The 144,179-nt window shown below is 46.1% G+C and overlaps 2 protein-coding genes across 5 annotated transcripts; one reads left to right on the plus strand and one right to left on the minus strand.

The window, feature by feature from the left end:
* Positions 1-18,862: 18,862 nt before the first annotated feature.
* On the minus strand, positions 18,863-70,650 carry LOC121270757 (annexin A7-like). 4 transcript variants are annotated; one of them, XM_041176157.1, is made up of 14 exons: positions 70,535-70,650; positions 60,550-60,595; positions 58,427-58,531; positions 57,916-58,276; positions 57,002-57,118; positions 48,082-48,140; positions 43,528-43,651; positions 41,053-41,147; positions 37,342-37,455; positions 28,566-28,736; positions 26,493-26,663; positions 23,778-23,853; positions 22,620-22,732; positions 18,863-21,529 (listed from the first exon to the last, which is right to left on the minus strand). In XM_041176157.1, the coding sequence occupies exons 2-14, from the start codon at positions 60,592-60,594 to the stop codon at positions 21,407-21,409; spliced, it is 1,674 nt and encodes a 557-aa protein (XP_041032091.1). In that variant the 5' UTR covers position 60,595; positions 70,535-70,650; the 3' UTR covers positions 18,863-21,406. The 4 variants fall into 4 exon arrangements, with proteins under 4 accessions (XP_041032091.1, XP_041032090.1, XP_041032089.1 ...); XM_041176156.1 differs by having other exon boundaries at positions 57,916-58,306; XM_041176155.1 differs by having other exon boundaries at positions 57,916-58,396.
* Positions 70,651-81,661: 11,011 nt separating this feature from the next.
* On the plus strand, positions 81,662-95,649 carry LOC121270719 (basic proline-rich protein-like). The gene is made up of 3 exons (XM_041176082.1): positions 81,662-81,801; positions 81,982-82,138; positions 93,421-95,649. The coding sequence occupies exons 1-3, from the start codon at positions 81,662-81,664 to the stop codon at positions 95,647-95,649; spliced, it is 2,526 nt and encodes an 841-aa protein (XP_041032016.1).
* The last annotated feature ends 48,530 nt before the right edge of the window (positions 95,650-144,179 follow it).

Consider the following 144,179-nt stretch of genomic DNA (forward strand, 5'->3'; position numbering starts at 1 on the left):
GAAGCTGAGTTACAGCTCAGTCACAATCTAATGGAATGGCAGATCACGCCGGAGGCATTGAATGACCTTCTGCTGTCCCTATGAGTTCAGCCAATTTGAGATCACAAGGAATTGGCTTTTCCAGGTTTATTAGACGTTTGATTTCTGTAAAACAAATGAAATATAAATGTGCCCATAAAATGCGTTAGTAACAGTGAAACCCAATTCCTATAATTGATCATATCTGAGGGGAGGGCTGGATTCTTTATAAGTTCCATAAATCTTGGACATCTTTATTAAACTAATTTGAAAAGGTGAATAAGCAGGACCATTTACTGGTTGGGTCAGTATCAGGAAGGTTTGATTCCATCGTTGAGCAGAGGTCTTTTTAGCTATTAATCAAAATATTTTCATAGTTGACACCAGTAATCAGATGCTTCTGTGACAGATGGAAATTCATAAATACTGCATGAGAAATAATTGATCAGTTGATTTAGACTGCACAAACTATGGGTTTAAAATATAGTTGTCAACAAATTGGTCCACCCTGTGTTTTAAAGATGATTGACAAAATTGGTGTTCGAAGCTGGTCTCAGCATCATTCACATATTCCGAATACACGTCTGGAGCCTGAGTATGATTATAGATGGGCGTTAGTTGCTGCGTATGCATTGATTACTGAGCTGTGCTATTCATTATACTCCAGCTGAATTCTGATCAAGGTGTAATTTGTTTGCTAAGTTGGGATAGGATTGTGCTGTCGATGATGGTCATTACGGCTAAGTTCAGGTGAGACTCTTCACTCGGACCCATCTGATTTCAGTTCTCTGTTTTACAGAGTGATGTTGAAACAATCAGTCATGCCGCTGCTGTGCTACTTCGGCTGTTCTATTTAGTAACAGTGGCCTGAATGCAGGGAACTTACGATTGCCATTGATAGTAATGAGGGCAGAACTTTGATTACCATCTGACTGTTCTTATCATAAGCAAACAGTGCAGTGGTGCCAAAGCCCCAGGAAAATATGGACTGGGATAATTGTTTTTCATCCTTTGGGATGTGGGCAAGGACACCATTTGTTGCCCCATCCCTAACTGCCTTTGGACTGAGTGGCTTGCTAGGTCATTTCAGGGGGCAGTTAAGAGTTGCTGTGGATCTGGAGTCACGTACAGGCCAGACTGGGTAAGGATGGCAGATTTCCTTCCCTAAAGGGCATTAATGAACCAGATGGGTTTTTAATGACAATCGATGGTAGTTTCATTGTGAAGACTAGCTTTTCAATTTCAGGTTTCTTTTAACTAATTGAATTTAAATTCCACCAGCTGCCATTGTGGGATTTGAGCTCATCCCCAAAGCATTAACCTGGGCCTCTGGGTTACTAGCCCAGTGACATTACCACTGTGCCACTATCTATAAGTTCCTGTTTCGTGCTGTTCAAAATTCGATCTGACGTTATGCTATTACAATGCGACAAGTCTCCCGAAAGTTGTGGACCAATATCTCCTTTTAGCTCTGGTGTGATGCTCTGTCCTCCAAACCCTTTATTAAAATCTGGTATTCTGAAACATGAACCATTCCTTTGAGACTTTGACATTGATGTCAATCCATAAAAACCATTCTGTCAAAAAGTGGTAATTGAACTTGCACTTATATGCTGCCTGTTAAACTCAAAAGGCTTCACAGCCATTGACATTTTTGTGAAGCACAGTCACTATTATGTAGCTAAATGCAGTGATCAGTTTGTGTGCAGCAAATTCCCAGTAAATGGTGCTTGAATATTGTGCAGGACATTGAGAGAATTCCCTGCTACTTGAATTGTGTCATAAGATCCTTAATGTCCGCCTGAGTAGGCAGGATTCTGCTCACCAGCCCTAAAACATAACTGTTTCTCTCGTGTCATACTCACCTGCTGAATATTTCCAACATATTGTTTTTATTTCAGATTTCCAGCATCTGTGGTATTTTTGCCTTTGTAAGTATGTAGGGGTTCAGCTTAACGACTCACCTGGGAGAAGGTACCCCTGACAGTGCAGTACTCTATGCTACACTGAAATCTCAGCCTAGATTATTTGTATTATATCCATAGCATACAATGCATTGGAACCATTCTCACATGAATGCCTAGGGCTCTCACCAAACTGTTTGGTGGCACATATGTTTCTGACCTGGTTGCAAATACAGGCCTTGGAGACAAAAGGATTTCTGCTACAATAAGGGTGTACGAGGGCACTGCACTATTGTGGATCAAAATGCAGCACAGTTTGAGTGTTGGGAAGATAGTGCAGCAGGTTACAGCCCCATATGTCATAGTGAACTGGTTCCAAAGATTTGAACACTGAGCAAAATGCAATGATCGATTTTTGATGACTTGTCGCAGTCTGAGCACGGGTTTTAAGTGATTTGCCTGATTTATCTCAGTTTCACTAAATATTTCAGCATGTTTCCACAACTGACTGGAAAAGAATAAATCTATGCCTAGTCGGTGTTGCCAACGTGCACTGGGATCAGACAACTTCATTTGCCTGGAAGAATAACAAGGGTCAAAAAACGCTGGTGGGTGTAGTTTATAACCACCTAACAGTAGTTATGCCATTGAACAGGGCATCGGACAAGAACTTATTGGAGCTTGTAACAAAGGATGTATAAACTGGACCGCTCAAATTGACAATGGAAGATGAGTTTGCAGAATGCTTTAATGATAGTTTCCTGGAACAATATGTTGTGGAATCAATAAGGGATAAATCTGTTTTAGATCCAATATTGTGCAAAGAGGTAGGGTTAATTAGTAATGTCATAGCAAAAGACCCATTGGGAAATAGTGATCAAAATACAATTGAATTCCACATTAACTTTGAAAACGACATACTCCAATCACAAACAAGAATCTTGAACTTAAGCCAATTACCTGGGTGTATGAGAGGAGAAATGATTACGGTTAATTGAGTAAATAGACCAAACGTTATGGCAGTAAATAAACAATGGGAAACACTTAAAGAAACAATTCAAAATGTTCAACGAAAGTACACTCCATCAAAAAGCAAAAACCGAACCAGAAATCTTCAACCATGGCTTACAAAGGAGGTTAAGGATAGTATTAGATTATAAGAAACTTATACTGTTGCAAAGAATAGTGGTAAGTTTGAGAATTGAGTGTTTTAGAAACTGTCAAAAGGCTACCAAAATGTTGATACAAAGGGAGAAAAATAGAATATGAGAAAACCAGCCAAAAATGTGAAAACAGATTATAAGAGCTGTTTTAAGCATCTAAAAGGGAAGAGTAGCTAAAGTAAACACTTGTCCTTTAGAAGCAGAGATGAGAGAAATTATGTGGAATGAGGAAATGGCAGAGACATTGAACAGATATTTTGTGTCTGTCTTCACAGTAGAAGACACACATTTCATTCCAGAAATAGAGTAACCTAGGGGCTAATAAAAGTGAGGAAATTAATATCAACAGAGATAAAGTACTGGAGAAACTCAAGGGACTAAAATCTGATAAATCCCCAGGGCCCAATGACTTACACCCTAGGGTTCTAAAAAAGATAGATGCCATGGTTATGATTTTCAGACTTCCCTAGATTCTGCAATGGCCCCAGGCAGAAAGGGAATGGGTGACCACTAAAGGTAGTGCAGGAGTCCCCTGGTCCATCTCCCTTTCTAACAGATTGTCCATTTTGGATACTGCTGGGGGAGATGGTTTCTCAGAGGAATGGAGCAGGAGCCAAATCCATGGCACCATGAGTAGCTCAGTTACACGGGAGAAAAGGAGTGGGAGAGCAATAGTGATAGGGGATTCTAATGTAAGGGGAACAGTTAGATGTTTCTGTGGCTGCAGACGTGATACCAGGGTGGTATGTTGCCTCCCTGGTCAAAGATGTCACTGAGTGGCTGCAAGACATTCTGAAGGGGATGGGTGAACAGCCAGAGGTCATGGTCCATATCAGTTCTAATGGCATTGGTAAAAAGAGGAATAAAGTCCTGAGAAAGCAGGATATAGTAAGCTAGGAAATAAATTAAAAAGCAGGACCTCAAAGGCAGTAACCTCAGGATTACTCCCAGTGCCACATCCTAGCGAGATCAGGAATAGGGGAATAGACCAGATGAATATATATCTGGATATATGGTGCAGAAGGGAGGGATTTAGATTCCTGAGGCATTGGGACTGATTCTGGGGAAGATGGGATCGGTACAAGCTGGGCGGGTTGCACCCCAGCAGGACTGGGACCAATATCCTCGCCGGGGTATTCATCCTGCACGCTTTTGCCTTTTGTTGGCTTTGCATAGTTCAATGCAGTCAACCCTCACTAAAGTCCAAAGTGTTGTTTTTACTTTGAAGAGATCATTTGAGGTCGAGGAAGTAGATCAGCCACCAAATCCTTCTGTCCCAATGAGACAAGTCCCAACTCCTCTAAAGAGACCAACGCCATCACCTGGACACTGATATCAAGATTTTGGGGCAAAGTTTACAGATCCAACTTCAAAACAAGTAGAAACACCTAATGCAAAGTCACCAAAATCATCTGTCAAGACTAGTACTGTGGAGGAGTTTAAACTAGAGTGGCAGAGGAATGGGAACCTGAGCGGGGAGACACAAGAGAAGGAAACAAGGGCTAGCAGCAAATAGGGCCATAGTACAAGAAGTGTGTGTAAATATGTTTTAAAAAAAAACAAGTCTAAAGACACTCTGAATGCATGGAACATTTGCAATAAGGTATGCAAATTAACAGTACAAATAGATGCAACGGGTACGATATGATTGTGATTATGGAGACATGGCTGCAGGGTGACCAAGGCTGGGAACTGAATATCCAAGGATACTTGATATTAAGGATGGACAGGTAAAAAGGAAAAGGAAGTGGGGTGGGGTTGTTAGTTAAGGATTAAATCAGTGCAATCGTGAGAAAGGATATTGACTTATCTCCCCCCAGACTGATTGTACATCTAGATTTTCTAAGTAGAAACAAGGGGCAGAAAATATTAGTGGGAGTTGTCTATAGGTATCCAAACAGTAGTGGTATGGTAGGGGACAGCATTAACCAGGAAATTAGAGATGTATGTAACAGTATCATGGATGACTCTAGTCTACATATAGACTGGGCAAACCAAGTTAGCAATAATACTGTAGTCGAATTCCTGGAGTGCGCACGAGATGGTTTATTAGACCATTATGTTGAGGAACAACTCAGGAACAGACTGTTCTAGATTTGGTATTGTGCAATGAGAATTAATAATCTTGTTGTGCAGAGCCCTTTAGGGAACAGTGACCATAACATGTTGGAGTTCTTCTTTAGGGTGGAAAGTGAAGTAGTCCGATCTGAAACTAGGGTCCTAAATAAAAACAAAGGAAACTGAAGGTATGAGGGATGAGTTGGCTATGATAGATTGGGGGACTTCATTGAAAGGTGGATAGGCAATGGTTAATATTTAAGGAACGAATGTATGCATTGCACAGTTATACATTCCTTTCTGGCGCAAAAGCACAACAGATAAAGTGGCGCAAGCATGGCTAACAAAAGAAATTAAGAATAGTATTAGATCCAAAGAGGAGTCATATAAAGTTGCTAGAAAAAGTAGCAAGTCTGAGGATTGGCAGCAGTTTAGAATTCGGCAAAGGAGGACCAAGAGATCGATTAAGAGGGTAAAAATAGAGTACGAGAGTAAACTTGGAAGAAACATAAAAGTGGACTGTAAGTATGTAAAAGGAAAAGGTTTAGTGAAGACAAATGTAGGTCCCTTACAGTCCAAACTAGAAGAAATGGCAGAGCAATTGAACAACCGCTGTAGTCCTGTCTTCACGAAGGAAAATGCAAACACCTTCCCAGAAATGCTAGTGAACCAAAGGCCTAGTGAGGAGGAGGAATTGAAGGAAATTAGGATTACCAAAAAATAGCACTGGAGAAATTAACGGGACTAAAAGGAAATAAATCCCCAGGGCCTGATAATCTACACCCCAGGGTACTAAATGTGATAGCCATGGAGATAATGGTTGGTTGTCATCTTCCAAAATTCTGCAGATTCTGGAACAGCCCCGGCAGATTGGAGGGTGGTAAATGTAACCCCACTATTTAAAAAAGGAGGGAGGGAGAAAACAGGGAATTAAGATCAGTTAGCTTAACATCAGTGGTAGGGAAAATGCTAGAGTCTATTATAAAGGATGTGATAACAGGACACATAAGAGGCTAGTGTGTAAGATTAAAGCACATGAGATTGGGGGTAATATATTGGCATGGATTGAGAATTGGTTATCAGACAGGAAACAGAGAGTAGGAATAAATGGGTCTTTTTCAGAGTGGCAGGCGGTGACTAATGGGGTACCACAAGGATCAGTGCTTGGGCCCCAGCTGTTCACAATATATATCAATGATTTGGCTGAGGGAACCAAATATAATATTTCCAAATTTGCTGATGACACAAAACTAGGCAGGAATATGAGTGGTGAGGAGGATGTTAAGAGACTTCAAGGTGATTTAGACAAGTTGAGTGAGTGGGCAAATACATGACAGATGCAGTATAATGTGGATAAGTGTGAAATTATCCACTTTGGTAGGAAAAACAGAATGGCAGAGTATAATTTAAATGGTGATAGATTGGGAAATGTTGATGTTCAAAGGGACCTGGGTGTCCTTGTTCACCAGTCACTGAAAGCAAGCATGCAGGTGCAGCAAGCAGTTAAGAAGGCAAATGGCATGTTGGCCTTCGTTGTGAGAGGACTTGAGTACAGGAGCAAGGATGTCTTACTGCAGCTGTACAGGGCCTTGGTGAGACCACACCTGGAGTATTGTGTGCAGTTTTGGTCTCCTTTCCTAAGGAAGGATATACTTGCCATAGAGGGAGTACAGCAAAAGTTCTCCAGACTGATTCATGGGATGGCAGGATTGTTGTATGAGGAGAGATTGGGTCGACTAGGCCTGTATTCACTGGAGTTTAGAAGAATGAGAGGGGATCTCATTGAAACATAAAATTCTGACAGAGATGGACAGACTGGATGCAGGGATGATGTTTCCTCTGGCTGGGGGAGTCCAGAACAAGGGTCACAGTCTCAGGACACAGGGCAGGCCATTTAGGACTAAGATGAGGAGAAACCTCTTCACTCAGAGGGTGGTGAACCTGTGGAATTCTCTACCACAGAGGCTGTGGAGGCCAAGTCACTGAATATATTTAAGAAGGAAATAGATGGATTTCTAGACTCTAAAGGCTTCAAGGGGTATGGAGACAGCGTGAGAGTACAGCATTGAGATAGAGGATCAGCCATGGCTATATTGAATGGCAGAGTAGGATCATAGGGCTGAATGATCTACTCCTGCTCCTATTTTCTATGTTTCTCAGTGAGCCAATGTAACACTTCAAGAAAGGAGGGAGGGAGAAAACATGAACTAAAGGCCAGTTAGCCTGACATCAGTCATCCGGAAAGTGTTAGAATCTATTATTAAGGAAGTCTTAACAGTGTATTTAGAAAAGCAGAGTATGATCAGAGCAAAGCAACATGGTTTTACAAAAGGGAAATCCTGTTTGACAAATTTATTAGAGTTTTTTGAGGAAGTAACTGCTAGGGTGGATAAAAGGGAACTGGTAGATATAGTATACTTGGATTTCCAAAAGGCTTTTGTTAGGGGGGCCATACATAAGGGCTCAAGAGTTGGGGGTGATGTAGTAGCGTATGGATAGGAGATTAGTTAATGGACAAGAAGCAGAGAGTAGGGAGAAATGGGGCATTTTCAAGTTGGCAGTCGGTGACTACTGGAGCAGCAAAGGATCAGTGCTGGGGTTTCAATCTATATTAATGACTTGGACAAATCACCAGAATTGTTACAGCACAGAAGGAGGCCATTTGGCCCATCATGTCTACACCAGCTCGCTAAATGAGTAATTCACCTAGTGCCATTCTCCCGCCTTCTCCCTGAAACCCTGCACATTCTTCCTCTTCAAATAACAATCTTGTTCCCTTGTGAATGCCTCAATTGAACCTGCCTCCACCACACTCTCAGGCCCAAACCACTCTGCCTTCATTTTTCCCCCTCATGTCGCTTTTGCTTCTTTTGCCAATTACTTTAAATCTGTGCTCCCTCATTGTCGATTCTTTCACGAGTAGAAACAGTTTCTCCTTATCTACTCTTCCCAGATCCCTTGTGATTTTGAATCCCTCTATCAAATCTCCTCTTAGCCTTCTTTTCTCCAAGGAAAACAGTCCCAACTTCTCCAACCTATCTTCACAACTGAAGTTCCTCATCCCTGGAACCATTCTCATGACTCTTTTCTGCACCCTCTCTAGTGGGTTCATATCTTTCCTAAAATGTGGTGCCCAGAACTGGATGCAATACTCCAGCTTAGGCCAAACTAGTCTCATACAAATTCAGCATAACCTCAGAGTTAAAAACAAAAAACTGCGGCATTCCGTAGGAATCATTCCCTCCGGGACACCCTGGTCCACTCCTCCATCACCCCTTACTCCTCAACCCCTCCCATGGCACCTTCCCATGCCCACGCAAAAGATGCAACACCTGCCCCTTCACTTCCTCTCTCCTCACCGTCCAAGGGCCCAAACACTCCTTTCAAGTGAAGCAGCATTTCACTTGCATTTCCCTCATTTAGTCTACTGCATTCGCTGCTCCCAATGTGGTCTCCTCTACATTGGAGAGACCAAACACAGACTGGGTGACCGCTTTGCTGAACACCTGTGGTCTGTCTGCAAGAATGACCCAGACCTCCCTGTCGCTTGCCATTTTAACACTCTACCCTGCTCCCTTGCCCACATGTCTGTCCTTGGCCTGCTGCATTGTTCCAGTGAAGTCCAACGCAAACTGGAGGAACAGCACCTCATCTTCCGACTTGGCACTTTACAGCCTTCCAGACTGAATATTGAATTCAACAACTTTAGATCTTGAACTCCATCCTCCATCCCCACCCCCTTTCTGTTTCTTCCCCCTTCCTTTTGTTTTTTCCAATAATTTATATAGATTTTTCTTTTCCCACCTATTTCCATTATTTTTAAATCTTTTATGCCCCCCCCCACCCCTTGAGCTGTACGTTGAGTGTCCTACCATCCATTCTTAATTAGCACATTCGTTTAGATAATATCACCACCTTCAACACCTGTGTTCTTTTGTTCTTTTGTCTGTGACATCTTTTGATGATCTGCTCCTATCACTGCTTGCTTGTCCCTACAACCACACCAACCACCACCACCCCCCAACTTTTCTCTCTCTTCCCCCACCCCCCTTAAACCAGCTTATATTTCACCCCTCTCCTTATATTCGATCAGTTCTGTGGAAGGGTCATGAGGACTCGAAACATTAACTCTTTTCTTCTCCGCCGATGCTGCCAGACCTGCTGAGTTTTCCCAGGTAATTCTGTTTTTGTTCAGCATAACCTCCTTGCTCTTGTTCTCTATGCCCCTATTAGTAAAGCCCAGGATACTGTATGCTTTATTAACTGCACTCTTAACCTGTCCTGCCACCTTCAATGACTTTTGCACATATACACCCAGGTCCCTCAGCTCCACAAACAGACAGTAACGTATCTAAATCTGCTAAACTGGGTGGGAATGCAAGCAGTGTGAAGGACATAGAGAGGTTGCAAAGAGATATAGACAGGTTAAGTGAGTGGATAACAACGTGGCAGACTGAGTGAAATATGGAGAAATGTGAGGTTATTCATTTTGGTTGTAAGAATAGAAAAGAGGAACATTTTTTTAAAAGGCGTGAAACTTGTTAAGGTTGAAGTTCCGGGAGATATGCACAAAAAGTTAGCACGCAGGTCCAGCAAGCAACTACGAAAACAAATAGCATGTTGGCTTTTATTGCAAGGAGAATGGAGTACAGGAATAACAGTCTTGTTACACTTATATGGGGCCTTGGTGAGCCTACACCTGCAATACTGTGTGCAGTTCTGGTTTCCATATTTAACGAACTTGCATTAGAGGCGGTTTAGTGAAATTTCACTAAATCAGGCCCTGGGATGAGGGGTTGTCCCTATGATGAGAGGTTGAGTAAATGGATCTATCTTCTCTGGAGTTTAAAAGAATGAGAGGTGATCTCATTGAAAGGTTCATGAGCCTGAAGGGGCGTGACAGGAGAGATACCGAGAGGTTGTTCCGCTGGCTGGGGAATCTAGAACAAGGGGGCACAGTTTCAGGATAAGGGGCTGATTGTTAAGGCTGAGATGAGGAGAAATGTCTTCACTGAAAGGGTGGTGAATCTTTGGAATTCTCTACCTCAGACGGTCATGGATGCTCCTTTATTGAATACATTTAAGGCTGGGATAGACAGGTTTTGGGTCTCTCGGGGAGCCAGGAGAAATGGGGAGTGGCTGGGGAAGAGTGTTGAAGCCGAAGATCAGCCATAATCATATTGACAATGTTCCCGCGGGTCATGGGAAACCTAGAAAAGTCATGGGAATATCAAAGAAAAGGCTCAAGTCGTTGAAAATTCATGGAAACTTACAAAGACAAGGATGAGACCTTTTTGACTTTAGACGGTATTCCAGCCTTTTCCAACGCCTTCCAGATGTTCACTTGCCCCTATCCATAATCGTTTGCTTTGCTTTGCTTGTCCGGAATGCGGTCCAGGTTTTGTTAGCAGCTGTTTGGCTGCTTTGGGCACAGTCACTGGCTAAGGAGTAGAAGCCAGATTCCCCAGTCCCTCGTTCCTCACTCTCCTCGTGTGAGGAGAGCTGTGTTTGTTGGTGTCAGTTGGGGTTTTCCTTGTTGTGGAGGGGGGGAGGGGGGGTGCGGAGGATGCAGCGGGCCGGAGCGTGGTAAATAAGATGAGGCAGGGCAGGAACAAGGACCCTGTGAAGGAAACACTATCTAAAATCACGCTGCATGTCTATAGCTGAGACCCACTTGCTCTGACCTTGTGCACCAGAGCAACTGGAATGTTATTCATCAGATTGGATAAGTTATGGAAAAGCTGTAGAATTTTACTTTACTAAAAGTGCTGGAACCCGGTGTTGAGTAGCCGAGCGGGTTTAATGGGCACATGGTTTTCTCCTGATCCTACTATGTGACTCTATGCCAATGATGCCTTTGTTCATTGCCACCCACTGAGGGCAGCGGGTGCAGGAGAATTAGCTGCACTAAGATGTGATCAGGACTCAACTAAATATAAATTAAGTGTAGGTTATACTTTTAAAAAATTCATTCATGGGATGGACTAGGCCAGCATTTATTGCCCATTCCTAACTGCCCTTGTTCAGAGGGGACTTAAGAGTCAACCACATTGCTGTGGGTCTGGAGTCACATGTAGACCAGACCAGGTAAAGACTGCAGATTCCCTTCCCTAAAGGGTATTAGTGAACCAGATGGGTTTTACAACAATGGTTTCATGGTCATCATTAAACTTTAATTCCAGCTTTTGTCCTTACTAAAGTTAGTGACACTGGATATCCTCAGATAAATGCCTCCTTGTGCAGAAGCAGCGTTTGGAACCTAGCCCCTCACAGTAATTCACAACAAAGTCTAAACTACTCAACAGGTCAGGCAGCGCCTGTGGAGAGAGAAGCCGAGTTAACGTTTCGAGTCGAATGTGCTACTCTGTTTCAGAGCTCTATCTGTCGACCCTGCAATTGTGGAAGATTCCCAAAGAAGTTGATTTTCTAATCTCAACCCTCTCCCACTGGGACTAATCCAACTCTATTTACAGGGAAGTAATTACCCATCAGCTCATTCCTCACCAGGGGTTTGCAATCATTGAGATTGACTCTGTGGGGTGCCAGTGGGATCTTACTCTGTAATGATGGACTATATTAAAACACACTTTATATTGGAACACCATTTGTTCAGTAGGTATGGGAAGGGCTTTGCACATCCAACAATTAATTTACAGTCAATGGAATTCCCAGGCCTGTGAACACCTTTGATATAAGTTGCCCTCAGCATCCCTGTGTGGCTGTAATCTTTGCTGCTTTCCTCTCTCAGCCTCTGCACTGAGCGACTTCTCAATGCTTAGTGATTTCAACCTCCATTTCAACTCATCATGTTCTGCCCCCACCCCGCTCTGAGTTCCCTACTTTCCTGTTGTCCCTTATCTCTCCCCTTGTATAAACGCCCCTACTAATACTCATGGGCATTCCTTTTACCTTGAATTCTCTCTATGGCTACTGCATCAATCGCAGACAATACGAACCCTGATCTTGTCCCTGTACTTCTCCTTGATTCTCTGTCACCCAATGACAAAATCTGGGCCTTTGTGATAGTCATAGGAGGGAAAAGATTACAATCACACACAGGGATGACGATGGCAACTCATGTCAGAGGTGTTGGGTATTCTGGTGTCTGCAAGTTAAGGGTAATCCTCGGTGACAGCCAACCCCCAGTTAACATCAGTAACCAACAGCAGCAGATGCCTGGGCTCAGGGGCATTACTGATTGGCACATTCACTGATTGGAAATAAGTAAGTGCAGTAAACATCCAAATTCTAGGTGTGTGCATGATGAAGTAACACAACAACACCCGTCTACATCACAAAACAGGGTGGTTCATCAGCTGCTAATAAGAAAACCCTTGAGGATTTCCCTCTGGAGTCTCCAGGAATTGAGGATTAACCTCCCAAACCTGGGAGAAAAATCCTCAGAAGCTTTAAGAATAATTTGCGCTTCTTTGAATGTTATAATTTATTAGTTAAAGGTGGGGATAAAAAGGCTGTTTGACTAGACAGCGGGAGTTGGAGAACATAAATAATATGGGGTGATCATTCAACCCTTCAAGTCTGCACTGCCATTCAATACAGTCACGACCCTCAACGCCACTTTCCCACCCACTCCTTATATCCCTCGATTCCCTAAGAGATCAAAAAATGATCAATCTCAGTATTGAATATATTCAATGATGGAGCATCCACAACCCTCTGGGGTAGAAAATTACGAAGGTTCACACTTGAAAAAATTTCTCCACATCTCAGTCCTCAGTAGGACTAAGAGGAAGGGCAGGCAGGGAGAAATGACTGAACACAGTGGGACTGGGGGTCTGAAATACATTTGTTTCAATGCGAGAAGTATAACAGGCAAGGCAGATGAGCTTAGAGCTTGGATTAGTACTTGGGACTATGATGTTATTGCTATTACAGAGACTTGGTTGAAGGATGGACAGGATTGGCAGATAAACATTCCAGGATTAGATGTTTCAGGCAGGATAGAGAGGGATGTAGAAGAGGTGGGGGAGTTGCACAGCTGGTTAAGGGGAATATCACAGCTGTACGACAGGAGGACACCTCGGTGGGCTCATGCAGCGAGGCAATATGGGTAGAGCTCCGGAATAGGAAGGGTGCAGTCACAATGTTGGGGATTTACTATAGGCCTCCCAATTGCCGGAGGGAGATTGAGGAACAGTTATGGAGGCAGATTTTGGAAAGATGTAAAAGCAATAGGGTTGTTGTGGTGGATGATTTTAACTTTCCCTATATTGACTGGGAATCACTTAGTGCTAGGGGTTTGGATGGTGCAGAATTTGTAAGGTGCATCCAGGAGGGCTTCCCGAGACAATATGTAGATAGTCCAACTAGGGAAGGGGCAATACTGGACCTGGTATTAGGGAATGAACCCGGCCAGGTGGTCGAAGTTTCAGTAAGGGAGCATTTCGGGAAAAGTGACCATATTTCAGTAAGTTTCAAGGTACTGGTGGATAAGGATAACAGGAGTCCTCGGGTTAAGGTGCTTAATTGGGGGAAGGCTAATTATAACAATATTAGGCAGGAAGTGAGGAATCTAGACTGGAGTTGGATGTTTGAGGGCAAATCAACTGACATGTGGGGGGCTTTCAAACGTCAGTTGATAAGAATTCAGGACTGGCATGTTCCTGCTAGGATGAAGGATTAGCATGGCGAGTTTCAGGAACCTTGGATAACGAAGGATATTGTGAGATTAGTCAAAAAGAAAAGGGAAAAATTCGTAAGGGCTAGAAGGCTGGAAACACATGAAGCCTGTGGAGAATATAAAGAAACTTAAGCAAGGAATCAGGAGGGCTAAAAGGGGTCATGAAAAGTCATTGGCAACCAGGATTAAGGAAAATCCCAAGGCCTTTTATACATATGTAAAAAGCAAGAGCAGGGAAAGGGTAGGCCCACTCAGGGACAGAGGTGGGAATCTGTGTGTGGAGCCAGAAGAAATGGGAGAGATACTAAATGAATACTTCTCATTAGTATTCACCAAAGAGAAGGACTTAGCGGTCGATTTGTCTAGGGAAGAGTGTGTAGATAGCCTGGATCATGTTGAGATCAAAAAAGAGGTGTTAGGCGCCTTGAAGAATATTAAGGTAGATAAGTCCCCAGGGCCCGATGGGATCTACCCCAGAGTACTGAGGGAGGCAAGGGAGGAGATTGCTGGGGCCTTGACAGAAATCTTTGTATCCTCACCGGCTACGGGTGAGGTCCCAGAGGACTGGAGAATGGCCAATGTTGTTCCATTGTTTAAGAAGGGTAGCAGGGATAATCCAGGAAATTACAGGCCGGTGAGCCTTACGTCAGTGGTAGGGAAATTATTGGAGAAGATTCTTTGTGACAGGATTTACTACCATTTGGAAGCAAATGGGCGTATTAGTGAGAGGCAGCATGGTTTTGTGAAGGGGAAGTTGTGTCTCAGTAACTTGATCGAATTTTTCGAGGAAGTGACAAAGATGATCGATGATGGAAGGGCAGTGGATATTATATACATGGATTTCAGTAAGGCCTTTGACAAGGACCCTCATGGTAGACTGGTACAGAAGGTAAAGTTGCACGGGATCAGAGGTGAGCTGACAAGATGGATACAGAATTGGCTTGGTCATAGAAGACAGAGGGTAGCAGTGGAAGGGTGCTTTTGTGAATGGAGAGCTGTGACTAGTGGAGTTCCGCAGGAATCAGTGCTGGGATCTTTGCTGTTTGTAGTATACTTAAATGATTTGGAGGAAAATGTAACTGGGCTAATTAGTAAGTTTGCAGACGACACTAAGGTTGGAGCAGTTGCAGATAGTGAAGAGGATTGTCAAAGGATACAACGGGATATGGATCGGTTGGAGACTTGGGCGGAGAAATGGCAGATGGAGTTTAATCCGGAAATGCATTTTGGAAGGTCTAATACAGGCAGGAGTTATACAGTAAATGGCAGAACCCTTAAGTGTATTGACGGGCAGACGGATCTGGGTGTACAGGTCCACAGGTCACTGAAAGTGGCAACGCAGGTGGATAAGGTAGTCAGGAAGGCATATGACATGCTTGCCTTCATTGGCAGGGGTATTGAGTATAAAAGCTGGGAAGTCATGCTGCAGCTGTATAGAACCTTGGTTAGGCCACACTTGGAATATTGCGTGCAATTCTGGTCACCACATTACCAGAAGGATATGGAGGTGTTGGAGAGGGTGCAGAGGATGTTTACCAGGATGCTGCCTGGTCTGGAGGTTATTAGCTATGAGGAGAGGTTGGAGAAACTCGGATTGTTCTCACTAGAGCGACGGAGATTGAGGGGCGACTTGATAGAACTTTACAAAATTATGAGTGGCATGGACAAGAGTAGATAGTCAGAAGCTTTTTCCCAGAGTCGAAGAGTCAATTACTAGGGGGCATAGATTTAAGGTGAGAGGAGAAAACTGTAGAGATGTGCGGGGCAAGTTTTTTACACAGAGGGCAGTGAGTGTCTGGGATTCTCTGCCAGAGGAGGTGGTGGAAGCAGGTACGATAGTGGTGTTTAAGAGGCAGCTTGATAAATAAATGAAGAGGATGGGAATAGAGGGATACGGACCCCGGAAGTGCAAAATGTTTTAGTTGACGGGCAACATGATCGGCGCAGGCTTGGAGGGCCGAAGGGCCTGTTCCTGTGCTGTACTTTTCTTTGTTCGTTGTTCTTGTTCTGAATGATTGAGATGGGAGGTTGGGTAGTAAAATCTCCAGGAACGTGTCTAACTCAATTTGTCAATGTTAAAGTCGGTTGAACATCCATAGAGTCGGGGCCTGTCCTCTTTCACACACAAAAGAGTGCAGCAATCTCCCTGAGGCACGGAGCCGCCTCAGGGAGATTAAGTTGATAAAACTTTTTTTATAACCAAAGCAAAACATTATTTAAACATGTCCCCTCATGTGATAGTGTCACATGAGCTTGGACATGTTTGTGATTTCAGCAAAATTTATTCATTTATTTTATGAACCCTTCAGGAAACCTCATCCTGCCCGTGGATGAGGTTTCCTGAATATTGCGAAGGCCGCCTGGGCTCTTCTCCTGCCTTGTCAACCTTAAGATTGGACGGCCAGTGCTGTTAATGTGGTTAATTACTTTTTTAACCGCCAAACAAAAGGTTGAAGTGATGCTTGATGATGTGGGGACATCATTTTACAAGTCAGCGAGTGGGCCTTAACCCTGCACGCCAACGGCAATATCCTGACCATAGGGACATTAAAAAAAGTCCTTTTTTTCTGAACATTTCGCTTTACCAGATATGAAAATGTTGAAAATGGGATAAAAAGGCTGTTTGGCTGATAGTCAAACATCATCCAATTTGGGTAATGAGTCCTTTTTGCTTTCCAGTTGGCGTAGGAAGGCTGTACAGCACAAGGATGGATGTGTTGGCCGACTAATGGCTGGAGTGTTGGGGACAGGCCATGTGATGAAATCTCCAGGAATCCATTTATTTGCAGTTGGTAACCCTAATATGAGGGGTTCAGGGGTGCAGTGCCTTGTTTGTTTGGGGTGGAGCTGCTTGAAGTGGGGAGGGGTGCTTGCCTGGTGAGGGGGGGTTTGGCTGGGGGGTAAAGGAGTTTGTGTAGGGTTGGGGGGATGGGGATTCAGGCTATGGGCAATCCCACACGTTCGGGGAAGTTTCAGTCCCGAGAATTCGCAGTGCATCTCTGCCTGGGGTGGGTCATTGCTTTCAGGGATGATGGGAAAATACATTTTTGATAGTTTTTGTCTCCTGGGAGAGATTCTCTTAGCAGCTTCAAGATCTGCTTCCCATTTCTGGTCTCAGTGGAGTAGAGAGAGTGTTCCATCATTTAACTCACAATCTCTCAGGCACTCTGTTAAAATGTGTTCTCCATCCCATGGCAGATGGACCTGGGGTGATCAGAGTTCATTCTCATTTCCTGCCGACTTCAGGCCAAGAGAAGCAACAATTGCGTAGCCAACAAAGCTGGAGGGCAGGTTGGATGAGTTTGTGAAATAGCAGACTCGCATCCCAGGATTCCCTGAGGGAGAATGAAAGTCGGGGGGAGTTGATTCTTTGAAGTGTAACAGGATCATGGGCACAGCCTGTGCCCTGGGCTCGGTGCCAGTCTGTTCACTATCTGAAGGTCAACAACGGCAGAATGCCTAAGGTATTAAGATGGGATGTCCCTCACTGCAGCGGAGATGAAGAAAACGTGTGGAAGAAAAGCAAATGAATTCTGTACATTTTAACCGTGTTACTAACCGCTTAGTAACTGTTCGCTCTGCTGTGTAACATAAGGAGATGGACAGGGATGATGTTATTCAGTACTTGACATCTTATACAATTATCTGTAAAATCCAGAAGCTGTGACTCTCCTGGCTTGCTGAGACTGTCACATGCTGTCTATTTTTGTTCTTTCAATCACCATTTTTACGTGTCTATTTCTTTCCTTCCTCAATCACAGGTCGCTCTGCAGTACCTCCCAAGCTTAAATGTGGACAGTGTCTGCTGGTAAGCCACTCAACTACATGGTGCATCGTAGCACAATTTGGTCTCGTTCTAACTAGACGTGCTGCCCGCAAGCAGGAATGCTGATCACTAACTTTCTTCCGAGAAGAGTTGACCCCATTTGTAACACACCCCACACCACAATCAGGGTCAGCTCACTCAGCACGGACTCAAGCGTCAAATCTTACACCCACCACACGTGCCAGATACTCACTGAGTAAATTCAGCTGTACAAAGGAATATTGGCAAACTGCTGCGTTGCATTCTGTTTGTCTACAAATACAGTCAGCGCTAAGAGAGGGGTAGGCAGAGAAGTGACTCTCCTTGTGAATAGCTCATGTACTCACATATAAGAGTAACATGAACAGCATGAGGGGCCTGTACTGTGCCCTTGGAGTCAGGTTTCTGTAGAGGGAAGAAATAGAGTGAGAGAGAGTGCAGAATGGACATGTAACTGCCAAATTAATTTCAATATGGATAATGTGCTTCATTTTGGTAGGAAGAACAAGCCTGTGTGGAAAACATGGGTCAAAATGGGGTAGAGGAACCAAGTGATCTCAGAATAAAGAGACACAAATCACTACAGGCCACAACACGGGTTAATGAAGCCATGACACATGTAAACAAAGCACCAGGGTTCATTTCCAGAGGGATTATGATTGAAAATCAAAGCAGTTAAAGTTGTACAGAACCTTGGTTAGGCCACACTTGGAACACTGTTCACAGTTCTGGCCTCCATATTATAAAAAGAAGCTACAAAATACATTCACCAGGGTGACACCAGAACTGAGGGGGTTATAAGCATCAGCGAAGGTTAAACAGGCACTTTTCCCTATAAAAAGGAGAGGAATGATAGAGGTCTTTATTATGAAAGGGTTTGATAGGGTTGACATAGAGATGTTTCCACTTGTATAGGTGGAGACGAGCACTGAGGGTCACAATACAAAATAGCCACTAATAAATCCAGTAAGGGATTCAGGAGAGTGATTAGCATGTGAATGGGAGTGGTTGAGGTGATTAGCATAGATGCATTTAAGGGGAAGCTAGATAAACACACCAGGGAGAAAGAAATAGAAAGCAATGTTGATAGGGGAGATGAGAGTGGGTGAGAGGAGACTCCTGGAGTATACGCTGAACTGTTTAGGAGTGAATGACCTGTTCCTGTGTTATAGACTCAATGTCTATAACCCTGACCCTGGGTTATCAGATGTTCTCCCTTGTGTGCACAGATAAAGACAGAAAGGATGGAAATAAACCAAACAAAAGCTCCAGCTCATCGATGTTTTATTTTTATTTCATTAATATAACTATTGGCAAAACTTTAGACTGGGAATTTGAACCACCATTAGAACAGAAAACACAGGGGTGCTCAGTGTTTCCTATCACTGGAGCACTTTACAGTGATTCCATTTTACTAACATTGGCATTTTTAAACGTCATTGAGAGTCTTGGCAACATAAACTGTAAAGCAGAAAATCTGAACAATGATAAGTTGGAGTTTACAGGTTACTCACATTTCAACTTGGTCAATGTGGCTCACAGTTCAGGGCAAGTTAGAGGCTGCATCATTCCACAACTCTTATGGGATGAAGCCAATTCGCCACACCCCTGCTGCAGGGACTCAGCCTTAAGTTTCACAGCCTGGGAGTGTCCACTGTCAGGCTGATCCACCACAGGGTACATCACATTCAAGCAAAATCCTGTCCTTGCCATACTTTCCAGCAGGGGTCCCTAGAGAGCATCCACAAGCTCCCAGGAACAATTCCTGGGCCATGAGCACTCTCGTTTTCCCTGAGCACTGTCACTTTATTAAAAGCCTAACGTGTCTGCCGATCAGTTTTATCTGTGATGCTCATCACCGGGATCACAGCACACAGTCCCGGAGTGCGACTCCATCACTGCACATTCCCAGTTTAACACTGAGATAAAAGCAAAGAACTGCAGATGCTGGAAATCCAAAACAAAAACAGAAACAGAAATACCTGGAAAAACTCAGCAGGTCTGGGTTCTGCTGAAGGGTCGTGGGGACTCAAAACGTCAGCTGTGCTCTTCTCCGCCGATGCTGCCAGACTTGCTGAGTTTTTCCAGGTATTTCTGTTTCTGTTTTTGTTCCCAGTTTAACACCGCCCAGGACTGACAGCTGATCTGGGGGCCCAGGTAGAGGTGAGAAGCGGGACAGAAATTAATCTGACCAAAGCTCAGGCTGTGTGGGGGAGAGGATTACTCCAGGACAGGTCAAAATCTGACCAAGTGAACGGAAGAAATTAAAACCGAGGGAAATCAGGTTTAGAAAAATCACAGGTGAGTTTTGGCAGTCCATGAATATCCAGACTTACAGAAAAATATCAATTTATGGCAACTGTTATATTCAGGCCCAGTGGGGACACCATTCATTTAGCTCCCCCCCATGAACCTTCATTGTAAAAGGGACACATTTACAATCACATTCAAAGTATATATTCTTTGTTGTCTATTCTAGAAATATAAAATACAATCTAAATTTGCATTTGATATACAAGGCACGTATTACATAAACTAGAGCTATATTGTTGCAGAAGAATATATGGCTTTAATATAGAATTCTTCAATTCATCATAGTCCACATGATAACATGCTCCTTGCTGCCAAGCTGAGTAGAATGCAGTGCATGGGTAGATAGGACGGGTACATGGGTACAGAGGACGGGTACATGGGTACACAGGCAACGTGAACCAGGATGCTGTCACTCACGTTGCTTGTGGAGATCTGAGCAACTCCCGAGGATCACTTACCAGAATTTAGCCAAAGAAAAACATAATCCTGATAAGATGGAGGAGAGTGGAGGTGCGGGCAAAGGCTGCTGAAGGGACCTCCTCAGCACAAGGAGTTCATCTCCACCATTAGTACCCAAACCCGCAGTAATGAGCTGTGATCAGCTTCATGTTTTGAGGGGGAACAGGTTTCATGCATTAACTAATGCAGGGAGTACAATCTTTTAAACATTCTAATTATTGGACCACACAGGATTATACAGAGAGAATAACACAGCAGCTACTGGGGACAAATGTCCTACAAACACTGTTCAGAAATATTCCCAATTTTTAAACAGACTCTTATTTTAGAGGATTCAGAGACAATATTTCTTCACATTAGACCACACAAAGCTTTTCAACATGATGATTGATCAGATTGATCAGAAATCTATCTCATGAGAGGAGAGCACTGATGAGGTAGTAATGAAAACTCTAGGCTACTCGATGGTGCTGATGTCCAGACATGCTCAGGGCAAGTTAAGGTAAGGAATTGGGAAATGTTAAAAACTGGAAATCCAGATTGTCTGCACCTCACTGACGGGCCACGTACAGTTTGTAGGACAAACAAAACATGGGCCTCCAGACAATGTGAAGTATAAAGCAGAATCGACTGAAACGTCTAATTCAGAGAATGATTTCACTACACAGCACAAACCATTACACAACATCTTTCATCTGAACATTGACCACATCACTACTGACCCAAAGTAAAAAGCATAATAGCTTCAAAATAAGTTTTAAGAAGCGCTTTGGAAACTTATTCCAAAAGCTTGGATTTTCTTTTCCTTTAAGGAAAGTGACTATGAGCAGATTGTCCTCTTCAGTGCCAGGCTGGAGAAGACAATCCAACCAACATCACAACTGCTACTTTCTGCAGATATGATGCTTAACTACAGCATAAATTTATAAAGAGTATGATGATCAGAAAAGCAATATTGTCTCTTTCTCCCTCCATTAATGAATTCAAGATTGGTGAAATTACTAAGAGGCACTAATTAAGTTACCCAGAAGCATTTGTTTTAGAATTAGTTTCCAATAATCGACAGCAACATGCGCTTGTAGTCTCCACTTGTGTCACTCTCCACCATTGTACGCAAACCCTTTTGGTACTTCTCCCAAAACGCCTGCTTGATCTGAACAAGGTCAATCTGTGGACAGTGGAGGAGAGAAAATAAATAACAGTTCAGGAAGAGTCACAAGTGATTCCTGTGCTCTAATAGTGTAAAAGAACAGACTCCAGACTGTCTGATAGCTGGTCTGTATAGTGGAAAGCTACATTCTGCTGAAGGGAAACTAACTGAGCAGACACTAAGGCAGAATGAGCAGCGCTGTACAGTGAGCAGAGTAACAAAGAATATTCTGGCAGGGCAAGGGGAACATGAATCATAGATACCATGGAGGTAATGGGCAGATACAAACCACAAAAACATTAAATGTCAGCATTGATGCAGAATAGGACTGGTGACTGGAGAATGGGTGAAATAAAATGCACCAATAAAAAATCATAATGGCAATAATTGCATAAACTGGAGGTTGTCGCTGATCCAATGTATGTGAGAAACATGTATCAGGGTTACTCACTCACAACACTTCATCCCTCAGTGGGGTGAGGGCACTTTATATTGATGAGGGCTTCTTTGGGTTATGTGAGGAGTGAGGATAACAGCATAACCCTGAATGCACCACAGTGCGGGGAATAAGTAATAGATCCGATAGTCTCAAGTTCAATTCCTAGTCTGTGCTGGTTGACCTCTGGTTAAATCCCCCACCCCCCAGTCACTGGACAGTGACCTGGAGCTGGAAATCCAGCCTAATAAATTGTCCGCTCTCTGGCGATCATATCCCCAACACTGTTCCAGCTGGGAACACAGACCCAAAAGAAAGAGGCCATTTGATCCATTGTGTCTGTGCCAGCTCTTTCAAAGAGCTATCCCAGTTAGTCCCACAGCACTGCTCTTACACCACATTCCTGTAAACGTTTCCTTTTCAAATGCTTACCCAATTCTCTATGTTACTACTGAATCTGCGAGTGCATTTAGATCATAACAAGTCCATTCTAGATCACAAACTAATCAATAAACCGGGCACAGATCAGGATTGAACCTCGGACTTTCCGGATTTGTGCAGCCTGTTAAATGACTGGCACTGACCGAGTTAGCCACACATTACAGATCACAGAATAAACCGACACCAAAAAATGCATCCTACAGAAACTCTCTGCCTCACACGCATTCATACCTCACTGCGAGTGACAATAACTCGGATGAGGGTAGAGTCACTGGTGCCAAGTCCTTTCATGGAATGATAAAGCTTTTCAGCAAAGAATGCCGGGCGATTGACCACACATTGCACTGCAAGAGAAAACGCGAGAGGATAAACCTTCATAAACTGCAGCTGCCCCACAAGACATCAACACGAGGAAAATTCAACATCACCTCCGGGTAATGGCCACCCATGAAAATACAGCAACTTTTATCCTCCTTCCAGCTGAATTAGCAGTCTCCTTCTTGTTAAAGGGTTTTAGTAAATTTTACGGGCCCATCTGTCTCTTTCTGCAGTAACAGGCCCAGGATAAAATCCTGAGGTGATTCGCAGAGACATTGCAAAAATGGGCATGAAGCCAAAAGGTTATGAGATTGAAGCTGGAAGAGGGTAAACCGAGAGCGTGAGGCTGATTGAGTGGATTGGTGATGCCAAGCTGGGTTAAAGTGTTCCTTTCAAATGAAGGGCACCTTAAGAAGGGAAGTAGCAAGGAGCCTGGGCCTACAGAGGGAATAATTGTGAATAATGGGAAGGGGAGGAGGAGGGTCGGGAGGAGAAGGAAGAGGAAGAGGAGGAGGAGGAGGGGGGTCGAGAAGAGGAGGAGGAGGGTCGAGAGGAGGAGGGTCGAGGGGAGGAGGAGAAGGAGAAAGAGGCTCGAGGGGAGGAGGAGGAGGAGGGTCGAGAGGAGGAGGAGGGGGGTCAAGAGGAGGAGGAGGAGGGGGTCAAGAGGAGGAGGAGGGTCGAGAGGAGGAGGAGGAGGGGATCAAGAGGAGGAGGAGGGTCGAGAGGAGGAGGAGGAGGGGGTCAAGAGGAGGAGGTGGGTCGAGAGGAGGAGGAGGGGGTCAAGAGGAGGAGGGTGGTCAAGAGGAGGGGGAGGAGGGGGGTTGAGAGGAGGAGGAGGGTCAAGCGGAGGAGGAGGGGGTTTGAGGGGAGGTGGAGGAGGGGGTTTGAGGGGAGGAGGAGGAGGGGGTTTGAGGGGAGGAGGAGGAGGGGGAGGGGGTTTGAGGGGAGGAGGAGGATAAGATCAGAAGAGAAAGCGAGACTCAGTAAGAGAGGGTGGGAGGTGGTTCTCTGGAAAGTCAAACTGAGGTTCTGGAGTGTTCTTGACGATTGCATCAGTAACGTGTTACCTACCAATGGCCAACATTCCATCACGCACGTCTCCTGAAAACTCCCTGTCAATGGATTTCAGCAGCTCTCGGTTCGCTAACTGTGGAGAAATTGAAATATGCTTAGGAAACAAAGTTCAATCCAACCAGTGGAGATCAGATGAATTTGGCTTAAACTGGGGAGAAAAAGGAAAAATCTGCTCGTGTGGGAGATACTCAAAGTATTTGTCCGAAGACCGGTACTGATTTCTGAAAGGAGTAAAACGTAGGTAAGCGAACATGGTCAACAAAAGAATGTAAGAGAAAGGATCGAACATAAAAGAAATGGAGTAGAAGGGAAGTTAAATTCAGCAGATTGACAGTATTGTGAAAAAACAACAAAAGGACAGAAAGAAAGTTATCCGAGGTTCCAAAGAGGAATATGAAAAATAACTTGCAAGGGATATCAGAGCTAACAGTAACGGCTTTTATTAATCTATTTAAAGCAAGTGGCTCAGGGAAACGTGGGTTCATTAAGGCCAAACACACATGATGCTGTCATCAACAAGGAGGAAGTGGTAGAATTACTAACGGAGGACTCTGCATCCACCTTTAAAGTACTAGTGACACCTGTAACACTTGTGCAAGAATCCAATAAAGATAAAACCAGAATATTTCCTTAAGGATGTGATAATAGGAACTGGGGAAGGGCAAAATGATTCGGATGTTCAGGTATTGTAAAATCACGAAGCGAGGGGGCTGTTTGATTAAAGTCAGGGAATTATACAACATAATGTGGCTCATTGATAGAGATAACCTAATTATTCCCATCACCCCGCTCCTCACGCAAAACAGTTTCCTTCTCAAGTATTTATCCATTAGTATTTCAAGCTGGAAAGTAAATCATTACCTACAGTTAAAGAAGCGATTTTTCTTTCTTAATTGAATCTCCTCAGCTGAAGGCTTTGATTCTATGGCTAGAGTAATATTCCACTGTCACCATTTCACTTTGAAACAGTACTCAGTGGTTTAAGCTTCGACAAGGCTGTTGCTAAACTATTGGCGAGGGGGTTGCGAATGGTCAGCTGAGCCTCTGCACCCTGTACTCCTCATTTGTTGTCCACGTGGACACTTTCAGAAGGGCGTGCCTCCATCAGGAGTGAGAATCATAGTCAGGATCCTCCTCTGTTACCCAAGGACGCCAAGACCAATTGCAATGCTCGTAGGCTGACTGCCCCAGCTAACTTCAACAGGTATTGTAAAGTGGTTGAATGTAACAGTGTATGCTGTCTGTTGCTACTCATTTGAAGATCTCAATGAGCCACTGAGGGAGGTAAAAGAGACTTTTGGATTGTTTGATTTCACCCAAAGACAAAAGCTTAGGGTATTGTATCATATGGGGATGGGGGGTGGGGGGGGGCAGGTAGGGATATACAGATATACTTTAGGGTTGGCCTTGATCTCAAGGGGACTGGAAGTAATGCATCAGTTATACAGAGCTTTGGTCAGACCCGTCTGGAGTTCTGTATTCAGTGGTCAGACCCCACTTGGAGTATTCAGTTCTGGACACTGCATCTCAGCAAGGATGTACTGGCCTTGGGATGCAGTGCTGAACAGAATAATATCAGAGCTGAAAGGGTTAAATGAGGACAGGTTGCATTGACTTGCTTCATCTTCCCTCGAGAACAGGTTGAAGCAGGATTTAATCCAGGCGTTTGAAGTGACTGAAGGATTGGACAGGGTAGAAACAGGGAAACGGTTCCCTCTGGTGGGGAAGTCCCAGAGCAAAGAGGTCCACAACGCTAAAATCTGAGCTAGGCTGCTCAGGGGTGAAATTAGGAACTCTTTCCCCGCCCCGCCCCTCCATCAGGCTGTCGATGCCAGGGGTCAGTGGAGCTTTTAAGAGTGAGATTGACAGATTTTGTTGGGTATGGACGGCAAGGGATATGGTGCAAACACAGGTAAATGGAGTTGAGGTGCCAACTATGATATAACTGGAGGGGCTGAATGGCCTCCTCCTGTTCCTATATTAGTTATTGGAATCCAGAATTAAATACTGTAAATGTTAGACATAGACAATGGGTGTAAGGGGGTGAGAAAAGACAGGTTTGTTTTTCAGGCATAAGTCTTCATCAGAATGTTACTTTGGTCGGTTTCTATCCCCTCTCCCAGAACCAAAGTTCATAAGCACAGGAAAAAGGGCTCATTATATCTGTTCTAGCACTCTGCCAGAGCAATCCAAACTAATCCCAATGCCTTGGCACTCTCCCCATACCCCAGTGACACACACTGCTTGATATATTTACCCCATTTTGCTCTAAAAGATGCGATGGTCAATGCTTCAGCCGTTCTCCTTGGCATAGCTTTCAATGCTCCAAAAAGTCTCTGCAAATGGGACTTGGAAAAAAGGGGCAAGCACATAGGCTCATTAGGGAGACGGAACAGAAGATAATGCTGAGGCAGTGAGATAGAGGGGCCTGGGAGAAGCCCCATAGGGAGATAAACACCAGCATTGACCAGGTGAGCTGTATGGTCCTGCTGCTGTGCACACATTAAATGTAGCCTCTAGTCTCACTCTTTTTGTTTAAATCGATGAGGTCTTATCCACAACCACAGGAAATAGAAAAACTACCAAAACCCTTCATCATCTGTAAACCCTCTATTAAATGCTCTGGTCAGTTCGATTCGTCCTTTCTCTTTTCAGTTGCTGATGGAGGGGAGTTTACCTCCAGAACTGTACGCTATTATCACCTGCTCTTACCCTGCCGTATTCGTGAATAGTGGCCTTGAGCTGGGGGAAACTGCGGGTGGCTAGGATCATGTTGAAGGCCGACTCGTCTGTGCCAAGCTTCCCTTCCCCCGCACGGAACAATCTCTCTGCATCCATGGTCGCTTTCTGCATGTCCACTGTCTGATTCTCATCGCGATTGCCCTGTGAATGGAAATGAGAGAAGTTTTAGCTGGGCTCAAGTCGGTTTCACACGTCGGTTTTCAATCCTGGGCTGACCCATAGTTAAAAGGAGAGATGGTTGCCATAAGCCCTCACTATACGGTGGATACAGTTTCCCCAGACAACAGCAGCTCCGAGTATGTCATCCCAGTGCCTATTTTTCCATTTCTGAGCCTGGACAATGTGGGCTAATCCTCCTCAAAGGGAGTCCCAGCCAATTTCCAGATGCATGTATACATACACACACTCCAGCAAGAGTCACTGCTTCTCTTTAATAAAAAAAAATGATATTGGGAAGTGGGAAAGGACACAACAGTTTCTGCCCAGTTACCCGGAGGGCATTAACAGCCAACCACACAGTGTGGGCCTGCTATGTGGGCCAGAACAGGCAATGGTGATAGGGTTCCTGTCCCTGAGGTGGATTGCAGAAGCACTAGACTAATGCACAGCTACGGTCAGGATTGGAAACCCCGACTGTTTAACCTGATGGAGCACTCTGAACATGTGCAATGTTCCCACGATTCTCCCAGTTGGAACCAGCTTGTTCAACGCAGACTGGGGCCATCTGGTTACATCAGGCACTCACTATATCATATACGAGTGAAAACTTAACTGCTTCAGGATACTTAAATTTATGGAAAATGTGTTGTAAAGTAGCAACAGTAACACTGGGAAATAGGTAGAAGTGGATGGGAAGGGTTGTCTTGTGTGGATTCTGACAGTTCAGGGTGAACACTGAATATTAAATGGAACTAGTACAAAAATGTAAAAGCACAGAGACAAATGTTCAGATTTCTTCAGAAGTTCCACAACCAACCCCTCTCCCACTTCAGACTTGGTCATACTTTCTACTGTTAGCAAGGGGGGAGAGTTGTGGAGTTTTCACTGGCTTAAATATCCTTCATGGAGGGTGAGAGGAATTAGGCCAGATGTCCACATCGCTTGCTGGAGCGAGAGCGTCTACGAGACAGAGAGAGAGAGAGAGAGAGAGAGTGAGAGAGGCAAGGAAGAAGGGAGTGGAGGGAGGCACAGAGGTCAAGATGGAGAGAGGGTAGGGATTGAGAGAGGGACAGTGAAAGAAAAAAAATGTGCATGTATATTGGGTTCAGTGGCAATCCTCTCATGGATGAGCAGCCAGTCTCACATAGGGAGTACCACCACATGGATGGTGTGTGGTCCAGGGGAGAGGTTCTCTTCACACAACATCATCACTCAGAGCAGGGAAGGAAATATTTATGGCAGTTCAGTTTTGGACCTTCATTGCCCCTGGTTGGGGTGGGGGGTCTGGAACCAGAGAACACAGTCTCAGAGGGTCAGGCCATTTAGGGCTGAGATGAGAAGGAATTTCTTCACTCAGATGGTGGTGAATCTTTGGAATTCTCTACCCCAGAGGGCTGTGGAGAGTCAGTCATTCAGGTTGATAGATTTCTAGATACAATGACACTAAGGCATATGAGATATGGGGATAGTGTGGGAAGGTAGTGTTGAGGTAGAAGATCAGCCATAATCTAGTTGAATGGCAAAGCAGGCTCAATGGGCTGAATGGCCTACTGCTGTTCCTATGTTCATTACCTGAACTTATTTCGTGCTGAAGCAGGTAGGGAGAGAAGCCCAAAGCTTCAGTGGTACATCACGCGGACGCCACATTCCATCTGTACAGACCCCTTTCACGGACACTGCTAATGTTCTTAATGAGCTGGGAACAAGCTTGAGGTCAGCGAGCAGCCTGTGGTGATCACTGAGGGTAACACCCATAAATTACAAGGCAATTGCCAGGAGTTGCTCCACTTATTCTCCAGCGGTCAGAATCCTTCTTTACCTGCACTCTCAATATAATCAGGAATGCCCCTTTGGTGACTGTTGCATCACATGCCAGTCACTGACCTGAGACATGGAGATGAGCAATCTCTTGAAGTGGCCACTTGTGTCCTTCGTCAAATCCTTCTCCAAATCTCGCCCCAGCTCCTCCTTATAACAGCGTACAATGTCTCGGATCTCCTGGTTATTCCTGGTGCAGAGGATCTCAATCAGAACCCGATCTTGTGTTCCAGCTCCCTGTGGGATACAAGGGAAAACAAAGGAAGTCAGGACTAATTGTTTCTTTGACACGAAGTGGTGTGACTGGGATGGGTCTTTTCAAGTTCCAAGCAAACACTGCAACTTCCTCCCAGATAGTCATTCAGTACACCGAGAATAGTGCAGAACCCATTATTCAACATGATACAACACTAATTAATATTATACAGAATCAGCTTGGCTTAGCGAAATATTCTTGCCACACAGTTAGGAGGTCATTAAGTCCCAAGGCTGATGCTTCAGTGCAGAACTGAGGGAGTCAGAACAAGAAAATAATCAGCCAGGATTACCGTGCCTGGTTGCTATGCAATGACTCCAGTTAAGGAGCATGTGTGAATAAATCCTGGGCAAGAACAGGACCAGTGCTAGCTCGAATACTTCTCCTGCTAAATACAACACTAAACACCTCTGTGAAGCAGAGATATTTTGCCAAGGTACAGGGGTAAAAATGCAATGCTTGGACCAATATTGAGCAAAGCAATCAGCTTTATTCTGAAATTACAACAGGCTCCCTGCCAGGAATCTCAACACACTGTGCACATCCAGGGCATTGTCTAGGCAAAACTAGTGGACAGAAATGGCCCCTTTACATTTGGGAATAATTTATAAAGACATCTTAATGTAGAACATTATTTCTTCCATAAGTTGGGGAAATATTCACTCAGGGAAGCCAGGATGTGGTCCAGAGATCAAGAAAAGTGTTGATAATGAAGATTCATCATTGCGTACCAGCAGGAATAAAACATTCAGTGAAACAACAGGCACTTGAACAACACTGTCTGCCAAAGGAAATGTTCTGGCTTATTTTTTCTCTTGGGAGTGATGGAGGCAGTGTCCTCATATTTTAAGCAGGCAATAAGGAACTTGCATTTATAAAATGTCTTTCCCCAGGATATCTCCGCTAATAAACTATTCTTGCTGAATATACTATTAAGAACACAGAAGATGTTGGAAGTTCTCTCAAAGAACAATCTGATAAGATCTGCTCCCTGGCTGGAGGAAAATGGCCACCACCCTCTCCAGGAAACCTCTTTGATCTGTGACAGAGGATGTTTTACACCCACTCTGAGGAGGCAGACTTGGTTTAATGTCTTGTCCGTTCCCCATCAAACTCATCTCTTCGGTGTCGGACAGTGAATTCTTGCTTAACATTTACAGATATATAGCGGATTGTCCGATTCACTATTACACAGGCTCCACCCAATTTAATCTAAATGCATCCTTTCTTTTCTTTTTAATTGCAGCACAGGTAGTGGTTAGTTGGCTCAGTGTGCTTATGCAGAAAGAGTTATCCAATTAGTCCCCACTCCCCCTACTTATTCCCCACAGCCCCACAAGTATATTCCCTCTTGAAAGTTACCATTGAATCTGCTTCCACTGCCTGTTCAGGCAGTGAATTCCAGTTCACAACAACTCACTGTGCAATAAACATGTCTCTTCATCGCCACATTAGTTCTTTTGTCAATCTCTTTAAATGTGTCACTCGTTAATGACTCACCTGTCAGTGGAAACCCCTTGTATTTACACTTAGCAAAATCATTCGTATAATTTTGAACACTTTTATCAAATCTCTTCTCAACCTCCTAAACTCTAAGGATCTATCCACTTCTTGCTGAAGAAAAGAGACATGCCTTCTAAGCTGTGATTCCATGATTGGACTTCACGTACTAAACAATCCTGACTATGCTATGAATTACACTGAAAACCAATGTAAGATTATCAGTCAGGCTCACCGTGTGGCTCACTTAAGCTTGCTAGACATCACATGCATCACCCACAAGGCTCTTCCCCTTTAAAGACATGGAGCATGTCCATACATTGCACCTTTTTAAATTAAAAAACAAAGCTGGAAGGACAGCCATTCCCCAGTTCATTCCCCATGGTAATACCTTGGCCAATCAGAGTTGACCTGCCAGGTTTGAATTTGAACAATAGCTTGGCAGTTAATTGTTCCCGGCTCCATTGCAACATCTTTACCAATCAGAATCCACTTGCCAACCAATCAGTACTCCCTTCTCATGCAATATAAATTGTTGTTCCCTTTACCATTGGTAATCTTGATGAGTGCAAGATGAGAAGTTTTGACAACAGGTCTTTTTTTTCAGAAATATTCAAGTTCTGTATTACCAAGCGACCATTTAACTGAAGTCATTAATTCCTGATGCCATTCTGCTAGCTCTCTCCCCTGCACTCTCTCCAGGGCCTTGGTGCTCCTATTAATACATTCCTTCATATTCACATGATCCTGAAGTTTTATGATTTAGAACTCAGTGCGAGGGTGGATCATCAATGCCTGCTGCTGCTCCTTCTAATTTTATAACAACTGATTTTAACTTAACTGTTTGATCCATTCCGCCCCATGGCAGGTTTGTATATAAATCTGCATAACACTGCCCCAACAAACACTCGCAGGGAAAGCACAGCACGGGGTTAGATACAGAGTAAAGCTCCTTCTACACTGGCCCCATCAAACACTCCCAGGGATGGTACAGCACGGGGTTAGATACAGAGTAAAGCTCCCTCTACACCGTCCCCATCAAACACTCCCAGGACAGGTACAGCACGGGGTTAGATACAGAGTAAAGCTCCCTCTACACTGTCCCCATCAAACACTCCCAGGACAGGTACAGCATGGGGTTAGATACAGAGTAAAGCTCCCTCTACACTGTCCCCATCAAACACTCCCAGGACAGGTACAGCACGGGGTTAGATACAGAATAAAGCTCCCTCTACACTGTCCCCATCAAACACTCCCAGGGCAGGTACAGCACGGGGTTAGGTACAGAGTAAAGCTCCCTCTACACTGTCCCCATCAAAACTCCCAGGACAGGTACAGCACGGGGTTAGATACAGAGTAAAGCTCCATCTACACTGTCCCCATCAAACATTCCCAGGGGAGGTACAGCACGGGGTTAGATACAGAGTAAATCTCCCTCTACACCGTCCCCATCAAACACTCCCAGGGCAGGTACAGCATGGGGTTAGATACAGAGTAAAGCTCCCTCTACACTGTCCCCATCAAACACTCCCAGGACAGGTACAGCACGGGGTTAGATACAGAGTAAAGCTCCCTCTACACCGTCCCCATCAAACACTCCCAGGACAGGTACAGCACGGGGTTAGATACAGAGTAAAGCTCCCTCTACACTGTCCCCATCAAACACTCCCAGAACAGGTACAGCACGGGGTTAGATACAGAGTAAATCTCCCTCTACACTGTCCCCATCAAACACTCCCAGGACAGGTACAGCACGGGATTAGATACAGAGTAAAGCTCCCTCTACACTGTCCCTATCAAACACTCCCAGGACAGGTACAGCACGGTGTTAGATACAGAGTAAAGCTCCCTGTACACTGTCCCTATCAAACACTCCCAGGGTGTGTTCTTTTAAAAGGGAAAAAAAACTTAAATAAAAAGTTTAAATTAAAACCAGCACTTGGTGTCTCTCACTTTCCACACATGAACATTTTTAAGCTGCCACCCAGTGCAGCTGTAGCAACCCAAGTGAGCTCAGCCTGGGCGTGGACACACAACAGGGTTTCAACACCGAGCTTTCCCACTCTCTCCATTTTAAAATGTGCATCGTTGTGTACGTGTGGCAGGATCTGAACCTTCAAACAATGCAGCTGGTTTCTTTAGCAGGCTTCAGTTCAAAGTCTGAACTGCAGATAAAAAAATCCAAGTATCAGTTTCAACATTGAGCCAGGGAGTTCTGAAAAGGAAGCTGAAATTCCCTTTCCGTTTCCTGTAAGAGCAAAGCTAACCGCAGGGGAATATGTTGGAGAAGAGAAGTATCAGGCAGCAAGGGAGTGGCTCAACGCAGCTCCAAGCCTTAAAATAAGATTGTGCACAAATTACTTGTATGTTTAAGATTCCTTTAACCATTTTTAGAAATGGGAACTACTTCAGAGCTGCCCCCCCCCACACCCCCCTCTCTTTTATGAGCTTGGACAGCAAGAGCTGTCAGACTATTTGACTGCAGAATGCATCACAAAGAAGCTCAATGCTGTCCTAACAACTTCCACATGTTTGTATTTTCCAGCTGAGGTCATTGGGTAGTGCTTTGGAGCACAACCCCAGCTGCCTACACCCCCAGCTCCAAGGTCCTGAGGCCAACTGCAGCACTCTTAATGTGCCTTGGTTCAGCAAACTGCGTTAGGAGCCCAGGGCCATCAGTGCTACTTCTGTCACAAGGTCATAGTGCAGCCTACATTCAATTGGCTTTGTTCATTACTGCTTGAAGTTGATTGGACATGACGAGTGTTGACTTTTCCCAATGTTGCAGCATCATTCAGAAATTTCAGCTTTGTTTTCTTCATATACACCCTACTTTTTGTCTGGACTAAGCTGCATCGCCTGTCATTCTGCTCACTCAACTCCTCCTGTAATTTCTGAGCTTATTCCTCCAAGTCCACAGCTCTTCCTCCTCGTATGCATTTGCAATCTGACCAACTCGTATTGAGTTTGACTCCGACATAAATTTGGTCTCAACACTGATTCGGGGGGGCACCTCACTCAGTACTGCCCCTCACCATCATATCGCTCCTCAAACAAGTGCTCATTTTCCATCCTTCTGCCAATTTCTCGTCCATTCCCAACATTTACCTTGAACCCAAAGCTTGGGAGGTTTATTAAATGTCTTTTGGAAATAAAGATAGGGCTTTGTGTAGTCGACTTGGTTCGCCACAGAAGTCAAAGTCTTTGTTACTTGTTGGGCAGCTGTGGAGTTGAGTAGAATCTACACTAGGACAAACTGCAGGTGAGCAGCAAGGGGACTGGCTGGTGGTGAAAATCCTTCCCTTGCCCCATGCTCTATACCCTCATTTAAGGGAATGGTAGCATTGGTTTTGCTATTAGATTAATAACCCAGCATTCTGGACTGAAGATCCACAGACATGAGTTCAAATCCCATGACAGCTGAGGAATCTAAATTCAATTAATTAAATAAATCTGGGGCAAAAAGCTAGTCTCAGTTATAGTGACCAGGAAACTACCAAATTTCATCAAATCCCACCTGGTTCACTAATGTCCTTTAGGGGAGGAAATCTGCTGCCTTTGCTTGTCTGGCCTACATGTGACCGACTCTTAAATGGCCTCTGAAATGGTGCAGTAAGACACTCAGTTGTATCAAAATTGCCTTGGTTGTAGGGGCTCACCACCACCTTCTCAAGGGCACCTCAGGGTGGGCAGTAAATGCCAGCTTATGCCAGTCACACTCCTAACGCATGAACAAATATAAAAGAAATCAAGAGTCATTGAAGGGCGAAGGAATTGCTATGGGTAAGGTAGCCCAACCCTGTCAATGTCAACAAGAACAATGTCAATTCAAAGCCCCAGACTCCTGCTCAGGGACAACCCATGATCTACCATCCAGTAGAATGCCCAGATCTCTGGCTGATCACTCACAGGCCTCTGTCTATCAAACAGACCTAGGGCACCAGCACCTCTGCTGAGCCCACGTTACTGTGCTGGGATCACAGACGGTGCTGAGATTGGATTAGATGGAAGCAACAGGTAAATGGTAAATTCTCTCCAAAACAAAAACTGAATTACCTGGAAAAACTCAGCAGGTCTGGCAGCATCGGCGGAGAAGAAAAGAGTTGACGTTTCGAGTCCTCATGACCCTTCAACAGAACTGGGTGAATCCAAGGAGAGGGGTGAAATATAAGCTGGTTTAAGGTGGGGGGGGGGGGGGGGGGGGGGGGGGGGCATGGTTGGGCGGGGGGAGAGAAGTGGAGTGGGGGTGTGGTTATAGGGACAAACAAGCAGTGATAGGAGCAGATCATCAAAAGATGTCACAGACAAAGAAAAACACAGAGGTGTTGAAGTTGGTGATATTATCTAAACGAATGTGCTAATTAAGAATGGATGGTAGGGCACTCAAGGTATAGCTCTAGTGGGGGTGGGGGGAGCATAAAAGATTTAAAAATAATGGAAATAGGTGGGAAAAGAAAAATCTATATAAATTATTGGAAAAAACAAAAAGGAAGGGGAAAGAAACAGGAAGGAGGTGGGGATGGAGGAGGGAGTTCAAGATCTAAAGTTGTTGAACTCAATATTCAGTCCGGAAGGCTGTAAAGTGCCTAGTCGGAAGATGAGGTGCTGTTCCTCCAGTTTGCGTTGGGCTTCACTGGAACAATGCAGCAGGCCAAGGACGGACATGTGGGCATGAGAGCAGGGTGGGGGTGTTAAAATGGCAAGTGACAGGGAGGTTTGGGTCATTATTGCGGACAGACTTCAGGTGTTCTGCAAAGCGGTCGCCCAGTTTACGTTTGGTCCCTCCAATGTAGAGGAGACCGCATTGGGAGCAACGAATGCAGTAGACTAAGTTGGGGGAAATGCAAGTGAAATGCTGCTTCACTTGAAAGGAGTGTTTGGGCCCTTGGACGGTGAGGAGAGAGGAAGTGAAGGGGCAGGTGTTACATCTTTTGCATGGGCATGGGGAGGTGCTATAGGTGAGGGTTGAGGAGTAGGGGGTGATGGAGGAGTGGACCAGGGTGTCCCGGAGGGAACGATCCCTATGGAATGCCGCCAGGGGGGATGAAGGGAAGATGCGTTTGATGGTGGCATCATGCTGGAGTTGGCGGAAATGGCGGAGGATGATCCTTTGAATGCGGAGGTTGGTGGGGTGATAAGTGAAGACAAGGAATCCACCAGGAGCATGGCATTAACCCTAATAGTTTTAGATTAAGTATAATAAAGTAGACCATTCTGACAACTTTTCCACATTGGAGCACACCTTCCTCTTCTCCTTTAACCTTGCAGTTACCTGTCAGTCTCCCAAGCAGTTTCTTGGGGAAATGGCAGGGCAATGACACTAGGTCATAATGCTCATCTGGAGAGCTGGTGCAGATACAATGGGCCGAATGGCCTCCTTCTGTGCTATTAAAATTCTGTTATTCCTCCAAGTCATCTCTGCACTGAACGAATACCGATTTCAACATTACCCAAACCCCTCTCAATTGACACCCAAGCTCATAAAGCACCATCCCCCCAATTCTTTGCCACCCATGCTTGGACCTTGCTGTGTGAGGCCTTGATCCACCACCTCCAGCCACTCCGTCATTCCTTTTCCTCCCATTATTCTCGCCACTGGAAAATCAGCTGGAGTTTTCTCAACTTACAATTTCCAATTCCCACCTCTCTCCCCATTGGTCTCCTCCCCACACAATATTATTACCATCACTGAGCTGCCCTACTGCTCCCCTTGCTCTCTCTTCGACTCCTTTGTCTGCTCTTGGTCTCTCACTCCTACTCTTCCTCCATTATAATTCCTCATTTCTGCATCCAGTCTGAAGTCTATAGATTCTAAACACCTGGCCTAGGTCATTCACCACCACATCTGGCCTGGACATCTGGAGGAAGTGCTCCTTCTTCACTGCTGAATCCTCCTATTATGTTAAAGTGAGACAATCCCAAGCTCTCTTCAAATGATCAATCTCCTCCTCCTCCTTCAATGCTAAGTGTGAGAAGCTCATGGACTCCTTTGTCTCAGCTGCTGTCTCTCCATCCTAGGTAGATGGCCCCAAACTGCATTTTCTAGCGGGTGCCACACCTCAATCCCATTACATCGGTCAACAATGTCTCCTCCCAACAGCCCACAGTCCTCACTATATTCATCGCCTCCAAGTCCAAACCCCTTGCACTTGAGGCCCTCCTCGTCCAAATCAGGAACTCACAAACGCCTCTCCCTTTACCCCGATGCCCACCAATATCATAAATTAATTCCTTTGCTGTCATTGTTCCTCCTCTTCACAAAAGGAGAATTTGGCATGGCTTTTTTTTAAACCCAAAGGCAAGATTTTCAAAAGGCAAGTTAAAAAGAGGACAAATTGTGGGATGTGGTGAGCTGAGGGATTCCTGGGGCTAATTTATGAAAGGAAAACCAATTCATTAATTAATTCAGGCATTATGAATGAGGTGTCAGTAAACTGAATAATTTGAATTGTGTTTTGGGGCAGACATCTTTGTTATTCAGTGCATTCTTTCAGATGCACTGATACACTTCACCAACAGTGATATAGTCAACAGTACCTCCATTGCACTGAAAGAATATACTGATACACTTCACCAACAGTGATGTAGTCAACAGTACCTCCATTGCACTGAAAGAATATACTGATACACTTCACCAACAGTGATATAGTCAACAGTACCTCCATTGCACTGAAAGAATGTACTGATACACTTCACCAACAGTGATATAGTCAACAGTACCTCCATTGCACTGAAAGAATGTACTGATACACTTCACCAACAGTGATATAGTCAACAGTACCTCCATTGCACTGAAAGAATATACTGATACACTTCACCAACAGTGATATAGTCAACAGTACCTCCATTGCACTGAAAGAATATACTGATACACTTCACCAACAGTGATATAGTCAACAGTACCTCCATTGCACTGAAAGAATATACTGATACACTTCACCAACAGTGATATAGTCAACAGTACCTCCATTGCACTGAAAGAATATACTGATACACTTCACCAACAGTGATATAGTCAACAGTACCTCCATTGCACTGAAAGAATATACTGATACACTTCACCAACAGTGATATAGTCAACAGTACCTCCATTGCTTTCCTCAGACTCCAAGCATCATAGTAGGTGGTGGGCTTGAAGAGGGCAAGAATGATTTCCTCCATGTTTCCACTGAGTTCTGATTTCAGGTCTTTGATCAAATCCTTAAACAAATAAATTCACAGGAGAGCTTTCGATCAGTAACAGGACAATGGTGGAATTAATTTTAGCTCTGAGCACGGATCGCAGACATTGTCTCAGCTTTATATAAAACACAAGTAGCTCCCCACGGCCAACAGTTTCAGATGGTGTTCCAAAGGTCACCATTTTAAGTTTGCTTAAACACCCAGTCAGTATCAGCCTTGACTGCATTGTAGCACTGTCACTTCACAGTTAGAAGGGTGTGGGATCAATCCCCATTTGCGGCACAACTTCTAGGCTGATAGCTCACTGAGGGAGTGCTGCATTGTTCTAGGTGCTGTCTTTCTGAGGGGTGGGGAGTGTGGTTAAACTTAGGCCCTCTTTGTCTGCATAAAAGACATGAAAAAAAACAGGGGAATTCTCCCAATGTCCACACCAACATTCCTTCTTCCATACATCCCATTAAAAACAGGTTAGCTGATCTTCCTCACAAGGTTGTTTATGGGATCTAGCTGTATCTTTGTAATAAAATTCATTTAAATTAAAAGCAAATGCTGGTTTATGAAGCACTTTGAAATCTTCCAATTTCCCATTGTAGAATGCCAGCCAACTCTCCCAAAAGGATCTACTGATAAAGGCACTTTCCAATATTGCACGAGGATTAGACAGACTTTTATAAAGTTCAAATTTAATACACAGTCTGTGCAGAGGTAACAGATCAGCCAGTTGAGTCCTTTCATCAGGACAGCAAATAACCAAGATTCCTGCCACTGATTGCCACCCAGTGGCTGTGCCAATGGGGCACACTGTACCCCAGTGAGTCAGTATCCATGAGGTCAGTAATTATACTCCTCCTACACTAAGGAAGCAAGAACATTCATGTCAAGCCTTTCAAACTCTCTGGGTCCCTCAAAGCACTTCACAGACAATCAAGTAAATTCAGTGTAGTTCCTGTGGCCGCTGGGAAATGGCCTGTCAAAACTCTGTGGCCTGCAGGGTCAGTGTGTGTGAAACTGTACCCCAGTGAGAGCCAGTATGTGTGGAACTGGACTCCAGCGAGAGTTTGTGCACGTGGAACTGGACCCCAGTGAGAGTCTGTGCACGTGGAACTGTATCCCAGTGAGAGTCTGTGCATGTGGAACTGGACTCCAGTGAGAGTCTGTGCGTGTGGAACTGGACTCCAGTGAGAGTCTGTGCATGTGGAACTGGACTCCAGTGAGAGTCTGTGCATGTGGAACTGGACTCCAGTGAGAGTCTGTGCATGTGGAACTGGACCCCAGTGAGAGTCTGTGCATGTGGAACTGGACCCCAGTGAGAGTCTGTGCATGTGGAACTGGACCCCAATGAGAGTTTTGCATGTGGAACTGGATCCCAGTGAGAGTCTGTGCATGTGGAACTGTACCCTAGTGAGAGTTTTGCATGTGGAACTGGACCCCAGTGAGAGTCTGTGCATGTGGAACTGGACCCCAGTGAGAGTCTGTGCATGTGGAACTGTACCCCAGTGAGAGCCAGTATGTGTGGAACCGTACCCCAGCGAGAGTCAGTGCATGTGGAACTGTACCGCAGTGAGAGTCAGTGCATGTGGAACTGGACTCCAGTGAGAGTCTGTGCATGTGGAACTGGACCCCAGTGAGAGTCAGTGCGTGTGGAACTGGACTCCAGTGAGAGTCAGTGTGTGTGGAATTGGACTCCAGTGAGAGTCAGTGCGTGTGGAACTGGACCCCAGTGAGAGTCAGTGCATGTGGAACAGTACCCCAGTGAGAGTCAGTGTGTGTGGAAATGGACCCCAGTGAGAGCCAGTATGTGTGAAACTGGACTCCAGTGAGAGTCTGTGCATGTGGAACTGGATCCCAGTGAGAGTTTTGCATGTGGAACTGGACCCCAGTGAGAGTCTGTGCATGTGGAACTGGACCCCAGTGAGAGTTTTGCATGTGGAACTGGACCCCAGTGAGAGTCTGTGCATGTGGAACTGGACCCCAGTGAGAGTCCGTGCATGTGGAACTGTACCCCAGTGAGAGCCAGTATGTGTGGAACCGTACCCCAGTGACAGTCTGTGCGTGTGGAACTGGACTCCAGTGAGAGTCTGTGCGTGTGGAACTGGACCCCAGTGAGAGTTTTGCATGTGGAACTGGACCCCAGTGAGAGTCTGTGCATGTGGAACTGTACCCTAGTGAGAGTTTTGCATGTGGAACTGGACCCCAGTGAGAGTCAGTGCATGTGGAACTGTACCCCAGTGAGAGCCAGTATGTGTGGAACTGTACCCCAGTGAGAGTCAGTGCATGTGGAACTGGACTCCAGTAAGAGTCTGTGCGTGTGGAACTGGACCCCAGTGAAAGTCAGTGCGTGTGGAACTGGACCCCAGTGAGAGTCAGTGCGTGTGGAATTGGACTCCAGTGAGAGTCAGTGCGTGTGGAACTGGACTCCAGTGAGAGTCAGTGCGTGTGGAACTGTATCCCAGTGAGAGTCTGTGCATGTGGAACTGGACTCCAGTGAGAGTCTGTGCGTGTGGAACTGGACTCCAGTGAGAGTCTGTGCGTGTGGAACTGGACTCCAGCGAGAGTTCGTGCATGTGGAACTGGACCCCAGTGAGAGTCTGTGCATGTGGAACTGTACCCCAGTGAGAGTCAGTGTGTGTGGAACTGTACCCCAGTGAGAGTCTGTGTGTGTGGAACTGGACCCCAGTGAGAGTCACTGCACGTGGAACTGTATCCCAGTGAGAGTCTGTGCACATGGAACTGTACCCCAGTGAGAGTTGGTGCATGTGGAACTGGACGCCGGTGAGAGTCTGTGCATGTGGAACTGGAGCCTAGTGAGAGTCTGTGCATGTGGAACTGGACCCCAGTGAGAGTCTGTGCGTGTGGAACTGGACCCCAGTGAGAGTCTGTGCATGTGGAACTGGACTCCAGTGAGAGTCTGTGCATGTGGAACTGGACCCCAGTGAGAGTCTGTGCATGTGGAACTGTACCCTAGTGAGAGTTTTGCATGTGGAACTGGACCCCAGTGAGAGTCTGTGCGTGTGGAACTGGATCCCAGTGAGAGTCAGTGCGTGTGGAATTATACCGCAGTGAGAGTCTGTGCATGTGGAACTGGATTCCAGTGAGAGTCTGTGCGTGTGGAACTGGACCCCAGTGAGAGTCAGTGCGTGTTTAACTGGACTCCAGTGAGAGTCTGTGCATGTGGAACTATACTCCAGTGACAGTCAGTGTGTGTGGAACTGTATCCCAGTGAGAGTCTGTGCATGTGGAACTGGACTCCAGTGAGAGTCTGTGTGTGTGGAACTGGACCCCAGTAAGAGTCAGTGTGTGTGGAACTGGACTCCAGTGAGAGTCAGTGTGTGTGGAACTGTATCCCAGTGAGAGTCAGTGTGTGTGGAACTGTATCCCAGTGAGAGTCAGTGCATGTGGAACTGGACTCCAGTGAGAGTCGGTGTGTGTGGAACTGTATCCCAGTGAGAGTCAGTGCATGTGGAACTGGACTCCAGTGAGAGTCATTGCGTGTGGAACTGGACTCCAGTGAGAGTCAGTGTGTGTGGAACTGGACCCCAGGGAGAGCCTGAGAAGTCTTTGGTAGAAAAAAGGAAAATGTGCAAGCCACTGCTGTTCCATACCCTATGAACTCACCTTGCCATAGAGGGTCTTGAAAGCCAATTTGATCTTCTGTCTTTGCTCATTTGAGCGGTTGGAGACCACGTCAATTATTGCTTGTTCATTGGTCCCTGTGCAGAAAAGTTAGTGCATTTTGTCATGTATTCATGGAGAGCAAAATAACTGTTCTAGCTACCAGCTGGCATCATTTTGCCCATAACATCAAGCAACTTAAAATCACTGTATGTTCCATCACAGAAACAAGAGGAGGCAGTGGCGGAGTGGTATTGTTACTGATTTCGTAATCCAGAGAGCCAGGGTAATGCTCTGGGTTCGAATCCCACCACAGCTCTCTGAAATGGCCTAGCAAGCCATTCAGTCGTATCAATCCACTAAAAGGTCCAAAAGGAATAGAACTGGATGGGCCACCCCGGCATCAACCTTCTATTTTCTCTCTTTATCAGCTCCTTGTTCATCAATATGGTCAGTAGTGGGGAAAATTCTAGAGTCCATTTTTAAAGATTTAATAGCTGAGCACGTGGAAAACAGTGGCAGAATCGGACAGAGTCAGCATGGATTTATGAAAGGGAAATCATGCTTGACAAATCTACTGGAAGTTTTTGAGGATGTAACTAGTAGAGTTGATGAGGGGGAGCCAGTGGATGTGGTTTATTTGGACTTTCAACAAAGTCCCACATAAGAGATTGCCGTGTAAAATTAAAGCGCATGGGATTGGGGGTAGTGTATTGAGATGGATAGAAAACTGGTTGGCAGACAGGAAACAAAGAGTAGGAATAAACGGGTCTTTTTCCGAATGGCAGGCAGTGACTAGTGGGGTACTGCAGGGAACGGTGCTGGGACCCCAGCTATTCACAATATATTAATGATTTAGATGAGGGAATTAAATGTAATATCTCCAAATTAGCAGATGACACAAAGCTGGGTGGGAGGGTGAGCTGTGAGGAGGATGCAGAGATGCTTCAGTGTGATTTGGACAAGCTGAGTGAGTGGGCAGATGGAAGATGCAGTATAATGTGGATAAATGTGAGGTTATCCATTTTGGTAGCAAAAACAAGAAGGCAGATTATTATCTGAATGGCTATAAATTGAGAGAGGGGAATGTGCAACGAGACCTGGGTGTCCTTGTACACCAGTCGCTGAAGGTAAGCATGCAGGTGCAGTAGGCGGTAAAGAAGGCAAATGGTATGTTGACCTTCATAGCCAGAGGATTCGAGTGCAGGAGCAGGGATGTCTTGCTGCAATTGTACAGGGCCTTGGTGAGACCACACCTGGAATAGTGTGTGCAGTTTTGGACTCCTTATCCGAGGAAGGATGTTCTCGCTATAGAGGGAGTGCAGCGAAGGTTTACCCGACTGATTCCTGGGATGGTGGGACTGACATATGAGGAGAGATTGAGTCGATCAGGATTATATTCGCTAGAGTTCAGAAGAATGAGGGGGGATCTCATAGAAACCTATAAAATTCTAACAGGACTAGACAGGGTAGATGCAGGAAGGATGTTCCCGATGGTGGGAGAGTCCAGAACCAGGGGTCACAGTCTGAGGATATGGGGTAGACCATTTAGGACTGAGATGAGGAGAAATTTCTTCACCCAGAGAGTGGTGAGCCTGTGGAATTCGTTACCACAGAAAGTAGTTGAGACCAAAACATTCTATGTTTTCAAAAAGGAGTTAGATATAGCTCTTGGGGCAAAAGCGATCAAAGGATATGGGGAGAAAGCGGGAGCAGGCTATTGAGTTGGATGATCAGCCATGATCATAATGAATGGTGGAGCAGGCTCGAAGGGCCGAATGGCCTACTCCTGCTCCTAGTTTCTATTATCTGAATTCTAAAATCCTCCCAATCCCCAGGCTTACAGTCTTTTTCACAACAACGTAAAGCTCGTCCTTTAATCTAACAATATCTTTAACTTCTCGTTAGCAATGGCAGGACGTCTTCCTTTCTTGAGAAGACTAAGAGAGAGACCGATAGCGTTCTTTAAAACTGTGAAGGGGTTCATTCGGGTTAATGTGAAGAAATTGTTTCCATTTGTGGATGAGCTGTAGAGCAAGGAAATATAAATAAAAGACAGCCAGCAACAGATCCAATACAGCATTTGGGAGTAAGTTCTTCACACAGAGTGGAAAGAATGTGGAGTTTGTCACCACATGGAGTGACTGGAAAAGAGATTACTGGCGAGTGAAGGAGGGGCATTGTGGCACACATTGAGGAAGGATGGAACAGAAGGATACAGGAATAGGATGGAAAGAGGTAATAAGGTGGTGGGAGCCTTATGTCATGTATAAACATTGGCACCCCAGACCAGGTGAGCCGAATGGCCTTTAGGTTCAGGCTCAGCCAGTGATTTTAGGGACTAATGAGTAAAAGTCGCTGTAGACAAGATTCTCACAGTATCTTTCACAGAGGGAGGAGTCTGAATGTGGGAGGAATTTTTCTCCTTGTGCCCCACAGTTGATGCCATTTTTCTTCCTCCAATGCTGTGGAACTTACCAGCTCCCTTCATGGCTTGCCGTAGAATCTCAGCATCATTCTGTGCGTTGAAGTTGGCGACAGGTTTGATGGTGCCCTGTGTTGCGCCTCCGATTGAGAGGCCTCCAATGTTCGGCATTGAAGGCTGCAGCCAAGGAGGGGAGAGAAAGAAGTAATCCGTTACTCATAAACATAAAACGCTACCTTATCAGTTATCTGTTAAATTGTCAGCCATAATTATAATCAAACCAACAGCTACAAGCTACACAACAGATTATCTTGATATTATGCTTTTCCGGATACTTTTCTGGGTCCAGCATCTCCAATCAATCCCATAAGCGAGCTCTTGTACCTTATGACTGGAGTGCACCCTTGCCTGGCCAATATCTGAGCAATTTGTAGTTGGCCTTGGGATCAAACAAAAACCATCACTCACTGTATTCTTGGTACCGCTTAGATCACATACTTCCCCATTAACCTCAAAATAGAGAGCAATTTTTGTATCAAAACAGGATTATAAATCACCATATTAACTATTAACCTTTGACAGCTTTGGATTCACAGAAGCTACAGACTTAACTAGCCTTTTCTGGAAGATAAAAAGTAACAAACTTATCCACTGTGCAGAACCCCCACTGTGAGTGGGAGCTCCCTCAAGGTCTCTCCTGAGACCTGATGTGGCAGTTTGATGCTAGCCAGCCAGAGCTATCTACCTATCTAGCCCCTATCTACCCCTCTATCCAATAGCTTCAGGTAGTCTACTCAATTAAACAAGATAGGCAACAGATGGAATAATTTTTCTGTGACTATGAAATTGGATAAGGGATAGAAAGCAGAGAATAGTGATGAATGCTGTTATTCAGACTGGAGGAAAGTATACATTGGTGTCCCCCATGGGTCATTGCTGTGACCACTGATCTCTTTGATATACATTAATGACCTGGACTTCAGTGTACGAAGCACAATTTCAAAGTCTGCAGGTCACACAAAACTAGAAAATTAATGAAAAGTGAGGAATATAGAAACATACTTCACAAGGGTATAGGCAGACCACTGAAAATTAGGGAGAAAATGCTAAGCAGAGATTTGGTCAAGGTGTTCAAAATGACAAAGGGTTTTGATCCAGTAAATAAGGAGAAAGTTTCCCCTGGCAGGAGGGTCAGTAACCAGAGGGATATAATGTTGGAATTGTATAAAACACTGGTGAGGTCACAATTGGAGTATTGCGTGCAGTTCTGGTCACCACATTACAGGAAGGATGTAATAGCTCTGGAGAGAGTGCAGAGGAGGTTTACAAGAATGTTGCCAGGGTTAGAAAAGTGTAGCGACGAGGAGAGATTGGATAGGTTGGGGTTATTTTCCTTAGAACAAAGAAGGCTGAGAGGTGACTTGATTGAGGTGTACAAAATTATGAGGGGAATAGATAGAGTGGACTAGATAAAATTGTTTCCCTTGGTGGAGAATTTTAGAACCAGGGGACATAGATTCAAGATAAGTGGCAGAAGGTGTAGGGGGGACATGAGGAAGAACTTTTTTTACACAGAGGGTAGTGGGTGTCTGGAATTCGCTGCCCAAGTTGGTGGTAGAGGCAGAAACGCTAAACTCTTTTAAAAAGTACCTGGATCTGCACCTTAAGTGCTGTAAGCTGCAGGGTTATGGGCCGGGTGCAGGAAGGTGGGATTAGAAAGGGCACCTGGGTGTCCTCGGCTGGCATGGACAAGATGGGCCGAATGGCCTTCTTCTGTGCTGTAACTTTTCTATGGCTGTATGGCACAGATTTATAGCGACTGGCAAAAGAACCAGAGACAACATGAAGACAAACATTTTCATACAGTGAGCTGCTGTGATCTGAAGTGCACTACATGAAAGAGCAGTGGAAGGATGTACAATAATAACTTTCAGAAAGGAATTGGATAGATATTTGAAGGGGATAGATGCAGGGCTATGGGAAAAGAGGAGAGCAGGGTTAATCGTATAGCTCTTTCAAAGGCCTGACGCAGGTACGGCCTCCTTCTATGCTGTATGATTTCTGTTCTGGGAAATAATTATTCCCTAGACAAAGCATAGGAAATAGGGGCAGCGACAAATGCTGGGTCTCTGCTCCTTTCACACTGCCCCCTGACCCTGGGTTTAATCTCCACAGTGGAGAGGCAGCATATTGCATTGAGCCACAGGCCACTCAAATCGAAGGGCTTTTCCCAACACCATCCAGCTCATTTTTTTGTTCCTTTGTCAGACACACACCCAATTTAACAACAGCAACACACATCTCTCTCTAAAACAAAAACAGAATTACCTGGAAAAACTCAGCAGGTCTGGCAGCATCGGCGGAGAAGAAAAGAGTTGACGTTTCGAGTCCTCATGACCTGTTCTGTCGAAGGGTCATGAGGACTCGAAACGTCAACTCTTTTCTTCTCCGCCGATGCTGCCAGACCTGCTGAGTTTTTCCAGGTAATTCTGTTTTTGTTTTGGATTTCCAGCATCCGCAGTTTTTTTGTTTTTATTACACATCTCTCTCTCTTGGAGGAGGAGGAGGAGGATCAGGGAGAGCTGGGCAGCAATCATTTTCCTGTTCCTCTTTAGAGCTGAGCCAGGGATTGGCTGAGCATCATCGCAAATATGGAAATTTTAAATCTGAGGTTTTGCTGGACCGGGAGCCGATGTGGGTCACAACATACAGGGGTGACGAGTGAACGAGCTTTGGGCAAACAGTCATGAAGAAGAGTCATACGGACTCGAAACGTTAACTCTCTCTTTCTCTCCACAGATGCTGTCAGACCTGCTGAGTTTTTCCAGCATTTTTTGTTTGTGTTTTAGTTTGAGATTCAGAGCGCACTTGGACCTGGGCAGAGTTCACTGAGGGTGGAAGATGGGAGGCCGGCCAAAGCGGGGCTGGAATAGCCGAGCCCAGAAGTAACAACGGAACGGATGAGTGTTTCAGCAGTAGATGGTTTTCTCGAAAAGCAGTTACCCTCCCTCCTGGTGGTCAGCCAGGCTTTTAATTTTTGTAATAACAGAGTGCTCAAACTATCAGCTCTGCAAACTGCATGTGTGTATAATTACCCAGCCCAGTATTCAGCACAGCAATACGTCAGTGAGAATCAGAACCTACAGATTCCATTGACTACTAGTGGGGTAAGAACAGCACTGGAAAATATTTTAATGAAGCACAGAATCTTAATGAGTACCTAAAAAGGCAGGACAGCAGTCATTTCCCCCAGATATTGTCTCTAGATTTCAATAAAGGGTGATGGCAGATGCGTGGATATTTTACATCACGCCCACTTACGCTGTGATTATCCAGTTGGACAACTGTAGACATCCTGCAAAATAATGGTTGTCATTCAGAGACGTATTAAAACTGGGGCCGCGGGCCGGCCACAGCATAACACTGGGGGCTGGGGTACAGACCAGTCCCTGCACAATGCTGGGGTACAGACCAGTCCCTGCACAATGCTGGGGTACAGACCAGTCCCTGCACAATGCTGGGGTACAGACCAGTCCCTGTGTAACACCGGGGTACAGACCAGTCCCTGCACAATGCTGGGGTACAGACCAGTCCCTGCACAACACCGGGGTACAGACCAGTCCCTGCACAACACCGGGGTACAGACCAGTCCCTGCACAACACCGGGGTACAGACCAGTCCCTGCACAATGCTGGGGTACAGACCAGTCCCTGCACAATGCTGGGGTACAGACCAGTCCCTGTGTAACACCGGGGTACAGACCAGTCCCTGCACAACACCGGGGTACAGACCAGTCCCTGCACAATGCTGGGGTACAGACCAGTCCCTGCACAATGCTGGGGTACAGACCAGTCCCTGTGTAACACCGGGGTACAGACCAGTCCCTGTGTAACACTGGGGTACAGACCAGTCCCTGTGTAACACCGGGGTACAGACCAGTCCCTGCACAATGCTGGGGTACAGACCAGTCCCTGCACAATGCTGGGGTACAGACCAGTCCCTGTGTAACACCGGGGTACAGGCCAGTCGCTGTGTAACACCGGTGTACAGGCCAGTCGCTGTGTAACACCGGTGTACAGGCCAGTCGCTGTGTAACACCGGTGTACAGGCCAGTCGCTGTGTAACACCGGTGTACAGGCCAGTCGCTGTCTAACACCGGTGTACAGACCAGTCCCTGCGCAACGCCGGGGTACAGGCCAGTCCCTGCACAATGCTGGGGTACAGACCAGTCCCTGCACAACGCCGGGGTACAGACCAGTCCCTGCACAACACCGGTGCACAGACCAGTCCCTGCACAACGCCTGTGTACAGGCCAGTCGCTGTGTAACACCGGGGTACGGGCCAGTCACTTTGTAACACTGGGCCGCAGTTCAAGGGGCACAAATCTGTCATTGCATAATACTAGGGTACAGGTCTGTCACGGTATAATAATGGGAGCGCAGAACTGCTAGCGTCAGCAATGGAAGTAATTTGATAGGCTGAATTATGTACATGCAACTGTACTGAAGCGTGTTGGTTCCACTGTAATGTGCTCTTTCTGTATTGACACAGAATGCCAAGGACGCCTGGTGATAATCAGTAAACAGTGGGCAGTTTGGGTCACATACCTGTGCAGGGGTTGGCTGTGGGCCAGTAGAACCTGGTGCGGGTCCAGATGGATATCCTCCTGGAAGAAAAGGCAAACGAGAAATTCAACACAGTCTTGGCACAGGTGTCAAGAGGTTTCAGCATTTCAACAGAGCCATTTTGTTTTGTGTAGATTGTCTTCCCCAGTTGTTTGACTCTTACATGTGGGGCAGATAAATAGAATCCAGAAGCCCATCAGCCCCTCCCTGAACAAGCTGTCCTTCACTGAATTGGCCGACTGTTTGATGACAAGGTAGGGTCACAGCGGAAACCGATTCCGAGGGAGATGGTGGCATAGTGGGAATGCCATTGGACTGGTAATGCAGAGCTCGAGGCTAATGCTCCAGGGATACAATTTAAATCTCAACATGGCAGCTTGAGGAATTTAAATTAAATTAATTAATAAATCTGGAATTGAAAATGAGCCACAGTCACGGTGACCATGAAAGTATCACTGATTATTATAAAAACCCATCTGGTTCATTAATGTCCTTTAGGGAGGGAAATCTGCCGTCCTTACCCAGTCTGGCCTGTACTTGACTCCAGATTCTCAGCCATGTGGCTGACGTTTAACTGCCCTCTGAAATGGCCTAGTGAGCCACCAAGTTGTATCAAACCAATGTTCAAAAGTCGAACCACACGGACTGCATCGACTCAAGGCGGCAGCTCACCACCACTTTCTCAAAGGCAATTAGGAATGGGCAACAAAGGCTGGCCTTGCCAGAGGCACCTGCATCCAATGAAAAAATAATAAAAAAAATATCCTTGCTCAAACTCCACCATTGAGCAGAGGGGTCACTGCATAATGATTAGGAGAGAGCGCCCAGGCCAATTTTACTCTCCTCCCCACTCTCTAGCCCAATTGTGGTGGCCCAACAGAAACCCCAAATAACTCACTATACACCTAGAATTGAACTGGAGCTCTGGATGAGAACTTACTATTCATTAAATCATCAAGAGAGCTATAAATATCAGCAAGGCCCCCCAAGTTGTAGGTTTTATGGGAAAATGGCTGGAATTATCTGAAACAATTCCTCCAACACCATTAAAATCATGAAAAATTCTGTAATCACACAAAATATAAACTTAACATGGCTTTAGTCTGTCACTATACACCAGTGTGCCTAATTACAAATGGGGTGCAATCCTGGGAAATATTCCACAAAGCCCTCTAGGTAAAGAATTCCAAAGATTCACCACCCTCCAAGTGAAGAAATTCCTGCTCACCTCAGTACTAAATGGCTGAGGTCTCATTCTGAGACCGTGTCCTCTGGTTCTTGACTTACCAACCAGCAGAAACATCTGCTCTGTTAAGCCCTGTAAGAATTTTATAGGCTTCAATTAGATCATCTCTCATCCTTCCAAACTCCAGAGAATACAGGCCTAGTCTCCTCAAATTCTCCTCATAGGACAATCCCACCAGCCCAGGGACCAGTCTGGTGAATGTTTGTTGTACTCCCTTTATGGCAAGTATATCCTTCCTTAGGTAGGGAGAGCAAAACTGTGCACAATACTCCAAGTGCGATCTCACCGATGTGCTATACAATGGCAGCAAGACTTCCCTACTCCCACATCCAAATCCTCTTGCAATGTGTTTGTCTTCCTAATTGTTTGCTGCACCTGCAAGTTGGCTTTCAGTGACTGATGAACAAGGACACCCAGGTCCCTTTGGACATCAACACTTCCCAATTTCTTACCATTTAAGAAGTACTCTGCATTTCTGTTTTTCCTACCAAATTAGATAATTTCACATTTTTCCACATTATATTCCACCTGCCATGCTCTTGCCCACTCACTTAGCCTATCCAAATCCCTTTGAAGCCCCTTTGCATCCTTCTCAACTCATATTTCCATTCCCACCTGGTTTTGTGTCATCAGCAAACTTGGAAATATTACATTTGGTCCCCGCATCCAAATCATTGATATAGATTATGAATAGCTGGGACCCAAGCACTGATCCTTACAGTAACCCACTAATCATAGCCTGCCAACCTGAGAAGGACTCATTTATTCCCTACTCTATTTTCTGTCTGTTAACCAATTCTCATTCCATTCCCACAATCCCACGTAACCTCCTGTGTGGGACCTATTTGAAAGCCTCCTGAAAATCCCAATACACCACATCCACTGGTTCCCCCTTATTTATTCTGATAGTTACATCCTTAAAAAAACTCCAACAGATTTGTCAAACATGATTAGCCCTTTCATAAATCCATGTCGACTCTGCCATTATTTTTAAGTGTCCAGTTACCACAAGCTTTATAACAGATGCTTAGCATTTCCCCCACTGCTGATGACAGGCTAACAGGCCTGTAGTTCTCAGTTTTCTCTCTCTCTCCTTTCTTAAATAGTCATCCTCCAATCTGCAGGAACCGTTCCAGAGTCTATAGAATTTTGAAAGATGACCACCGATGCATCTATTATCTCGACAGCCACTTCCTTCAACACTGGGGACGTACATCATCAGGTCCAGGGAATGTGTTGACTTTAAGTCCCATTAATTTCTCCAGTACTACTTTCTTTTTTATTAATAATTAATTCAGTTCTCAATCTTGCCTAGTCCCTTAATTCTCTAGCATTCCTAAGAGGGTTTTTATATCTTCCTCCATGAAGATGGAGGCAAAATATTTGCTTAGTTTCTCTGCCATTTCTTCATTATAAATCTTCTGTCTCTGCCTGTAGTGGGCTCACATTCATCTTTGTTAATTTTTTCCTTTTTACATACCTATAGAAGCTTTTACAGTCCACTTTCATACTTCTCACTTTGTTACTCTCATATTCTATTTTATCTTTCCTTATCAGTTTCTTGGTCCTCTTTTACTGAAGTCTAAAATGTTCCCAATCCTCAGGCTTACTACTTTAATTAGGAAACTTTATAAGCCTCTTCCTTTGATTTAATACAATCTTTAATTTTTTCTTGTTAGCCAGGGTTGGATCACCTTTCCTGCAGGGTTTTGTGCCTCAAAGAAATGTAAATTTGTTGCAAACCATATAGTAATTCTTTAAATGCTAGCCATTGCCTGTGTGCTGTCATAACTTTTAATGTAGTTTCCCAATCTATAACAGCTCTATTGCCTCTCACACCTTTGTAATTTGCTTTTCGATTTTGAGACCCGGTTTTTGAATTGAACTACATCAGTTTCAAACATGATGTAAAACTATATCATTCTATGGTCACTCTTCTCTAAAGGTTCCTTTACATCGAGATTATTAATTAGCCTTTTCTCATTGCACAACGTTAGATCTAAAATAGCCCGTTCTCTAGTTGGTTTAAGTTGAGTTTATCTTCAAAATCATTCTTTGATTCTGAAACATAAAGGAGATAAGTTTTACAAACTAAATGCTTTAAAAGAGGAAATATACTATATATCAATTGCCTCTTACTTCCTGTAGTGTTATCAAGAGTGATACCTGGTGTCTCTCAATTAGCCCTTTTTGCTGCATTGAAACTTGAGTCAGAGGTGGCCCAGGAAAGCCATTTTAGATTTAACTTCCCCTGTGTGATGATGATGAGTGGGTAGCCCCACACATTCTTCTGCTTCCCTCAGTTATGATGCCAGCCACCACCAGGAGGATCCCAGCTGTGAGCATCCCAGTGGGAAGCTTTATATCACAGGTACTCACTCCTGCTGACATGGCAACAGCAACAAGTTGCATCTAGTACCTGAAGTCAGGAGCAACCAAACAGCATCATCAATGACTTGTGTCAATTTAGTGTCCTAAGTGTAGCAAAACATTACAGGGAGCTTTACAGAAACGTCACCAGATGAAGTTTTACAACAAGTCAAAGCAGGCGATATTAGGTCTTGACCAAACCATGGTTAAAGAGGCAGATTTTAAGGAGAGTCTTAAAGGAGGAGAGAGGAAGAGAGAGGCGGGGGAGGTTCAGTGAGGGAACTCCAGAGCTTATAGCATAGGCAGTTGTAGTCACAGTCACCGAAGGTGGCGTGATGGAAGCGAGACCCGCCCAAGAGCACAGAGGTGACTAAAGCAAAGAGTTCTCAGGAAGCTATTAGCCAGGAAGAGGTTAGAGAGATATCTGAGAATTTTAAATTTGAGGCATCACTGGACAAGGAGCCAGTGGAAGGGGAGTGTACCACAGGGGTACAGGGTTTAACACATCCTGTCCAATGCCATTTTCCAGCCCCTCAAGTAGGAGATCTGCGAAGCCACAAAACCTAGGAGTGGTTCATCAACCCACCCAGTTCCTGGGGAGCTTCTCACTGTTGGGCAAGACACCCTCTTGCAATTCCTCAAGTCTAAAAGCTCTATTCCTTGGCTATGGCCCCACCACAACCCTCGCCAAAACATAACATGTTAAAAATCACATGTGGCCTTTTCCAGCAGGAACAAGTACTGCCAAGGCTGTGCTTGAAGCTGGGAAAAGTCTGGGAAATATTAAGCTTCATCTAGCTGGATAATTGGAAGGTACTTTACTGAGTAAGGGCTCCACAGCAGAGGAGAAATAAAAAGCAAAGTTGAGTAGCAGTCTGGAAGGGACGAATATTGTGCACAGGGGATAATTAAAAAGGTTGAAGCAGATTAAAGAGGACAACAGCAAAAATGGGAACAAAACTGGGAAATTGAAAATAGTGATATAAACAGGAATAACAAAAATCTGTAACTAGGTCAGGATTGGCAACTAACTAGTGTAGTTACAACACTTTGAAAGATAGACAAGGAACATCAGCAGCGAGTTTAGAGAAAGTATACTACTGGAATGTGAGGATTTAAAAAGTGGTCTTCACAGAATCCCTATGGCATCAAGTGAGAATCAGTCAAGTCACATACTATGAGCAGAATGTTACTGACCACTAAACAGTGGAAAGGAATTTGGAGACGGAATTTGAAGGTGAATCAGGGGGAAGCGTTTAACAATAGAGTTAGAATTGCAGGAGATTTTAAATGTTAAAAAAAAATAGAATGTCAGAGTAAACTTGTGCATGAGAGTTAATTTTACAAGAAACAAAGACTTGGGGCAGAATTTTCCTCGTTGGGCGAGCTTGGTGGGGGTGGGTGGGAGTGGTCGGGAAGACTACCGCCGCCTGGGATCGGGGCCTGGCCGCGATTTCACACTGGCGGGACCACTAAGGCCAATCCTACCTGTGGGGGGGTGGGGGGAGAACAGCACGGACTATCCTCACATGCGCGCAGGTGCACACAGGAAAAGCTCCCCGAGGCACAGAACTGCCTCAGGGAGAAGTAGATTTTGAACAATGAGAATAAAGCATTTAAAAATGTTAACAACATGTCCCCTCGCGTGACTCTGTCACATGAGCAGGGACATGTTAGAAATTAGTTTTAAAACATGTTAATTTTTTTTTAAAATGACGGATAAAAACCTCATCCCGCCCCCTGGATGAGGTCCTGCAAAAAATTCAAAGGCTGCTTGGCCTTTTCGCCTGCCCGCCAACCGTAAGGTTCAGTTAGATCTCTAACGGCCTCAATAGGCCTGTTCATTGTCGGCGGGCACACTGCCAGCTCCCGTTGTCAGCCCACGGACCGAAATATCATGCGAGTGTGCAATGACGTCAGGGTGCTCGCCCAGTGTCACCACGGGTCATTTTACGCTGGTTCGGGTCAGGGGCGAGTCTGCCCGATGAGCGCAATGTTCTGGCCTTGCAAAGCGTATTTCACAAGCCAGACAATGAGGCATTCCTGAAGAGTACTCACTGCTGTAACGAAGGGCGCGACGGCAACCAATTTATACACAGCCAGATCCCATAAACAGTAATTAAATAAACGACCAGATGATGTCTTAGGGATTTTGGTCGAGAGGTAAATATTGGCCAGGACACCAGGGGGAACTGCCACATTCTTCTAATGATGCTATGAGATCTTTTACATCCACCTTTTAACTTCTAATTCGAAAGACGCTACCTCCGATAGTGTAGCACTGTCTAGACGCTGCGCTGAAGTGTCAGCCTAAATTATTTGCTCAAGGCTCAAGACTGGGACTTGAATCTACAACCTTCTGACTCAAGAGGCGAGGGTGTCCCCCACTGAACTACAGTCGACACCTAATGGTTTTAAAGGAGCGAGTAAAACTTAAAAGTAGCCAATTCATGAGTTTAATCAAGCCAGTTAGTTTTTTTTTTAAATTGCGCAGGTTATGCTTTATCAATCTTATAGAATTCTTTGAAGAATAATGGGAATGATTTATACAGATATTCAAAAACCATTTTATGTCTCACATAAGTGGTTACTGGCAAAATGAATGGCTTTAATTATGGAGAAGGTGGCCACATGGATAAAAAGGCGGTTGAGGGGTGGGAAATAAAGGCTATGGGTAAAGGGAAGCTTCACGGCCGCTGGTGTTGCACACGAGGCTTCATGCTGGTGCCATTTTTATTCATCTATTGCGATCATAAATGATTGGGGCTGAGGAATTAGGAGGACAGCATCAACATTTACTGATGACAAATTGGGAGGTTTGGTGAATTCTGATTCAGCCAGTTACAGTTCAATGGAAAAGTGTGCAGTAAAATATATTGAAACCGAAATTTGGGAAAGGAAAGGCATTTTAACTGGTAAATGTGTGAGAGGAGCAGAAGTGTTTTGTCTCATTAAAGGGGGCAGTGCAAATAGGTAAGGCCATAAAAGGCAGAAGGAAACCCTGGTTTTGTACAAAGACGTATAGAATACAAAGCCAAGGAGGTAATGCTAAACTCGTACAAGATTGTAGACTGCACTTGGAAATATTGCGTAGAGTTTCTGTGCATTCCGTTAGGACATAAAAGCAATGCAGAAGGTGCAGTGCAGACTAACAGGGATGTTATCAAGAAATAGGGGGTACAATTATGAAGAGAGATTTGAGAAATGCAGGCTTTTTACAAATGCTACAAAGATTAAAAAGTGATCTGAAAGAGGTGTTCAATATTTTAGAGGGCAGGAATAGGGTCAGTAGTGATAAATTGATTCTGTTGTGGTCACTTTGACAAACGGACCACCGGAGTCTCGGGTACAGGTCACAATCGTTTATTCGAGCAATTGCAAGGGGAGAACCATCTCAATGCAGCTTGAGATGGCACTCTGCTAAACTACAAGTATTATTCAACATATTTATACATTATTGGTCACGTACAAAAACAGTTTCCAGATTCTGATCTCGTCAACATATAGGTTTACATTAAACAGGCATCTCTGGTAACAAGTATATGCCCTGTATGTCTCTATTTGTTTTCACCCAGGCAGAGACCTTCCCTCCTACCTAAATTAGGACCATCTGTTCTTCCCCTATCTGTTGAAGGTCACACTTAATCTTAGTTGTTAATTGCCATCCTCTGACTACAGTCCGGCTCCCAAGGCCTTTCTGTTGTTTGCAGGCCCTTAAGGCTGTGCAAGGTTCACCTGGTAACCTTTAACTGCCAATGTGCTTGGAGATTTTAAGTAATTCATTCCCTTTCCATAAGCTCTTACTGTACCCCTATAATCCCCCTAATAATTACTGTATCCCTTTATTTCCCCCTAACAATTCCATTGGTCAGTGATACAATAACATTGGGCACAGATTTAAAATAATTTCAAGAATTTTTGGGAGCTCTTTGCACAGAGAATGGTCATAATGTGGAACATTCCAGAAAAGTAAAGTCCATAAAGTCTTCTAAAAAGGCAACCAGATCATTGTTTGAAATAAAAAGTATCTGGATTGAGCACCAAGGAGGATGGTTGTATTTGTTGAAGGCCAAGAATCTCAGCCGCAGGACATCGCTGCAGGAGTTCCTCAGTAGAGTGTCATGGAGGCACCATCTTCGGCTGCTTCATCAATGATCTTCCCTCCAACATAAGGTGAGAAGTGGGGATGTTTGCTGACGATTGTGCCATCGGTCAGTACCATTTGCAACTCAGTTACTGAAGCAGTCCGTGTCCATATGCAGCAAGATCTGGATAACATTGGGTTGATGAGTGGCATGAATGCTGTTTGCCACTTAAGTGCCAGTCAATAACCATCTCTAACAAAAGAATCTGTAACAACCTCCCCATAACATTCAATGCCATTAACATCACCTTATCTCCCCTTATCCACATCCTTGATTCACTATCAACTGGGCCAGCCATATAAATATTGGGCTATAAGGGATAGTCAGAAGCCGGGAATTCTCCTGATCCCCAAAGCCTGTCCACCACCAACAGAACACAAGTCAGGAGCATGGTGGAATACTCCCCACTTGCCTAACACCATGCAAGACGCTTGACACCATCCAGGACAAAGTAAATTGAACACCTCATTCACCACTTTAGACATCGATTCCTTCCACCAACAGAACACAGTGGTGGCAACGTGTACTATCTACAAGGTGCACTGCAGCAATTTGCCAAGACTTCACTTACAGCAGCCTCCAAACCTGTGAACGCCATCAGGTAAAAGGACAAATACAGCAGCCAGATGAGAACTCCATCATCTCCATGTAACCCCACCTCCCCACATCCACCCCCACCCACAGCCAAACAACATTCTGACTTTGAATTAGGTCACTGTTCCCTCATTGTTGCAGTGTCAAAATCTTGGAACTCCCTTCTTAACAGCATTGTGGGCCATGTCTACAGCACAGGCCGCAGCGGTTCAAGGCGGCGACTTACAACCGTATTCTCAAGGGCAATTAGGGATGGACAATAAATGCTGGCCTTGCCAGTGATGCTCACATCCCAAGAATGAATGAAGTTATTACTTGGCCACATAACGTAACTCAGAGCCTGACAAAAAAACGGCTGTTCCCAAGTTGCTCTGAAAACTGAGGACCAACTGCAAGACACCAGTAACACCAGGAAAACATTTCAGAATATGCAACCAATGTGGAAAATACATCCTCTTTAATAACATTACCTGTATAAAAAAATTGAAAACAAGAAGTTGTTTCAATGCCTCTAAACTGTTAACGAAATATATTTCTATTACAATACCTGGAGGAGGAGCACCACCACCTGAGTAGTTTTGTCCAGTGGGCTGAGGGGCTCCATAACCAGGGGCTCCATAACCAGGGGCTCCATAACCAGGGGCAGAACCAGGGGCACCCGGACCTACAACAGAAAGAGTTTTCGCCAAGAGTCCAATTAAATAACGTTCCGATGTAAGACAAATACTATACATTTAATAATTCTCTATTAGAGTGTGCTGCCATTTTTGTTCCCTCCAGCTTTTCTTGCCTCCCTTCCTGAACGTGCTGCCTCTCATTGGATCTGACTCCAGAGGTACAGCCTGGAGCATCACCACACTGCAGCTCGATTAACATTCCCTGGTGATGCCCATACATGTGTATTTTCAGCAGGAGGGATCGTCCAATGTGCAAACGCTGGAGCCACGGTTGATCCTTCTACTCTTGAGCAGAGGCACCAACACAAGCTCCCACTCTCAATGAGGACACAGTCTCACGCTCGTGCACACAGATATGATCTCTCACATGCGCCCACCCACAATCAACAGAAAGGCACACGATCAACACAAACACAGATGCATGTGTCTAGTCAAACACACACTCAACGAACCACACTCCCCCTCAACACAGACACAACATGTATACGTAAACAAAAACGGAAAACACTGGAAAAACTCAGGTCTGCTGGCATCCGTGCAGAGAGAAAAACAGAGTTAACGTTTCGAGTCTGTATGACTCTTCTCCAGAGCAACGTGCATACATCTACCTTCAGACATGCATGCACATACTGAACACACAGACAAACATACACCCTCAACAGACAACTTACTTGTACAATGAGATGCACAATTTATAGTTTCAAAGTGAAACAAATTCATTTCTGCAACATTACAAATTATAATTTAATCAAAAAGCCAGTTAACAAATCAGCTAAGAGTTTACCTGTGGGATACGATGGATATCCTGAGCCACCAGCTCCCCATCCGGACTGGTTACCTTGGGGTGCAGGGTAACCCCCTGCAGATGCTGGGTAAGTACCCCCACCAGCCTGATAAGGGCAGCCAGGTCCCTGGGCATAGCCTCCAGCTGGTGGCTGGGGGTAGGCCCCTCCCGCACCCGGAGCCTGGGGGTAGGCCCCGCCTGCACCCGGAGCCTGGGGGTAGGCCCCACCTGCACCCGGAGCTTGGGGGTAGGCCCCTCCTGCACCTGGAGCCTGGGGGTAGGCCCCTCCTGCACCTGGAGCCTGGGGGTAGGCCCCTCCTGCACCCGGAGCCTGGGGGTAGGCCCCTCCTGCACCCGGAGCCTGGGGGTAGGCCCCTCCTGCACCCGGAGCCTGGGGGTAGGCCCCTCCTGCACCCGGAGCCTGGGGGTAGGCCCCTCCTGCACCTGGAGCCTGGGGGTAGGCCCCTCCTGCACCCGGAGCCTGGGGGTAGGCCCCTCCTGCACCCGGAGCCTGGGGATAAGCCCCGCCTGCACCCGGGGGATAGGCCCCGCCTGCACCACCAGGGTAGGGGTACTGTCCACCAGCTTGTGGATATCCAGATTGTCCACCTGATTGCTGAAATAAAAAGGAGAACCGTAAGAACGAAGGATCATGCATTTCAATCAACAAATGAAGAACATTTGAGTACCAATCATAAAGCTCACATCATCGTATCTAACCAATGGGTCCTCATACACAGCATGCACGTGAAGCCAACTACATCATCCCCATGACTAACCTCAGACAATTCAACTGAGACCAAGGACTGAAATTTGAGCTGACCCAAAAGCATACCCAATTTCCCCATTTTGGCCATGTGGTAGAATGGCCACACAGTTCCTCCCACTGCAGCATCTAGTTAGTTCCTAGATACCTCCGCTACTCTATTTGAGAGTCCACCAGATGTTGATCCCCCTTTGTGTCAAGAAAAATCTACCTGATATCAGTTCTACGTTTGCCTTTCCTTTGTTTGAACCTGGGTTGCCTGGTCCTTCTCTTTGAGTTTAATTTGTATATTCTGGACGACAACAGGATCAGCGATAGATTGTTCGTCGAGTTGCCAAAGCAAACAATAGTGAATATAAACAAACTACAAATGAGATCGAGCCTGGGGCTCACCTCATCACCCAGGAAAGCTCAGGTCATCAGAGAAAAGTAAACCAGGAACAGTTTTATTCCCTTCTCTGGTTTCTCAGCTCCATGGATGTAAAAAGCGCCCCAATAGCACCCAAGGATCCATTACTCATTTGAGAGCTGAGACTGTTGGAGTAATTTTAACCTAATGCGCTAGGCAGGAAACGCACAGAATCAGGTGGAACCCTGCTTTTATACTCAGATCAATGCTGACTTTACAAATATACAAATTAGGAGTAGCCCCTTGAGCCTGCACCGCCATTCAGTCAGATCATGGCTGATCTGATTGTGGCCTCAACTCTACATTGAGCCTACTCCCAATAACATGAGATTCTTGACTAACAAGGGAGTCAGTCTACCTCTGCCTTAAAAGCATTCACTGACCTTACCTCTCTGGGGAAGAGTGTGCCAAAGATTCACAACCCTCAAAAAATTTCTAATCATCTACACCTTAAATCGAAGATGCCTTATTTTCAAACTGTGTCTCCCTAGTTATAGTCTCTCCCACACAGGAAAATATTCATTCAGCATCCAGCCTGTCAAGTCCCCTCGGGATCTTGTATGTTTCAATAAGATTAACTCAATCTTCTAAACTCCAACTGATACAGGTCCAGCCTGCCCAATCCTTCCTTGTAAGACAACTACCCACACCCGACTCTCCCCAAAATCCCAGGTACCAGTCGAGTGCACCTTCTCTGAACTGCTTCTAATGCACTTATATCCTTTCTTAAATAAGGAGGCCAAAATGGCGAGTAAAATCTGACAGTCAGCATTGCACACAGGTGGTTTAGGTTCAAATTACTCTCAGTAATTACCTAACAGCGAGGAGGCATCATAGTAGAGCCCAATCCTGTCTTTACCCTCCAGCTGCTGACGCACATATTCCCAGAAGAGGCCACTGGGCAACAAGTAGGTGCAGGAACTAATCTTTCTGCTCATTAGCTCAGCAGACTAAGGGCAACTGCAGCCCCAGGTGCAACAAACAAATTTAGCAGGGTTAGGAATCCAAGTGTGGGACCTGGTCTGTATGCTTCAGTCTACGAGAGAGAAACTGTTCCCACTAAGCCAGAGAATTGAAGCACCAGAGCTCATTTCTTAGGTTCAGGATACTCCATAACTAAAAGTATCGTGATCTTTTTCATGAAGTTCTACATTTACCACTCCCCCACCTCCTTCAAAATAATTCTGCCTTTCATCGTCAGGAAAGGCACAGCAAAGGAAGAAAAATTGGAAAGCTAGAAAATTTACTTTTTGTGACAGCAAATATAAAACTATGAAGGTGTCAAACTCCTTCCGATTGATTTGAAGGTCAGATGTTTAAAGTACATTACATGCAAACGGTCTAAAAACATTTCAATGGTGATTGGCTATCGATGATGTCTTATTTTCTAAAGACCTACACAAAACAACAAAAGTGTACTTGCGAAGCGACTGCAGTGAGCCGTCACAATGTGACTTACCGGGTAGGCAGGGTAACCAGACATGGGGTAACCAGGGTACGACATTCTGGAAGGCAAGACAGAAAGGCCAAGGTGTTTAGTGAGTACCCCACAGCTTCTAAAGCCCAAACAAGAAATGGTTACTACCTTATTGCAGTAATTTGATAATACATGGATTTAATACAGGGGACAAAATGGACTTCTTTAGCCACATGCTAGTATCAAAATGGCTTCCTTAATCTTATTGGTAATTACAGTGGATACAATGTAAAAATGGTCAAGTTTAACTAAAATCTCATCACCCTGGCCTACTTACACCACTTAGGCATGACAACAACTTATATTTATATAGTGCTATTAACAAAGTAAAAGATTTCAGGTGCTGCAAAGAAAGGTAATCAAACAAAAAATTGACATTAAGCCACATCATGAAATATCAGGAAAGGTGTCAAAATCTTGGTTGAAGATGTAGGTTTTATGGCACATTGTAAAGGAGTCGAGAGAAGTAGGTGGGGGTGGGGGGTGGGGAAGGTGGTGGTTGTGAGGGAATTTCACAAGACAGAAAGGTAGGGCAAAAAAAAACAGATTTTCCTGAATGACAAGAGATACAAAAAAAATGAAACAGAAAAAGTGTGCTAAGGACAGATGTCAGGTGGATAATACAATTGAGAACAAGGCTGAATAGAGGGGAGGTGAAAAAGAAAGAAGAGAAGCAAAGAGAGAACTCTCACAAACATCTTTGCTGGGTTCCATGAGAATCGTGTCTTTGGTGGAATGACACCCAAGCACCTACCCCTCGCATATTTCCAAGATGCGGATGATAAGTTTGCTATATTTAAATCTACAGCGGCAGGTAAGAATTTCCTTACATGTCTTAATGGGCTCCATCCTGCGCTCAAATTCACCTTTGAAATGGAGCACTCAAATGAACTCCCCTTCCTTGACATACTAATTGAGAAATCTGCCAGGGACTACCACAGTCTACCGCAAGCCTACCTTCACTGGTCAGTATATGTGTTGGGGCTCTTACAGTTCCACGCTCTATAAGATTGGTCTCATCACCAACCTTGTAAACAGAGCCTGAGCCATTTGCTTACTTTGCAAGCTTGATGCTGAAAGGCATCCTGTAGGAAAATGGCTACCCTGATCAGATCATTTCAGGCTATATATTACGCAAACTCATGAACGGACCTACAGCCATCACTTTCAGCCCAGTCTGCCTCAGTTTACCCTGGAAGGGCAAGGCATCGCAAAAATTTGGGCAACAGGTGAAGCTAGCTGTTTCATGCTGCTACTATGCAGTAGCAACACGAGTGGTATTCACCACTAACAGGATGCTGCCATCAAGCCAAAAAGACATTCTGCCTATCACACAAATGAGTAATGGGGTATATGAATTTCAGTGCCAGTGTGATGCTAGTTATGCAGGCCGTACATCACAGAGACTGGTGGATTGTATCAAACAGCATGTCCCAGCCACTGTTCACAATGGGCAGGGTACAGACCGGACCCAACCAGCCCCTGCTTGCAAAACTCAAAACAATGAGATTCCATGATTGGACAACATTTGCTAAATAATCCTTAGAATGCTAAAAATTACGCTGACAACCAATTTAAGATTGTCAATTGGGCTCATAGTATAGTGCATTTGTGTGTACTGGAAGCTACATATATTAATACTCAGGGCCCTGGTCTCTGCAGGCAGAAAGAACATGTACACACATTGCGCCTGTTTCAGCTAAACAAAATAAGTGACAGCCATTCGCTGGTTCATTCCTCAGGGCAATGCCTTGACCAAACAGGGTCAAGCTGCCTGGTTTAAATTTCAAACAATGCTTGGCAGGTAACTGTCAGTCATCATCACTAATGCATTCTCCATGGCAATGCCACTTATCAACCGATCAGCACTCTCTTCATACAGTATAAACTGTTGTTTTCCCCTTATATTGGTATTCTTGTGAAGTGTCCTCATGAGTGCAAGATGATAAGCTTAGGCATGTCTCCGAGTGTGAAATGATGCTAGCAGCTAACATAGCAGGGAACCCACAAGCCTTCAATAAATACATAAATAGTAAAAAAGAGGGGTGAGGGCGATTAAGGACCGAAAAGGGGAAAAAGCAAGGAAGTAGGGGCTGCTCTTGCAGACAGCCAGCATGGACACGATGGGTCAAATAGCTTCTTTCTGCGCTCTCACCATTCAATGATTCTAGTTAAATATTTCACATTGGTTCACAGAATTATCAAACAAAATTTCACAGTGAACCAGATGAAATAATAGGGCAGGTGACCAGAAGTAGTAGGTTTTGAGGAGCATCTTAAAGGATGAAAGCGGGGAGCAGAGATTTAGGGAGGGAACTCTGGAGCTTTTAGGGCCTGGGCAGCTGAAGGTACGGCTGACAGTGGTGGACTGAAGGAAACTGGGGATGGACCAAAGAACAGATTTGGAGGAACACAAGAGTTCTGACAGTTGTAGGACCGGGGAATGTTAGATATAGGGAAGGCTGAGCCATGGAGGAATTTGAACACAAATGTTAAATACAGAGTGTTGCTGGAGCCACTGTGGGCCAGTGTGGACAGGGGCGGTGGGTGAAGGGGACTCGGTGCGAGCAGCATCAACTTGCACCAACTGAATAAACTCAACTATATCATCAAGCAATCTTTCTCTTGGCACCTCTTATTCCCTTAGCTGATATGACACGTGCGAGCCTCTGAGGGGTGACTTGAATCCAGGGAGGTGGTTTTACCAGCGGTTCATTTGGATAGAGAAAACATATTCCCCCCTGGTTAGGGGACCTGTGACAAGGGAACACAACCTAAAAAGCAGAATTAAACTTTACAGGAGTGAAGTTAGGAAACACTTCTACTACACCACCGACACACAGTGGCAGCAGTGTGTACCATCTGCTCGATCTCCAGCAACTCAGCAAAGGGTGGTAGAAGTTTGGAACTCTCTTCCACAAATGGTATTGATGCTGGATCAGTTTTTTTATTATTCCTTCACTTTATGTGTGTGTCACTAGCTAGGCCAGCATTTGTTACCCATCCCTTATTACCCTTGAGAAGGTGGTGGTGAGCCTATTCCTTGAACAGCTGCAGTCCATGTGGTGTAGGTACACCCACAGTGCTCTTAGGGAGGGAGTTCCAGGATTTTGACACAGTGACAGTGAAGAAACAGCGATATATTTCCAAATCAGAATGGTGAGTGATTTGGAGGGGAATTTCCAGGTGGTGGTGTTCCCTTGTCCTTCTAGATGATAGTGGTCGTGGGTTTGGAAGGTGCTGGCGAAGGAGTCTTGGTGAGTTGCTGCAGTGCATCTTGTAGATGATGCACTGCTGTGCATCAAAGATGGAGGGAGTGAACGATTAAGGTGGCGGATGGGGTGCTAATCAAGCAGGCTGCTTTGTCTTGGATGGTGCCGAGCTTCTCGACTGTTGTTGGAGCTGCACTCATCCAGGCAAGTGGAGAGTATTCCATCACATTCCTGACTTGTGCCTTTTAGGTGGTGGACAGACTTTGGGGAATCAGATGGTGAATTACTCGCCAAAGAATTTCAGCCTCTGACCTGCTCTTGTAGCTACAGTATTTATATGGCTCGTCCAGTCAAGCTTCTGGTCAATAGTAATCCTTAGGGTGATGATGGTGAATTCAGTGATGGTCATTGCCTGGTAATTGCGTGTTACTTGTCACTTACCAGCCCAAGCCTGGGATGTTGCTGCTCCTGGGCACGGACTACAACAATATACAAACAACATTAACATCCCCACTTCTGACCATATTATGGAGGGAAGATCAGTGATGAAGCAGTTGAAGATGGTTGGGCCTAGGACACTACCCTGAGGAACTCCTGCAGTGATGTCCTGCAGCTGAGATGACTGACCTCCAACAACCACAACCATCTTCCTTTGTGCACGGTATGACTCCAACCAGTGGAGAGTTCCCCCCCCACACCACATTTCAATTTTACGAGGGCTCCTTGATGTCACACTCAATCAAATGCTGCCTTGACATGAAGGACAGTCACTTCCGCCTCATCAGCTCTTTATTCCACATTTGGACCAAGGCTGTAATGAGGTCAAGAGCCGAGTGATTCTGCTAAAACCCAATACGATCATCAGCGAGCAGGTTATTGTTGAGAAGTGCTGCCTGTTAACACAGTGAATGACACTTTCGATCACTTTGCTGATGATCGAGAATAGGCTGATGGGGTGGTAATTGGCTGGACTGGATTTATTCTGCTTTTGGTAGGCAGGACATACCCAGGCAACTTCCCCCATTGCCAGTTTGGTGTCAGTGTCATTAGCTGTACTGGAACAATCTGGCTGCAGATACGGCTAGTTCTGGAGCTCAAGTCTTGAGCGCTACCGCTGGGTTGTTGTCAGGGCCCCAAACCTTTGCTGCAGCCAGTGCCTCCAGCCATTTCTTGCTATCACGTGGAGTGAATTGAACTGGCTGAAAAAAGGCATCTGGGGATGTCAGGATGAGGCAAGGATGCTAAATTTAAATCTGAGCTTGATAGATTGTTGTTAACCAGAGATAGCATGTCATGCTGGATTTTAGAGAGCTTGTCAATTAGTCAGTTGTCCCCCCCACCAAGACAGTCCTGTCGGTGTTTCCTTTTCAAGTCTTTATCCATCTCCCTTTGGAACTTACAACTGAATCTGCTTCTATCACTCTCCCCTGTAAGCAGTGGTCTCTGGTTTTTGACTCACCTCCCAGAGCAAAATCTTTCTCCAATTTACTATTAAAAACATCTATTAAATCTCCCGTTAACATTCTTTGCTCTAAGAACAACACGGTCAGGTTATTCAGCCTCTTCACAAAACTGAAGTCCCTCATTCCCTACACCATGCAAACATATGAATCAGGAGTAGGTCACTCGGCCCCTCGAGCCTACCCCACCATTCAATAAAATCATGGCTGATTGGATTGTAACCTCAACTCCACATTCCTGCCTACCCTCCGATAACCTTTCATCCCCTTGCTTATCAAGAATCTATCTACCTCTCCCTTAAAAATATTCAACTATTCTGCTAATTTACCATTCTGGTAAATCCCCGCTGCACTCTCTCCAAGGACTTAACATCCTTATTCTCTAAGTGACCAAAATTCTTTTAATTTTACCTTTAACTTCTTGTAAATCCAGTTGAGCCTGTGGAGACAAGTTGGGCAGAGACACCAGCAGTTGGGTGATATGTAACACCATATTGCCTATTGCTGATTAGAAACCCAGTCAAAAAAATTAGCCTAGTATTTTGAGCTGTGTAATGGTCTAGAAAAGTGGAGATTAAAGATTGGTCACTGGTGTTATTTAATTGGAAGCAATTTGAGGGGGAAGGGATTAACTGTGTCCATAAGAAAAACACTGAAGCTCATGAGCTTCAATGTGGCTTCCGTTTCCAATCACACACTGGAACCAGCATACTGAGTGATTTTGGTAAAAGGATTAATGCCACTTGGTATCATGTGAATGGAAAGTTTTCCATGTTAAAAGTCAGCTGTTGGCAACTTTAAGGGAAAGTCACCAGCCAGAAAAGTCTCCAAACTAAATTAATCCCAGTGTGAATGCTGGACTTAATAAAAAGGGCAAACACTTCACAAAGTCCAGTAGGTTCCTGGTCCGACTCCTGCTCTCTGCCGAGTTGGCCGGGCCACCAGCTGAGATGCTACAGTCGGCCTCAGTGCTGGTGCTCTAGGTGGGGGGGAAGCTCCCCTCGCCTGCCAAGGTTCACCCTGCTCGCTATTCAGTCATCACCGAGTGGTTTGTTTGGCAAGACGGGCTTTAGCTAATGGGCCTGCCAATAGTCACAGCAGAACAGCAACTTGGGGATGGTGGTGGACATCAAGAAGCAAATAAGAGCTGGCCCCAGGGGAGAAAACAACAGCAAACGTCACAATTAAGAGCAAGATTTTAAGTCAGACTCAAAAGTTGTGGAACTGACATTTAGCCCTATTACACACACTTCAATCAACGCCCCAGGTATGACGAATGAATCTAGTTATGAACACTGAACACAGAAGACAAGAGAACTGGGTGTGACATTTAAAAAATGTAGTTCTTATATTTCAGACGTTGGCCCACTCTCTCCACACACGATTGGAATCAATACGCTCTCCAAAGACTCAGTGTATTCACTGTTGCAATGTGGGAAATGCAGCAGGCCTTTTGTGCACAGCAAGCTCCCACAAACAGCAATGTGATAATGACCAGATAGGCTGTTTTAAGTGTTGATTGAGGGATAAATATTGGCCAGGACACCCCTGCTCTTCCCTTAAATAGTGCCATGGGGTGTCTTCTGTCTGACTGCGAAGATAGATAGGGCCTCAGCCAAAAGAGAGCACCGTTGAGCGTGCTGCACTCCCTCGGTATTGCACTGGGAGTGTCAGCCTGGATATGTGCTCAAGTCTAAAGTAGGATACCAATCCACAATCTTCTGAATCAAAGGCAAAATTCACTACAATTGCATTTAATATCCTTAATCAGTGCTTCTGTCGGTTGGAAATGACTGCCCATTCTCTTATACTTCATTTCCAAGAAGAATGTTCCACTGCCATACAACACCCTCCTAGCTCACATCAAAAACTGTCCGATGAAAATTTTACATTGATTGTCAGCAGAAGTTAAGATTAAGCTAGGGCACTGGGTGGGGCAGTGAGTCAGCAGTCACACGTGGAACCAGAGTCTCAATTTAACCCAGACTGATGAGCTGAATGTGTCTGAAACACTGTAGTCTGCAAGCCCTACATAAAATGCATCTTAACCCAGTTCTCAGTAGGCCCAGCACACAGCTCAGAACCAAATCTGAAATCAGCACGAGACTGGCAAACTAATGAGATTACACAAAAGGAGGAGCTGGAATATGGGTCTCTCTCACGGGTGCAGTCTGCTGTGGTTGGAGCTGAGACTGGATGAAGAAAGCTCTCTGTGCTCGGCTAGCTGCACTGCAGATTTCCAGGATATTTATTGCCAATTTTACCATTGCCCTTGGAGATGCTTCCAGCTGGGATGCAGTTCAATGGGTGCTGGGCACTCTCCAGTCACATGCCCCAATTAGTCAGGCAATTCTCAACAATGAGTACTGGCAGAGTACCAAACATGGAGGGCATCATAACCCCTTCAATCATGCCCCCAACCGATATGTAAACATAGGCAGGTGAAAGGACAGCTAAGGGGATGGTCACTGGATAGCTCTCCCAAATTTCTCTGTAGTGACAGCTTTCGAGCTAATGCAGGATACATCTGGCCCATACTTTACTCTTATATAAAATACAGATATAAATCCAAAAACAGCCACATTTTCAAACACCAACTGTTTGTATCAATACTACAAGTATGTTCTTTAGAATTCTTTTCCCCAAATATAAAGAGAAGACTTGGCATTGTTTGGAGATTGGCGATGGTTCTTAGTCCACCGCCTGAACATAGCATTTACAGGAGCTTCACTGACAGCGAGGCTTCAGCTATTTCAAATGCTTGAGGATTAGGATGAGTGTGAGGTGTGTAGTCAGATGTGCGAGTTATGCAGCCCTCTCTGGGTTGGGAATGGTCTGGGGAACTGACCTTTGTGCACCTCTAAGAGCTCCAGTTTCTGTCTGGCATTAGCCTCTGCTGAGTGTTCAGCAAGAAAGGGCCTAGCGGGTCTCCAGGAAAGGTGTCCAAGCTGTTTGGTCCATACACAGCATGCTCTAATTGGTATATAGCCCATAACTGTATGTCTGTGGTGGAACTGGTCTTCACACACTAGCATGATGTACTTCCCCCTCAATGCTGACAGCAAGAGTTGTGCTGGGCTGCTGTTTGACAGATAAGATGTTACTTGGTGATTGACGTAGATCTTAAAGATCCATGAAATCAGTCAACACAGAAGGAGGCCATTCAGCCTATTGTGCCAGCTCTTGGAGCTATCCAAACAGCCCCACTACCCTGTTCTTACCCCACAGCCCTGCAAATATCTCCTTTCAATTACTTATCCAATTCCCATTTGAAAGTTACCATTGTGAGGTTATCCATCTTGGTAGGAAAAACATAAATAGAGTATTTCTTAAATGGAGAGAGGCTGGGAAGTGTTGAACTCCAAAGGGACTTTCCTTGGTCATGAGTCACTGAAAGCTAACATGCAGGTACAGCAAACAATTTGGACGGCAAATGATATGTTGGCCTTTATTAAAAGAACATTTGAGTGTGGGAGTAAAGATGTCTTACTGTAATTATATAAAGCCTTGGTGAGACTGCACCTGGAGTATTGTGTACAATTTTGGTCTATTTACCCAAGGAAAGATATACTTGCCATAGAGGGAGTGCAATGGAGGTTCACTAAATTAATTCCTGGGATGGAGGGATTGTCCTATGAGGAAAGGTTAAACAGACTGGGCCTTTATTCTCTGGAGTTTAGAAGAATGAGAGGTGATCTCATTCAAACATACAAAATTCTTACAGGGTTCCACAGGATAGATGCAGAAAGGATGTTTTCCCTGACTGGGGTGTGTGTGTGTGTGTGTGTGTGTGTGTGTGTCTAGAACCAGGGGACACAGTCTCATAATAAGGGACAGGTCATTTAGGACTGAGGTGAGGAGGAATTTCTTCACTGAAGGGTGGTGAATCTTTGGAAGTCTCTGCCCCATAGGGCTGTGGAGGCTCAGTCGCTGAGTATGTTCAAGACTGAGATCGATAGATTTCCACATATTAAAAACATGAAGGGATACGGGGATAGTGCAGGAAAATGGTGTTGAAGTAGATCAGCCATGACCTCATAGAATGGCGAAGTGGGCTCAAAGGGCTGAATGGGCATTCCTGCTCACATTTCTTAAGTTATGAACTGGCTTCCAATGCCCTTACAAGCATAGCATTCAGATCACAACAACTCACTGTGATAAATGAAATCTCATCTCCACCTCTGATGCTTTTGCCAATTATCTTAAATCCACGTCCTCTGATTATTAATTCTTGTGTGCATTATGCTCTAGTGTTATTCAAAGAACAGAGTTATCCTGGAATCCTGACCGGCAGTGCTCCCTTATACACTTACAAAAGCAGATTAACTGGCCTTTAACCAGTACTTGTGTGATCTGGTAGTGTACAAAGCGGCTACTGTGTTTGTCTACACAACAAAAGTCTGCAGGCTTCAGAAGTGATTTGTTGTATCCAAGGCATTGCGATGTTCTGGAATAATGGTGCTGCAATCTTCTCAGGGCGAGGCGAGAGACCTTGCTGTTCTAACAGAGGGGAATTGAAGACTCTCCCACATTGGCAAAGGGCATCTCCATGAGCGCAACATTTACAAAATGAGAAGCAAAGCCCCCACTTTATATAATCCAGCCTTTACCAATCTGCCAAATGCTGCAGTCACACCACAGGAATCGAGTCTGTTCCAACGCCCTTCAACCAGGAGCTTGAGCTGGCCTCAGTAAACACCCAGGATCCCTGTCCCAGTCCCTAAGGCCAAAGCTCAGGATAATGAGGAAAGGATTGAAATATTTTACAGATTGTTTGACAAGTTATAACACGTTATTAATAAACTAACACCACCACAGTAACTACACTATTCACCCAGATCCTGAGCAATCACCGCCCTGACATTTGTCAGACAATAAACATTATAACTACTGGTTAGTTACTAGTTATGGTAACCAATAACTACCATAACCTGTACAGTTATGGTAACCAATAACTACCATAACCTGTACAGTTATGGTAACCAATAACTACCATAACCTGTACAGTTATGGTAACCGACTCTAACCTGTGTAACCAATGCTTGTAATTATCATAAAATGTGGTAGTTAGTGTAACCAATCCAGTAACTAGTAACTACTACCAGTGGTTAGTGAAGATGATTGGCCCCTGGGCCCCCCACCCCTCCCCCACCCCTCCACCAGGCCGCTCCCCCCCGAGACCCCGCCCCGAGACCCGCGCTTTGGTAACAGCCACAGCCGGACCCGGGACCCGATCCCCCGGCCCCGAACTCCGGATCCCCCCCGATCCCCGATCCCCCGATCCCCCGGGTTTACCTGCTCTTCACCGGCTCCAAGACGAAGGGCGCTTCCGACTTCAGAGTCAACAACACCCCCACAGGCCTGCGCCAATCACAGCCCAGCCTCCCAGCCAGGGGCCAATCACAGCCCGGCCTCCCGGCCCTGCGCCAATCACAGCCCAGCCTCCCAGCCAGGGGCCAATCACAGCCCAGCCTCCCGGCCCTGCGCCAATCAAAGCCCAGCCTCCCAGCCAGGGGCCAATCACAGCCCGGCCTCCCGGCCCTGCGCCAATCACAGCCCAGCCTCCCAGCCAGGGGCCAATCACAGCCCAGCCTCCCAGCCAGGGGCCAATCACAGACCAGCCTCCCAGCCAGGGGCCAATCACAGCCTAGATTCCCAGCCTGGGGCCAATCACAGCCCAGCCTCCCAGCCCTGCGCCAATCACAGTCTAGCCTCCCAGCCAGGGGCCAATCACAGCCCAGCCTCCCAGCCAGGGGCCAATCACAGCCTAGCCTCCCAGCCAGGAGCCAATCGCAGCCTAGCCTCCCAGCCAGGGGCCAATCACAGCCTACCCTCCCAGACAGGGGCCAATCACAGCCTAGCCTCCCAGCCAGGAGCCAATCACAGCCTAGCCTCCCAATCAGAAGCCAATCACAGCCTAGCCTCCCAAACAGGAGCCAATCACAGCATGGCCTACCCAGCTTCGAGCCAATCAAAGACTAGCCTCCCAACACTGGAGCCATTTATAGGGCGCACCTTGCAGATTCCAGCCAATCATAGCCCGCGATACCCAAAACCAAGCCAATCTAAGCCTGAACCTCCCAAGACCTTGAGCCAATCACCATCTGGCCCTCTCAAGGCACAGAGCCAATCGGAACCAGGCCCTCGCATGCCCAAGCCAATCACAGCCACCATCAGTCCCACCCCCTAACACTCCCTGGCCAATTTGGGAGCAGCAACAGTATTTCTTTCGCCTGAACTATGATGTGCAGCTCCTGTTTATAGAGCTGAGGGGTGTTCGTGGCTCCTTGCAAGCGTTGCCCATCTTTTCCAGGACCTGATCAAAGTCTGGACCATGGTCGCCTCGCAATGCAGCTCTCCCCCGTCAGGAGTAGCGGCTATCGTCAGAGAGCCGCTGCTCAGGAATCTGCCCCTCCGTCCTTTTCAGTGGTTGGCGGAGAGGAGGGCTGCGGCTGCTGGGCTGACCAGGATCGGGGACGTGCTGGGTGGCGGAGGAATGGGCTCGATGCTCCCGCAGGAGTTGGCACATCGGTGGGCGTCCGGCTCGTGGCGAGGGACACTCTTCTGAAAGTGGATTTTAAAGAAAAAACAGCTGATTGGTGAGTAAATCCTGGGAGCAGACTCGGAGGGAGGAGCACCAGAGCGGTGACCTCGGGGCACAGACTAACTGAAGCCAAAACTGAAAAAGTGACATCACAGGAAAGCTGTGACCTGATTGGTTGGTAGGAAATCTGCAACAACTTTGAAAAAAAAAGCTGCAAAGCTAATTAATAAATTAATTATCTAAGTAGAGATGGCTGGGCAGGTGATGTGCTGTAGCTGTATGGTGTGGGAGCTGGCAGATCCCATTGCAAGCGGCAGGGACCACAGCTCCAGCAAGTGTTGGTTGTTGGAGAAACTCCGGCTCAGAATTGATGAGCTGGGGTCCGAGCTCCGGACGCTGCGGCATATCTGGGAGGAGAAGAGTTACCTGGACGCTTTGTATCAGGAGGCGGTCACACCTGGTAGATTAAGTACCTCAATCCGGTCAGTGGTCAGGGTCAGCAGGGTGTGACTGCAGGTGAGGCAGTTAGAGGGATCCTGTATTCAAGGTACGAAGTACTTGCTCCCTGTGTGGATGAGGAACAGGGCTGTAGGGAGGATGAGCCAGCTGACCAAGGTTACCGTGGCACAGGAGGCCATTAAAGAGGGGGGAGCAAAAAGACAAGTGGTATTTGTAGGGGATTCTATAATTAGGGGAATAGATAACATCCTTTGTAAGCAGGATTGAGAGTCCCGCATGGTATGTTGCCTGCCCGGTGCCAGGGTGAGGGACATCTCTGACCGGCTTGAAAGGATATTGGAGAGGGAGGGGGAGGATCCAGTTGTTGTGGTCCATGTTGGGACAAATAACATAGGTAAGACTAGGAAAGAGGACCTGTTTGGGGATTATCAGGAACTAGGAACTAAATTAAAGAACAGATCCTCAAGGGTTATAATCTCCGGATTACTACCCGAGCCACGTGCAAATTGGAATAGGGACGCGAGAATAAGGGAAGTAAACACGTGGCTAAAGGAGTGTTGTGGGAAAGAGGGGTTCCATTTCGTGAGGCACTGGCATCAATATTGGAAGATGAGGGATCTGTACTGTTGGGACGGTCTCCATCTGAACCGATCTGGGACCAATGTTCTAGCGAAAAGGGTAAATAGGGTGGTCAACAAGACTTTAAAGTAGAAAGTGGGGGGGAGGGAAGGGTAAAACTCCAAGAAATATGACTAATGGGAAACAAAGCAGCAGGTTAGCTTGTGGGGGGTGATGGATTCAACTTCATGGAAAATTATGAAAAAACTGAAAAGAAAGGAGAGCCCAGGAGAGGCTATTAAAGTCTCCAGAACACAGAATAGGACAGAGTGTTTGGAAACGGCTAGGAATCTAACTTCAAGCACATCAGATAAAGGGACGACAATGAGAAAGGGGATGGGAAATACAGGACTGAAGGTGTTGTTTCTGAATGCACACAGTATACGAAATAAGGTAAATGAGCTTGTGGCGCAGATTGAAATTGGCAGGTATGATGTGGTGGGCATCACGGAGACATGGCTGCAAGGGGACCAGGACTGGGAGCTAAATATCCAAGGATATACATCCTATCGAAAAGATAGGCAGGTTGGCAGAGGGGGTGGGGTTGCTTTGTTAGTAAGAAATGAAATTAAATCCATAGCAAGAAACAACGTAGGGTCAGATGATGTAGAATCTGTGTGGGTAGAGTTGAGGAACCGCAAAGGTAAAAAAACCATAATGGGAGTTATGTACAGGTCTCCGAACAGTAGTCAGGATGTGGGACACAAGATACACCAGGAGATAGAAAAGGTGTGTAAGAAAGGCAAGGTTACAGTGATCATGGGGGATTTCAATATGCAGGTAGACTGGGAAAATCAGGTTGGTAGTGGATCCCAAGAAAAGGAATTTGTGGAATGTCTACGAGATGGCTTTTTGGAGCAGCTTGTGGTGGAGCCCACTAGGGAACAGGCAATTCTCGATTTCGTGATGTGTAATGAGGCAGATTTGATCAGGGGGCTTAAGGTGAAGGAACCCTTAGGAGGAAGTGACCATAATATGATAGAATTTACCCTGTAATTTGAGAGGAAAAAGGTGGAATCAGATGTAACGGTATTACAGTTGAATAAAGGCAACTACAGAGGCATGAGGGAGGAGCTGGCCAGAATTGACTGGGAGATGAGCCTAGCAGGAAAGACAGTGGAACAGCAATGGCAGGAGTTTCTGGGAATAATTTGGGAGATACAGCAAAAATTCATCCCTAGGAAGGAGAAGCAAACTAAAGGGAGGACGAAGCAACCATGGCTGACAAGGGAAGTCAGGGACAACATAAAAGCTAAAGAGAAAGTATACAATGCAGCGAAGAGCAGTGGGAAACCAGGGGATGGGAAGCCTACAAAGACCAACAGAGGACAACTAAAAAAGAAATAAGGAGGGAGAAGATTAAATATGAGGGTAAACTAGGCAGTAATATAAAAGCAGATTGCAAGAGTTTTTTTAGATATATAAAGGGTAAGAGGGAGGAAAAAGTGAACATTGGGTCACTGGAAAATGACGCTGGAGAAGTAGTAGTGGGGAACAAAGAAATGGCGGAGGAACTGAATAGGTACTTTGCGTCAGTCTTCACGGTGGAAGACACGAGTGACATCCCCAAAGTTCAAGAGAGTCGGGGGGCAGAGGTGAGTATGGTGGCCATTACCAAGGAGAAGGTGCTAGGAAAACTGAAAGGTCTGAAGGTGGATAAATCACCTGGACCAGATGGATTACACCCCAGAGTTCTGAAGGAGACAGCTGAAGAGTTAGTGGAGGCATTAGTGGTAATCTTTCAGGAATCACTGGAGTCAGGGAGGGTCCTAGTGGACTGGAAAATCGCTAATGCAACCCCCCTGTTTAAGAAGGGAGTGAGGCAAAAGACGGGAAATTACAAGCCGATTAGCCTGACCTCGGTCGTTGGTAAGATTTTAGAGTCCATTATTAAGGATGAGATTTCAGAATACTTGGAAGTGCATGGTAAAATCAGGCAAAGTCAGCATGGTTTCATCAAGGGGAGGTCATGCCTGACAAATCTGTTAGAATTCTTTGAGGAGGTAACAAGTAGGTTAGACAAAGAAGAGCCAATGGATGTTATCTACTTGGACTTCCAGAAGGCCTTTGGCAAGGTGCCGCACAGGAGGCTGCTCAGTAAGATAAGAGCCCATGGTGTTAGAGGCAAGGTACTAGCATGGACAGAAGATTGGCTGTCTGGCAGGAGGCAGAGAGTGGGTATAAGGGAGTCCTTCTCAGGATGGGGGCCGGTGACTAGTGGAGTTTTGCAGGGGTCAGTGTTGGACCACAACTTTTCACTTTATACATTAATGATCTAGATGAAGGAACTGAGGGCATCCTGGCTAAGTTTGCAGATGATACAAAGATAGGTGGAGGGACAGGTTGTATTGAGGAGGCAGGGAGGCTGCAGAAGGATTTGGACAGGTTAGGAGAATGGGCAAAGAAGTGGCAGATGGTGGCAGTGGGGAAGTGTGAGGTCATGCACTTTGGTAGGAAGAATAATGGCATAGATTATTTTCTAAATGGGGAGAGAATTCAGAAATCTGGAGTGCAAAGGGACTTGGGAGTCCTAGTCCAGGATTCTCTTAAGGTTAACTTGCAGGTTGAGTCGGTAGTTAGGAAGACAAATACAATGTTGGCATTTATTTCGAGAGGACTAGAATATAAAAGCAGGGAAGTGCTGCTAAGGCTTTATAAGGGTCTGGTCAGACCACATTTAGAATATTGTGAGCAATTTTGGGCCCCGTATCTCAGGAAGGATGTGCTGGCCCTGGAGAGGGTCCAGAGGAGGTTCACGAGAATGATCTCAGGAATGAAAGGCTTAACAAATGAGGAACGTTTGAGGACTCTGGGTCTATACTCGATGGAGTTTAGAAGGACAAGGGGGGATCTGATTGAAACTTACAGAATACTGAAAGGCCTGGATAGAGTGGACGTGGGGAAGATGTTTCCATTAGTAGTAGAGACAAGGACCCGTGGGCACAGCCTCTGAGTAAAGGGAAGACCTTTTAGAACAGAGATGAGGAGAAACTTCTTTATCCAGGGAGTGGTGAATCTATGGAATTCATTGCCACAGAAGGCTGTGGGGGCCGGGTCATTGAGTGTATTTAAGACCGAGATAGATAGTTTCTTGATTGGTAAGGGGATCAAAGGTTACCGGGAGAAGGCGGGAGAATGGGGTTGAGAAACTTATCAGCCATGATTGAGTGGCGGAGCAGACACGATAGGCCGAATGGCCTAATTTCTGCTCCTATGTCTTATGGTCTTATGGCCGATGCCATTCGATATCTCTGGACAGTCGTGCTCGGCCCCAATGTTATTTTGGGTCTTGAGGTGGCCCAGTTGTGTGGTGGTCTTCTGCCTGAACGTTCCCCTGTTCGGACGGAATTCCACATTGGCCCCAAGCCCCGAGTCCTCCCTTGGGTGCCGGTGCCCCGCAATATGAGCCGCCTCGGGGAAATGCCCTCTGTGCCCTTTAGCACAGCGCGGAGGGGTTTCCTGTACAGGCTGCTGCACACCATTCACTTCCTTGCCCTCACCCTCACCTGGACATGCCCTGGCGTGCCTTGTTGCCGTCCAGCGGCGGAGATCCCCAATGGGAGGCCCGCTACAGAGGTGTCCTCCCGCTTTCCATCGGGGACCGGGGCTGGAGGGTGTTGCACGCAGCAGAATGTGTAGGTTCACGGACTCCCAGGACACTTGCCCTTTTTGTGGTCTTGTGGAGTCCGTGGACCATGTTTATATAGGGTGTGGTAGGCTGCACTCCCTTTTCAGTTATCTAAAGAACCTTTTCGTTACTGTTTTGTTTGCACTTCAGCCCCACGCTCCCGAGTTATGGACACCCGGTGCGGAGAGGGGCCGGGAAGGAGGAGAACCTCCTCGTGAACCTGCTCCTGGGCTTGGCTAAGTTGGCCATTAATAAGTCCAGGCAGCGGGCAATCGAGGGGGTGGTCCGACCCGACTGTCTGCCCCTCTTCCGCGGCTATGTTCAAGCCCGGGCATCCCTGGAGAGGGAGCACGCGGTGTCTGCCGGCACCATCAAGGCTTTCTGCGCCCGGTGGGCACTGTGGGGACTGGGGTGCTTTATCGACCCCGTTAATCACATTTGGATTTGATGTTTGTAAGTTTCCATTAAACTTTGTCCTTGGTTTTTTACAGCTGACCTAACTTAGGGGCTGTGTTTATTTTACCCCGATTTTGTTGCTTTCGTTTGTTTGGTTGACGCAGAGAGAGTATAAATACTGACAAGCTCCTCCGAGAACCCTAAGAAATCCTGATAAAATCATCGGAGACCCCAATAATTACTGACACACTCACCAGAGAGCTCAAAACAAATGTTGGCCCTGCCAGTCACAAACATACCCCGGGAGCTAAAAACACTAAATAAACAAAAAAAACTCAGACACCTTTCTCTCCATAGAAACCGGGCACCTCCTCTCTCCCCAAGGAAACCGGGCATCTCCTTTCCCCCCATAGAAACCAGGCACCGCTCTCCCCCCATAGAAACCGGGCACCGCTCTCCCCCCATAGAAACCGGGCACCGCTCTCCCCCCATAGAAACCAGACATCTCCACTCCCCCTACACAGAAACCAGGCACCGTTTCCCCTCCATAGGAATCGGACACCGCTCTCCCTCCATAGGAACCGGGCACCGCTCTCCCTCCATAGGAACCGGGCACCGTTCTCCCTGCATAGGAACCGGGCACCGTTCTCCCTGCATAGGAACCGGGCACCGTTCTCCCTCCATAGGAACCGGGCACCGTTCTCCCTCCATAGAAACCGGGCACCGCTCTCCCTCCATAGGAACTGAGCACCGCTCTCCCTCCATAGGAACCGGGCACCGCTCTCCTTCCATAGCAACCGGGCACCGCTCTCCCCCCATAGAAACCGGGCACCGTTCTCCCTCCATAGAAACCGGGCACCGCTCTCCCTCCATAGGAACCGGGCACCTCCTCTTCCTCCATAGGAACCGGGCACCTCCTCTTCCTCCATAGGAACCGGGCACCTCCTCTTCCTCCATAGAAACCGGACACCGCTCTCCCCCCATAGAATCCGGGCACTGCTCTCCCTCCACAGAAACTGGACACTGCTCCTCCCCTCCACACCCAGAAGGAAAAATATACTTCAGACCAGTTGAATCTTGAACTGGTCTGAACTGGCACCAATTGGTGCTCAACCGGTCCCAACAGGATTTTAATGGAAGTGACTAATAGAGTGGCAATTCTACTGTATTCTTTGGGAACCCAGTCGAGGCTCCCACTTTTCGAGTGGTGACCAGTATAGGCACCAGTACTCTCAGCCGGCTTCAGCTGCTATTGCCACTCACTGTCAATTTTACTAAAGTGAACATATGCCTCTCCCTCATCTCTCTTTCAAGAGAAAATATTGTATGCTTGTGACAAAGTGGTGGCAATAATCATGGGTGATTTTAATCTACACACAAACTGGAAAAATCAGATTGGCAATAGTAACCTCGATGAGAAGTTCTTAGAATGCTTTCGAGATAGTTTCTTAGAGCAGCATGTTCTGAAACCAACCAGAGGACAAGTTATATTAGACTTGGTATTGTGTAATGTGACAGGGTTAATTAATGACCTCAGAGTAAAGGCACTGCTAAGTAGCAGCAACCACAATATAATTAAGTTTTACATCCAGTTTGAAATGGAGAAGAGTGTGTCTAAGATTAGTATCTTAAACTTAAATAATAGCAACTATGTGGGAATGAAAGCTGAGCTAACTGTTGAACTGGGAAACTAGGCTAGAGGATAGATCAATAGAGAAGCAGTGGCAAACATTTAAGGGCATATATCAGAGTATTTAGAATAAGTATATTCCTATTATAAAGAAAAATTCTAAGGGGAGGACCCACCATCTGTGGCTAACTAGAGAAGTTAAGGAAATAATCAAAACTTAAGGAAAAAGCATACAACTCCACTAAGATGAGTGGCAGGACAAATGATTGGTCAGACTATAAAGAATGGCAGAGAATGAGTAAAAGGTTAACCAGGAGAAAGAACTTAGAGTATGAGAGTAATCTAGCTAGAAATGTAAAAACGGATAGCAAGAGTTTCCACAGGTATTTAAAAAGGAAAAGAATAAGTAAAGTGAGTATCTAGAGAGTGACAGTGGGGAGTTAATAGTAGATAATAAGGAAATGGCGGAAGAAATGAACAAATATTTTGCTTCTGTGTTTTGCTTCTGCAAAAAAAATTCCAGTAGTAGCTGTAAATCAGGAGGTGAAAGGGTGAGAGGAACTTGGTGAAATTGAAATCACTTGGGAAACATTACTGAGCAAATTGATAGAGCTGTGGGCTGGCAAGTCTCCGGGTCCCGGTGGACTACCTCCAAGGGTCTTCAAAGAGGTGGCTAATGAGGTAGTCAATGCGCTGGTGTTAATTTTCCAAAATTCACTCGATTCTGGAAAGGTTCAATCAGATTGGAAAGTAGCAAATATAACCGCTCTATTCAAGAAGGGAGGGAGGTGGAAAACAGGAAACTATAGGTCAGTTAGCTTGACGTCTGTCGTGGGGAAGTTGTTAGAATCGATCATTAAGGAGGTTATAGCTGGACACTTAGAAGACCTCAAGGCAATCGGGAAGGGTCGGCATGGGTTTGTGAAAGGAAAATCATGTTTAACCAATTTATTGAAGTTTTTTGAAGGAGTAACATGCGCTATGGATAAAGGGGAGCCTGTAGACATTCTGTACTTGGATTTTCCAGAAGACATTTGTTAAGGTGCCACGTCAAAGGTTATAATGGAAAATAAAAGCACATGGTGTGATGGGTAACATATTAGCATGGATAGAGGATTGGCTGGCTGGCAGAAAGCAGAGAGTATGCATAAATGGGTATTTTTTGGATTGGCAGGATGTGACGAGTGGGGTCCCACAATGGTCTGTGCTGGGGCCTCAACTTTTGATGATTTACATCAATGACTTAGATGAGGGAGTGAAGACATGGTAACTACATTTGCAGAAGACACAAAGATAAGTAGGAAAGTATGTTGTGAAGAGGACATGAGGAGGTTGCAGATGGTTATAGATAGATTGAGTGAGTGGGCAACGATCTGGCAAATAGAGTTTAATGTGGGAAAATGTGAAGTTGTTCATTTTGGCAGGAAGAACAAAAAAGCAGAGTATTACTTAAATGGAGAACAGCAGCAAAATTCTGAGGTGCAGAGGGATCTAGGTGTTCTAGTACATAAATCACAAAAAGTTAGTAAGCAGGTATAGCAAGTAATTAAGAAGACTAATGGAATGCTATCCTTTAATATGAGAGGGATTGAACATAAAAGTAAGGATGGTATACTTCAGTTATACAGGGCATTGGTGAGACCATACCTCAAATACTATGTGTAGTTTTGGTCTCCTTATATAGGGAAGGATGTAAATGTGTTGGAGGTGGTTCAGAGGAGGTTTACTAGATTGATACCTGGAATGAGTTGGTTGTCTCATGAGGAAAGGTTGGACAGACTGGGCTTGTTTCCACTGGAGTTTAGAAGAGTGAGGGGTGATTTGACTGAAGTATACAACATCCTGAATGGATAAGGTGGATGTGGAAAGGATGTTTCCTCCTGTGGGTGAGTCCAGAACTAGGAGGCACTGTTTTAACATTAGGGGTCGCCCTTTTAGGACAGAGATGAGGAGAAATTTTTTTCTCTCAGGGGGTTGTGCAACTTTGGAATTCTTTGCCTCAGAAGGTGGGGGAAGTGGGCTTACTGAATATTTTTAAGGCGGAGGTAGATAGATTCTTGTCAGGCAAGGGAATCAAAGGTTATCAGGGTTAGATGGGAATGTGGAACTCGAAACACAAGAAGATCAGCCATGATCTTATTGAATGGCAGAGCAGGCTTGAGGGACCAAATTGTCTACTCCTGTTCTTAGTTCATATGTTCTTATCTTCTTATCCCCCTAATCCCCCATTTCCCACAACCCCCACCCCCAACCCTCCTGCCCCCCAGCCCCAACTCCCCCCACCTCCCCCCACTTCCCACCCCACTACTGCCCACTCTCCCAACCCCACATCTCACTCCCCACTCCCCCCACCCTCTCTCCCTCCCTACTCCTCCCACCCCTCTACCTCCCCAACCTGCCCAACGCACCTAACCCCCCCACCCCTGCACTCTTTCTGCACTCCTACACCCCCACTCCTCCCCACTCTCCCCTCAACTTCCACCCCCTACTCTCCCATCCCCCTGCTCTATCCCACCTCCCCCTACTGCCCTCTACTCACCCCAACTCCTCCCCACCCCTCCACTCCCCCCAACCCTGCTCCCACCCCACTACCCCTGCTACTCCCCAGACCCCTACTCCCCTCAACCCCTCCACCTGCTCCCCTACTTCCCCTACACCCCTATCTCCCACTGCCTCCCACTGCCCCCTACTCCCCCCCATCCCTCTGCTCCCTCCCAACTCCCCACAACCCCCAATCCCTCCCAACTCTCTCCCACCTCCCCACTCCCCCACTCACCCCATACCCCACTTCTCCACTACCCCCCCACTCCCCTCCCTACCCCCCAACTTCCCCCCCCACTCTCCCCCAAGCCCCCCACTCTACCCCCGGCCCCCCACTACCCCTCCACCCCCCCCACTACCCCTCCACTCTCCCCCCAAACCTCCCACTCTCTCCCCAACCCCCCACCACCTACCTCCTCCCCCCCCCCGACCTGACTTGCATGAACAATTATGTGCTTAAAAGCAAATAGTGCACGGAACTTGTATGCCTTCTCATGTCAAAAATGTCAACAACCTTGATAACATTTAATTGCTTTACCCTGAGAGAAGGATGAGATTGGCCGGACCAACCAACCAACCAACACAAGAAAACTGAGAAGGGCAGCAATGCAGCTGGTGGATCGTGCAGAACCTGCCCGGAACTGGGAAAAGCTACTGGCCATTCAGAGGCTCAAGGCTGAGAAGGTAGCCCTTGGCCAGCCGAAGCTGGAGGCCTTTGCCGGGTTCAGTCAAGGCCTCCAGGAAAGGTTGGAGTTGGAGTTGGAGCTGGAGCTATCGAGGCTCAACTGCAGGCTCTATGACCAATTTTTCAGCACCTGTACGCAGAGTAAAACATGTGTTTGGAAAACTGCAGCCCTTACGCGGCAGCAATCTTAGTGCTGACCAGTCATTACAAGCTTAACTATTACTCTTGCTTTCTATTGCAGCCCGAGGGCCACAGCAATCATGTGTGGGGACGCTGCAGCCCATGACCGTGTCTTTCGGAGCAACAGACCTGCACAGATTGAAGCCGCACCCACAATTATTCACACAGCTGGGGCAAGCACATGTGCGGAGGAGCTTTACACTCCATTAGGTGGAAAGGTATGACTTTCTGAATGTTCCAGAGAAAAACTGTGCTGGTTCACACACAAAGCGTCCTTAAAAGTGATGGCTATCTCAGGGGGTGAAAAATATCGTCTTCATTCATGTGGTCTGTCTCTGCCCTGTAATTTAGTCTGTATTTCAGGTCTTGCGCACAGAACACTGATATGTTGCCTTTTTTCCCCCTACAGATTCAATTGCAGGAAGGCATGGAGCTCAGTGAGCAGATATTATTTTTCCACTTGTTTTTTTGTTTAATTGCTTTTCACTATTTGTTTTAACTTTAACGGCTTCAATGAATCAAAGCTTCTGTTTTCCCTCTTCCTTCCCCGTCTGTAGCTCGTTTCACTCATCATTTGAGGAAGGGGTTCGGCGAGGATGAGGTCTCAAGGGAGCAAAGCAAGCCGGTCCATTATATAACAGAGAAAAGAATGGATCTGAACCATGAGCAAATTCGGCCTGAAATCAATCAGCATTTTGATACTGTGTATAAGTTATATGTTATGTATAGAGAGGAGAGAGTGAGAGGAGGACCCTGGGATAGGCAGTCAGCAGCACCTAGAAGAGAATGTGAGAGGAGGACTCTGGGATAGGCAGTCAGCAGCACCTAGAAGAGAGTGTGAGAGGAGGACCCTGGGACAGTCAGCAGCACCTAGAGGAGAGTGTGAGAGGAGGACCCTGGGACAGGCAGTCAGCAGCACCTAGAGGAGAGTGCGAGAGGAGGACCCTGGGACAGGCAGTCAGCAGCACCTAGAGGAGAGTGTGAGAGGAGGACTCTGGGATAGGCAGTCAGCAGTACCTAGAGGAAAGAGTGAGAGGAGGACCCTGGGACAGTCAGCAGCACCTAGAGGAGAGTGTGAGAGGAGGACCCTGGGACAGACAGTCAGCAGCACCTAGAGGAGAGTGTGAGAGGAGGACCCTGGGACAGTCAGCAGCACCTAGAGGAGAGTGTGAGAGGAGGACCCTGGGACAGGCAGTCAGCAGCACCTAGAGGAGAGTGCGAGAGGAGGACCCTGGGACAGGCAGTCAGCAGCACCTAGAGGAGAGTGTGAGAGGAGGGCCCTGGGACAGTCAGCAGCACCTAGAAGAGAATGTGAGAGGAGGACTCTGGGATAGGCAGTCAGCAGCACCTAGAAGAGAGTGCGAGAGGAGAACCCTGGGATGGGCAGTCAGCAGCACCTAGAAGAGAATGTGAGAGGAGGACCCTGGGATAGACCGTCAGCAGCACCTAGAAGAGAGTGCGAGAGGAGAACCCTGGGATGGGCAGTCAGCAGCACCTAGAAGAGAATGTGAGAGGAGGACCCTGGGATAGACCGTCAGCAGCACCTAGAAGAGAGAGTGAGAGGAGGACCCTGGGACAGGCAGTCAGCAGCACCTAGAAGAGAATGTGAAAGGAGGACTCTGGGACAGGCAGTCAGCAGCACCTAGAGGAGAGTGTGAGAGGAGGACCCTGGGATAGGCAGTCAGCAGCACCTAGAGGAGAGTGTGAGAGGAGGACCCTGGGACAGGCAGCAGCACCTAGAGGAGAGTGTGAGAGGAGGACCCTGGGACAGGCAGTCAGCAGCACCTAGAGGAGAGTGTGAGAGGAGGACCCTGGGACAGTCAGCAGCACCTAGAGGAGAGTGTGAGAGGAGGACCCTGGGACAGTCAGCAGCACCTAGAGGAGAGTGTGAGAGGAGGACCCTGGGACAGTCAGCAGCACCTAGAGGAGAGAGTGAGAGGAGGACCCTGGGACAGGCAGCAGCACCTAGAAGAGAATGTGAGAGGAGGACTCTGGGATAGGCAGTCAGCAGCACCTAGAGGAGAGTGCGAGAGGAGAACCCTGGGATGGGCAGTCAGCAGCACCTAGAGGAGAGTGTGAGAGGAGGACCCTGGGACAGGCAGTCAGCAGCACCTAGAAGAGAGTGTGAGAGGAGGACCCTGGGAGAGACAGTCAGCAGCACCTAGAGGAGAGTGTGAGAGGAGGACCCTGGGACAGACAGTCAGCAGCACCTAGAGGAGAGTGTGAGAGGAGGACCCTGGGACAGTCAGCAGCACCTAGAGGAGAGTGTGAGAGGAGGACCCTGGGACAGACAGTCAGCAGCACCGAGAGGAGAGTGTGAGAGGAGGACCCTGGGACAGTCAGCAGCACCTAGAGGAGAGTGTGAGAGGAGGACCCTGGGACAGGCAGCAGCACCTAGAGGAGAGTGTGAGAGGAGGACCCTGGGACAGGCAGCAGCACCTAGAGGAGAGTGTGAGAGGAGGACCCTGGGACAGTCAGCAGCACCTAGAGGAGAGTGTGAGAGGAGGACCCTGGGAGAGGCAGTCAGCAGCACCTAGAGGAGAGTGTGAGAGGAGGGCCCTGGGACAGTCAGCAGCACCTAGAGGAGAGTGTGAGAGGAGGACCCTGGGACAGACAGCAGCACCTAGAGGAGAGTGTGAGAGGAGGATCCTGGGACAGTCAGCAGCACCTAGAGGAGAGTGTGAGAGGAGGACCCTGGGACAGGCAGCAGCACCTAGAGGAGAGTGTGAGAGGAGGACCCTGGGACAGGCAGTCAGCAGCACCTAGAGGAGAGTGTGAGAGGAGGATCCTGGGATAGTCAGCAGCACCTAGAGGAGAGTGTGAGAGGAGGACCCTGGGACAGGCAGCAGCACCTAGAGGAGAGTGTGAGAGGAGGACCCTGGGACAGTCAGCAGCACCTAGAGGAGAGAACGAGAGGAGGACCCTGGGACAGTCAGCAGCACCTAGAGGAGAGTGTGAGAGGAGGACCCTGGGTCAGTCAGCAGCACCTAGAGGAGAGTGCGAGAGGAGGACCCTGGGACAGGCAGTCAGCAGCACCTAGAGGAGAATGTGAGAGGAGGACCCTGGGACAGTCAGCAGCACCTAGAGGAGAGAACGAGAGGAGGACCCTAGGACAGGCAGTCAGCAGCACCTAGAGGAGAGAACGAGAGGAGTGTTCTCTGCAGTCACCATTGCCAAGTGAAAAACAAAAAGTGACATGACAGGAAAACCGTTGGTTCATTGGTTGGTTAGTAACTGCTAGTTTGAACTACCTATTCTAAATTGATTTCAGATTAAAGGTGACTACTGGGGCCCAGGATTGGAGGCCTAACAACTCAGCAGAGAGCGCGAGTTCCAGTTGATTTTAAAAAGTGTATTTTGAACCTCTATTCTAACTTGCTTTCAGATTAAAGGTAAATAGGAGAAATATTTTGCAGATTGATAAACTAAAGACCAGTAGGAAATTTAAAAACAAATTGAAAAACTAATTAAACAAAATAGAGATACAGGGCCAGCCGATGTGTTGTAGCTGCATGATGTGGGAGCTGGTGGACCCCATTGTGGTTCCTAGTGACCACATCTGTAGCAAATGTTGATTGCTCGAGGAATTCTGGCTTAGAGTTGATGAGCTGGAGTCTGAGCTTCGGACACTGTGACACATCAGGGAGGGGGAGAGTTACCTGGACGCTGTGTTTTAGGAGACAGTCACACCCCTTAGATTAACAACCTTAAATTCAGCCAGTGGTCAGGGACAGGAGGGTGTGATTATGAGTGAGGCAGGTAGAGGGCTCCAGGAAGTAGCACTGCAGGAGCCTCAGCCCTAACCCTTAACCAACAGGTTCGAGATTCTTGCTCCATGTGTGGACAAGAGTGGGGACTGTAGAGAGGATGAGCAAACTGACCATAGCGCATGGCACAGGGAGCCATTCTAGTTGGGGGAGAAAAGAGAAATGTAGTTGTAATCAGGGATAGTGTAGTTAGGGGAATAGATACTGTTCTCTGTAGCCGGGATTGAGAGTCCTGAAGGCTATGTTGCCTACCTGTTGCCAGGGTTAAGGATATCTCATCTGGGCTGCAGAGGAACTTGGAGTGGGAGGGGAAAGATCCAGTTGTTGTGGTCCACGTAGGTACCAACGATATAGATAGAATGAGGAAAGAGGTTCTGCTGAGGGAATACGAGCAGCTAGGGGCTAAATTAAAAAGCAGAACCAAAAAGGTAATAATCTCGGGATTACTACCTGAGCCTCGAGCTAATTGGCACAGGGTCAATAAGATTAAGGAGGTAAATGCGTGGCTCATAGATTGGTGTGGGAGAAATGGGTTTGAATTCATGGGACATTGGCACCAGTACTGGGGAAAGAGGGAGCTATTCAGTTTGGACGGGCTCCACTTGAATCATTCTGGGACCAGTGTCCTGGCGAATCACATAACAAGGGCTGTAGATAGGGCTTTAATCTAAATAGTGGTGGGGGAGGGTTCAGTTGCATGGAAATATAAAAAATCAAAGTTTAAGAAGAGGGTAAGAGTACAGGTTAGTGACGAGGCTGATTGTTACCAAAAAGTGAAAGGAAGGGACAGAGTCTGTGAACACCATATTGCACCAAAGAATCATATAAGAGTAGGGAAAATTGACAATAGGGCCAACTTAAAGGCTTTGTATCTGAATGCGCGTAGCATTCGGAATAAAACTAATGAGTTAACAGTGCAAATAGGGATAAATAGGTATGATTTGGTGGCGATTTCTGAGACATGGTTACAGGGAGAACAGGTTTGGGAGTTGAATATCCAAGGGTACTTAATGTTTCGGAAGGATAGGCAGGAAAGAAAAGGAGGTGGTGTAGCTTTGTTAGTAAAGGAAGAGATCAGTGCTATAGTGAGGAATGATGTAGGCACTGGAGAGTAAGACGTAGAGTCAGTCTGGGTAGAAATAAGAAACAGCAAGGGAAAGAAGTCCCTGGCGGGAGTAATCTATAGGTCCCCAAACAGTAGTTTAGCAGTAGGGCACAGTATAAACCAGGAAATAATGGGAGCATGTTAGAAAGGCATGGCAATCATCATGGGTGATTTTAATATGTATATAGGGACTGGACTAATCAAATTGACAAAGGCAGCCTTGAGGGAGAGTTCATAGAGTGTATTAGAGATTGTTTCTTGGAACAATATATCGTGGAACCAACCAGGGAGCAGGCTATTCTGGATTTGGTTTTGTGCAATGAGAGGGATTAATTAATGATCTCCTAGGAAAGGATCCTCTAGGGAAGAGTGATCATAGCATGATAGAATTTCAAGTTCAGTTTGAGAGCGAGAAACTTGAGTCCCACACTAGTGTTCTGGAGTTAAACAAAGGTAACTACATAGGCATGAGGGCAGATTTGGCCCTAGTGGACTGGGCAGGAAGACTACAAGGTAGGACAGTTGATGAACAGTGGTAGATATTTAAGGAAATATTCAATTCCTCCCAAGTAAAATATATCCCTATGAGGAAGAAAGATGGTAAGAGGGGGAAAAAGCAACCATGGCTAAGCAAGGAAGTTAAAGATAACATAGAGGCAAAAACTAAGGCATACCAAATTGCAAAGGTCAGTGGCAGGCTGGAAGATTGGGAAACTTTCAAAGATCAACAATACTAAAAAAAAAGAAAGAGCAAAGGTAAATTATGAAAGAAAATTAGCACAAAATGTAAAAACTGATAGCAAAAGCTTCTACAAGTATATAAAAGGAAAGAGAGTAGCCAAAGTGAATGCTGGTCCCTTGGAGGACAACACCGGGGAGTTAATAGTGGGGAATGCAGAAATGGCAGAGACGCTTAATCAATATTTTGCCTCAGTTTTCACGGTGGAGAACACTAGTACCACCGCAATAGTAACAGGTAGTGCAGAGGGTATAGAGAAGGAAGAACTTAGAACAATCACCATCACTGGAGAAAAAGTACTGTGCAAACTATTGGGATTAAAGGGTAACAAGTCCCCAGGACCTGATGGCCTACATCCTAGAGTCTTAAAGGAAGTGGCAGTGGAGATAGTGGGTGCATTAGAAATAATATTCCAAAATTCCCTGGATTCTGGAAAGGTTCCAGTGGATCGGAAAAATGTTAATATAACACCCTTATTCAAAAAGAGGGGGAGGCATAAGGTGGGAAACTATAGACCAGTTAGTTTAACATCTGTCATTGGGAAATTGTTGGAATCCATTATTAAGGAAGTAGAAATGGGGCATTTTGAAAGTCAAAATACAATCCATCAGAGTCAGCATGGTTTTATGAAGAGTAAGTCGTGTTTGACTAATTTGCTAGAGTTCTTTGGAGATGTGACAAGCAAAGTGGATAATGGGGATCCTGTAGGTGTATATCTGGACTTCCAGAAGGCCTTTGATAAGGTGCTGCACAAAAGATTAATACACAAAATAAGATCACATGGAGTTAGGGGTAATATATTAGCTTGGATAGAGGATTGGCTAACCAACAGAAAGCAGAGAGTCGGGATAAATGGATCTTTTTCTGGATGGCAAGCTGTAACTAGTGGGGTGCCACAGGGTTTGGTCCTTGAGCCCCAACTATTTACAATCTATATTAATGACTTGGATTCAGGGATAGAAGGCACTATAGCTAAATTTGCAGATGACACCAAAATAGGTGGGAAAGTAAGTTGCAATGAAGAAATAAGAAATTTACAAATGGATATGGACAGGTTAGGTGAATGGGCCAAAATTTGACAGACGGAGTTTAACGTGGATAAGTGTGAGGTTATCCATTTTGGTCTGAAGAATAAAAAGATGACTTATTATTTAAAGAGAAAGTTCAGAATGCTTCAGTGCAGAGGGATCTGGGTGTCCTCGTGCATGAATCGCTGAAAGCTACTATGCAGGTACAGCAGGTAATAAGGAAAGCAAATGGAATTTTGGCATTTATTGCCAAAGGAATTGGGTATAAAAATAGGGAAGTGTTGTTGCAACTGTAGAAGGCATTGGTGAGACCGCACCTGGAGTACTGTGCAGAGTTTTGGTCCCCTTACTTGAGGAAGGATGTAGTTGCATTGGAGGCAGTTCAGAGGAGGTTCACTAGATTGATTCCAGAAATGCGGGGTTTGTCTTATGAGGAGAGATTGAGCAGTTTAGGCTTATACTCGCTAGAGTTTAGAAGGATGAGAGGAGATCTAATTGAGGTATATGAGACGCTAAAGGAGATAGACAAAGTCGACATGGAGCGGATGTTTCCCCTTGTGGGACATTCTAGAACGAGAGGCCATAGTTTTAGGCTAAGGGGCGGTAGATTTAAATCAGAGATGAGGAGGAATTACTTTTCTCAAAGGGTCATGAATCTGTGGCATTCACTACCTCAGAGTGCAGTGGATGCCAGGACGCTGAATAAATTTAAGGAGGAGATAGACAGATTTTTAATGAGTAACGGGTTGAAAGGTTATGGGGAGAGAGCGGGAAATTGGAGTTGAGGCCGAAATGAGATCAGCCATGATCGTAATGAATGGCAGGGCAGGCTCGAGGGGCTGAATTGCCCACTCCTGCTCCTAGTTCTTATGTTCTTAAGTGTTTCCACACTTCCTTTCCAGGAGTAAAGCTGTTGGCCCTTTTCTGAAACCTTCATTCTGAGTTTTTTTTTGCCTGTGATCAATGAGGAATTTTATTTTGTATGCTTGGCATTTTTCACCATAAAATTTGCACAGTTTTTACACAAACATTTTTATTCTGAGTGTTCAGTCTGACCTGTGCATATGCACAATCCCACTTATTAACTTGGAAAAACCCAGCAGGTCTGGCAGCATCGGCGGAGAAGAAAAGAGTTGACGTTTCGAGTCCTCATGACCCTTCGACAGAACTGATCTTTCTTTACAAGAAGAGGGAAATATAAGCTGGTTTAAGGTGGGAGGTGGGGGGGAAATGGAAGGGGGGTGGTGGTGGGTGGTGTTAGGATAGGAGCAGATCATCAAAAGATGTCACAGACAAAAGAACAAAAGAACACAGAGGTGTTGAAGTTGGTGATATTATCTAAAAGAATGTGCTAATTAAGAATGGATGGTAGGGCACTCAAGGTATAGCTCCAGTGGGGGTGGGGGAGCATAAAAGATTTAAAAATAATGGAAATAGGTGGGAAAAGAAAAATCCAAATAAATTATTGGAAAAAAAGAACAAAAGGAAGGGGGAAGAAACAGAAAGGGGGTGGGGATGGAGGAGGGAGCTCAAGACCTAAAGTTGTTGAATTCAATATTCAGTCCGGAAGGCTGTAAAGTGCCTAGTTGGAAGATGAGGTGCTGTTCCTCCAGTTTGCGTTGAGCTTCACTGGAACAATGCAGCAAGCCAAGGACAGACATGTGGGCAAGAGAGCAGGGTGGAGTGTTAAAATGGCAAGCGACAGGGAGGTTTGGGTCATTCTTGCGGACAGACCGCAGGTGTTCTGCAAAGCGGTCGCCCAGTTTATGTTTGGTCTCTCTAATGTAGAGGAAACCGCATTGGGAGCAACAAATGCAGTAGACTAAGTTGGGGGAAATGCAAGTGAAATGCTGCTTCACTTGAAAGGAGTGTTTGAGCCCTTGGACGTTGAGGAGAGAGGAAGTGAAGGGGCAGGTGTTACATCTTTTGCATGGGCATGGGGAGGTGCCATAGGTGGGGATTGAGGACTAGGGGGTGATGGAGGAGTGGACCAGGATATCCCAGAGGGAACGATCCCTACGGAATGCCGACAGGGGGGGTGAAGGGAAGAAGTGTTTGGTGGTGGCATCATGCTGGAGTTGGCGGAAATGGCAGAGGATGATCCTTTGAATGCGGAGGCTGGTGGGGTGATAAGTGAGGACAAGGGGGACCCTATCATGTTTCTGGGAGGGAGGAGAAGGCGTGAGGGCGGATGCGCGGGAGATGGGCCGGACACGGTTGAGGGCCCTGTCAACGACCGTGGGTGGAAAACCTCGGTTAAGGAAGAAGGAGGACATGTCAGAGGAACTGTTTTTGAAGGTAGCATCATCAGAACAGATGCGACGGAGGTGAAGCAACTGAGAGAATGGGATGGAGTCCTTACAGGAAGCGGGGTGTGAGGAGCTGTAGTCGAGGTAGCTGTGGGAGTCGGTAGGCTTGTAATAGATATTGGTGGACAGTCTATCACCAGAGATTGAGACAGAGAGGTCAAGGAAGGGAAGGGAAGTGTCAGAGATGGACCACGTGATAATGATGGAGGGGTGGAGACTGGAAGCAAAATTAATAAATTTTTCCAAGTCCCGACGAGAGCATGAAGCAGCACTGAAGTAATCATTGATGTACCGGAGAAAGAGTTGTGGAAGGGGGCCGGAGTAGGACTGCAACAAGGAATGTTCCACATACCCCATAAAAAGACAGGCATAGCTGGGGCCCATGCAGGTACCCATAGCCACACCTTTTATTTGGAGGAAGTGAGAGGAGTTAAAGGAGAAATTGTTCAGTGTGAGAACAAGTTCAGCCAGACGGAGGAGAGTAGTGGTGGATGGGGATTGTTCGGGCCTCTGTTTGAGGAAGAAGCTAAGGGCCCTCAGACCATCCTGGTGGGGGATGGAGGTGTAGAGGGATTGGACATCCATGGTGAAGAGGAAGCGGTTGGGACCAGGGAACTGGAAATTGTTGATGTGACGTAAGGTGTCAGAGGAATCACGGATGTAGGTGGGAAGGGACTGGACAAGGGGAGAGAGAAGGGAGTCAAGATAACGAGAAATGAGTTCCGTGGGGCAGGAGCAAGCTGACACGATTGGTCTACCAGGACAGTTCTGTTTGTGGATTTTGGGTAGGAGGTAGAAGCGGGCCGTCCGAGGTTGGGTGACTATCAGGTTGGAAGCTGTGGGAGGAAGATCCCCAGAGAAGATGAGGTCAGTGACAGTCCTGGAAACAATGGCTTGATGTTCAATGGTGGGGTCATGGTCCAGGGAGAGGTAGGTGGAAGTGTCTGCGAGTTGACGCTCAGCCTCCGCGAGGTAGACGTCAGTGCGCTAGACAACAACAGCACCACCCTTGTCAGCGGGTTTGATGACAATGTCAGGGTTGGACCTGAGAGAACGGAGTGCAGTAAGTTCAGAGAGAGACAGATTAGAGTGTGTGAGAGGAGCAGAGAAATTGAGACGACTAATGTTGCGCCGACAGTTCTCAATGAAAAGATCAAGAGAAGGTAAGAATCCAGAGGGAGGGGTCCAGGTGGAGGGAGAATATTGGAGGTGGGTGAAAGGATCCATTGAATGGGGAGAGGACTCCTGCCCAAAGAAGTGAGCCCGGAGACGAAGACGGCGGAAGAAGAGTTCAGCATCATGCCGAGCCCGAAATTCATTGAGATGAGGGCGTAAGGGTATGAAACTAAGTCCTTCGCTAAGCACTGAACGTTCAGCGTCGGAGAGGGGAAGGTCAGGGGGTATAGTGAATACACGGCTGGGGTTGGGACTGGAAGATGGGGTGGGGACGGAGGGACAGGCAGGGGTGGAGGGTCCTGGATGGCGTTGGTGTCGATGAGTTGTTGGAGCTTGCGTGCATTAGCACTTGAGAGAAAGAGAAAAAGTTTCTTGTTGAGGCATCGGATGAGCCGAAGGATAAAATGAAACTGGGGGCACGTGCAGCTTTGAAAAAGGGTGTGACGGTGCTGCTGGAGGGAGAGGTCGAGTGTGTTCATATGGCGGCGCATGGCACTGAGTGTGGATCTCAGAATGTGACGGGAACAGCAGTCCGAGAAACGTTTTATGTCCCGGAGATACCTGTAATCCTGGGTGGGTTCGAAACATGAGGGGTGGAATTTCAGTTGAAATCCACATGGGGTTAAGTCGGAGACGGAGACAGTCACTGAGAAAGGAGATGTGACTGTGAAAGCGGGTTTTAGTAAACACCTTGTCAAACACCAGGAGGGAAATGGAAAGCAATGAAGGTGAACAAGGCAAAAGAGAGATATGGAGGTCTTGTCGCAGAGACGAACAGAACTTCTTCAAGGTAGGCATTTCTTGAAGAGCAGTGGCAGTCAATTAAACACAGAGTTAAAAACGCCATATGAGCACACTCGACCTCTCCCTCCAGCAGCACCACCACACCCTTTTTCAAAGCTGCGTGAGCCCCCAGTTTCATTTTATCCTTTGGCTCATCCGACGCCTCAACAAGAAACTTTTTCTCTTTCTCTCAAGTGCTAAGGAACGCAAGCTCCAACAACTCATCGACACCAACGCCATCCAGGACCCTCCACCCCTGCCTGTCCCTCCGTCCCCACCCCGTCTTAATAACATCAGTTGATGCTCACCGGCAATAAATGTGATAAATAAATGCATATAAGCAATAAATATAAGTGCAATACAAAGCACAGTGGATAACCTGGAAAAATAACCAGTTCAGTAGCCATATCGCCAGTATTACTGGCACCACCGTGTGGCTTACCGGTACCATTACCAGTATTTAACTGGCAATTTCTACTGCAGCACCAGTTCTGAACTGTTTTTATTTACTCATTCGAAACTGGTTCCAGCTGGTACCCGAATTACTGGAACTTCTTTCTGGACACGAATGAGACACCACTCCCCCTCTTCAGGAACCAGACACAGCTCCCCCTCCACAGGAATCAGACACAGCTCCCCCTCCACAGGAACCAGACACAGCTCCCCCTCCACAGGAACCAGACACAACTCCCCCTCCACAGGAACCAGACACAACTCCCCCTCCACAGGAACCAGACACAACTCCCCCTCTACAGGAATCAGACATCGCTCCCCCTCTTCAGGAACCAGACACAGCTCCCCCTCCACAGGAACCAGACACAGCTCCCCCTCCACAGGAACCAGACACAGCTCCCCCTCCACAGGAACCAGACACAGCTCCCCCTCCACAGGAACCAGACACAGCTCCCCCTCCACAGGAACCAGACACAGCTCCCCCTCCACAGGAACCAGACACAGCTCCCCCTCCACAGGAACCAGACACAGCTCCCCCTCCACAGGAATCAGACACAACTCCCCCTCTACAGGAATCAGACATCGCTCCCCCTCTTCAGGAACCAGACACAGCTCCCCCTCCACAGGAACCAGACACAGCTCCCCCTCCACAGGAACCAGACACAGCTCCCCCTCCACAGGAACCAGACACAGCTCCCCCTCCACAGGAACCAGACACAGCTCCCCCTCCACAGGAACCAGACACAACTCCCCCTCCACAGGAACCAGACACAGATCCCCCTCCACAGGAACCAGACATCGCTCCCCCTCCACAGGAACCAGACACAGCTCCCCCTCCACAGGAATCAGACACAGCTTCCTCTCCACAGGAACCAGACACAGCTCCCCCTCCACAGGAACCAGACACAACTCCCCCTCTACAGGAACCAGACACAACTCCCCCTCTACAGGAACCAGGCACAGCTCCCCTTCTACAGGAACCAGACACAACTCCCCCTCTACAGGAACCAGACACAGCTCCCCCTCTACAGGAACCAGACACAACTCCCCCTCTACAGGAACCAGACACAACTCCCCCTCTACAGGAACCAGACACAGCTCCCTCTCCACAGGAACCAGACACAGCTCCCCCTCCACAGGAACCAGACATCGCTCCCCCTCCACAGGAACCAGACACAGCTCCCCCTCCACAGGAATCAGACACAGCTCCCCCTCCACAGGAACCAGGCACAGCTCCCCCTCCACAGGAACCAGACATCGCTCCCCCTCCACAGGAACCAGACACAGCTCCCCCTCCACAGGAACCAGACACAACTCCCCCTCTACAGGAACCAGACACAACTCCCCCTCTACAGGAACCAGACACAACTCCCCCTCTACAGGAACCAGGCACAGCTCCCCTTCTACAGGAACCAGACACAACTCCCCCTCTACAGGAACCAGACACAGCTCCCCCTCTACAGGAACCAGACACAACTCCCCCTCTACAGGAACCAGACACAACTCCCCCTCTACAGGAATCAGACACAACTCCCCCTCTACAAGAACCAGACACAACTCACCCTCTACAGGAACCAGACACAGCTCCCCCTCCACAGGAACCAGACACAGCTCCCCCTCCACAGGAACCAGACACAGCTTCCTCTCCACTGGAACCAGACACAGCTCCCTCTCCACAGGAACCAGACACAACTCCCCCTCTACAGGAACCAGACACAACTCCCTCTCTACAGGAACCAGACACAGCTCCCCCTCCACAGGAACCAGACACAGCTCCCCCTCTACAGGAACAAGGCACTGCTCCCCCTCCACAGGAACCAGACACAGCTCCCCCTCTACAGGAACCAGACACAGCTTCCTCTCCACAGGAACCAGACACAACTCCCCCTCTACAGGAACCAGACACAACTCCCTCTCTACAGGAACCAGACACAGCTCCCCCTCCACAGGAACCAGACACAGCTCCCCCTCAACAGGAACCAGACACAGCTCCCCCTCCACAGGAACCAGACATCGCTCCCCCTCCACAGGAACCAGACACAACTCCCCCTCCACAGGAACCAGACACAGCTCCCCCTCCACAGGAACCAGACATCGCTCCCCCTCCACAGGAACCACACATCGCTCCCCCTCCACAGGAGCCAGACACAGCTCCTCCTCTACAGGAACCAGACACAGCTCCCCCTCTACAGGAACCAGACACAGCTCCCCCTCTACAGGAACCAGACACAGCTCCCCCTCCACAGGAACCAGACATCGCTCCCCCTCCACAGGAACCACACATCGCTCCCCCTCTACAGGAACCAGACACAGCTTCCTCTCCACAGGAACAAGGCACTGCTCCCCATCCCAGACATTACCTCCCCTAACATTTTCCCCCTTCTCCCTGCATATTGCCCTGCCAGTCATTACTGCCCCGCTATACTAAACAGTATCCCGCCAAACCCTAAAGACGCTCCTTCCCTTCCATTATCTGCTCCCAGCCAGGCCTTGGCCTCCATCCCCTCAACTCTGTAAATAGCTACTTACTCATAACACTGATCCCCAAAACACTGACCCCAAAACACTAATCCCCAAAACACTAATCCCCAAAACACTAATCCCCAAAACATTGATCCCCAAAATACTGATCCCCAGATGCTGGTACCCAGACACTGCCCCGCAAGTGCTGATCATCAGGCACTGGCCCCCCATACACTGACCCTCCAGATGCTGACACCCAGATACTGACCGCCCCAGACACTGACCCGCACCCCCCCCCCCCACCCCACCACAACACTGAACCCCAGACACTGCCTCCCACCCCCTTGCAGGCACTGCCCCCGGACACCGACCCCCCCCCCGCCAGATACTGAACCCGGGCATTGACCCTAAGTCAAATGGACCCCCATTCCTCCATCCTAGGCCCCACACTACATTTGCTGCCTCATTTCCAGACAGGAAGGAACACAGAAACTACACCCTGTCTAGGCAATGCTCTGTAAGCAACACCTCACCTGTCTGCACACCCCATCCTGCATGACTATGCCCTCTTAACACGGCTCTCTCTCCTTGAACACAGCTTTCAAACACAGTTATTGCCCCCATCCCTGTCAAATGGCTCAGCTCAGGCATTGGCTCAACCCAGCCTTAAATGCCACTATTCCAGAGACTGACCTCCTTTCCCTCTGCCATTTTCCCAATGTTGCCACTGTTGTATAAGAGTCTGGCACATCTAGGGTTAATGGGGGACAGAGTACAGTACCGCACACATAGCAATGTAAGAGAGCACATGACCCGCACCCAGCGTCAGAGCCGTGTGTACCAGCAAGCATGGAGATAGCTCCTAGCTTGTACTCTTTATCCTATATTTATAAATAGTTAATAAAAAGCCAATAAAGGGCAGAATTTTGCCCTTGGTGGGCGGGTGGGCCCCACCGCCAAAGCGGGCCTCACCACCACTTTAAGTGGGCGGGCCAATTAAGGCCCACCCAGCGGCCTTCCCAACGGGAAGCGCTATCTCCCTGTGCAGGGGGAGGGATTCCCCAGCTGTCAAAGAGCGCACTGAGCTATAACCAACACCCTACAACTTGGTGGCAGCTCGTGGAAGAACCCAGGAAATGCAGAGAAAAACTAAGATGCTGGAAGACTGAGAAAAAATTGAATAAAGCAATCTGACCCACAAAGAAGCTCCAGAAGCAGAGGCAGAGAGGAGAAATCGTCAAGACAAAGCTCCAAAGAAAGGCTTGGAAGCTGAAGGCAGAAAGTTAAAGTTCCTTACTGCTGCAGAAGATTCCATTGAATCTCCACTGGAAGTCCAGCTTCAACAAAGGCAGCTCACTACTACCTTCTCAAGGGCAATTAAGGGTGGGCAATAAACGCTGGCCTAGCCAGCGATCCCAAAATGAATTTAAAAATCCCTGAATGCAGAGTCATCAGTCCAAGTTGGGGTGAGCTAAATCTTTTAAAATTCCAGGCTTTTTGTAAAACCCCATCGCTAAAACCTGATCCCTGCATCAGTGCTTGATTATGCGGCATCCGAGCTCACTCTGAAACAGAAAAATAATGAATTATGTGAGGAAAGTAGAATAATTTTCATAATTTTTTCTGGTTTATTGTGAAGTAGGTTCATGCAGGTAAGTATAGTTGGGTCTGTGTCTGTGATTTAATTACATTTGGAGTCAAGTAGACTGCTAGCTTAAAATCATCAAAAGAAGCCAGGTGCTTGACATACTAATGAGTAAACATGGATATTGGTTTAGCCTGTAAGGTGTGAAGAGAATTTGCATTTTTAGATAAATGAAGATATTTGGATTTCAAAGGCAGCTTAGTCTGTTTACAACTAACCAGATAAGCAGGTCTGAGGAGCGTGTTTATTTTTCCCAAAAGTTACTGAGAATATTGGCAGCATGAAAGTTTTTATATTTCAAGGAATGTACAGGGCAGGATTTTGCCCATGATGGATGGGTGGGCAGCCAATCGCCGCTGCCGAAATAAGCCCCTCTGCCATTTTACGTGGGCGGGCCAATTAAGGCCCACCCAGTGTGTCGCCCGATGGGAAGCGCTATGTGCTTCCTGTGCAGGGGGGGGATTCCCCAACTGCGAGAGTGTGCTCTTTTGTACATGTACGCAAAAGAGCGCACATCTCTCTGAGGCTACGTGGTGCCTCAGGGAGATCGCTGAAAGGCTGTGAAAGAATAAAAATAGAATAATGAGAAAGATCATTGACATGTCCCCCTCATGTGAAAATGTCACACATCTCTGTCAATGAAGTACACAAAAACTTTATTAAATTTTTTAAATCCAAAAACAAACCTCATCCCGCCACTGGATGTGGTTTGTTAAAGAATCACTTACCCACCTGCCCTTTGGGCCCCTCAAAATCCTGGCCGATTGGTGACTTAATGACCTTAACAGGGCCTTTAATTAATGGTGGGTGCTCTATGCAGTGCAACGCGCTCCCACCGACCTAAACATTGCGATGCCACGTGCTGACATCGGGACGCTCGCACGACATTTTAAGTGCTGATGTGTGGGCTCCATGTCAGCCAGAAGATTCAGCCCACAGTTTCAAAGACATATGGAACAATAGAATTTACATATTAAACAGAGAGAAACATATATAAAGGAGAATGAAGGGCTATGTGGGAGAAGGCCATGTAAGATCTAACAGGAGTGCGTGAAATAGCCTTAATGAAGCCTCCAGCCACATGTGTATAATTCTGCTGTATAACAACACTGAAGTTGGGGAGAAGCCATTTGGAATTCCACTGCCAATTGGGTATTGTGTTACCTTGCTGGGTCTGTTTTAAATCTAAAATCTATTTTGGACAGTTGCCTTAAAGGGGGTGAGTCAGGTCAATTAGGAATTTTACTTCTGAATTCAGTGCACACATCTCATAATAAATACAAATTTCAAAACCATCGTGATAGCGTGACTAAGTTTCCCTCATCGACTTGTCTACCTGGCACTCATCTGCCACATCATAACAAATTGGGGGCTCTTTGTGGGATATTTGAAGTTCCTTGATTGGTTTGGAGTTGGTGAATCTTAAGGCTACGAGTACGAGAAGCACATTGAATTAAGGGGGAGAATTTTCCAGCATGTCGGGAGGGCTGTGTGGGTGTGGGCGTGGGCAGGGGTGGAGGTGATCGCTGCCCGCGATCAGCTCTGCGCTGCCATTTTACGCGGGCAGGTCAATTAAGGCCCGTCCAGCGTGAACCATGGCTCCTGAGAACAGAGGGAACGGGCGGGCAGCGGCAGGACTCCACTGACCACCGGGTCCAATGGTGACCCGGCGGCCTGTTTAAAAATGGCGCAGGCGGCCTTCCAAAGGCTGCCAATGATGGCGCACAGAGAGGTTCCCGGGAGAGCTCTCAGAGAGCAGGCCAGGAAGGAGGGCAGGTCAGTGGGGCATCGTGCCCGGGATTCTCAGAGGAGTGTCTCGCTGTCCTCCTTTGAGGAGCTGGCAGCATGGCACGAGATCATCGTGCCAAGGGATGTGAGGAGGAGGACCCCCCCCCATATGATGGAATGTGCCAGGGGAGAGGTGGCAGGAGGGGTCAGCTCACACCATGCGGTGCAATACACCTGGGTTCTGTGCCGCAAGTGACCTCCCATGTGGCCTTCGCTGGCTGGGCCAGCATTTATTGCCCGTGCCTAGTTGCCCCTGAGAGGGTGGTGCTGGGTTCTGTACCCGCTGTATGTGGTACACTTACACCCACAGGACTGTTTTGGGGACGAGTTCAGGATTTTGACCTAGCCACAGTGGTGGAGCGCCGAAACATTTCAAAGTCAGGATGCTGAGTGACTAGGAGGGGAACTTCCAGGTGGTGGGGCAGCCAACCATCCACTGCCCTTGTCCTTCTAGGTGATTGTGCTTCCTTGCTTTGGAAGGTCATACAGTGTGAGTGGCAAATGTGATGGAGACAGTGTCTGGGCAAGGGGGTCAGCCCTGGCTGCTTGGAGTGAGTGTACGGCAGCTCCAGGGTCATGAATCGGGTGAGCCCTGCAAGGTTTCACACAGGTGGGGGTCGCAGGGCTGCAATAGCGATGCAGGTACAGGGTGGACTCATCAATGCTCCTCTCTCCTTTCCGGAGAAGACAGCACACACAATAATGCCGAATGGATGTGGACTGGTGGAGGGCAGGCCCACCTACTCATACCCACCAGGTACGAGCAGGAGGCTCTCGAGCTGGAGAGATGCCATGCGCCCAGGTCTACCGGCAGCGGTCAGGTTGGGGTGCCCGGGGGAGGTAAGAGTGCTGTGCACTGAGGTTACAATATCTGTCATTGCAACCATTCCACTGTTCAGTGAATTCAGCATCCAACATAGGGTCCCCATTGATCATGGAAGGAAGAGTACACTCTGATCCAGGTGCCAGGCACACACATTAACAGTGTTATGACTTCAGCTAATCAAATGCCCTTGTTCTTCCTTTCAGCCTCACCAGAGCAGGGCCAGACTGAGGGAGGCAGAGTGCCCGCCACTGACACCTGAGGGCCCTGAAGAGATACACGCACCAGTCCCACCATCTCAGCCAGGCAGGCACCAGATACCAGCACCTTGGTGGGGATAAGATTGTCAACCAGTGTCCCAGGGCACAGAGGTGAGGGCAATTCACACTCTCTTGAGGTGCAGGTGGAGGCAGAGAGTGCCCAGGGCGCCGGCAGTCGGAGGACTCCTGGGAAACCAGGAACATTCTCAGTCGGTGGCTGATGATGTTCCTGAGACAGCAGATGCGGGAGGATCTGGCAGAGATACATGAGGGAATGCGTGCCATGGTCTCTGTAATGGAGGAGTCCATATGGAGCATCAGCAATGGCCGAGAGCAATGCTACCTCCGTGGAGAGAGTGGCGACTCTCGTGGAGAGGCTCCTCCAGGAGAACAATCAGGGCTTCCTGGGGATGCGCTCGGACCTGCAGCCCTTACAGCGGCATTGACCTCAGGTGGTCAGGGTCAGTGCGGGAGATGGATTGGGCACCCAGTACCTCAACTAGGTCTCCATCCATCAATGGTGAGCAGGGAGGCCCAGAGCGACCTCGAGTTGGCGTACGAGCTGCCTGTCATCTCTGCGGGCTCCTCTCAGGGTGTTCCGGATGAGGGCAGCAGCTCCTCTGCCCCTCTGCCAGTGACCATGGCATCTGATGAGGCTGTGGCGACTGGGGGGATGCCAGCCATGGCACTGGCCGCTCCGTCCCAGGCGGGGTCAGCACAGGCTCCAGAGGCCAGAGGATGCCCGCCAAGGTCATCAAGGACAGCAACAGGACAGCAGAGTGAGCAGGCTGTCTCCAATACCATGTCAGCGAGGGGGGAGCACCAAGACGTAGTACTCGCAAACATAAGCGTAAGGCACCTATGGCAAACCATGGGCTTATCACTGGTGGTTTCCTGTTACCCCCGTATTAGTTGCTTATTAGTCGGTGTGTAGCTCAACACCCCTGAATGAACTTTCATTTCTGTTTTGTTGTATTAAATTGTTAAATGTTTTAGTTCTGAACAAGCCTCTGGCTGCTTCATTACTGCTGCAGGTGGGAACCCAGGATGTTATGAGTGACGTGTTTGTCATTGAGCTTTACTGACAAGGCCCTTAGTTAATGTTCCTAACCAGGCAGATGTTGCTTTCAGGTTTCGAATATGGAGCCTGCAGCCCTGGCATGTGTTGGTGGTTCTTATTTGGTAGGCTAGCTGAAGGAGTGTTGGATCAAAGCATCCCGGGTGTCCCTGCCTCCCTGGAGGTTGCCCGGGTCAGCGTCTATCCCCTCAGCGTTCTCCTGACCGTGCTCATCCTCGGACTCACTACTGGATTTATCGTCTGCAGCCAGAGCATCCGTGTCAACATCTTCTTCCTCCACTGCGGCCCCCCTTTCCAGTGCCAGATTGTGGTGGGCGCAGCATGCAACCACTATCAGTGACACACAACCTGGGGGGTATTGGAGTATGCATCCTGAACGGTCCAGGCATTGGAAGTGCATCTTGAGAAGACCAATGGTTCTCTGTACCACAGCACTTGTGGAGACATGGCTCCTATTGTAGCGCTGCTCAGCTTCTGTTATTGGTTGCCAGAGAGGTGTCATGAGCCATCTTCTGAGGGGATAGCCCTTGTCACCCAGCGGCCAACCATCCAGCCGGGCTGGAGCACTGAAGAGCCCCGGCACCTGGGAGTGTCTGAGGATGTAGGCGTCGTGGGAGCTGCCTGGGTACCTTGCACAGACTTGTAGAATCAGCATCCTGTGGTCACACACTATCTGCACGTTCATGGAGTGGAAGCGCTTCCTGTTGGTGAAGGCACCGGGCTCACCCTCTGGTGCCTTGATGGCCACATGTGTACAGTCTATAGCACCCTGGACACGGGGGGACCCAGCTGGCTCGCTCTGCCTGGCTGGCATCATTCAAGCGGTAGTGAATGAAAGTCAATGCCTGGCTGAACAGAACGTCGTTCACCTGCTTGACACAACTGTGGACAGCTGATTGGGAGACTCCGCAAAGATCACCCACTGACCCCTGGAAAGAGCCTGAGGCATAGAAGTTGAGGGCAGCCATGACCTTCAATGCCACTGGAATGTCCTTCCGCACAGTTGGAGCTGATCTCAGGGCCGACCATCTGACAGATGGAGGTCATGGTCTCCCTTGAGAGGCAGAGCCTCCTTCAGCACTGCACCTCAGACATATTGAGGTAGCTGCATCACCGCCTGTAAACCCTGGCAGCAGGATAGCGGCATCTTCTGCGGCCCCTTCCGCCTTGGACTTCCTGCTGGCCCTTGTGCCTCTGTCTGTCCTCCCAAAGGTGGCTCCCATTAAGGCTGAATATGGACTCCTGTCCTCCTGCCCCTTCTGGCCCTCTCTTCCTCCTCAGAGGAGGAGGTGCCTCCAGTGGAGACCATAATCCCCATCCCCAGGGTAAGGGTAGGTTGCCTGAAACCAGCAAGGCCCCAAGAATGATGTTTACTCCAGAGTCCTGACCTGAAGCCTGTTATTCCTGTACAAGCAGCTCTGAAGAGATTTGAAGTTCTCCTGTTCACACAAGCAAGTAGCAGAATGTTTAAAAAGTAAATGACTAATAAATAGCATTTGCGAGCCCAACTCGCAGCCTTATCCCGCCAATGGATGAGGTTTTTAAAAATGTGGCCTACCCGCCTGCCCGTTGCGCCTGTGAGACAGTCTGAAAATTGCACGGGCTCTGAAAAATCATGGGGTATCAATGGCTCAGGGGCCTCAAGTGGCCCGTTAATTAATGGCGGGCGCACCTTGGAGCTCATAGCGTGCCCGCCCACTGAAATATCACGATGGCACACGGTGACATCGGGACGCACGCCTGATGTCATCGCGCATCGTTTTATGCGTCAGCATGTCAGGCCTGTCCCTGCACGCCAATGCCAAAATTCTGCCCAAGGAGTTGGTGTGAGGTGTTTAAAAATGGTGAGGCAGCAAAAATGGCTGTAACCATGGCTGGAACTTATTTGGAAGTAGAAGGTCTATCTCTGATTGGGTTACAAAAAGTATCTAAGGGTAAGTTGACAGAATTGGTGGATAAGTTGCAGTTGAGGTTACGTGTAGGGACAAAGAAAGTGGACATAGTTGAAGTGATTGCACAGCATTTGAAGTTGGAAGGGGTATCTGTCACTAGTGAGTCACAGCTGGAGGTAGCGAGGCTTAAGTTACAAATAAAGAAGCTTGAATTTAAACAAGCAATGGAAATGGAAACAAAACTTGAACTAGAGGCAACAGATAAAGAAAGGGCAGAGAAAGAGAAAGGAAGAGAAATAGAGAGGGTATGTCATAGAGAAATGGAAATGCAAAAACCCGAACTCCAGAGGGAGAAATTAGCAATGGAGGAGAGAGAGAAGGAGAATACTGGCTTAAAAAGCTGAACCTTAAAGAAGAGATCTCAGATGCTGAGGAAGGCTCTGATGATGAAAAAGCCTTCAACCTGAAACCCAGTGGGCAGATGTTTAAATTTGTGCAAGCTCTCCTGAAGTTTGAAGAAAGGGATAGAGAGGTGTTCTTTCTTTTGCAAAGATAGCTAAGCAGATGAAGTGGCCACAAGGAACCTGGACATTGCTTTTACGGTCTAGGTTAGTGGGTAGAGCTCATGAGGTTTATGCTTCACTGTCAGAAGAAGTGTCTGTGGATTATGATGTGGTTAAAAAAAAGGCTATTTTGAGTGCATATGAGTTGGTTCCCGAGGCGTACAAGCAGAAATTTATGGATATAAGGAAACTTATATTGAGTTTGAGAAAGTAGAACAAAGTAATTTTGACCAGTGGATACGGGCATTAAAGGTAGAGACAACATATGTAGCTCTTAGAGAAGCTGTTCTTTTGGAAGAATTTAAAGATTCAAGTCATTCGGTCATGAGAACTCATGTGGAAGAACAGTGGGTTGAAACAGTAAGACAAACAGCAGAGATAGCTGATGATTATGAGTTAGTGCATAGAGCTAAACCTTTCTTTCATCACCCTTATAAATCAGAGGATAAAAAGTGGGAAGGTGAAAAGAGGGTAGGTAGCCAGGGAAGAGGAGGAGTAGTTGGAAGTTCTCAGGAAGTTTTTTTGCCGACTGAAAAGAAAGGTACTGAGGGTAGAAGTGATACACGAAAATTGAGGCGTTTTCATTGTAATAAGGTTGGGCACACAAAGTCAAAGTGTTAGAAGTGACAGAGAAAATCTGTTTCAGTAATTGGAATGTAGAAACGTTCTGCAAGTAAAGGTACTGTGGATTCTGAGGACCTGGAAAAACTGGTGGTTTGCGTGAAGGTAAAGCAGGAAGTATCAGTGATAGGTAAAGAAGAGGGAATGTGTTCACAATTTGCCTTAGGCAGTTCTGAAGAGCAGGTTGCTTCAATGGTTAAAGATTTTGTATGTGAAGGGGAAGTCTTTCCATGTGTATAAGGTGGACCAGGTAAAGATATTAATAGTTTAAGAGACACAGGGGCTAGTCAATCCTAAATGTTATGGGATTATGATATTTGTTTTTCAGAGAGAGCATTGCAGAAATGGGTGATAATAAGTGAGGTTCATGGAGATGCTAGACATATTCCATTGTGGAAGATACATTTAAAGAGTAAGTGGAAAACAGTGAGGTGATTGTTGGAGTAGTGGAAAAATTGCCCATTGCAGGGGGTTCAATTTATCTTAGGTGATGATATCACTGAGTCACAGATGTGGGTGATGTCTATGGTAGCTGAGCAGCCTGTAGAGGTTCATTCAACAGAGGTGTTGCAGGAAGAGCATCCTGGATTGTTTCCAGATTGTGTAGTAATGAGATCACAAGATCACAGGTTGAAACAGGAAGAAGAGGAAATTAAAAGGCAGGGAAAATGTGTTCAAGTTCAATTAGCTGATACTATCTTTGATAAGATTGTTCAGGAAGAGAGAATGGAAGAGAATGAAGCTAAAGAGTTTAGCTCAAAGCAGCTGGTAGAGCTACAACAAAAGGATCCACAAATAAAGCAGTTATATCAGGCAGCTTACTCAGAAGCAGAGGCAGAATCAGAGGCAGAATGTATTCCAGAATATTATTATCTTAAACGTAATGTCTTAAGAGGAAGTGGTGACCGTATTAAATTTCAGCAGATGAAAAATGGATGGAAGTGCTTCAGATTGTTATACCATCTGGATATAGAAATGAAATACTAAGAGTAGCTCATGAAATTCTAATGGGGGACATTTAGGAATTAGAAAGATGCAGATGAAGATACAAAAACATTTTTATTGGCCTAGATTGCATAGAGATGTAATCAAATTCTCTAGAACATGTCCCACATATCAGGTGATAGGGAAACCACAAGCAATGATTAAGTGGGCACCTATAATTCCAATTCAAGCATTTGAGGAACTGTTTACTAGGGCCATAACTGATTGTGTGGGATCCCCTCCCTAAGACTAAAAGTGGAAACCAGCACTTGCTGATAATAATGGATGTGTCCACAAGGTTCCCTGAAACAATACCTTTGAGAAATATTACAGAAAAGAGAATTGTGGAAGAGTTGACTAAGGTTTCTATGCGATATGGGTTGTCAAAAGAAATAAAATCAGATCACAGTTCAAATTTCATCTCACAGCTGTTTAAAGAAGTAATGAACAAATTGGGGATAAAACAACTTAAGTCAACAGCTTACCATCCTGAATCAGAAGGGGCTTTGGAAAGATGGCATCTAACTTTTAAAACCATGTTGAGGGCGTATTGTCAAGACTATCCCCAGGATTGGTATGGGGAATTTCATTCTTGTTATTTGCTAATGGGGATGCTCCTAATGCATCGACTGGATTTAGTCCTTTCGAACTAGTCTATGGTTATGAGGTAAGGGGACCACTAAAGCTAATTCATGAAAAATTGGTGGGTCAAAATTCGGAAACTACTCTCCTGGATTATGTATCAAATTTCAGAGAAAGATTGAACAGAGCACGTGAGTTAGCTAGGGAACATTTCAAGAAAATTATGAAAGTGAAGGTGAATAGGAGAGCCATAGCTCGTAGTTTTGTTGCTGGGGAAAAAGTGTGAGTTTTGTTACCAGTACTGCGTGAATCATTAAAGGCAAGGTTGAGTGGGCTTACAGGATTGAAAAGAAACTGAGTGAAGTAAATTATTTAATAAAAACTCCAGATAGAAGAAAGAAGCGGAGGGTGTGTATTGTAAATGTGCTTAAAAATACTTTGGGGGAAGAGGACCAAAAGGAAATATTAGTGGTGGTAGAAAAGGAGAAGGAGGTAGAAATGAAGGATTCTGAAATTGAGTTTGCACTAATCAAATTTGGTAATGAGGGGGTACTTAAAAATTTAAATGTAATATTGACAGTGTCAGTGATTTTGAGAAGCTATTGCACTCACATAAAGCTATTTGTGGGAAAAAGCTGAGGAGGACAAATATTGTGACATATGACGTCAGTGCAGGGGATTCATTTTCAATAAGCCAAGATCCTTATAGCTTAAGTCCAGCAAAGTTACCACATGTACAGAAAGAAATTGAATTCATGCTTCAAAATGACATCATTGAGTCTAGTTGCAGTGACTGGAGTTCATCTATTGTGATGGTACCAAAACTCAATGCAACACAAAGACTGTGTGTGGATATTAAAAGGAGATTGCAGTGACAAAAGTAGATTCATATCCTATACCATGATTGGAAGATTGCATTCAGAAAGTGGGACCATCAAAGTATATGACAAAGATTGACTTGCTTGAGAGGATATTGGCAAGTAACATTATCAGAGAGAGCAAAGGAGGTATTGGCTTTTGTGATGCAAGATGGACTATATCAGTTTAAGGTCATTCAATTTGGTATGTAAAATAATCCAGCAACATTTCAAAGGCTGAAAAACAAAGTAATTACAGGATTGAGCAATTGTGCTGTTTATATTGATGACTTGATAGTTTTCAGTCAAACATGGGAAGAGCATTTACAACATTTGGAAGAATTAGTTGATCAGCTGCAGGAAACTAATTGATGAATTTGGCTAAAAGTGAGTGTGCAAAAACACAAGTTACATATTTAGGCCATACTATTGTACATGGTAATGTGGCCCTGAAAGACTTGAAATTGAAAGCCATCATGGATTTTCCTGTGCCTACAACAAAACGGGATGATTTGAGATTTCTGTACATGAGCGGGTTTTACTGGAAATTTGTGCCAAATTTTAGCTACGTGGTTGCTCCATTGACTGAACTAATTAAAAAAGAACAAAAAGATTCAGTGGGCACAGGAGTTTCAGAAGGCATTTGGCAGTTTAAAAACTGTACTGATTACAACATCAGTTTAACTAGTACCCAGTTATGCCAAGCATTTGAAGTTGGCTGTTGACACGAGTGAGGTAGGCAATGGGGCTGTACTGTTGCAAAAAGATGAAACTAGAATTGGGAAACCGATAGGATATTTTTTAAGAAAGTTGAATGCACAACAGAGAAAATATTCAATGATGGAAAAGGACGTTCTGTGTCTGGTGTTAGCATTATAGCATTTCAAGGTTTATGTTGCCAACAATTCATCAGAAACAATTTTTTATACAGACCACACCCTTTCAAAATTTCTGGATAGATTTCGAGACTGAAGTACAAGGCTATCCAGATAGAGTTTATTATTGCAACCATTTAATATACAGGTTATACATGTGGCTGGATGAAAAAATCTAATTGCAGATGCTTTGACAAGAGTTTAAAGCTCAAAGGGAAATTGGGCATTTTAAACCTGGAGACTGGACTGAAAGGACCTTTGTGAATACCAAGGATTAGATTATATATATTGTTATGTAAATGCATGCATCTGGTAAGGTAATAGTTTAGGTATATACATAAGTATAGTGGGTAGTGTAAGATGGGTTAAGAAAATAAAGCTCTTTTTAAATTATGATGGTTCATTTTCCCATAAAGATTGAGGTGTAATGAAAGTGTAATAATTTTCATAATATTTTTCTGGTTTATTGTGAAGTAGGTTTATGGGGGTAAATATGGTTGGGTCTGCGTGTGTGATTTAATTACATTTGGAGTCAAGTAGACTGCAAGCTTGAAATCATCAAAAGAAGCTAGGTGCTTGAAATGTTAATGAGTAACTATGGATGCTGGCTTAGCATGTAAGGTGTGAAGGGAGTTTGCATTTTAAGATAAATGAAGATATTTGGATTTCAAAGGGACCTTAGTCTGTTTATAGCTAACCAGATAAGCAGGGCTGAGCAGTGTGTTTATTTTCCCAAAGATGAGAATATTGGCAACATGAAAGTTTTTATGTTATGAGGAAGATACAGTTTCAAAGACATATGGAACAATAGAATTTACATATTAAAAAGAGGGAAACATATATAAAGGAGAATGAAGGGCTATGTGGGAGAAGGCCACGTAAGATCAAAAAGGATTGTGTGAAATAGCCTTAATGAAGCCTCCAGTCAAGTGTGCATAAGTTTGCTATATAACAACACTGAAGTTGGGGAGAAACCATTTGGAATTCCATTGCCAAGTGGATATTGTGTTACCTTGCTGATTCTGTTTGAAATCTAAAATCTATTTTGGACTGTTGCCTAAAAGGGGGTGTAACTGGGGGTCAGGTTAATTAGGAATTTTAGGAGTTATTATATTAGTAAGTAAATGTAATCTTACGTATGCGCTTGAAATCTTTTATTTTGTTAATAAATATTTTAGTTTAACTTTTAAAATCTCTAAAGGTCTTGGTGGACTCATTACTTCTGAATTCAGTGCACACATCTGGTAATGAACACAAATTGCAAAACCATTGTGATAGTGTGACTAATTTTCCCTTGTGGATTTGCTCCACCCGGCCCCCATCATCTGCCACATCACAACATTTAAATAATCCAGGAGAATCGTGAAGTCTAAGCTCAGCTGAGAGAAAGCAAAAACCTGGATTTGACAGACTTGTGACTTTAAAATAAAACACCGAGCAAGAGATCTCTGCAGGCAATCAATCCAGGCAGCCATTGTTGAAATTCTTTTTCAAGCTGAGTGCGTTCCCCATTGTAGCGGGATTTGTCAAAGCCAGTAAGTGATGGAAATCCTTTTCTCTCAAAAGGAATGGAGATGCTATCTTGAAATACAGAAAGCTCTTAAAGCAGAGTGTACACTAAAAAATTTGACCATGGATCAGAATTCTACACCTCCAAATCAATTCACACTAATCCAAGGCCCAGATCAATCACATAATTGGGGACTTTGGAGGAAAAATTTCTTAAGATACAACATTGCTTCAGGTTTAGACAAAAGTCAGAAGCAGAGCGGGTTAACACATTGTGGAGATCATTATTGCAAGACGGGGAATCAATGAATCATCTGCTAAATTTGAGAAAGTAATAACATCTTTCAACATTTGTTTCAATCTTAGAAACAATAAAATACTCTAAAGAGCTAAATTTAACAAGCAAGTCCAGGAGTCGATTCATTCACCAGTCATCTGCACAGGATAGCTGAGGTTGAGAATATGGAAAAAGGAGACTCAGAATCTGAACTCAGAAATAAAATAGTGGTAGGAGTAATGCACTCTCTGACCTCATGCAAGCAAAGGAAGACCTAACCCTGGAAAAGGCAATCCAGATAGTTAGGCACTCAAAACTCCATGAGCAGCACAGAACCATTTTAAAGGGAAAAATATAAACTGCGGTGCAGGTGCCAACACACAGTTCAGGTAGTTAAGCAACAAAGGCACACGGACACTCCTGGCCATGGAAAGCATATCCGAACCGACCGGCAAAGTGATTATTCCAACACTGGTGCAGATCGCACCCACAGGCGAGATCAATGTCCTGCAATTTCAGCCCAATACTTTCCATGCAAGAGGATTGAACACAATGGCAAACTGTGCAAGACAAAAACTCTGAAACACACAGAAGGCACAAGGATTATCCATGATGTTAAGACTGCAGGCCCAGAAGACACACAGCCATGCTTCTTGGGTAAGGTCAAAGATTTTGGTTTCTCAGTTTGAAATGAGGACATTTCAGTCAATGGCCATTTAACAAATGTTAAATTAGACACAGAAGCCAGCGTAACAGTCCTGTCAGACAAATGGCTAAGAGACCTCTGGCTTTGAGCAATAGAAACACCACACTGTGGGCCCAGACGAATCCGACTCCCAGTCATAGGCATTATTCTGGAACCACTAAGGAATGGTGGTAAACAAACCTTCGAGCTAATGTATGTCATCTGCAACCAACCTTTCTCTCTCATGAGCAGAGAGGCCTGTGTAGCCCTGGATTTTCTCAAAATGGCTGAAGATGTTGGTAATCATACAGAACTTCAAGTTCCTGAATACTCAAGCAAAAAAAAAGAGTATTCTGACTGGGACTTCAGCTCTGAACAGTCTTCTCTCTTTGTGGAGCAGGTTTGTCCATTCTCATTACAGGCACCAGAAAGCCTTCAGTTGTCAGACCAGCCAACCACCCAGGAGGTAACCACGACACCTTCAGTGGCGGATGTAAAAGAGAATGACCAGCAGTCCAATAAGACTCAACCTCTGGCTCCGAAGACGGTACAGCCGATCAACACTGCAACCACCAAACATATGCTGCCACTCCCAGCCTGCCTGCCATAGCCACAAAAGATGCTGCAACCTTGTGGCTGCTGTCCATTGCCAATGGCAAAATGCAGGGGTGAGCTTACCACCAAACCTCATTCCAGTGACAGGAATGCTCATCCTCCGCCACAGAGGGAAACCGCCACAACCCACATGACAGCAGCAGAAGCGAAAGAAATGTCAAGGGGACAAACACACTGTTTGTCCACCCCGCAAGAAACGACTTAGGGTAGCAACCACCAACCAGCGCAACCGCTGATCTGACAAAGTGTGGTTCAACTCAAAAGGATGAAAGGAAAGGTTAACGACATACCCAGATGTCAGAACAACCTCCAAACCTACAGGAAGAACCAGCAATGACAGAGATTACCATTCCTCCTACAGTAGTGAGAACAAGATATAAAAGGGTTATAAAGACTCCAGGCTGTTTGAATCTTTGACTTCACCTTGAAGGTGGGAGATGGGGTAGTGAGAATATAGTAATGACAATGTAAATTTATCATTGTAATAACAATGTATGACATAAGTGAAGCAATAATCACTTAAAATATATTGGATAAAGACTTGGGGGGGGGGGGGTGTAGTATAAGGGTCCTGCACATATAAGATTAATGTGGGACTGAGTACAGTAGCACCCACACAATGATGTAAGACAGCACATGACCTGTACTGTCAGTCTAGTGTTGGACAGAGCCATGTGTACCAGCAAGCATGGAGATAGCTCCTAGCTGTCTATCTTTACTCTATATTTGTAATTAGTCCTAAGGATCAATATAGACTTACAGTTAACCTATGTATGACTACGAAGACTTCTTCAGACCTACTGAAGTGTAACCAACACAAATAAGACCAGAAGACCATAAAGCATAGGAGTAGAAGTAGGCCATTCGGCCCATTGGGTCTGCTCCATTCAATGAGATCATAGCTGCTCTGATAATCCTCAACTCCACTTTCCTGCCTTTTCCCCATAACCCTCGATTCCTTTACTGATTAAAAATCTATGTCAGCCTTGAATATACTTGATGACCCAACCTCTACAGCTCTCTGTGGTAAAGAATTCCACAGATTGTCTACCCATTGAGAGAAGAAATTCCTCCTCATCTCTGTCTTAAGTGGATGACCCCTTACTCTGAGATTATGCCCTCTGGTCCTAGACTCTTCCACAAAGGGAAACAACTTCTCAACATCTAACCTGTTAAGTCCCCTAAGAATCTTATATGTTTCAATAAGGTCGCCTCTTATTCTTCTAAACTCCAATGAATACAGGTCTAACCTACTTAACCTCTCCTCATAAGAAGATCCCTCCACACCCAGGATCAACCTAGTGAACCTTCTCTGGACTGCCTCTGAAGGCGGTAGAGGTGGGGTTAATTGAATATTTTTAAGGCGGAGGTAGATAGATTAGGCAAGGGAATCAAAGGTTATTGAAGGTAGATAGAGATGTGGAATTTGAAACATAAACAGATCAGCCATGACCTTATTGAATGGCAGAGCAGGCTCGGGGGTTGGTGGGGGGCATATGGCCTACTCCCGCTCCTATTTTGTATGTTTGTAAAATGACTAAACTGTAGATTGTGTATCTAAATGCGCATAGCATTCATAAAAAATGTAAACTAATTGATAGCGTACATTGACGTGAATAAATATGATCTGGTAGCCATTACGGAGACCTGGCTGCAGGATGACAAGGATTGGGTCCTGAATATTGAAGGGGATATGACATTCAAGAAGAAGTGGAAGCTAGGTAAAGTTGGAGGGGTAGCCCTGTTAATCAAAGATGGCGTTGGTGCAATAATTAGAGATGACCTCGGTTCAGGAGATCAAGATGTAGGATCGGTTTAGGTGGGGATGAGGAATAGTAGGGAAAAGAATTCACCAGTGGCAGTGATCTACAGGCCCCTAATAGTAACCACAATGTAGGACAAAGTATACAGGGAGAAATATTGGGTGCTTGTGCTAAAGGGATGGCAATAATCATGGATGATTTTAATCTACATATAAACTAGAAAAATCAGATTGGCAGTAGTTGCCTGAAAGAGGAGTTCATAGAATGCTATCGAGATTGCTTCCAGAACAGCTGCTCTACAAAACTATCAGACAGCAGTTTATATTAGGATTGGTATTCGGTAATGTGACAGGATTAATTAATGACCTCAGGGTAAAGGCATCCCTAGTTAGCAGCAACCACAATATGATTGAATTTTACATCCACTTTGAAAGGGAGAAGAGTGGGTCTAAAGCTAGTATTTTAAACTTAAATAAGGGCAACTATGTTGGCATGAGCTAGCTGAAATGAACTGGGATACTAGGTTAGGGATAGATCAATAGAGAACCAGTGGATGCCATTTAAGGGGATATTTCAGAGTACTCAAATTAAGTATATTCCCACTATAAAGAACAACTCTAAAGGGAGGACCCATCATCTGTGGTTAAGCAAAGAAGTTAGGGAAAGCATCAAACCTAAGGAAAAAGCATCTAATTGCACAAAGATGAGTGGCAAGATGACTGGTCAGAATATAAAGAATGGTAGAGAATGACGAAAAGGTTAATCAGGAGAAAGAAACTAGAGTATGAGAGGAAGCTAGCTAGAAATGTAAAAACAGAGAGCAAGACTTTCTACAGGTATTTAAACAAGGAAAGAATAGGTAAAGTGAGTGTTGGTCCTCTAGAGAGTGGGAAGGTGGAGCTAATAGTAGATAAGGAAATGGCAGAAGAAGTGAATAAATAAATATTATGAATGTTTATAAAATGTGAAATGTGAAAAATAAATGTACAATATTAGATGAATTTAACATAGTGAGAGAGATTTGTGAGAATAGAAAAGCAGAATGTTTTTTAATAGGCGTGAAACTTGTAAATGCTGATGTTCAGAGACACTTGGGTATACTCATGCAAGGAACACAGAAAGTTAGCGTGCAGATGCAGCAAGCAATTAGGAAGGCAAATGGTGTGTTGACCCTTATTGCAAGGGGATCGGGTTACAGGAATAAAGAAGCCTTGCTACAATTGTATGGGGCTTTGACAAGACCATGCCTGGATTACTGGGAGGAACCTTCTGCTCTCATTGGTGGTGAGATTGGAGGTGGCGTGGGCATGTAATTCGTTGGGATGGTGGAGTACTGGAACCCAGCTGCCTTCCTGCATCTGCATAAATTGAGCTCTGGGCAGGAGGGTCAATGGACCTCTGCCTATTGAGGCCTTTAAGCGGCCAGTTAATGCTTGCTTAAGTAGCCTCATCCTGCTGCTGCTGGTATTAACCCAGCTGCAAATGGGCCTGTCACTATGTGGCGTGCACAGCAGTTAAATCCATTTGGCCAGTGTGTCACTGCTTGAGGGTGTCAACATTGGGAAGGGGGAGGGGGATGCACTGAGAGCCATCCCTGTCCTTGCTGCTGAGACCCCTCTACACCCCTATCCCCACAAAGCCCCCTCTGATTGGCTGGCAGCTCCTGGTAAGTGAGACTCCTGCCTCCTGGTCTTCATTCCAGCCTCACCACTTGGCTTGTGGTTCGCCGGGCTTCGCAAAAAGAAGCAGCGCAGATCTCTCGCCGACTCAAGACACCTCATAGCAGGCGAGATTCCTGACACCTCAACCAGATTCTGCACACTATGTGCAGTTTTGGAGTTTTGGTCTCCATATTTAAGAAAGGATATACTTGCATTGTAGGCGGTATGACGAAGGTTCACTAAATTGATCCCTGGGGTGAGGGGGTTGTTCATTAATGAGAGGCTGTGTAAATTGGGCCTATATTCTCTGGAGTTTAGAAGAACGAGAGGTGATCCCATTGAAACATTCAAGGTTCTGAAGGAGCTTGATATAGTAAATACTGAGAGGTTGTTTCCACCTGCCTGGGGAGTGTAAAATACAGGGGGCACAGCCTCAGGATAAGGACCTGATCATTTAGGATGAGGAGGAGTTACTTCACTCAAAGGATTGTGAATCTTTGGAATTCTCGACCCCACTTGTGGATGCTCCATCGTTAAATACATTTAAGGCTGGGATAGACAAATATTTGGTCTCTCAGGGAATCAAGGGATATGAGGAGCAAGTGAGAAAGTGGAGTTGGAACTGAAGATCAGCCATGATTGTGCTGGATGATGGAGGAGGCTCGAGGGGTAGTGTGGTTTACTCCCATTTCTTGAGTTCTTACATGTCCACCCTTCTTTATAAGAGGCACTTGTTATCTCTCACTGTCCCTCTGTATTTGACAAGGCAGCTCACAATCCAACGGAAAGGAGTGAGTTCAGAGGTGGACACCCACGCTCTGTGGACTGTAGAGAAAGCATTGGGAATTAGTGACTCCACTCAGCTTTCAGAATCAGGGTTTTTGAGGCCCAGGGCTCCTGGGACAGGATCTTTGATTATTACACACACCCTTCATAAATCTCAGGAAAACGCACAATCATGCTTCTTGACTACAATAAGCTGCATTGTGATCCCTGCCCTCTGCTATTGTAGAGCCCCTTATTCCAAACGGACTCTTGTCCGTTTTCCCTCTTTTCTGGGTCCTTCTCAGCTACAACCCACAGAGGATGAGGGAGCTGCGCTTGGCAGTGGATGAAGCACAAATGGGCCGCAGCTGCCCAGAGACAGCTCATGGGACAGCAAGGGCTGCGGAATTACAGGGATGAGGTTTCAGTTATGAAGAAAAAACTGCCGGTCCCTTAGCTGCAGCTACACCAGCTACTGGAAGTCCTGCCGAGGTACCACGGCCGAAAGCATGGAGGTGTGCACTTCCAGCCTGCGCTGTTATTGGTGCTCTGAGTCTACTACGGAGAACACAATCACCATCAGGGATGCCGCAACCGGGGATTCACAGCAGGCTCAATGCTCACACCGTCTGCAGCTTGGATGGTTGCACACATGGCTGTCAGGGTTCAGATCTTGCAGGGGCACATGTCTGCCATTCAGGAACAGGTATCCATCCAGGACAGGCAGGGACTCACTCATCTTCTGCAGTCTGCTGTCCTGCAGGTCAGTGGGAGTGATGAGCCCCAGCCCTATGGGAGTGGCAGTGGCACTCGGGGTGTGGTATATGTTGCTGTCTCTTGGGAGGTCAGTATGGCTGTTCCTTCACCGCCTCTTCCACTAATACCAGCTGGACCATCCTACCCTTGTAGGGGTGAGGCGCAGTGGGCTGTGGCAAAAGTCTTGGAGGTTAGAGCTCCCAATAGATGTCAGGGACATCTCAAGGGTCCCCAGAAAAACAAAAGCCCTGCTGGAGCCATGGTGGTGGGGGTAGGAACATAGAAATAGGACAGGCCATTCAGCCCATCAAGCCTGCTCAGCCATTTAATTAGATCATGGCTGACCATCTACTGCAACGCCATTTTCCTACACTATCCCCATTACACTTGATGTCATTAGTCACCAGAAATCTGTCAATTCTGTCTTGAACTTGCTCATGGACTGAGCGTCCACAGCCCTCTGGGGTAGAGATTCCAAAGATTCACCACCCTCTGAATGCAGAAATTCATCCTCATCTGCACCTTATTCTGAGACTGTGTTCCCTGGTTTGAGACTCACCAGCCACTTTTTGTAAGTTTCAATAACATTACCTCTCATTCTTTGAAGCTCTAGAGAATACAGACCCAGTCTCCCCAATCTCTCCTCATAAGACAATCTCACCGTTCCGGGGATTAGTCTAATAAACCTCCCTCTATGGCAAATATATCCTCCCTTAGATGAGGAGGAGCCAAAATTGTACATAATACTCCAGGTGAGGTCTATACAACTGCAGCAAGACACCTTTACTCCTGCACTCAAATTCCCTTGTGATGAAGGCCAACATACCATTTACTTTCTAATTGCTTGCTAGCTTTTAGTGACTCATGAACAAGGACACGCAGGTCCCTTTGGACACCCAACCTTCCCAACCTCTCACCATTTAATAAATCTTCTCTCTTTCTGTTTTTCCTACCACCTATAACAGTAATGGAGCGAGGAAACCTTTTTAAGAAAAACATCATGGGCTGATGACTTGGTATATAAAAAAGTCACTGTAATGTAGAGTTTGAATTTAAAACCATCACCTTCATGGCAATTGAAACTCTTCTAAAATTGCTTCTCATTAAAACCTCATGAGAAATGTAGGAACAGGAGGAGGCTATTCAGCCCCTCAAGCCTGTTCCCCCAGTCAATTAGATCACGGCTAATCTGGCTTTCCCTATCTCCCCATCTCCTGATAACCTCACTCAACAAAAATCTACCAGTATTTGTCTTGAAAGCTTCAATCTTCCCAGCAGCCAAAAAGTCTTTGATATAGTAAGGTATTTAATACAGAATAAAGCAAGTGGTGAAGAGATAACCAGATTGGTTAATATTAAGGGGCTTTTTTCTCACTTTTTAATGACTGGGGAGTGACTGAAAGTGCTGCTTTACCAACTGCTTGTTGGCCTGTCTAACTGTGATACATTCTGCAGGTTCTCCTTCTTGAGCTTCTCCCTATCTTCAACCAATTGTTCACTGTCAGATGATGCTTTTAGTTGTGGTTGCACCTCATCGACCGCCCGGCTTGTTTCCCATTGCCAGGTTGTGTAGAAGGGTCTACACAATACAGCGAATTATCATGATGAGGCCGACTTGCTGGATCATATTACAGGGATTTCCAAAAGCTCTGAAAGTATCATTGCTTCAAATGTCCACGGTAAGTTCCTGGTGGTTCCAAGGCTCTCATTGTTCATGATGGTGGTGTGGAGGAGTTTCAGGTGTGGGGAGGATATTGCTTGTCCTCTAGCAGTTATCCTGTGATATTCCTGGGTGTGTGGAAAAGTTGGGAGGGTGGGGTGTGTGGGTAAGTGTGACAGGAAGAGGGCATTTGGACATTGGACTGATGGACATTTTCATTATCGTTCTCTGGTGATCACAGACCAATTCAACATTGTTGGGGGTGGAAGGAAGCCATTCCTGTTGACATTTGTGGCTGGCTCATCTGCTAGTGCCTTGATAGCCTCATCAATGCCACCTTTATGCCCCAGGCAGGGGAGAAGCTGGTGACTGCTGCAAATCTCTCATTTTGGCCATCAGGGCCAATAGAGGAGTACAGCAACATAGGACATAGGAGCAGGTGCTGGACATTCAGCCCTTCGAGCCTACTCTGCCATTCAAAAAGATCAAGGATGATCAACACCACTTTGCCCTCTGCCCCCCATTACCCTTGACTCCCTTGTCTATCAAAAATCTGCCTAACTCAGTCTTGAATAAATTCATGAAATAAAATTAAATCACGTCGGTAATGTACTGGCTTCCCCTGGAAGGGTAGGTCATGAACGCTGCAAAAGCTGATGCCTCCTTTATAAGCCTCAAGAAAGGCTATGGTAAAATATTCAGGGCAGTGGACACTTTTACAGTCACAGGAAAAGCTGACCCTTGCTGCATTAGAACCTGCTGCATAGGTAATTGATGACCTGCCTTTTTAAAGGAATTTGTTCTTGGGATATAAGCATTGCTGGAAAGGCTAGCATTTATTGCCCTTCCCTAATTGCCCTCAAGGGGGTGGTGGTGAACCACTTCTTGAACCACTGCAGTCTGTGTGGTGTAGGCACACTCATGGTATTTTATTTCTGTAGCTTGTTAGGCCACTTCAGAGGGCAGTTAAGAGTCAACAACATTGCTGTGGATCTGAAGCCATATATAAACCAGACTGGATAATAACAGTACATTTACTTCCTTGATGGACATTAGTGAACCAGCTGGATTTTTACAGCAATCCAATAGTTTCATGATCTTTACTATTGAGATTAACATTTTATTCTAGATTTATTAGTCAATTCAATTTAAATTTCCCCAGTTGGCGTGGTGGGATTTGAACACATGGTTATGGAACATTCATCCAAATATGCTTTAAAAAACCCCTTTACCGTGCATCACACTTTGGGCAGACGTATAACATTAAGGACACCTTCTCCTCCCTCCCAGAAACATGATAGGGTCCCCCTTGTCCTCACTTATCACCCCATCAGCCTCCACATTCAAAGGATCATCCTCCGCCATTTCCGCCAACTCCAGCATGATGCCACCACTAAACACTTCTTCCCTTCACCCCCCCCCAGCAGCATTCCGTAGGGATCGTTTCCTCCATGACACCCTGGTCCACTCCTCCATCACCCCCTACTCCTCAACCCCCACCCACGGCACCTTCCCATGCAACCGCAGAAGGTGCAACACCTGCCCCTTTACTTCCCCTCTCCTCACTGTCCCAAGGGCCCAAACACTCCTTTCAAGTGAAGCAGCATTTCACTTGCACTTCCCTCAACTTAGTCTACTGCATTCACTGCTCCCAATGCGGTCTCCTCTACATTGGAGAGACCAAACGCAGACTGGGTGACCACTTTGCAGAACACCTTCGGTCTGTCCGCAAGCATTACCCAGATCTCCCTGTCATTTGCCATTTTAACACTCCACCCTGTTCTCATGCCCACATGTCTGTCCTTGGCTTGCTGCATTGTTCCAGTGAAGCTCAACACAAACTGGGGGAACAGCACCTCATCTTCCGACTAGGCACTTTACAGCCTTCCGGACTGAATATTGAGTTCAACAATTTTAGATCATGAACTCTTTCCTCCAGCCCCACCCCCTTTCCAATTTTCCCCCTCCTTTTTGTTTTTTCCAATAATTTATATAGATTTTTCTTTTCCCACCTATTTCCATTATTTTTAAATGTATTTCCATCCATTGTTTTATCTCTACCTTTTAGCCTTTTTTGATTCCTTCACCCCATCCCACCCCCACTAGGGCTATCTGTACCTTGCTCGTCCTGCTTTCTACCCTTAATTAGCACATTCCTTTAGATAATATCACCACCTTCAACACCTCTTTGTCCTATTGTCTGTGACATCTTTTGGTTATCTCCACCTATCACTGGCCCTCTATCCAGCTCTACTTGTCCCAACCACCTCCCTCCACCCTTAAACCAGCTTATATTTCACCCCTTTTCTACTTTTCCTTAGTTCTGTGAAGGGTCATTTAGACTCGAAACATTAACTGTGCTCCCTTCCACAGATGCTGCCAGACCTGCTGAGTTTTTCCAGGTATTTTTGTTTTTGTTTTGGATTTCCAGCATCCGCAGTTTTTTGCTTTTAACATTAAAGAAACAGTCCCAACGTCATTCCCAACTCTCCAGCCGAGGCTTATTTCTGCCTGCCACTCCAAGTTGAAACTTCCTTTGACATTTGTTCCACTCCACCTGGATTTTCCTGGATACATTTATCACCAGTAAGTCACACTTTAATGATTCCCCATTCCTTAAATCTTCATCTGTTCTGTTCCCTCTCCTTTGAACAGAAACCAAGCTCTCCACAGCATCCTGCCTGGTCATCACACAAAGGAGTTCTCTCTACTTTTCCACAACAGTAGCTTCTTTGTTCCTTTGACCCAGCTACCGTATCCGTTTTCTATGAGATTCTGTGAAAAGGTATTAAAACTGCCAGCCCGCTATAATATTCTCAGTCTTGATACCCTTCCAGGATGTTTACAGCATCTGCTGAGGTAATGAAACATTAACATTATGAAGAAACATCTTACTATGGCTTCATCTTGCCATGAGGTATACAAGTGAGCAAAAGATTATAAGATGTTGCATCATTTCTTGTGACAATGTATGTGATCTCATTTGCATATCATGCAGTCAGAATTAACCCTTATACTACATCTCCCCCAAATTTCTGATTCTCCCCGTTATACTACATCTCTCCCCAAGTTTCTCACTTCAATTTCTTTTTTATAGGGACAACCACTGTGGCAGTTTCACTAGTCTACCTGAACAGTCCTCAGCTCCTTTGGAGGAGATTGGGGGTTTGAGTCCTATGGGATTTTATGGAATGTATGCTGGCCATGCTTTGAAGCAGCACTTTCTGAGCTGAGCACATTCTTAATCAGGTTTCTTTGTATCTCTGATTTCATTCAGTTGCTGAGTTGTTGCTGGTAGAGTTGTAGCTGTTGTTGATGCAAAGTTTTCTACCTCTTCAACAACGGCAACATCACTTTGTTCAGGCATTGCCACTGGGATACGAGGCACAGTGTCTGCTCAGATCAGCTGCTTTTCCAGAACATACTCTCTCTTTGCATCAAACCTCATCATCCTCAGTCTGCATCGTCATACTCGTGGGGGCATTTTTGCTAACTCTTTAGAATTTAAGAGTGTCACTAAGGGTTTGTGGTCTGTCTCTATCTTGAAGTAGAGACCAAGAATATAATCTGCAAACTTTTAACAAGCCCATGTAGCAGCCAATGCTTCTTTCTCTATCATTGCACATCTCTGTGCAGTCTCTGGCATTGAATGGGGTGTGTGGTAAACTGCTCGACACTTTCCATCAGTCTGTATCTGGAAGACTACAGCCCCAATCTTGTAGCAAATACATCTGCAGTAATGATACTGGGTACTAGCTCTGGGTCATAGGGAGCTAAAAAACAGGGGATATCAGCATCTCTTTGATTTTCTCCAAAGGCCTCTGTTGTGCTTCCTCCCAGCACCAGGTATTTTCATGGAGTTGATGTAGTGGCTCATTGACCACGGCGAGGCTGGGCAGGATCTTTCCAACTTGGTTTACCACACCCATAAATCCCTGGAGCTCAGTCACATTCTTAGGAGCTGGAAACTCCTCAATTGCTCTTGTCACCTGTGGATCAATTCTGATACTGGATGCATCCACCAAGTGTCCAGGGAACTTGACAGTTGGCTGCGAGAATTTGCATTTGTTGTTGAGTGTAGGTCCTTCTTCCTCTAGGTGTCACAATACATCATGCAGTCCAGTGTCATGTTCCATATGAGTGTATCCACGGATCAGGACATCATCCATGTGACATATGACCCCATCCAGTCCTTCTAGGATACTTGACATTGTCCTCTGTAAGATTTCTGGTGCTGCCAAAGGATAATCTGTTGAAACAAAATATCCCAAACAGATTAATGAAGGTTGTGACCAACTTAGACTCTTCATCCAGGGGTAGTTACCAAAAGCCACTATTTGCATCTAGCTTCATGAAGATTGAACTCTTTTTCCAAATTTGCTAAGCTCTTGTCCAAAGACGACATATGATGAACTTTACCTTCAACTGCTTTGTTCAGCTGCATAAGATCTACGCAAATTCTGATCGATATCTTGGGTTTTGGCACTGGGACCATCCCCGAGCACCAGCTTGTTGGTTCCACCACAGGTGAAATAAACCTTTGCTTCGACATCAAGTTAATTTTCTTCTTTACATGGGACAAGAGTGGATGAGGAACTTTTTGGGGTGTAAACAGACACACTGGCTTTGTTTCAGGATGTAGAGTGATGTGCTACACTGTCTTCAGCTTTCTTAGTCCTGTGAACTGTAGTATAAAGGGTTAACAGATGGGATATGCTTCTGTATGATGTAGATGATGATGTATCATTGATACCAGTCAGTCATGTGTTAGACTCTCTCTCTGCCTCTCTTTCTTGAGTGAGAGAGACAGAGAGAGAGGTTGAAATCATACCTAGGAGCTACTTGCCTAAACTGTAAGCTGTTTAGAAGGTGTACGAATAAACAAGCGTTAAGCAGTTACCAGAGTATGTCTACAGTGTACGTAAGAACAAGTACCACGCCTTGAGTCCAAGACAGAAGGACTAACCTCACAACATGGTGGCAGCGATGGACACATGAATTCAAAAAATACATCAGTGTTTTTGAAGGAAACACAGAGTGAAGAAACCTTTGAAAGCAGCTTGAGAAATTTTGGCTTTAGAAGGAGGCACACTGAAGAGAGTTAATGATGACCACATCTAGTGAGCAGTCGCTGCCCTTGTTTTGCCTTGCCTGTTTGACTGCCCTGAGTGCTCACAGAGAGACCAGCCATGGGAGTTATGGAAATGCCACTTTCTGCAGGATTGAGCAGTGCCAGGTCTTCCCAAAAAGGAGCCAAAGCTTCAAGTTCGCTTCTTTCTTTATGTTGTAGGTCCAGGAGTAGGCGATGTTCCCTGAAGGCAGGATGTGTAGGAGTCCACCATGGATTTTGATTCCATTATTAAAGCCTTTGACATCTATTTAAGCCTGGTGCAAAATTTAGTAATTGAACGAGCACATTTTAATTGGTGCTCACAGTGATCTGGGGAATTGATTGGATTATTCCTAACTGATCTATATCGTTCAGCTAGTTCTTGTGGATATGGGGCTCTGAAGGATTAGCTCATCTGTGATTGCATAGTCACATTGGATGAAAAACGCTCCAACTTTCTGCAGACCAACGATGGTCTCACATTGGATCAAGTGGTCCAGCATGCGAGGCAGGCCGAGCTTCGGGGCAACTCCAAGGCTTCACATGGCTCCGTAGATTGGGTAGGCCCACCATCAGTGGCCCCACCGACATGAAAGTCCACCAAACCAGGCAAAAGGGTGGAAAGCTCCACGCCGGCAGCCATTTCAAGCAGCTTGCAATGTGGCACGAAAACCCAGCGTAGATGCCGAGACTGCCTAGCAGGGGGCGCGGAATGCTTCCAGTGTGGCAGAACTGGACATTTTAAGCATTTCTGCAAATCCAGCAACTTCAATCGAAGTTGCAGACCAGAAAATATTTATGAAACACATTCTTTCCAACAAATGCAAAGTGAAGAAACAGACAAACCTACAGAGTTCCTAGGGGGAGTAGATGGCCTTACTCCAGACTACTGGTCGGTGATAGTCCAAGTTGAAGGCTTTGATACTTATTTTAAAATTGATACTGGAGCAGCTGTTAACATATTCGCAGATGATCTCAAATGGATTCCGCCGATAACCCTTCATCCATTTGACATCGATGTACAAGATCCAGGCAGCATTCATCTTCCAATCAAAGGCAGGATTATTGATCTGCTCAGTAACAAGCAATGATAGATCATTGATTCTCTCTGTGTTCTTCATAGTCAACATACATCCCCACTGAGTGGTAACGTTGGCATACTTCTGGGAATCATGGACAAACCAAATGATCCTCACCATTCAATGATTCATAATCTTCACCACGCAACAATCTTCAACTTTTTATTTAGAAGCAGGAAATTCAGCCTTCAGAAGCTGAGGAAGTTTGTACACTCAGCAGTAAGTCTCTTTCTTTCACAGGGACCCCATCGACAAGACCCAGGGCAGACATGGAAGTTATGAATTTCTCAACTACTCACAAAGTAAGGCCAGAGGCGGAGGATGCAGAAGGCACTGCAGCAGATGGAGAGACGGAGACCATCCATATGAAGACCTGTTGGACCTGAATTGGCTTTTCTAAGAGAGCGATGGGGAAGAATCCCTTGCAATACTGAGTGATCTCCTGGAGGTAGAGGTCCTAGAGAGTCATTTGTCTTTCCCAGTGTTAGATGCACCTCATGATGCCCCTGTTGTCTTTTTAGAAGAATGAACTGTGCTGAGCAACATTCAGATTTAGTTCTATTGAATCCACTGATGTGCTGCCTACTTTATCGAAGACTCTTCCACAGAGAATGCTTTGCCTGAGTTCAGGTCAGAGTCTACTGAGGATCACATTGCTGAAGAGCTGGTACCTTCCCAGGGTGAAAGTCAATTGCCACCCATACTTCAGCCCCAGCTGAAAGCCTTCCCTCCAGAGTTGAAAGGTCAGCACAGAAACTGCAGCAGAATCTTTAGCACTTCAGAAGCTACAGAATCCTCTACAGCACACTTGGTCCCGAGTTGATTGTCTACATAGAACTCCTCTCATTACAGAAGATGAAGCTGTCTTCTGTCCATATCCTCACCAGCCCTTCCCATTACCCAGTGTGGAGCAGCCTTGTACAGAGAGAAGTGTGGCTCCCTCACCACTGCCTACAGAAAGTAGACAGTTCCTCCGGAACATCATTGGGAAATCATCTCTTCTTCTTTCCCTGACAGGCTTACAGGAAGTTGGTCAATTTTCCTTCATCGTCTAAATTCATTGAAATCTCGGATCTTCAATGCCTTTTCAGTGTTCGATACAGCAGTCGATGGTATAGCTGTGATAGCCTTCCCTGGAGCTGAGGATCATTGCTCTTCTGAAGTTTCTTCCCAGAATCCTTTGAGGGGGCAACAAGTTTTTTCCTAGTCCCAGAGGTCCAAAGGTCAATTCTCTTCAGTCTTCTCTTTTGGATCAGTCTTTCGTTGAACGGCCATCATCGTCCTGGCAGTTCAGTCATTCTGCAACCTACACTCAGCTTCCCAGCCACATTGACAGCAATGCTGATAAAGTGTTGTCCTATTCTGCAGGTGATGATGACCTACCAGATACAGAAGAAGGCTCTCATGTCTCCAAGTCGCCTTCCCTAAGTGCCAACAATGCTGAGGGAGATTGAATGCCCCAGGACTGTGACTTGGGGAGGGAAAGAGATGGAGTTGGAGCAGCTAGAGTCAGCAGTTATAAAAATGGAACTACAGAAATGTTATGTAAATAGTTAAAGACATCGGGCAGAGTCATCCGCTCCTGTTTGTTGTGGGCTCATAGCGGACGGGAGTGGAAAATATCAGGAGATTGGAAAAAATCAGTTTCACATCATCGTAAAACCAACTTGCGATCATCTGCTCTCCCCGTCCTTGGCTTGCTACAATGTTCCAGTGAAGCCCAACACAAACTGGAGGAACAGCACCTCATCTTCCGACTAGGCACTTTACAGCCTTCCGGGCTGAATATTGAATTCAACAACTTTAGATCATAAACTCTCTCCTCCATCCCCACCCCCTTTCTGATCCCCCTTTTTTTCCAATAATTTATATAGATTTTTCTTTTCCCACCTATTTCCATTATTTTTAAATGTATTTCCATCCATTGTTTTATCTCTACCTTTTAGCCTTTTTAGATTCCTTCACCCCACCCCACCCCCACGAGGGCTATCTGTACCTTGCTTGTCCTGCTTTCTACCCTTAATTAGCACATTCCTTAGACAATATCACCACCTTCAACACCTCTTTGTCCTTTTGTTTATGACATCTTTTGGTTATCTCCACCTATCACTGGCCCTCTATCCAGCTCCACCTGTCCCACCCCCCACCCCACCTTGAACCAGCTTATATTTCACCTCTTTTCTATTTTTCCTTAGTTCTGTTGAAGAGTCATACGGACTTGAAATGTTAACTGTGTCCCTCTCCGCAGATGCTGCCAGACCTGCTGAGTTTTTCCAGGCATTTTTAATTTTGTACTGGGGATAACTCCTTTCTTCTTCCAATTGTCTCATGGAATCTTATACACCTACCTGAGGGAGCAGACAGAGCTTTAGTTTAACATCTCATGCAAAAGATGGCACTTGCAATACTGGAGTACCCCCTCCCTCACTACTGACATCGAGTGTCAGCCTGGATTTTGTGCTCAAGTAACTGGAGTGGGACTGGGATCCACAGCTGACAACTAAAAGGAGCAATTTATAGAAAAAAACAAACAAACTAAGCCCCAGTTCTGTCATTTCACTGCTGTCATTTTTTCCCCACTCTTTAATCTTCAGATACTGGAAGTTCAGTACCAACCAACCATCAGCTGTCAAATCATTTCAGAGATAAAAACAAAATAACTGCGGATGCTGGAAATCCAAAACAAAAACAGAACTACCTGGAAAAACTCAGCAGGTCTGGCATTTCAGAGTTTGACTGAAGTTTGCTTTTGGGACACTAGAGGTCAGCCTTGTTTAACGGGCGCTCTTTCTGGTGTCTGAGGCTAAACTTGTCAATGGTAGTCGAGCGCTGAGGGGAGATCTCGTGCAGATAACTTGCCTCTTGTGCGTGCCTTGGTGTTAAATTGAAAACAAACAATTCTCACGCTTTAGTGCAGGGGCAGACTGCTGTGAATCTATGCCAGAAATGAAAGTTCTAAGTGCAGATTTTCTTCACATTACAGATTCCGAGCTCAGCCTGCAGGGTGATCCAGTACCTGGGTCTTCCCGAACTCCCTTACAGGTGGTCTTGTTTTTTTTTTAATCCTCATCAAAAAGGTAATTTCATTGCTTCCTCCATGACCGTCACTCCTGGCTGATGCTGACTTACATCTACTGAGCATTCCAGGGAGTTGGTCTCGCAGCAAAACTGCCCTCAGAAGCACAGTAAATGTAAGCATGGAGTTTTTCAACAGAAAGATGTACCCCGTGTAAGATTAGAATTGCACCCAGGGTATTTCTGATGATGACAGGGAGCGAATGGGCCTTGGAGTTTTCAGCTGCCTTCAGCAGATGCTGGAACAACAGCCTTTGAACCATATATGTTAGTCATGAGCATAAAGTGGATAAACAAAATAAAATAAGATTTCCTGCTTGGATTCCTAATGTCAAGGAGCATTAAAATTATAACTGACAGACCATCCCAGATTTTAAACAAATAGCCATTACATTTCCAGCACAGTTTGGAAGGGACACTCCACTTTTGGGAATCTTGTCCATTGGAGGGACATTAAATCAAGGTTACACCTGCCCATTTCTCTGGCTCGGTGCCATGTTAAAGACCCCATGATACTGTTCAGGATGAATGGGGATTTTGCCAGTGCTGTAGGATCAGAATCCCCTCCAACTGGGAAATTCGTGGAATATAATTTCAAACCAGCAGATGTGTGTTTGACATGATTGGAACTATAAACTACGAAAAGCCAAGCTGCAGTCAGCAGTACAGGGCTGGGCAGCTAGGGGTTAATTCGGACATTTAGTAAAAACGCAGTGACTCATCAGAAGGGTTTGGACATTGACGAATGCAAGCAAGAAGTCTGGTCACCCAATACAATGGCACAAAGGGCATATCATCGATACAATACACTCAAGGAATTATGCAACTAAGGTCTGCATCACAGACTGTAATAGAACTGTAATAGGGTCATTCAAACCCTCATTAACTTTGGAGCCAGGTGCTGTTACTGTGCCACCTCAAACAGCAGGAGAATTGCTCGTACAATGAGAACTGATAATATTCATCTGGATACATCTTCCATGGAAAACCCTGTCTTGTTTCAGGGGTGAGCGTCCCGACATCATTGCACAATATGTCTTTTGGTGGGCATGTGCAAAGGTCGGAGGCACATCCGCTGACGATTAAGCCCAGTAATGGTGCAATTGTCTTCAATTTTCCGTGCCCCATCCAACCTTACGGTTGGCGGACGGGTGAATCGGCCAGGCGGACATTGCATTTTTCATCAAACCTCATCCAAGGGGCGGGATGAAATTTCTGTTATGAAATACAATAAAAATAGATATCCGTGGGCCGCATTTTTGTCAGTTATAGGTGCCTGATTGTGATTGCACGGACATTTTATTCGGCTTTTAAAACCTTTATTAGATTATTTTCAGGCGGCTGCTTGCCTCCAGGGAACTTTCTTGCAGTGCCCGCCCACACCCACTGTGATGCCACTGCCTGCCCTCTTCCCGCTTCCCGTCCCCACCCCCACCCCAGCAGCACTGAGCATTTCAGTGCACGTTTCACACCGGCTGGAGGTTAATTCGCCATCCAGTGTGAAATGGCAGTCGGCGGCCCATTTCCCGACCACTCCTGGGCCTGTTGATCGGGCGCGTCCGCCAAAGGTAAAATTCAGGCCCAGGAGCTGATGACATTTGCCTGGACTTTGTGTGGAATTAACGAAATGGACATTGGAACAACAGGAAATATGTTTTGACATGTCTGAGTTAAATTATTATAAGAGAAGAGTGGATCTGAGCATCTGGGCTGCAATTGGAAAGAGGACATCCATCTTGCGGAGGCTGAGCGCCAACTCTCAGCTAGACACTTCTTCCTGCCTCCCCCGGACCGTGACCCCCACCACTGAACTTCAAGCCATTGCTTCCAGAACCATCACTGACCTCATCTCCTCTGGACATCTTCCCTCCACACCTTCCCACCTTGTAGACCCCCAACAGCCCACTTCTACCTCCTTCCCAAAGTCCACAAGCCTGGTAGACCCATCGGCTGGAATTTTCTGCCTCTGTTGGCGTCCGGCGCCATGGTGGGTTTGAGCGGGCAATATGGCGAGAAGGCCAAGAATGGTTTTACGCCGTGGTGAAGCCAGTTTGCGATTGTCCGCTCTGCCCATCAACGCTGGGCCACTTTCCCCACCATCTAATGTCAGGAACCTACTTTCAAAGCGTTCGCATCTCATTGTTTTGCCTGCCCACCGGAATCATCCCCCCCACGCTGGACCATCCGGGCGCGTTGGCGTGTTTCACAACAGCATTTCGAAGGTGTGCAGCTGGTGAGCTAAACTTCGAGGGGAACCCGGAGGTGAGTGCCCGGCGCTCGTGAGGATCACCCGCTCAACTTCAAGGAAGAGGCGCTGTGCATCCAGCCGCTGGCACAGGCAAGTTGCTTTTTCCCGGCAGGCTGACAGTGCAGTGCCCGGGCAAAGGCTGCACTGCAGTTGGAGAGGGGGTGGGAGCCGATGTGCGGCAGGGTAGCACAGTCTGATGGTAAGGCACAAGCACAGGTGGTTGGGGAAGGTGGTGAGGGAAGCGGCTGTGCATTAGGGACACCTTGTATGAAGTGACCATTCCTCCGCAGCTGAGACAGTTCAGGTACAGCCACAATGACGTGACTGGAGTTGGGCCTCTAGATTCTCTGCCCACTCAAGCAACACAGAGGCATGAAAGTGCTCCTAAATACTCCAGAGCTTTTCACCCCTCGCAAATTAATGTGCATTTTAGTGGACTGCAGAACAATTGGACAACTGGACAAGTTGAGAATGCCTGTACCTGAGCTGAGAGCACGGCCTGCAGTCCAATGGGCAAAGCTGCTGCCAATCGGTCAGGTGGAGAGGGGCAGAGGTGGGTGGGGTTTCGGGCAGCCATGCAGCGCACTAAACTCCGAGCGCCGGGGACCTGGGAAGTCCCTGCCTCCACCTGCTGTGGATCGGACAGTGCGATGTGCTCTCCAGATTGTGACCCCGAGGCTACTCTAAAGCTAGGTCCCACCGAGGTGTGTGTCTCTGCGCTGGTGGAGCGTGTGGGTGACGCTGTGACAGGACTTCAGGGAGGGAGCCTCCAGATTCCTCTCCTGAGCTGTCTTCGTGCTTGAGTGGAGGGCCTGGCTCGTGCACCCCCTCAGCTGCTTCCCAGATGTGCCTGTGAAAACAAGGGGAGATAATCAGTGCACGGCAGTGGCCTGTGAACCAGGACACATCACTCACAGCCTGGTTGTCTGATGGATGTTGCACTGCTGGACCCTCACTTGGTAGAGCAGCGCCAACCTCACCCTCAGCACAGGAACAGTCCAGATCCTCACCAGCCAGCTGGATGGCTCTGTTTTCAAAGTCTGTGAGGACCTTGATTTCAGGCATTCCTCCACCAGCCTGTGACCTCTCCCTCTTGTTGTGTGCCAGCTTGTCCTGCATGAACAGAGATGGAGAAAGTGTAAGCAGGATGCCTGCCAGGCCAGATGATAAGTATACCTGGCCTGTGTGGGTGGTGAGTGGTCCCATGGATGGGATGAGGACTCGATCCACAGGGAAGATGAAGGTGTGTGTGAGAGAGTGAATGGTGATGTCCCTTGAACCGGTAGTGAGTGAGATTCCTGTGGATGTGTGATGGGTTTGTGAGTGTTTGAGTTGAGAGCAATGAGATGAGTGTTTTACCCTGGCGGAACAGAATGGATTATTCATCCTCTTTCAGCACTGGGTGGCTGTCCTCTATTGGCACTGACCAGCGCTGCCACTGCCTCCCAAGCTGGATTGGTAACCTTGTTTGCTGAAAGTGGGGGGTAGAGGAATTTGCAACCGGCATCCACTGTGTCCAGGAGGCACTCGAGGCGAGGTGTCGCTAAACCTGGGGACAGCATGTTTCCTCACTTTGGCAGCCATCAGTTCCCAGCAGCTTCCTATCCCTTGGAGAGAGCTAGCTCGGTGCAGGGAGGCTTTTAAATATGGCGCCAGGAGTACTGAAGGCCTGAGGTGATGGTGGGGCAGGTAAATCAGAGTCTGCCCTACTAGCGATCCGGCATGTTTCCCCTGAATGCATTATTCATGAGGCAGGATGCACTGGGGAGGAGACGATACAGCATGAAAACACACCATTGCTGCTGGCAGTAAAATGTCCTTCTTCCCACCTGATACTGCACTTGCTGCAAATCCGGGATGATTCTACCCATTGTTTCAGCTAGTTCCAAAGAAGGGTCATGTTGGGCTTGAAACATTAACTCTGTTTTTCTCCCCACAGATGCTGCCAGACCTGCTGAATATATTCAACAGTTTTTGTTCTTATTTAAGATCTCCAGCTTCCATAGTGCTTTGTTTTATTATCACAATGTCATGTTCCTCCCTCCCTCAGTGAACCTGTTGCTCTGTTTGTGGTTTGATTGGGCTATTGTTAGGAACTGAATTGAGGGTAACAAACCAACGTTATTGTTTCATAAGAACATCAGAAATAGGAGCAGGAATGGCCATTCAGCCCTTCGAGCCCGCTCTGCCATTCTATGAGATCATTGCTGATCTTCTACTTCAACCCCATTTTCCTGCACTATCCCCGTATCACTGGATGTTTTTAATATGTAGAAATCTATCGATCTCAGTCTTGAACATACTCAGTGACTGAGCCCCCACAGCCCTATGGGGTAGAGACTTCCAAAGTTTCACCACCCTTCAGTGAAGAAATTCCTCCTCATCTCAGTCCTAAATGACTTGCCCCTTATTCTGAGACTGTGTCCCCTGGTTATAGACCCCCCTCCAGCAAGGGGAAACATCCTTCCTGCATCTACCCTGTGGAACCCTGTAAGAATTTTGTATGTTTGAATGAGATCACCTCTCATTCTCCTAAACTCCAGAGAATAAAGGCCCAGTCTGTTTAATCTTTCCTCATAGGACAATCCCTCCATCCCAGGAATTAATTTAGTGAACCTTTGTTTCACTCCCTCTATGGCAAGTATATCTTTCCTTGGGTAAATAGACCAAAACTGTACACAATACTCCAGGTGCGGTCTCACCAAGGCTGTATATAATTGCAGTAAGACATCTTTACTCCTACACTCAAATCCTCTTGCAATAAAGGCCAATAAAGTTTTTCTGTCCCTTTAGATCTCCTCTTTCTGTTGTGCGTTTCTGTATTTCTGGTATACATTGCATATAGACACCATCCTCTTGATGTCTGTCCAATACACAGCTGGTCTGGCCCTGAGCTTACACTTCTCCATTCCCATGTGGCCTTTGTGTATCTTCTGGAGAAGTTCTTCCTGCATTGTTTTGGGTTTGATTATTCTGGATGCGGCTACCAGGAAACCATCTAGAAATGTTGTCTCTGATAGACCTGCACTGTTGTGTTGCTGGCTGCGATTACTGTATCTTCTCAGGCCATCCCTGGATCACTTGCTGAGACAGCCTCTGTAACTCATTGTCATTGCTGGTCTCATCTTTAATTTAACTCAGTTTTGATGGTGTTATCTTTACTAGGTGATGGACTTTACGCCTAGATTTTTTATCATGTTTCTCCTGTGGAGACAACCAAGATAGGGTACCTGCCAGCACCATTGCTCTTCCTGGCTCGTATTTCAGAGTGCAGCTGTACCTCTGAAGCCACAAGAGTAACCTCTGCATCTTGCTGGTGCTTTACACAGATTCTTTTTGTACTTCGGCTCCAGTGGACGATGATCACTCTCCACGATGAACTTTCTCCCCTAGAGATATGGAAGGAATTTCTCGTCCATAAGCGACTGCCAAAAGTTCGCTTTCTATGTTGGCACATCTGGTCTCAGCTGACGTTAGAGTTTGTGAATGATAGTGGCTTTCCATCCTGTACCAGAAATATCTACTTGCAGAGCAGCTGGTTTCTTTCTGTTGTATTATAACAGACTTGTCTCCTTGCTTCCTACTCCTCTTACGTGACTCTGACCACTGGTACCCAACATCTTCTTTCATCAGCTCTTGTAGTTTTGCTGTGTGTTCTGGCCACTGAATGTCAATCTGCACTTTTATTTAAACTTCCCAAATGCCTCTCCGACATTGTCAGCCTCCGATATCATGATGGGGCGTACGGCTCTGTGTTCGTTGCTACAGAGCAGCCATTCCATTTTTGCACGATCCACTCAGTTTCGCTTTCTCTCTGGTACGAATTTGGGTTGATTCTTCTCATCTACTTCATCCTTGAATTCATTTAAAATATTTGACTCTTGCTCACAGATGCTCGCTGCCACCATGCTATGTTTGCTGGTTCCCAGTAGCCCGAAGTAACCATGCTATTAGACTCAAAATGCTGGAGCATCATCAAGTGTATTTCTCCATGTGGCTGGTGGACTGGGCATCTGACTGCAGTGTAGCAGTAAATGAGGCACCCCGGAGGTACATTCTCACAACAATTCCTTACAGATAATATAACACTTTCCTTTTTGCAGTCCCTCTTTTTACTTTCTTTTTCTCCCTTCTCCCTTTTCTTTCATTTTCGCCTTTTGCCTCCTTCTCTTCCTCAAACCTCCATCCATCACCCTCTCTCCTGCTCCTTCAGCTGAATCTTTAGCTCGACCCGACTGAGCACAAAATGACGGGTGATGACATCGGGTGATGACTTTATTGCGCGATATTTCGGTCCACGGACGAGCGCCGGAATAAGCAGCGTGCCCGCCGACAATTAAAAGGCCCATTAAGGACATTAAAGACTCAATTAAAAGAAATATTTCACTGACGGTTGGCGGGCCAGACGAAAAGGCCAAGCGGCCTTTGCATTTTTTTTTAGAAACCCATCCACGGGCGGGATGAGGTTTCCAACATCAAGTGAAAACAAAATGAGAATTTTAACATTTATTTAATGATACGTCTCTGCTCATGTGACAGAGTCACACGAGGGGGACATGTTTTATAACATTTTTAAGACCTTTTTTTTTTATCTTGAAAGCTGTTCATCTCCCCGAGGAAGCTCTGTGTTTCAGGGAGATTTTCAAGCCCGCACTTGCGGGCATGTGCGGAGTTGTGCGCTTGTCCTCCTCCCCCCCTCCCACACAGGTAGCGCTGCAAGCGTGCGTTTCACACTAGGTGGTCCTTAACTGGCCAGCCAGGGTGAAATCACAGTCAGGCCCCAATCGCGGGCAGCGGTCGGCTTCCCAACACCCCTCCCGCCGAGCCCGTCCGACAAGGGAAAAATTCTGCCCCTTGTTTTCACTCCCCTCCCTTGTCCCCATACCCTTTCATTAAACTCAGCTGAGGTTAGCGTCAGATTTGTAAATTCCTTTCTGGATATTTTTAAAATTCTGTTTTCTTTCATTTTTATTTACATACAGCTTTTAAGGCTTTTACTTCCCAAGAGCTATTATTTTTAACAAATGGTTTGCATTCCAGGTCTGCCCCTTCCATTCTCAGTAGTTCCTTTTGGGACCCTCGCACCAGCTGGACTAATATGCTACTTCCAAGTTCAGAGGACAATTCTCATTTCAAAGTCTTCACATTCCAGTGTTCCCAGAGGTCACTTAGGAGAGGTATCTTTAGGGGGGGCTAAATTCATTTGCAAAATTTTGCTTATACGTTCTGAAAGACTTTGAACATTTCTGATCTGACATTTGACAACACAAGATGTTTGCACGTTGCTTTATCCCCCGATTTGCTACCCGAATAAACATATGATTTCAGGGAGATATAACTGTTGATCTGGGTGGGTAAAATCATCCCCCAAGCTGATAAGGCAAAGCAGCACTCAGAAATATAACACACATGACACACACAACATTGCCAATAATCATTAAGTGGCTGGATCTGTTTTTTACTGAGAAATTTGTGACCTTTTTTGGTAAGAGTACAAAAATCAGCCCAAAGTCAGTTATTGGCCAGAACAGGAAGAACTTAAAAAGGAAACAAAACAAAGTGAAGATATGTTTTGTCCTAAGTATTTACCCAATGTTTGTCCTGCAATATTCACAAAAATCTTCTGTCAAATAAGGGGAGACGATGGTGTAGTGGTGTTGTTGCTGGACTAGTAATCCCGAGACCCAGGGTAATACTCTGGGGGTTGGGGTCTGAATCCCACCAAGGCAGATGGTGAAATTTGAATTCAATTCTGGAATTAAGAGTCCAATGAAGACCATGAAACCATTGTTCATTGTTGTAAAAACTCATATCTGGTTCACTAATGCCCTTTAAGGAAGGAAATCTGTCAACCTTACCTACATGTGACTCCAGACCCACAGCAATGTGGTTGACTCTGAAATAGCCGAGCCAGACACTCAGTTGTATCAAACCGCTACAAAGACACAAAAGAGGAATGAAACCGGACGGACCGCCCGGCATCAGCCTAGGCACCGGAAATGACAACAGCAATCGCAGCCCTGTCCACCCTGCAAAGTCCTCCTTACTAACACCTGGGGGCTTGTGCCAAAATTGGGAGAGCTGTCTCACAGGCTAGTCAAGCAACAGCCTGACATAGTCATCCTCATGGAATCACATCTTACAGATAATGTCCCAGACACCATCATCACCACCCGTGGGTATGTCCTGTCCCACCAGCAGGACAGGCCCAGCAGAGGTGGTGACACAGTGGTATACAGTCAGGAGGGAGTTGCTCTGGGAGTCCTCAACATTGACTCCAGACCCCATGAAGTCTCATGTCATCAGGTCAAACATGGGCAAGGAAACCTCCTGCTGATTACCATGTACCATCCTCCTTCAGCTGATGAATCAGTGCTTCTCCATGTTGAACATCACTTGGAGGAAGCACTGAGGGTGACAAGGGCACAGAATGTACTCTGGGTGGGGGACTTCAATGTCCATCACCAAGAGTGGCTCGGTGGCACCACTACTGACCGAGCTGGCCGAGTCCTAAATGGCATATCTGCTAGACTGGGTCTGCGGCAGGTGGTGAGGGAACCAAGAGGGAAAAACATTTTTGACCTCATCCTCACCAACCTGCCTGCTGCAGATGCATCTGTCCATGACAGTATCGGTAGGAGTGACCACCGCACAGTTGCACAGAGGATACCCTCCATTGTGTTGTGTGGCACTACCACTGTGCTAAATAGGATAGATTTTGAACCGATCTAGCAACTCAAGACTGGGCATCCATGGGGTGCTGTGGACCATCAGCAGCAGCAGAATTGTACTCGAACACAATCTGTAACCTCATGGCCCGGCATATCCCCCACTCTACCATTACCATCAAGCCAGGGGGTCAACCCTGGTTCAATGAAGAGTGTAGGAGGGCATGCCAGGAGCAGCACCAGGCTTACCTAAAAATGAGGTATCAACCTGGTGAAGCTTTAAAACAGGGCTACCTGTGTACCAAACAGCATAAGCAGCAAGTGATAGGCAGAGCTAAGCGACCCACATCCAACAGATCAGATCTAAGCTCTGCAGTCCTGCCACATCCAGTTGTGAATGGTGGTGGACAATTAAACAACTCACTGGAGGAGGAGGCTCCACAAATATCCCCATCCTCAATGATGGAGGAGCCCAGCACATCAGTGTAAGAGATAAGGCTGAAGTATTCGCAACAAACTTCAGCTAGAAGTGCCGAGTGGATAATCCATCTCGGCCTCCTCCAGAGGTCCCCAGCATCACAGATGCCAGTCTTCAGCCAATTCAATTCACTCCATGTGATATCAAGAAATGGCTGAAGGCACTGGATACTACAAAGGCTGTGGGACCTGACAATATTCCCCTGACAATATTCTGGCAATAGTACTGAAGATTGGTGCTCCAGAACTTGCCGTGCCCCTAGCCAAGCTGTTCCAGTACAGCTACAACACTGGCATCTACCCGGCTATGTGGAAAATTGCCCAGGTATGTCCTGTACACAAAATGCAGGACAAATCCAACCCGGCCAATTACTGCCCCATCAGTTTACTCTCCATTATCAGTAAAGTAATGGAAGTGGTCATCAACAGTGCTATCAAGCGGCACTTGCTTAGCAATAACCTGCTCACTGATGCCCAGTTTGGGTTCTGCCAGGGCCACTCAGCTCCTGACCTCAGAACAGCCTTGGTTCAAACATGGACAAAAGAGCTGAACTCCCGAGGTGAGGTGAGAGTGACTGCCCTTGACATCAAGGCAGCATTTGACCGAGTGTGGCATCAAGGAGCCCTGGCAAAACTGGAGTCAATGGGAATCAGGGGGGAAACTCTCCACTGGTTGGAGTCATACCCAGCACAAAGGAAGATGGTTGTGGTTGTTGGAGGTCAGTCATCTCAGCTCCAGGACATCACTGCAGGAGTTCCTCAGGATAGTGTCCTCGGCCCAACCATCTTCAGCTGCTTCATCAATGACCTTCCTTCCATCATAAGGTCAGAAGTGGGGATGTTCGCTGATGATTGCACAATGTTCAGCACCATTCACGACTCCTCAGATACTGAAGCAGTCCATGTGCAAATGCAGCAAGACCTGGACAATATCCAGTCTTGGGCTGACAAGTAGCAAGTAACATTCACACCACACAAGCGTCAGGCAATGACCATCTCCAACAAAAGAGAATCCAATCATCGCCCCTTTACATTCAATGGCATTACCATCACTGAATCCCCCACGATCAACATCCTTGGGGTTACCATTGACCAGAAACTGAACTGGTCTAGCCATATAAATACTGTGGCAACAAGAGCAGGTCAGAGGCTGGGAATTGTGCGATGAGTAACTCACCTCCTGATTCCTCAAAGCTTGTACCATCTGTACAAGGCACAAGTCAGGAATGTGATGGAATACTTTCCATTTACCTGGATGAGTGCAGCTCCCACAACACTGAAGAAGCTTGACACCATCCAGGACAAAGCAGCCTTTTGATTGGCACCACATCCACAAACATTCACTCCCTCCACCACCGACGCACAGTAGCAGCAGTGTGTACCATCTACAAGATGCACTGCAGGAACTCACCAAGGCTCCTTAGACAGCACCTTTCAAAACCACAACCACCACCACCTAGAAGGACAAGGGCAGCAGATACATGGGAACACTACCACCTGGAATTTCCCCTCCAAGTCACTCACCATCCTGACTTGGAAATATATCGGCCGTTCCTTCACTGTCGCTGGGTCAAAATCCTGGAACTCCGTCCCTAACAGCACTGTGGGTGTACCTACACCACATGGACTGCAGCGGTTCAAGAAGGCAGCTCACCACCACCTTCTCAAGGGCAATTAGGGATGGGCAATAAATGCTGGCCTAGCCAGTGAAACCCACATCCCATGAATGAATAAAAGAAATAAAGAAATAAAGACAGACTTGCATTTATATAGCACCTTTCACAATCTCAGGGTGTCCCAAAATATTTCAGAGCCAATCGAGTTACTTTTCTGAAATGTAGTCACAGCTATAGTTTAGGAAGTGGAACGGCCAATTTCTGCACAGTGCAATCCCATGCACAGCAACGTGAGAAATGACCAAATGATCTTTGTCAGTGAAGCTGAGGGATAAATGTTGGTCTGGGATGCGAATAGAACCCTTTAGTTCTGCTTCAAATAGGATGGGATCTTTTATATTCACCTGAGAGGGCAGCTGGGGCCTCAGTTGAATATCCCCAGTGGTTCAACACTCCCTCAGTATTGTACAAGGAGTGCTAGCCTGGAACATACGCTCAAAGCTCTGGAGTTTGACCCCACCAGCTTCTGACTCAGGGTGGAGAATGCTACCACTGAATCATGGCTGGCACCCACAGTGTGAGTTTGGTATGGATGAGGAGTTACTGATTTGAAGGGGGGATTCAAAAAGTTGTTTTTTCCTTCAGTAGAGCCTGGAGGGTGAAAGCAGAATGGATCTGAAAGTATGAAACTATTTGTTAATGCCCAGGCACTGCCTGACCTGCTGCGGATTTCCAGCGTTTCTGTTTTATATATAAATGAAAGGAGGATCTGATTGAGATTTTCAAGATTACAAAGGGTGATGGGCAGAAACGTAATAAGAGATTGTTTTCAGAGGTCAGCAAGGCACTAATGGGAGGGCACGGATTTAAAATGATCGCAGGGAGAAGCAGTCGAGTTACAATTCAGAAATGTAGTCACAGCTGTGATGTCAGAAGTAGGGCACAATCCCATATAAAGCAATTTCAGAAATGACTAAATGAAGCAAGGTTAGAAAGCTGTGTTTCACACAAACACATACACATACACACACACACATGCAGACAAATACATACACACACACACACACACACACACGCACCATGCAATACGCACACATGCACATGTATATATATGGATTTACACAAACACACACACACACACACACACACATGTGCATACACAAATACACGTACATACACACATGCACATAAAAGCACACACATACACAGACACAAACATGCAAACACACACATGCACCTGTAAAAGAACCCACCTAACTGAGTTACCGATCCTCTTTGTGTGGTTGTTGTGTTTGTGTAAAGGAGAAAACACAACATGTGGGAGGCATGTGGGAGGAGTGTGGATGTTAAGGCGGGTTGGTTAGAAGGCCCACCTCCCTTCTCAGGGATGGCAGCCCAGCTCTAAACATCGTCCTTATGTCCCCTAAACCTCACCTCTCACCTCCCACTCACCCCCATGCCCCCTCCATGCTCCCCATGCTCCCTCGATGCCCCTTTCTTAGCTCCCATGTCCCCTCCATGCTCCCCATGCATCGTCCATTACCACTGACCCAGTATCCACTATGGGCAGATCTCAGGATCTCGTAGAAATGGACATTAAAAAAATAAACTTCTAACAATCTACACTCAAGTACACTTCATACTGAAAAAGCCTCATTCATAAAAGCCATTCAAAAAATGTAAATGCCTCCAAGTGGTCAATCTGTTGTAAAAACAAAGAGTTATTCACTTATATAGACAGATAATCCTTCGATAACCTCTTAAAACTATTAATCAAAATGTGAACACAGCCCTGTGCTGAGATTTAATTTTTGAAACTTAGCCAAGCATTCATAACGGACTTAGCTGTCAAAACAAACCCTGGAAAATCTAAACAATGGAATCTACTGAGACAGAAAGTTCCTGACTCCTCAGCAGTCTTCCCCCAGTGGCTTTGAACGCTCCAAAGAGGTGGGTTTTCTTAGGGCCTCCAGAATCTACTTTCTCAGGAAAATAGCGGAGGGGAAGAATTTCAAATTTCCTTCAGGGCTCACGATGGCAACCCCGAACTCTGAAGAGATGTGTGTGGGGTCACAACCCGTGGCCTTCTCAACCTGAGAAAATAGTGCAGGGTCAGGAAGGGAGAGGAAATACATTTTTGCCATGATGTAATTCACAATTTCAGGTTTCCCGACCCTACTCCTGCCTCCATCGGGAGACAAAGATTCGGCCCCTCGTCTCAACAGCGCTTTGTGGAGGAGATGGTTCCAGGTTTCCACTACCCTTTGTTTGAAGAAATGTTTCCTGATATCATCAAGGAGGGGTGAGATCAAATCAGACTGTTGGCAGGTGAGGTGGTCATGTGGTAGCGACTGGGGTAACAATGTGTAGGAGTACCAGGCTAGTGAAAGACACCCATGAAACAAGCATTAAGAAGCAGAAGGGGCATCAGTCAATTTTTGTATGCAATATGGCATAGTTTGATTAATAAATTTGTTTTGGAATGTTTATTTTGTGATAACTTTTACTTTTGCAATTGGGCTAATAGGTGCTGTGATGGTCAGTGACAGAGAGACGGTAAGATGTGGATCTATTGGTGAATGGAGAATTGGGGTTACATTTATTAGTCTCACAGTCAGATGAACTGAAAGGGCCTGTCCAGGTTGCCATCCCCTCCCTCTGCTTCCCTTCCCTCTGATGACCTCTACCAGGATACCGCACACTGACCTGCATGATATACGGCACATGGTCACACACCAACTGGATGTCGAGGGGATAATATCCCTTCTGGTTCATCTCTGAGTTGGAATGTGGCACCCACAAAGCAATGTGTGTGCAGTCAATGACATGCTGCATCATTAGAAAGTTTGCAATGCTTGCAAAGCTGTATACTTGCTCTGCCTGCTGCTCCTTGGCAAGAGTGAATGAAATGTGTTCAGCTGTCTTTGAATAGAGAGGTGTGGATGCTAATTTGATGTCAGCATTGTCATCTTGGCCCTCCCATGTGGGCAATGAATGGTTAGATTTGCAACTATCTCCAGCGGTACCCTGGAATAAACCAGATCCATAAAAGTTCATTGCCACAGTCTCCGTCACAGTCACTGGCAATGCCTTCCTTGCCCTGCTCTGAACTTGCAGTTGTGGCTGCAGCAGGTGACAGATTTAAGCCAGACTCCGCGAAAATCTGGCCCAAGGATTTCGTCAATCACCAGTCTGTTGTGAGTGAGCTGATGGCAGCGAATGATGTGTCTCTATTCGCTGGTAGTTTAGAAGAGTGATCTCTCACTGCCATCTGTCCCGCCCCCATGCTCCCCTCCATTGGCCAATCGGAACGCCTCCAGACTCTTCACTACCCGATTGGATAACTCATCGCTGCCAATCAAAAAACAATATTTTTATTACTGATAGACACAATTTATTTTAATGCCCCAGGGATTTCCTTCCCAGTTTTCTTGAAATGGTTTCTGGAAGATCAATCTTTAATACCTGAAGAGTTGGCCCCCGAGAGCAGTTCCAGATCTTCTGTCTCTGAATTCAGCCTGAGCTCTAAAGTTTCACTCTCTGAATTCGGTCGCGCTCTGATTCCTCTCGCCCCTTGGGCCTGTGCTCCCTGTACCTGGTTGATGCTATTGGATTTCAAGGAAAGACAGATGAGATAATCCATGTTCTGGAATTTAGCCAAAATGTGGAGGTGGGGAAGGTTTAAAAAAGCACAGTGTATGATGTGTGTCAATTCTCTGATTGTTTTATGGAGAATTCACAGGAACATTGATACAACAGCAAACTTGCAGAAACTCATGATATAAACGCTCCATTGTTTCCCAACTCATTCATCATGGATGATTCAAGAAATACAATTTGGCATCATATTTCACTCAACTCTGCTCCTCACCAAGACCACCTACCTTCACCTCTGTAACATCGCCTCATTCCGCCCATACTCATTGTAATATGTCTTTAACGGGTAGCAGCATGCTATCACAAGAAGGGAAGTTCTTGTCATGTGATCCAGTCTCAGTTTCAATTTGGCTTGCGGGCCAAACACAGACACACAGCTCTGCTGCTGATGTCTCCAAGCTCTCTACCCATGTATTTAAGTTCTCATGTGCCTAGTTTAAATAAGTGAGACCAAAATGTGTTCACACAATCCCTTATGAGTGACTAATGCTTTTTTATCATTATAAAAATACGACATGACGTGTAGCAGTGGTCAAACAGATTGGCAGCAAGATTCAGTGCAGGTATGACATGGTGAACAGCGTTAGATCATGCTACATGGCATGAGACGACTCTCAATGCTTTGGTCAGACTGCAAACGAATTTTCAGCATTGGAGAGTGTTGAGAATCTATCTTGCTGACTGCACAGGAAAGCTTTGAAGATATAGCGCCAAGACAGAGCTGATAAGCAGACAGAGCTCTCATGGTGAGTGGGACAGTGCATCGATAGGACCAGCACCGGGTTAGCTCAGTCATACGAACATACAAAATAGGAGCAAAAATAGGCCATTCAGCCCCTTAAGCCGGCTCCATCATTCAATAAGATCATGGCTAATTTGTTTCCGTTTTGAGTTCCACATTCCCAACAACTTCCAATAACATTAGATCCCCTTGCCTAACAAGAATCTGTCTACCTCCGGCTTAAAAATATTCAGTGACCCCGCTTCCACCACCTTCTGAGGCAAAGAGTTCCAAAGTCACACAACCCTCTGAGAGAAAAAAATTCTCCTCATCTCTGTCCTATAAGGGCAACCCCTAATTTTAAAACAGTGCCCCCTAGTCCTGAACTCACCCACAAGAGGAAAAATCCTTTCTACATCCATCTTGTCAGTACTGTTCAGGATCCTGTATACTTAGTCACCCCTCACTCTTCTAAATTCTAGTGGAAACAAACCCAGTCTGTCTAACCTATCCTCATAAGACAACCCACTCATTCCAGGTATCAATCTAGTAAACCTCCTCTGAACCGCCTCCAATGAATTTACACCCTTCCTTAAATAAGGAGACCAAAACTGGCACACAGTATTCAAGATGCGGTTTCACCAATGCCCTGTACAGCTGAAACATATTATCCTTACTTTTATGTTCAATCCCTCTTGTAATAAAGAATAGCATTCCATTAGCTTTCTTGATTACATGCTGTACCTGCATTCTAACTTTTTGTGACTGATGCACTAGAACACCTAGATCCCTCTGCATCTCTGAGTTCTGCAGTCCTTCTTGATTTTAGTAACACTCTGCTTTTTATTCTTTCTGCCAAAGTGAATGACTTCACATTTTCCCACATTAAACTCCAACTGACAGATTTTTGCTCACTCACTCACTCAACTTATCTATGTCTGCAAACTCCTTATGTCTTCTTCACAACATACTTTCCTACCTATCTATGTGTCATCTGCAAATTTAGCTACCATGCCTTCGCACCCCTCATCTAAGTCATTGATGTAAATGTTAAAAAGTTGAGGCCCCAGCACAGACCCCTGCAAAATTCCACTTGTCACTTTCAGGAAAGGCAAATGACCAGGGTGTGGATCAATACCAAGAAAGGACAGTCAAACAAAAAAACCCCACAAAACTGTCATAATATTGGGCCAAAGAAGGTTGTGATTATGATGGGTGGAGCTTCAGAAAAGCGCCCAAAAGCAGCTACCATGACACTCACCCCAGGTACTATAGGAGAAGGAAGGTCAAAGGAATATTATCAAAAAGTCCACAAAATTCCCCAGTTTGAATTGGGATGCAACTGACCTACTGTCCAAATTCAAAATGCTTCAACAGCATGCAGAGCTCTGGTTTTGTAATTCAGGTGTGTCTGAGCCAGAAAAGTGAGCCATAAAAATTTACCTAACAATGGGGAACGAAGGTCTACATGGGTTGAATGTGTCAGATTAACAGCAGAAGAGCTAATGGATCCCCTAAAGCTCAGTTCAGAATCAGGTTAAACTTTCGTATTCATCAACTAGAGTTCATGTCATTTTGACAACACCCCACAGAATCCATCTGCCACTTCATCAGCAGGTGCAGAGAAAAAGCTACATACTGTGACTTTTCAAATGCAGAGCCAGCAGACTGAACTGTTGTGTTGGTGGTCGTTTCCACTGACATGGAAGTGCCATGTCCATAAGAAGTGAAAGAGATCATAAATTGTGTAAATAAAACTTCACTTCCTGCTTATTTGAGAATGGACTTTGCTGGACCAAAAACATGGTTGCTGCAGATCACATGATTTGCAAGTTGGATACAGTTCTAGAAAATTCCAACAGTAATTGCAGGACAAAACTCAACACATACCCTTGTGGAATCTCAGACCTATCATTATGTGGAGCCATTACAATCAATAAAACAAGGAGCAGCAGCTAGTCTGTCTTCCCAGCCTGGACTTATAACAAAGGGAGAGCATCAAAATTTGTTATACCTATGGAGGCCCTAATAGCCACCTCTATCACCTAAGGTGAACAATGGGTTTTGACCAGAGACATAGAACCTGATTGTTAATCTGAAACTGAATCATCAATGGGCTGTGCACT

Source organism: Carcharodon carcharias, chromosome 28 (genome assembly GCF_017639515.1).
Source record: "Carcharodon carcharias isolate sCarCar2 chromosome 28, sCarCar2.pri, whole genome shotgun sequence".
In the NCBI taxonomy this organism is placed as follows: Eukaryota; Metazoa; Chordata; class Chondrichthyes; order Lamniformes; family Lamnidae; genus Carcharodon; species Carcharodon carcharias.

Bases quoted from the DNA above. Each gene is read 5' to 3' on its own strand.
- LOC121270757 (XM_041176154.1), bottom strand. From the start codon at position 60,594: ATGTCGTACCCTGGTTACCCCATGTCTGGTTACCCTGCCTACCCG. The intron at 41,148-43,527 runs GTAAGTTCCACA...TTTTCTGCACAG, and splicing joins GCAAGCCATGAAGGGAGCTG to GGACCAATGAACAAGCAATA. The intron at 28,737-37,341 runs GTACTGTTGACT...TGTATCCCACAG, and splicing joins GTCTGAGGAAAGCAATGGAG to GGAGCTGGAACACAAGATCG.
- LOC121270719 (XM_041176082.1), top strand. From the start codon at position 81,662: ATGCAGCTGGTGGATCGTGCAGAACCTGCCCGGAACTGGGAAAAGCTA. The intron at 81,802-81,981 runs GTTGGAGTTGGA...TTTCTATTGCAG, and splicing joins AGTCAAGGCCTCCAGGAAAG to CCCGAGGGCCACAGCAATCA. The intron at 82,139-93,420 runs GTATGACTTTCT...CCCCCTCTTCAG, and splicing joins ACACTCCATTAGGTGGAAAG to GAACCAGACACAGCTCCCCC.